At 37.7% G+C, this 144179-nt stretch overlaps 4 protein-coding genes across 7 annotated transcripts in view; 3 read left to right on the forward strand and 1 right to left on the reverse strand.

The window, feature by feature from the left end:
- The first annotated feature begins 1975 nt into the window (after positions 1–1975).
- On the forward strand, positions 1976–69622 carry LOC134754339 (flotillin-1). Of its 2 annotated transcripts, XM_063690617.1 has the most exons (11): positions 1976–2133; positions 9715–9881; positions 13365–13544; positions 13856–13939; positions 22814–23032; positions 41904–42064; positions 48967–49075; positions 50489–50614; positions 51826–51990; positions 60143–60254; positions 65263–69622. In XM_063690617.1, exons 1-10 carry the CDS (start codon positions 2082–2084, stop codon positions 60215–60217), a joined length of 1338 nt encoding a protein of 445 aa, XP_063546687.1. In that variant the 5' UTR covers positions 1976–2081; the 3' UTR covers positions 60218–60254; positions 65263–69622. The 2 variants fall into 2 exon arrangements, with proteins under 2 accessions (XP_063546687.1, XP_063546688.1); XM_063690618.1 differs by lacking the exon at positions 60143–60254.
- A 1491-nt stretch (positions 69623–71113) lies between these two features.
- On the reverse strand, positions 71114–115027 carry LOC134754271 (sulfhydryl oxidase 1-like). 3 transcript variants are annotated; one of them, XM_063690491.1, is made up of 3 exons: positions 113107–115027; positions 84766–84816; positions 71114–71548 (listed from the first exon to the last, which is right to left on the reverse strand). In XM_063690491.1, exons 1-2 carry the CDS (start codon positions 114795–114797, stop codon positions 84774–84776), a joined length of 1734 nt encoding a protein of 577 aa, XP_063546561.1. In that variant the 5' UTR covers positions 114798–115027; the 3' UTR covers positions 71114–71548; positions 84766–84773. The 3 variants fall into 3 exon arrangements, with proteins under 3 accessions (XP_063546561.1, XP_063546562.1, XP_063546560.1); XM_063690490.1 differs by having other exon boundaries at positions 71444–71548; positions 84769–84816; XM_063690492.1 differs by lacking the exon at positions 84766–84816 and having other exon boundaries at positions 113107–115026.
- A 5543-nt stretch (positions 115028–120570) lies between these two features.
- LOC134755131 (uncharacterized) lies at positions 120571–121512 on the forward strand. The gene has a single exon (XM_063691609.1). It carries the CDS (start codon positions 120571–120573, stop codon positions 121510–121512), a length of 942 nt encoding a protein of 313 aa, XP_063547679.1.
- Positions 121513–131242: 9730 nt separating this feature from the next.
- Positions 131243–144179, forward strand: part of LOC134755134 (uncharacterized) — a 95535-nt gene continuing 82598 nt past the window's right edge. The window contains exon 1 of the mRNA XM_063691612.1: positions 131243–131418. Within this exon, the coding sequence (XP_063547682.1) occupies positions 131293–131418 (126 nt within the window). The 5' untranslated portion in view covers positions 131243–131292. The remainder of the gene's footprint in view (positions 131419–144179) is intronic.

Consider the following 144179-nt stretch of genomic DNA (forward strand, 5'->3'; position numbering starts at 1 on the left):
TATGTGACATTCTTCAGGAAAAGTACAACTATTTACATTAACAAGTGGCATATTTATTATCTTCGAGCTCCTTCAGTTTCTGAACTGGCGTCCAAAACAGCCCCCTTATAGCAGTGCTGATATTCTGTTTGCTCCCTTTCTATGTGTTCTAAGTTTCATCATCATCATATATTTAAGAGCAATTTCCATGTTTCGCGGTCCTCTGCCTTCTCTTTGACAACCTGATATTTCTAAGTTTACTAAAACAAAATCGTGAGAGGAATAGTTACAGTGATACCCTACCAGTGACTGCTCAGTGGTTTATACAAATACAAAATTCTTTATTTAATAAATTAGTTTTACAAAATGATCTAAGGGGATGGAACCGCCCAGTAAGCTAAAATATTAAAATCCAGTAGCCAGTAGGATATGTACCTGCGGAAGCAATGATTTGTTTCACATTCTTTTTTCCAACATAATCCGTTTCTAAATATTTTTTTGGTCTTGTCAAACTTGTTAATCACCTATTGATTAACAATATTAACATCGTTTTTACTCCATAATAATAACCATTTCAAAATGTTTCAATACTTTCAATAAAGTATAAACCGCGATCGGCAATTTGAGTTGACGTACGACATAGACCTAGCATTACATAAATGCGGCCTACCGCGTGCGCCTGTAAGGGATAGACATAGATGACGTCATAAACGTGGGGATACCATATTGGTAAAAATTACCCCAATATTTGATATCACGTTGGGGCGATTACCCTGGAGGCAAAGTTTGACGGTATTAAAATTGTTGAATAAAATGTCAATGGGCCGTTCTATTTAGGCGTATGAACAATGAAATACCTCCTATAATTCGCGCAGGTGGTACAAAACTAAACATGTTTAGTAAATATAACGTAAAATAAAATGTATTATGAGTTTTAATTTTATGAAATCATAAATCACAATCACATAATTCACACCAATTAACGTACACCACATTTAATCTTCACAACATTTGTTTATTTTATTTTTTGGAATTAGAAATGTGAAAAAACTTCAGGTCAAAATTACCCATAAAATTATGATATTTTCATCTGGTATCCCTAACATGATTGTTATGCAGCTAAATTAAGAAGAAGATTAAAAACGGCTGACCTCAGACTCGTCTGAGTAGCTGACAGATTACCACAAACAACCTACGTAATTTGGGCGGATAATTTTACAAATAATGTTTTGTTAATTTGCGTAAATAATTGTGATATTTTTATTGAAATCGTTTGATTCTACATTGCTTTGAGTGTAACGTAATTTTACGATGTTATTCTCATATATTGCGTTAAGAGGAAGGTGTAAAATACCGTACTTACGTGTGAAAGGTTATGTTCTCATATTTTTGCTCAGAGCGGCTATTACAGCCGATTACAGAACAATTCACCATTATTTTATCAATTCAAAACGCTAACCATCACTATGTTTTATAAGAGAAAGCACAATTTCATAGGAAACAACATTAATTAAACAAGCAACGAACAAGCATGACATGTCACGTACTTATTTGTTTGCCACAATTTCGGTTGTGGCAGCGGTGGAAAAGTGAAACTATGACAAAGACAAAAAGTAATATATTGCTCTCTGTCACTACTACTGAAAGATACATAAGACTATCCCGGTCGGTCATTTCGCCCCACCCCTCATGACCGATCCATGTTATACTAGATTCATGACGTACGAAGAGCGCGCTCAGCGGGAAAAAAAAAATCATTTTTTGGTTCGATGTACATTGCTGCTTTTCTTAGCGCAATACTGCATGAATACTGGTCTTTGAGTATTGCCCTACTTTAGTTTGCTTTACATTGCTACTGACAAGATTTGCTTGACCCACTGTACAAAAGTGAGGCAACCCAACACTAACTGTCAACTCAACACATTAAATTGTTTGTCTGTGGTTAGTTTACAGTATAACTGGCAACTCTTACTCTGACATAAATGTCTCATCGTTTGCGGCCGCCTCTGGCTATATTAGAAAGCTCTTTATGTGTTAAAAAATCGCATTATTAAAGTAGAAATAGTACTTCCATTGATATTAGTTTGCAACTAACTAAAACAATGACCTGGGGATTTGTCACTTGTGGCCCTAACGAGGCTCTCGTAGTGTCTGGTGAGTACCTACTTATCTACGCACGCTAAACTTATCGTGTTTCCTTTACTATTTTTTAAATAAGATTCGAAAAACACACTACAATCCCTTGACTAGAGTAATTCCTGTCTAGGTTCTGCCAATATAATGTAAAAACGATGATTTTCATAATTTTTTTAGTCAAAATAAACATCAGCATTGCGAACGATATTTTTGCTTATTTATTGATTTAGATGCATTTTAAATGTGCATGAATATTTTTTCGTTATTACATTTCTGAGCTAGCAAAGTCTGTTATTCTGGTTCTGGAAGTCTGACTAACCACTTTCTGTTCACATGCGAAATATTGTATTTACCAATAACTCAATGAATAAAATACTGTTTATAATATACGACCCGCCCAGGCTTCGCACGGGTGCAATGCTGATGTATTATACATATAAACCTTCCTCTTGAATCACTCTATCTATTTAAAAAAAACACATCCGCACAATCCGTTGCATAGTTTTAAAGATCTAAGCATACATAGGGACAGACAGACAGCAGGAAGCGACTTTGTTTTATACTATGTAGTATTTTTAATAATTATTACTATAGGAGTCTAGAACCATCTTACATAAATCAAACTTGAACCTTGTAAATTTAGTGTATTCACCTTCACAATAGGGTATTTGACTACCAGCCAAATCAATTTCTTTTTTTGAACTGTCCAAACGATTTTGCTACTATGGAATTTATACAGTTAGTTTTATACAGGTTTTAAAATAGAAATTGTGTCTAAAAATAACTGCTGTCTATGTTTCTATTAATCTTCATGCATGGTGTAAAATAATTTATTTTAAATACAGTCAAATACCCTACAAGATTGTAATAATTCGGTATTGCATGATATAGGTGATAACTACTTTCTTTTTAAGTTTTAGGCCATTTTCACTTTTACTCATCATTCTTAACTTGCACAAAAGATCCCAATGGTTAGAAGTGTATCTGGGTCAATATCTAATCTGGGTGATATTTAATTTATAAAGGAACTGAAAGTATGGACATCTAAATCAATACTTAGAAGTCTTAGAACCCCTAAAATATTAATAAAATCACAAAAAAAAATTATGTTAAGTTGCACAATACACCCTGACTCATTGCAGTCATCGCCCCGCAACGAAAAATGGAAGAAAAAAGAAAACATTTTGTATGAGGGTCCAAATTTTCAAATTGCGGTAAAATGTACCTATTTCAAAATTCAGAAATAACAATAACATTGGTTTTTTAGTGCTAGATTTTACATTAAGTGGGTTGCCCCGTAGAAAAATATAACTTTGACGAGATATAAGAAGATATAACTTAAGGACCACCCTAACCTGCATGTTTCTCTAAAGAGTTTTTAATCGATTAGTTTTAACGAGCAGGTATAGAAAATGTATAGTGATGTATTCAATAAAAAAAACACCTTGCTTTACGTAAATACATTCATTTTGTTGTTTATTAAAGAGGCTAGCTTTGGTGAAAAACTTGGTGTCTGATGTGGAAGAAAAAATTTACTAATAGAATGCCACAGCATCAAAAAAAATTACAAGCCAAAACTTGCTGGGGCAGACAGCTTATCGTGGCATGGCCTTTGACTCTTAAATCTGCTTGATATGTAAGTCATCTTTAACTAGTAATAAAGTGTGGCCCACTTCAACTTCATTAACTACTATGAGGCCCTTGGATGCTAAAAGATTGCCGACCACTGTAGTAACTAGATAATTACTATGATATTCTTTCTTATATAGGTGGGACATACAATTAAATACTTTTAATTTTATTCATATTCGTACATTCAATATACATATGTGCTTGTGATGTCAAAATATTGATTATTTAGGCGTCCTACAACAACTTTGCTTGCTACATCCCACTAGTCAGCAACTAAGTTAAGAAAGTGACAATGGCAAGTGGAAGTGGCTGGTGTAGCAGATTATTTCACATAATCAAAAACTCATTTTCAAGAATTTTGATCACATTTCAATAACTATTATCTTAAAAAAAAATTAAAACCCCTATGCATTGTGCCAAAAAAAAACAATATTATGCTAAAAATGCCTTACATCATATTGGAAAACAGCTGAGCTGATACTCTTCAAACTGCTGAATCGATTCCTATGAAACATAGCTATGAACCACCGCAAGGAAACTCGCTTTCACGTAAAAAGAACCGCATGAAAGTTGGTCCATCCGTTTGAGAGCTACGATGCCATAGACAGACAGACCACAGACATTGGCGTCAAACATACGACACCCCTTTTTTTACGTTGGGGGTTAAATGCTACTGTAATAAGTCCAATAGTGTTAAATTAAATTCATTACATTAGTGGATGGACAGATGGTCGAGGTCAGTACTCAATAAACTGTGGTGGATCTACTTTTATGGGCCAAATTGATGTGATTGGCCTAATTGCCGAATAACGAATGACGTAACCGTTAAATGAACGCAAAAACTATCTTTATATTGGACCAGCGCTCGGCGCTATAAAAAGTACAATTGGTGAATTATGGCGGTTAGAGGTTTATTTTTCATCATGGTGTATACAAAATTAAACAGATCACTGGTATTTAATTACACTATTAACTAATTTATAATTTTACATAAATAATTGATCATGGTTGATATAGCGACAGCAACGGAGTTGAAAGCAGTCGCGGTGGCCGTATCGGCTGTGGAGTTATTATTATTAAAGGTGAATTCAGACGGTTCATTTTGTGTTCATTTTCGTGTTTCATTTTGCATCTGAATATTATATAATATAATAATAGAGCCTTTTATTCCTTAAGTATACATGTAGTTACAATTTATTTTACTTATATTTATTTTTTAATTTATACCCTTCTGGGTATAGGCCTCCTCCAACTTTTTCCAATGTGTTCTGTTTTGTGCTTTCTTCATCCAACTTTGTCCATCTGAATATTAAGTGAACCAAAAATGAAGAATGAATTCATTGGTGAAACGATCCAACATTATTTATTTATTTATTTAATCTTTATTCCACAAAAGAAAAAGCTCGGGTAAAGCAGAGAATTTGTAGGCGGTGCAACATTGTGATTGTGATTACATATATACAAGTACCTAATATACTTAAATAATGCATAGGCATAGACATACATACATATATCGGTGTATATAATAATCATATAAATACATACAATATACATACATACAATATACATACATACAAATACATAAGATATCAGATCTACGATCTAACCTATCTGACATTTTAATTTGGCAAACGAGGCACCAAACACCCTGTTTTCACTTTTTGCTTTTCACGTAACGTTCAAAACACTCAGTGGCCCCTATTTTATTTTGAGCAGTATATATAGTATGCCTCCCAAGGGGGGATGAATCCCAAGGGGGGGGAATCGCTCTGGGAACTGCTGCAACCGCGCCGGAGCGCGACCGCTACATTTTGTTGCTGTCGTAGTGTTGCTTTTTCTGGGTGCTGGTCTGTCCTGGTTCTTAGCTTTTGGGAGACTTAGGCTCCCTGGGTCGGAGAAAGGGCCGCCATTCCGATATACAAGTGTTGAGGGGCCACGCTGACGCGACTAGGAAGTTATCGTAAACGGCAGATGCGATGCCCATTTTAAAAGATGTATAAGTGTCCCTCTTTGATGGTATGAGTTCAGCTGTGTACCTCGCGTCATCTCGTACGGTTTTTAGGTGTTTTATGATGCCCTCAGGTGTCGATTCTTTTTTGAAAAAACATCCATGGAGGTATTTCATGACTTCAACTCCTCGGATCTCAGTATTTTCGGCGGATCCCTTTAATCTTTTGAGATTGCGGCGACGTTGATGCCGACTATGTGGTAGTTCCCAGCCCTGATCATCCATTTGGCTATCGGAGGTCTCCTCGGGGATTTCGTTAATTACTGGATCCGTGCTATTGCATTTAATATTGTCGTCATGTTTTGTCAAATTAGACTTGTCCGATTGAATTTTCGTGCTGCTATTAGCATTCGTTGAGATATTTTTGTTTGTCGAATAATTTTTGTTCGTCGTGGCGGTCAGTTTTTGCGGCGGGTTTTGTTTAAATTTTTTCGGTTGCTTTACTTGCGCGGCAAGTCTCTCTTTCGTGCGCAGGGCCGATGCGCGCTGTTCTCGCCGCACGGGTGCATGTGTGGGACCAAGTCGACTAGACGGCGTAGATGCGCTACTGCCGGGTGTTGACGGTGCGCTGTTATCCGTCGTTAACTTGCTTGAGCTCTCGGATTTTTTTGTTAAGATAGGTTTCAATTCACATATTTCTTTGTGTATTCCATCTATTTTTGCTGATATTTCGATCACTCTCAGCTCTAGAGGTTTAAGGATTGCACTTAACAGGTTTTTTAAAGTTTCACTGTCACTTAAAGACATTTTTGGTAGATTTATCACACTTTTTTTGCAAGCGAGACCGTCAGTGACCAATGGCCGACCGCGCGCGACTGATTTGTGTTGCAGCAGAGCTGAGGATGCCGGGTGCAATCTGGGTCTTGTGCCATCCACTCTACCCTGGACAACAAGCCTCTCCATGGCGTAACGTGACCGAAGTATCCAAGGATACGAGAGTGAACGATTGCCGAAAGTCGCTGTGTAACCTTCAGTTCCTGGAGAATGGATATATTAGTGCGACGCTGAGTCAACGATATCCGCAGCATCCTTCTCCAGCACCACATTTCCAAAGCATCAATGCGTTTTCGTTCACTCTCTCTTACTGTCCACGTTTTGGCACCGTAGAGCAACACTGGGAAAACGAGAGATCTTACGAGGCGAGTCTTCGTTGCCTTTGTGATGTTACGGCTTGGGCACAGTGGGCTAATCACTCGTTTACCCGAAAGTCCCGAAACTGAATGATTAAATCAAACGAAACAGTGCAAAACCGGACCGATCAAAATACGACGACCTTTTGGCATGAAAACATGGATACAAATTGCTTGCTGGAACGTGCAACTGAGCGATGATAGCCGACTATTTATCCCAAGCAGAATGCTAATGGCTCCTCTACATGATGGTTCAGCGCTAGACCAGCGAGATGGCCACGCGATGGTTATGGGCTATGGCTCCTGTACATGATGGCCCAGCGCTGAACCAGCGAGATGGCCATGTGATGGTTGAGAGCACGCACTATGGAATGGGCCACGTGTAGACGCGTACGCACCATCGCTGGCCCACTACCTTTGTTGTGCGGACGAAAAACCGACACCATGGCCATCCCATCGCCATCCCGCCGCGCCATAAGCCATCCGACACCACTACGCTCTCTACACGCTGGCCCATCAGCATTTGCAGAGGCGTAGGCTATTGGGAAGACTTGGAGCGAACTCAAACAAGCTCAAGACCGATCAAGTTGGCGGCGCAGGCGCACAGTGGACGCACTCTGGCCCATCTAGACATTAAGTCAAGTAATTCAAGGAGTTAGGAGTTAAAGAGTTCCGTTCTGATCTTCATCAACAGGGCCACTTCATCAAAGACGCTTTTTGAGTTCAAATGTTTGATTTTTTGATGAAAATATAAAACTCGCTATATTCATGCCTAAAATTTTTTAAGTTCTATGGATTCCATTATCACACCAAAGATTATGATAATAATGGGACCAATCTGTATGTAATATCTCTAGTTGGTGTTGCAGGCGTCCATAGGCTACGGTACTGATTACCATCAGGCGGGCCGTATGCTTGTTTGCCACCGACGTGGTACAAAAAATATCTAAATAAAATCTTTCCAAAATCGGTTTAGGTATTCGTATATAATCTGTGGGTTTTTAATCTCAAGCTTTGAGTATATTTATGATGTATGAGGATATTTCTATTAAGTTATGTTAGATTTTGAAATTTTTATATTGAGTATATCTACTTATATAAAAATTTGAATTTTGATTATGGAATTTTATATTATATAACATACAAAAAAAAATATAGGGCTGTCTCCTAAACCGTCCGTCGCAGCGCAAAAATAATAACGTTTTCGTTCCCCTTTAAAGAACACTTTTAATATACAAAAAACACAATAAATAAATAAATATTATAGGACATTCTTACACAGATTGACTAAGTCCCACAGTAAGCTCAAGAAGGCTTGTGTTATGGGCTTATGGGTACTCAGACAACGATATATATAATATACAAATACATAAATACATAGAAAACACCCATGACTCAGGAACAAATATCTGTGTTCATCACACAAATAAATGCCCTTACCGGGATTCGAACCCAGGACCATCGGCTTCACAGGCAGGGTCACCCACTAGGCCAGACCGGTCGTACAATGAAACAAAAAGAAAAAAAATCTTTACACGGGTGTATCTCCTAAACCGCGCGTCGTAGCACAGAAATAATCATCAAATTTTCGTTCCACTTTAAGAAACCCTCAATTAATATTTGTATATATCTTGTATGTAAATAAATGTTTATATATATATATAATACATAACGTAACTTGATTAATTCTGAACTGTGTATACTTACCTATTTATGTAACGAAATATATTATATTTAAAAAAAAAAACGAAAAAAACTTTATAAGGCTGTATCTCCTGAACCGTGCGTCGTAGCGCAAAATAATATTTTTTTTACTATAAAACTCCCGTGAGACTCACATATTAGATTATTTTAAACCGGGTCACTCACGTGTCACGTATTATTAACCCCGACCTCGACCAGTGAAGACGTGTCGTGTCTCCGTGAAGACGGTCCTCGTAAATTGGATCGAAATATGTCGAGCTATTCGACTTAATAATACGTGAGTGACCCGGTTTAAAATATTCTAATAAAATTTTCGGTCAACTGCAGTGGACCCTTAATTAACATAAAAAAAAAAGAAAAAATCTTTAGAGGGCTGTATATTATATAATATAAAATTACAAAACCAAAGTTCAAATTTTTATATGTATATTGGTACAACTTTGACGTTTTTTAAGACTTGTGGATAAGTGCCGTTTATATTACAACATATATATTAAATGTTGTAATATAAACGGCAATGCAATTTTTAAAAGTTTTGTGGAGAAATTATAAACGTCGAGAGTATTTTTACATATACATTATATATTTTTATATACTATATATATAGTATGTATATCGTCGCCTGGCACCCATAGTTCAAGCTTTGCTTAGTTTGGGGCTAGGTTGATCTGTGTAAGATGTTCCCTAATATTTATTTATATTATAAAATACACCTGCTTTTTGGCCCTTCAGAATACACTTAGGTATTTACAAAATGTGACTCATGGTTTTGTTACATATAACAACTTTTATAATTAAATTTTAGTTTTTCTCAGAACATTTACACTATTGAGCCAGCTTGCTTTTGTCTACATCGGACGCCTCCTCATAAGGCCTCCAAAACTTCAATCAATGGAAACGGAATCTTACAGAAAACAAAGTAGCTTTGCTTTCCTTTTGTCAGTTTTTTTAACAAAAGATTACTCCTTAACAAGATTTAAATTTCCCTAGCATTTTTTTAACTAAATTAACGCACAAATTAAACTTGGGTCCAATATGAACGTGACCTCTCGCATCCAGAGTGATCACATAGATCGCTACACTATTTCAAACTGTTTTCGAACAAATATGTTTGTAAATTTGCAGGATGCTGTTACTCGAAGCCTCTGCTGGTGCCGGGGGGCCGCGCGTTCGTGTGGCCCTCCTTCCAGCGCGTGCAGCGGATATCGCTCAACACCATGACGCTGCAGGTGGAGTCGCCCACCGTCTACACGAGCCAGGGCGTGCCGATATCTGTCACGGGAATTGCTCAGGTCATTTGGATGATTTAGATTATTATGCCTATTTCATGGTTATTTCTTTATAAATTAAATATTTAGAACTTCTCAACATTTATAAAAAAAAACATAACCATAAACCATAATCATCAATACTGTGTTAGATTAGAAATTATAAATAAAAGAGCCATTGCATTGTAAAATTCTGTTGTAGTAATTTATATCCATTACCAGCGTAGCTTTTTGTTGGCATAAGCTATTTAACATTTTCGTATATCGTATGACATTGAAAATAGGGCATGCAATATCAGTTCCGGGAAAGGTTTCAAATTTCCCGGGATTGGGTCAGGATCAGTTTTGAGAAATCCTGGGAAATCGGGAAATTTCAGGAAAATGAAAAAAGTTATTATTTTGATTGAAATGATCATAATTAAATGATTAATTAGTAGGGGTGATAACACATGTTGAATTTAATAACAAAATCTAGTAATATAGATAGCAAATGAGCAATTTATCACAATAATGTAGATATTAAAATAATATATGGTATCATAGAGTAACTTATACTAGAGCGGTACTGTCATAGTAAATTTTGTAACCCCAGTAAATTCACTGCCATCTGTCAACACACTTTAAAACTAAAAATGAAGATTTATAAAAATACGATAGAATGTATTTAAATATAGATAAATGTTTTTTTTTATTTGCATTAATTATTTTTATGATTTTGACCCATGTTCTTTCACTGATATGCGTTAAAATTGTTAAACTAAATCAAACTTAACGGTTGATATTTCAACTAAAATATACCAAATATGCCTATAATAGATGTCAATATTCAAAATCAGACTATGTATTCTAATCAGCTAATAAGAAATGATTATAGTTATTTGTTTTTCAAGAGGGCACACGAACGCGAGCATATAATAGAGTATGTTCGAAAAGAGAAGCGTCGCGGCAGAAACAGGAACTAACTTTATCAATTTTATATGGCAATCAAACCTTTGACACCTGTCTTGTAAAAAGTAAACAAACTTCTGTCATTGTGTATTTTTATTTACAAAAACTGCATGTTTTATGTATAAAATATTATCAAAACAGGATAAATTCGTACAGAAAACCACAAGGGAAATTATACTTAATATAGTTCAGTTTTGTCAGCGGAAAGAAAACGGCTAAAAGACGACTATATCGACTTACAAAAAGTTACACAACGTGCTTCCGCTATAACGGGTATTTATGTTGTATTTAATGTAAAATAATTACCTATTTTATAGTCCCCCTAAGTAATTAGTCTCCGGCACATAATCGGTAAAATATATTAATTTACGTAAATAATGAAGGTCATTCGTGATCTTAAAATAACTGACAAATAGTTTTGATACTTTACCATTTTACTCATATTTAATATTTATATAATTTATTTTCAGGACTGAGTATACATATATAATTATAGACACAGGACTGAGTGGGCATGTATTTTCAATCGAACTGTCACTGTAGTATCTGAGATATAAAAACAAGAGTTGGTTTTAACCTTTGGGTAGAAGGTGAAATGGCAGTCACTAGTGCCTGTGCTAATCTGCTAATTCATAGGATTAGGTGGCCGAGCCGACACCGGGCTTCCTTTAGTGAGCTGTGGCAAAAAGCCGGAACAAAATGATTCAAGTATCATGATCTTTAGTGTCGTACTATAATTACGTCACAGTGTTGTCAGCATAGCAAAATGCGTAAAATAGCACCGGCACGCCATCAAATCCTACGACGCTACACTTTGCGCACAGACTCTAACTGTAAAAATCAAACAAAATCTTAACCAAGTTAAATCTATACGTACGTTAACAAATTTGCGAACAAATAAAATTATTTTAATTAATATTTTTAATTTTCGTTTTTTGTGTTTCTATTTCAGTTTACAAACGTATAACATTCAACGCCATTATTTAAAAGTCAATTTTACCGGGAAGCCAGAACTATGTCATGTCATTCCTGAGCACGCTCTTCAAAATTCAGAGTATTTAATACAAGCAATGTAGGCCTCTGTAACAAGATAAAGGAACATTATCACATAAAATAACAAAATCCGTTACTTTGTTCGACCGGACAATTGAATCGAACCACTTAACTCGTTTGAATTGATAGACTTAAGATACAAAAACCAAATTGAGAGCCTAACAAGTGAACATGCAAAATAAATGAAGTTTAGTAATTTGAATTTGAAGTTCGTCATGAAATGCCAGCTTATTAGTGTTTTTTTTATGCAAGGCAAGGCTTAAAAACCCACGTACCCTTACCGGCTTAAGAGCCCGGTAACGATTTTAGAGCAAAAATGTAAAATTGATAGATTTAGTCGTTGAAATTATACACGTTTTGTTACGTAATATCTAAATAACAAGTATTGGATTCTATTAACCCGTCTTCTCATCTTGCCTTTTAATAATGAGCTCATGAGCGCGCTTCACCGGTAAAATATGAAGAGAAAGGAGCAGTTTTTAAAAATTCATCAAAAAATTATGGTGGTAAATTATACAAATTGATGTATAAGAACAGTTTCAGCAAATGTTGTAGATTGTTTAAGTATCAAAATTACGTTGAAATTAAGTCGATTTTCAGAGAAATTGTCATTTGTTTTGAAGTAATTTCTGGAGAAAATTGATTTCGTCTAACTTTCATTTACACTACTTCAAAGTCATAATAATAAAAATGTAGTCTGTAGAAGGTGGAGTACAGGATATGTGTAATACAAAATTACCATTTTTAGCCGTCCAAACTTTACGAAATTTACAAATAAGAGCGACATAATCAAAGCTTTACGCGCGTTTACCTAAACGTCCATCAGAAAAAAAATCATTACTAATTAAGTGAGTCTGTTTTCAAAAAATTGATCTGTGAAACGGCAAGACGAGAAGACGTGCTAATAGACCAGACCAGTACTTGTTATTTCTATTACGTATCAAAAGGTGTACAATTTCAGCGACTAAATGTATCAATTTTAAATTTTTGCGACTTAAATCGATAACGGGCTCATAATACGGCAAACACGAATACCCTCTTGGACAAAGTATTGTTTTTAGAAAAAAAAAGATATGCAACATAATTTTGGTCTCGTAGCCAATTCGCAATTAGACATAAATCGATATAACATAACATTTACAATGTTCCCGAAATTTCGAGATTTTGTTTACCAGTTCCGGTACTGGATGAAGGTGCCCGTTCCCGGGAATTCTCGGGAAAAATCAGTCTCAGAAATTCCCGGGAGCATGCCCTAATTGAAAAACGTGATTATTCATGTTCACAAGACAAGAGGAACTCACTACAAATATGCATTGTTTAATTTTATTTGGATTTGAAAAACTTTGAGGCTTGACATAGCTTGATAAAAATATTATTCTGTAGGTATTGCCATTTCGAATTCGTACAATTACCTCAATTAAATTAAGAATTTAAATACTCAAGAAATACTTGTTCTAAAACACAAAAAGACGTATTCCAGCTAAAAGAATAATCCTTAATGTTCAGGTTAAAATACAAGGGCAGAACGCCGAGATGCTGTTGTCAGCATGCGAGCAGTTTCTGGGCAAGTCGGAGCAGGAGATACAACATATAGCCCTCGTGACCCTGGAAGGTCACCAGCGTGCTATTATGGGCTCCATGACAGTAGAGGAGATCTATAAGGACAGAAAAATGTTCTCCAAAAAGGTTATTTAATTTAATTTTGCTGCATTGCTAAAAAAGCTTTCGCTATAGGACAAGAAAATATAATATTTTTATTGTGGTTTAGTTGACAGCCCATATTACATTATAAGATATCCTTGACTAGAATGGATATTTATCTATTTAGCCAGTATCTACACACAGTATACATAGGCATCTTTTTTATGACGGTGTTAAGATCACAACAGACCTACAAACCCTCATATGGTTGGTATGTTATTTTGTTCATTAGTGAATTGATAAGTAAATTATAAGAGGTTTAATTCTTATTTAAAATGTGTTATAACGATTTCCAGGTTTTTGAAGTGGCTTCAAGTGATTTAATCAACATGGGCATCACAGTGGTTTCCTACACCCTTAAAGACATAAGAGACGAAGAGGTATGTTTTACACAGTACATTAAAAGTTCATTTTTATAATGTAGCTAGTATTTCAATTGTTAGCACATAAACAGACTTAAAATGTATCCCAATACATATTAGTCTCCTCGTTTAAGTGACTTTCTCTAACATAATCAACATTAATGTGTAAGATGCACCTTTGCTACAAGCTCTATTAGGCCACACCGCTGGTCGCGGTTTAACGCAAATAATTGTGTCGTTTTCAAGCAAAAGGTACCACATTGTCGCTTGCCATAAGGACGCCCTGATAGACATGTGCGCCGATGGCAAAATCATCGGCGGCGGCGTCCGATGATTTTTTGACGCGCGGCGGCGTTATCGGCGTGACCTCGGCGTGGCATAATATTTAATACTGCATTAGAACGTGGCAGTAGAAACTCTAAATTATAGCCTTCTGAATATTTACTAGGCTATCCAAAACATATTATGTGTGTATTCTAAATTATTGCCGAAAATTGGCAACCCTTTCTTACTAACCAACCTAACGGTTACCAACGGTATGTTTAAATATTACATAAAAAGGATACTTTAAAACGCTACATTTTAGGTATAATGACTTTGTAAGCAACAAATAAAACACAAAAAGATTTCTTTATAAGTTAAGTCGCAAAGTTCATAAAAATCTATATTGACTTTTCCCAGCCGCTGTCGCCTCACCTATGATTTGTTACGAAATAATGATGAACTACTTAATACAGTCTGACAGATCTAAAGCACTCAAAGCTCTTTATAAAAGGGGTAGACTCTGGTTGGAGCAAATAGCTTTGGAAACTTAGCAAACGGCAACTCCAAATAATAACGGGGGTGTTTACTGGCCATTACGGGGTCAAGGAAATCCTGGCAAAGATGGGGCACGCTGACAACACCGATTGTCGTATGTGTGGCGAAGAGGAAGAGACAATAGAACACCTTATGTGTGTATGTCACGCCCTCGTCAGACAAAGAATGAAGGACTTTGGAACGGGCTATCTGGAACCAAAGGAATTCAAAACGCTACCCATGAGATCCATCACCCGGCATATGGAGATGGTGGGAAAAGCTCTTGAGTAGCGGACGGATCTTTCCTAGGGGGTAAGTGCACAAAAGATCCCTATGGGTCGAAGTGTATCCGCAAGGGCCTTCAAAACCATAAGATAAGATATACATTTGTCTAAACTTATCAGACAGATAATAAGATGTCGTCGTTTTCGAAAGTAAACGTCGCTGGCAGTAGGCCGAGCACATGATTGGCGCGACAGTATCTCGCCGCGAGATAGACTACCTGTCTTTTACTAACTGTATAAATTAAAGAGAGACGGGTAGTCTATGTAGCGGCGAGATACTCTCGCGCCAATCATGTGCTAGCCCGGCTGGTTAATTGATTCGCTCAACCGAATGTCTTAGAACTTCACGTCCCTTGTCGCATGGCACTTGCTGCAGGGCAAACCAGCGTGTTTTGAGACCTACATACTGCGAGCGACTAGTCGACAACCCAAAGGTTTGATAGACGAGCCCTCCGACGGAAAATTTAAGAGTAGCTTGAGAAACTTTTTATGAGATAATACTTTAAATTAACGCTAATTCGTTATCATAGCTAACACTGCAACGACAAAAATGATGCTAATTTGTTTCACTGGCAAATAGCGAAAGCGAAAAAGCATAAGGATCTTTAAATTATACCTCTGACACTATCTATTCACTACGCAACATGCAATAAGACACGATTGGTATCAAAATTTTCCACGCCGATTATACGCCGGCCAAATTGATCGGCGGCGGCGGCGTGGAAAAATCGTCGGCGGCGCCGGTGCGGCGCACATGTCGTCTACGCCCTGACAGGTTTTTCGTATAAAGATACAAGCAATTTTCGTCCTTATGTTGAGCGACAATGTGGTACCTTTTGATGGAAAACGTCACAATTATTAATAGTATCTCTAAACTACATTGAGTTTGATTCGACGATATTTGTAGTTTCATTCTCCGCTCAGCGCTGTTGGCCGTGTAATATGTAAAATTAGTAACACTTGAAACAATTGAGTAGCATGTTTTTCTATTTCATCGTGGCTAAAGGAAGCTAAGGTATGTCGAGTTGCGAGTGATATAGGCGCATTATTTGGATATTTGTAATATGTTCATTATTCATATATATGTATGTATTATTGAGCTTCTATAATTATATATCGCATAAGTATACATGTTTCCATTAATTGAATTTATTTCAAATGCTATGGATAATCATTTTTAATGTTCATGAAATAAAACTATGAAGGATTATATCGCGTATATTGAATTTATAATACATCCCGACGTTTTGAGTTTTCAAGTTTTTAATAAGCAATAAATTGTGTACAAAAATACCAATAATTGGGTAGGAAGTTTAGAGAAATAAATACCAATAGTTGGTTAGGAAGTTTAGTGAAATAAATACCAATAGTTGGGTAGGAAGTTTAGAGAAAAAAATACCAATAGTTGGGTAGGAAGTTTAGAGAATTAAATACCAATAGTTGGGTAGGAAGTTTAGAGAAATAAATATCAATAGTTGGGTAGGAAGTTTAGAGAAATAAATACCAATAGTTGGGTAGGAAGTTTAGAGAAAAAAATACTACCAATAATGCACTTCAACACAAGATTTTAAATTTAAGATACAATAGACAAATGTAAGCATAATGTAAGCCAATACAACAAGTTGAAAACATAATGGAGGGTAAATGAAATATTATTATAAATAATACTTACGAGTACCAGACAGGTTGAGCGCGTGAGTATTGAGTTGAATACTTCAGTGGTAAATTAATATCTATAGATACCCGCAGAAAATAAAAATAAATATTTTCCTTTAAAAATCTATACACTAGTGCTAATAGGTAAACATCAATGCCTTAATAGTGGGTCAACTAATCCTAGGAGCATAAAGTGCCTATGTATTTAAATAGGTTTTTAATTTTTCTGGGTTTGAGATACCATACTATTGAGTATTGACAGATTGACAAAATTGTGTGAAATCTTTCATTCACCACAGCCCCCATTAGCTCATACCAGTTAACTGTCAATTCGTTAATCTTATTGCAAAGATATTAAGGTCCACCGATGGTCAGTCATGAGTGTTGCTTTCAGTACTACAGGGGCCCATTTCTCTAACTGCATTGGACTAATATCCGTATGTGTTTCCATGAAAACACACCTGTCCAGACGGGAGAGCTGTTGCGGGCCCTTATTGATTTGTCTTTGTTTTTGTCTTTCCATTCAGATCCAGATCAAAAACTTTTTAAAAAAATACTTAGATTAAGCAACAGAAAAGTCAAATAACGAAAAATATGACATTTAAGACTTTCGCGTTTTGAACACATATTAATAGTACATTATGATACAAGTGTGCTAAGTTGGTCATTACACACGAGGCGATATTGTGCGCGCGAGCTGTAAGCGAGCGCGCAATAAGAAAGCCGATGTGTGTAATGACCAATGCACGCGCGTTTCATACGACGTTTTTCAACACACTTGCGAGAAAAAAAGAAACTCATATTAATCAAATTTTAATAGTTAAAACAGTTAGTATTGTGTGTTTCATCCGTCATACTCGTACTGCCGGCCGGCCCTCGCTCGCCCCGGCCGCGGGCGGCGCGGCGGGCGGGCCGGCCGGGCCGCGCACTACGCCGGCGGTCGGGCGCGCCCGTACCCGCCAGTCCGACCAATTAAAGAAGGCTCCCTTTCCATGCATATTATTAGCAATCAGTTAGCTTCTTAACTCAGTCGGATAATTTAATGAAAATGCACGAGTGGAATAATACACTGAAAGAGCACGCGTGTTTAATATCTAGGATTATGAGCCAAAAATCGGTTCAATAAAAACGTCGTTTTGAGCAAGTGTGTTGAAAATCACATTTACAATCGGGTCTATCGCGAATTTACGAAGAATATGTTTATACTATAATGGCGTTATTCATAATTTTCATAAACGTTTTTCAAATCTAATAAACCGTTGATAGTAGTTTGTCTCTATCCGTCATTTTGACATTACTGTTTGTTAGAAAGAGACAAAATTTAACAAAGGTTTGTAAGAGGTTGTTAAGTTTTATGAAGGGGGGTAAGAATAAAGATATGTTTATCCTACTTACTATGGAAAAAAATATGTAATGCCAAATGCCTTATGAAATCTATAAATCTGAAAAAGCTTGAGCTTGACAAATCTCATTACACCATTTGTTAATAGTTACTTAAGTTAGGGAGGATTTCCTCTAAGTTCCACATAGTGGTAAGGGATTTGACCCTGATTGACCTACTAAAAAATCTAACGATCTGTGAACTTGTTGCTATAGCTTATTTAGACTAGTTTTGTATACCGTCATATTTATTTTGGTTTTAATATTTTTGAATGATTATCCGCACTTCCGCAGATGACAAAAACAATCTATAAAGACTATTGGCGTTATTCATAAACGCGTTACTGGCCTGTATTAGCTATGAATCGTGTCATTTTGACTTATATATTTGTAAGAAAGGGACAAAACATAATTTAACTAAATCAGGCCCGTAAAGTTTTATGAATTTGTATCCGAATAAGTATCCATTGCTTTTGGATCAGGCCTACATTACATCCACTGATTTAGTTTAAGAGATAATTTGCAACTTCGCTTCTAGATGGTGTTACATGAGACATGTATTTTATTGTATATACCTATAATAGATTTATATAATATTTATTTATTACACATGGCTTGGATGAGTAAATAATCAATTGTTTTTTATGGTTATAGAGTGAAAAGCATGGCCGTTTCTCACTATTCATGACAGAAATTCCCAGGAAAAAACTACGAAAAATATGTACTAAATACTAAACTGAGTTGCAGGGATAATGACCTTTTTCAAGAAATAGAGAGTGGAGTTATTCTTTGCAATCGCTTTAAGAAATTGAGATTATTATGCTGCGCACATAAACCTCACTTTTCCTGGGAAAAGCTTTAATTTGTCGTAGGGTTTGATTGTCGTGCACTGCAATGATCAAAACTGAGCACACACTGTGTGGTATGTTACTTACATTTGATTTCTATTGAATTTACTGATTAATCACTGATGTAACATTGATTGAAATGTTATTTATAATTGAATCTCGTAAAATAAAATACGACAAAACTTTAGCTTATTATTTCAATAATCATTATAGTATGAATTTTCTCAAATGATTTTTACGCCTCACACCCTAACCTGCTAAACAATAGTTATTTGTGCAACAAGAGAGGAAAGTTGGTTTTTCTTGCGAGTGTTTATTTTGAGTCCCGAGAAAGCGAAAGATTCTAAGGTAGAATCTTGAGCGTAGCGAGGGACTCAAAAACACGAGATGTAAAATAACTTTGCTCTCGTGTTGCACACATAATTTTTCACCTCAGTAGTGAGAACATATTAAAGGTTAAAATGTATTTCGAATTACACTGAATAAACAGAAAAAAAAGTATTATAATATGTACGATACGATACGATACGGGACGGGACGGGACCGGACCGGACCGGACAGGACCGGACCGGACCGGATCGGACCGTACCGTACCGTACCGTACCGTACCATACCATAAAAAAATGTAATAAAAGTATGAAGTTCATGGCCTTCACTAAATTAAAAAGCTACATTGTTTCACTCCCTGGAGTGAGGAAAGTCGCACTTTCCTCACTCCAGGGAGTGACGAAAGTAGGCTTGTTCGAGCTGCTGAGGTGAAAAGGCTTTTGTTTCTTTTGTTCAGCGGTTACCAACGCTACCGCTACTGACTGAACGTAAGCAAACTCGACAAACTCGTTTAGAAAGAAATTTTACCATCCTATTTATATGGTTCAAATTTATGTAGCAGCTCTGTATTCTGAGGCCACACCACAGAAAACCGCCTATAGAAGCCTAATATTGGCCATTTTGTTCGCGACGGAAATCACCAACCTCTGAGGTGCGGGGCGGGTGCTCACGGCGTTGTGATTTTTCGTTCCAAACGACACGTGTAAGCGTAGGGATGGGACATGTTCATTACAGGCAGTGGTACGTACCAGTTGTACCATAATTTATTGTGGTAAAATTGTTATCAATAAAGTCTACAGAAACAATACTTCATAATATTTAAACAATATAATAATTCATTAAGTAGGTACTTTATAAATGTATCTAACAAAAATTACGTAGCATATTAATGATATAAGATTCTAAACGTAAAGTACCTAATAAGGGTCCCAGAAAATATGTATGAAATTTACCTAATACTCGGTGTTGCATACATTTTGTGGTGAAATTTACATTCATGAGATTTACAAAGGTACATACTTATACAAAAAGCGTTAAAAAAATAAGGTGCTTCTGAGTAACTCCAACTTCCGTACTTTTTAGTATTTGGTGTTATAGTGGCAACAGAAATACATCATCTGTGAAAATTTCAACTGTTACTATCACGGTTCATGACATACAGCCTGGTGACAGACGGACAGACAGTGGAGTCTTAGTAATAGGGTCCCGTTTTTACCCTTTGGGTACGGAACCCTTAAAACTAAACTACGTAGGTATCTACCTACAGTACCTACTAAGATAAACTACCAACTAAATAAAACTACAGATTCTACATATTAATTATTATCAATACAAAAGAATCCCAGTTTTCTTTTATATTTTTTAAGATGGTACAATACGGTACGAACGAAAGCACGAAGTTTCCGCAACTGACGAAAGCATCACCTTCACATCACTAGTCGTTAACGTGAAAAGGATAGCACATTGCATTTTCATGTTGACGAAAAGGGACGGGCATACTTCGTTGCTGCTCAGTACAACCGTATTGACCAGTATAAAATGAACCCCGCGGACAAGAAACAAATTTCAACAAAATAATGAATTTCACAATTAACTGGAATGTTATTAGATGGAATTGTCTTAGATGACTTGCCTTGATTAGCGAACGAATTCAATTATTTCCGATTTATTTTCGTACAGACGTGCACACTGCTAATAGGTCGTATTCTTGGGCGCAACTGATCGGAGCGGCGCGCAAGCAATCTTATATAAGACCTATACACCATACGGGCGGTGACCGCGAGTCGTCCTATAAGCTCGGTCTATAGGGGGTGGTCTGTGGGCCACACACAGGCAACCGATCGTCCTTCATTACCTAAACTCGTTATCTTAGAATGAGCTGTTATATTTTCAACCTTAATAATACTATCACGATAGTTGCTTTTTAACGACATGGTTGCTTTGGCACGCGCTCGGCACGCGACTAAGGCGCCTCCATAAAAGAAACAAAGGCTTTTGTTTAACGGATTAATAGGGTCTGAGGCCTAAAAATCATTTAAAAAAATTCATACTATACAAGATTGTTGGTTTGATTTTGTTACCGACTATGTACTTACGTTCATAAAAAAATATTTTTTTTTACTCAAATAATTAATCTTCTACGGCGTGCAGGACTTTCATATCATAATATCATATTAAATCTATGATAAATACTTCTGTATGTCAAAACTTTTTTGTTGATAAAAAATTGTTGTAATTTGTTGTCTTTGTTTTAATCTGGCCGGTAATCCATTCATACTTCATACAAGTGCTACACAGAAAACTTGTTAACCCATAGCTGAAATACTATTTTATTCAACTTACTGTGCTAGTACTAATATTACGCTCAAATAAATAAGTCTTAATATATGTACATAATAAGCACATCCTTAATAAATTTAGTATCCTTGAATAATGTGTAGCTTTAAACAGTTCTTCAAACAGTTAGTAGATTCAAATACTTGGGGCACTGGATTACTGACATTCTAAAAGATGATATTGATATAGAAAGGGAGCGCAGAGCACTGTCGGTAAGGTGTAACATGCTTTCTCGCAGGTTTGCGCGTTGTTCTACTTAGGTGAAAATAACCCTGTTCAATACGTCTTGTCAAAACCTATACACGTGCAACCTGTGGAGTGACTACACCAAAAAAGCCTACAGTGCTCTGCGCGTCCAGTACAATAACGCCTTCAGGGGCTTGTTGGGTCTGCCCTGGCGATGTAGCGCGTCAGGAATGTTCGCCGCGTGGAGAACCGACGGCTTTCAAGCCGTGCTGCGCAAGCAGGTGGCGTCCCTGTAGGCCGAGCACATAATTGGCGCGACAATATCTCGCCGCGAGATAGACTACCCGTCTTTTACAAACTGTATGAATTAAAGGGGGACGGGTAGTTTATGTCGCGGCGAGATACTCTCGCGCCAATCATGTGCTAGCCCGGCTGGGCGAACGCGGACGGGGCAGTAGCCAACACTCTCCTGAAGGTGATCGCTGAGAGGATCAACAGCCCTATCCTCGCTCACTGGATGTCCGTGCATGTCAATTGTAATTATAATTATACTTTCTACTAACTTACTTAATATAAGTTATTACTAACATAATATGGATTATTTGTATCTGAATTAAAGTGCTTTCATTTCATTTACTACAAGTATTATAGTGGTAATTGTACCTTCACTGCACGTGGAGCAATAAAACGTTGGACGCCGTCTGTTCCGCTTCAGATACCACTTTTTATGACCCCGCGTGCAACGATGAAGAAATACCACTATATGTAACAAATAACCAAACGTTTATATATATATATCAGTGTAACAATTTTAAATTCGTGTATCAGTCACGGATCAGTACCGGTGGCGGGGCGTCCATGGAACTCGAACTAGGTACCTTAATCTATAGAAGACAGGGTTCAAAGAAAATGTAGATAGAATTATGTAGTTCCTGCTTGCTCAACGAACATGTTTGGCGCTTCGTCAGTCGTAATTGGCCACTGCTGACATTCGAAGTTTTAAATAAGTAATACTATCAGATTTGCTATATATCAAGTGTTAGTATAACCAACTGAGTATGTTTTGCTATGGCCAGGGCTACTTGAAAGCGCTGGGCATGGCGCGAACGGCGGAGGTGAAGCGCGACGCGCGCATCGGCGAGGCAGAGGCGCAGGCCGAGGCCAAGATCAAGGAGGCCATGGCCGAGGAGCAGCGCATGGCCTCGCGCTTTTTAAATGACACCGAAATCGCAAAGGCGCAGCGTGACTTTGAACTCAAAAAGGCAGCTTACGACGTTGAAGTTCAAACTAAAAAGGTAAGGGTAAAGTTTTTATAGACATATTTTTATCTGCACTCTTCCGTTTTTTATCACACTTAAAGATCATTCTTCATTAATGCGAGAATTGACACGCATGTCATAATTATTTCCTCCACAACATGATAAAAAGGTTTTCCTTGTTTTACGTATGGAAGCGTACTGTTATTCTCACAGAAATACAGCTGGGCGCGTGTATCTATTTTCTGATCAAAATGATCAGAAAGCACGATCGCATTGTCATTTGATGTACAGCCGTTGCAGTGTAAACATCAAAGCAAAATGCCGGTTTGCGTCGTAATTACGTGCAAGAATCGCAGTACCACTGTAAATTTAGATAATTATGGAGTTAATTACCACAGACTAAGACCTGTGCCGAAACAAAAACTGTAAATTTCGAACGGCTGAATTTTATTTCCAAGCAAGATGACGACGGCTTTCTAACCGCAGTTAAGTCCTATTATTAAATTATACATATATTTCAATATAAATAAATCTGATTTTACGCCATGCGACGTTAAACCGGTGAATAGAAGAGATCACTGAAATTTAATCTTCTCCAAATGTCAAGAAATTTTTCAACATCCTCCATGCTAGCTTTCGATACACTTAAAATTACCTCGAAGTTTCGTGCATTTCATAATATAAATAAATAATTTTGTACGTTGTCCCTTGAACAGAGGTCTCGAAGCGGCAGACCTCTAGGAACCCTAGAAAGATTGTTAGGTAATATAATTTGCGCCCGCCCCCGCATGCCCGTTATATTTATCGTGAAAAATTGGGGTACATATGCGGCTTAAGTGAAACGAACTATAAATAATCATAGTATATAGATTCGTACAAAAGTTAGTATAGCTAAACTAACCGAAAATTTGCATTATTAATTTCTGGGCCAAGTCTAAAATCATACAGTTTCCTTCGTACAAAAAGTCGCATTTTGTAATAGACGATGAGCAAAGTAAGACCACCATACGTCCTGCAGTGCCGTTCTCTCGACTCTTCATGGGCTCAAATCAAGAGTGTATTAAAAGAGAAGGATAAAACAGCCAAAAAACTTTAACAACTCCAGCAGGTGTTGGGATGGTGCAGGCAAATATGAAAAACAGCTCTGTAAAAAGCTGCCACTGAATGCGCTAGGAAAGAACTTCTTATCAATCCTGTAGAAAATTTAATTAAAAAAACTGATAATTATTTAAATTATACAGTTTTTTTTTCGGTACACCCCTTAATAGAAATCTATTTATGTCATAAACCGGCAAAAAATATAAAATACGTTGTCAATTGCCGGACATTCGAAAGTCATCCATTGCTTGTTGTATGTACTTTCTTCATTGATGTTTTCAAAGCTAACGCGCAATGGACAATGAAGATGTGAAATATGATATGACATTTGTTGTGAATTTTCAAAAACATTTACTAAAGAAATTTTAAATATTAAGCATGTGTGTAGTGTTAAGTTTTTGGACAGACAATCGTATGTAACTAAGAACGACGTTTCTTTCAGATATGTAAAAATTACTCCGCATGATATTGAGAAAATAATTGATAGTTTAAATTCCAAAAAATCACCAGGGTTGGATAAAATTAGAGTACAAGACTTAAAGTTTATAAAAAGTAAAATTAGCCCTGTAATAGCAAACTTTGTTAACTTAAGTTTATCGTCAGGTTTATATCCAGACATGTTAAAAAAAGCCATTATACGACCGATTTATAAATCTGGTAGCCACTATGAGTATACAAATTATAGACCGATTGCTATTTTGTCTATTATTAATAAAATCGTCGAAAAAGTGATAGTCGGCCAAGTTAGTACATTTTTGGAGAGGCATAACATTGGTACATTATTGTCGAGGCTCGGAAGTAGCTACTTGCTGGCTGAGGATTCGTTTTAAACGGACGACCTAGGGAGTCCGTTTAATTGAATCCGAAGCCAGCAAGTAGCCTTCCAGCCGAGTCATATATAGTGCTTTTCTCAAAAATGGCGCAATAAATGCAAATATAATATAAATATTTTACAGAAGCAACGTTCTTATGTATATATTTTCACAGAAAAAAGTAAAAAGATTTGCTTTGCCGCCGTTTTATTTTTTTTATTAAAAATGGAAGTGTATTTTTCTGCTGAAAATACGCCAACCTATTTGAGACACCTAAATAGTCGCGGTACCAACATTATAATAATAAGTACTGATCATCTGTTTGGCTGTTTAATGGACCTATGCCTTCATTTGATATGGTCACTTCAACTTTTAAAAAGTTTGCAACTCGACAAATAATGGAATTTGTATGCAACATTGCAGTCCCGAAATCGAGACTGCAATGTTTTTAACTTTTTAATTTTTGACTGACCATAAACTACGCACTTCGCCACCTACTTTTTAACCGGCAACGTCGACTTTGCCGTCCATTTTTGAGAAAAATATATTAACTGACCACCAGCATGGGTTCAGTCAGGAGAGGCCGAAGCACGGCCACGGCCTTGACACAATTCTCGGAGGTAATTAACGATAGCCTAAATAGGGGGGAACAGGTATTATTTATGCCTTTTTATTGATTATAAAAAGGCATTTGATACCCTGGACCACGAGGTATTGTTACAAGCAGAGATGGGCATTAATCGATTAATCTTTTAGTTAACTAATCAATCGATTAAAAATATCAATCGTCATTTTTTAATCGCGATTAATTTAGTTGTGATTAAATTAGTTGTGAGAATGTTCGACTAACAACTAAATTAGTTTTAGTTTCAATCGATTAAATTTCACGATTAAATCTATATTAAAACTACGTAGTCGCCCGTTTTTGCATTTTTTATCTTGCAATATGTAACTTCAAGTACGTATGTATGTAACATACGGAGGTACTCGTATGTTGTAACTATGTTAGTTTGGGTAGAATTTTGCGACTTATTTTGAAGCAGATATCTTCATCCGATTGAGCTAAAATTATGTATACACGTTTAATTTGAAATGCTTGAATGACAATGCAAATAATGCCATAATATTATTATAACGATATATTGGTAATAACGACAAATAGCGAAAAACTGCATTGTTTACAAATCGCAAACAATAAAGTAGGTTGGTGCATTATTAATACTTTGAATTATACGATACTGAGTAAATCTTAGACATAGAAACTATCAATATTTTGCTGTCTCTGATAGTAAAACTCTTTTTAGTGTCACGCGGTGACAAAACAATGGGATAATCCTACTTACCTGGCCTGGAAGTTGTTTGTTGCATTTTGGTGCAAGTGCCGACGCATCTTCTTAAAATAACACGTTCTATTGAATGACACATCTGCATGTTGTTTATTATCTACGCGGTCTATTTTGTTTTCAACGTGTGGTCATTAAAAATATTTAAACCTCTTTGTAAAGAACTCTCAGCGTTAACTATGGTACATTTTCCTTGCGTCATTCTACATTCAAATATATCAATCAACATACATATTTTATTTATTACCGCTATTGCCAATATATTGGACCGGTAGCGAATTGGTCGATCAGCCGCTTGTTTCATATACAAAGTTTGATTTATTATTAACTGTGTTTTTTAATGTTTTATCTTATCACATATGAACATGTTATTGTATAAACAACGTTGATTTGTTGATAATTTTTGCTTTTAATTATTATTTTTACGATTGCAAGACTAACCTCATATAGTTTAACTAAATACATATCATGGTTGCTTTTATATTTAATATACAAAGTTTGATTTATATAATTGTGTTTTTTTAAGTGTTATTTTACTAATGCACAAAGTACCCAGTTCTTATTTACCCTTAGATAAGAGAAATTTAATCCAATTTCAGACAGATGCACTACTTTAGTAGCAAAATAATAGTGAGAACAGATCTCACTCCTTAGAAACGGTCAAAATATCGTAAGTAATACATGACTATTTTATTTTTAAACATCCGTTAAGATGTCCTAATCAGTCTGTCAACATAGCCATACCGAGGTATTCTATTCAATTTGCTTCTAACATTAGTCGCGAGAAAATAGTCTAACTAATTAGTCGATTACAAAATTTAGTTGTCCAAAATCAATCGGCAACTAATTTAGTTGCAACTAAATTAGTTGCACTCTATACAACTAAGATTGATCAATCGTCGTTTTCAATCGTCAGTCGCAACTAATTCTTGTAATCTTAATCGTTAATCGTTAGTCGATTACATTTTGCCCATCTCTGGTTACAAGCTATGGCGGAATGTGGTATAAGTGGACCCACAAACGTGTGGTTTAAAAATTACCTAAACAATCGTACAATCCAAACCGTGATAGCGGGTAGTAAAGGCGCGGAGGCGAGTGTGACGCTCGGTGTACGGGCCGCGGCCGGTCGGTTACATAATGTTTGTAAACAGTGTCGTTAATGTTGTGCACAAATGCAAGGTGTTTGTGTATGCTGATGACATGTGCCTATTTTATTCATCAAAAAATATCAGTGAGGCTCGCTGTCAGCTGCAGAGTGATTTTGAAAACATACTAAAATGGGCACATGACAACGGTATCATAATTAATGTAAAAATTATTTTATAGCTAAAAAAGTGGATTATACGCAGATTGGCATAGTGGGACATACTTATGATTGTTTGCATAGGAATAAATTAAACTGTGAGTGTGCATTTTTAGAATGTGTTGACCGATGTAAGTACTTGGGACTGCTGGTGGACTATAACTTCAATTTTAAATTTCACATAGAGGAACTTTGTAAGAAACTACGAATAGTCTTGGGTCAAATTTTTCAATTAAAAAAAGTGGTAAGTATAAAGGTGTTATTAGTTGTTTACTACGCGTTAGCGGATTCCATAATTAATTAATTACGGTTTAAGTGTGTACGGTCGCACCTTCAGTACTTATATAAAGGATGTCGAAAAATTGCAAACCAGATTAGTTAAGTATTTAGTTGACAGTAAAATAAAAAATATGTGTAAGGATTATAGCGAGTTATTCCCACTATGTAAAATTTTACCCGTACAAAAGAAAATTAAATACCTGATGGCTTTAGAAAACTATTATTTAGATGAGCATAAAAGGCCAGTATTTAATAAATACAACACAAGACGGGTACGAGAGGGGAAGTTAATACAGCCCCCAGCGGTCAACTATTATGGAAGAAGGTTAAATAAATATTTAGTGCCTAGGCTGTTTAACGAAATAGGGTGGTTGAGAGATAAATCTAGGTTTAGTAAGTCGGTCCTTAAAAAGAGACTAAAACATACCTTTTAGAAAATTGAACATTGGGAAAATTTATTTACTTATTAGGTATTTGTGCATGTTAGTTTTTATGTTATATGTTATATATAAGGATTACTGTCTCAGCTGTTAATTATTTTGTTCAGGTGCATGATTCCATTTTGTTATTGAGCGCTTCAATCGGCCACAAACTGGTTACAGTTTGGCGATGCATAAATTTTGTTTGTAAGCATGTACCCGTTGTGTAAATAAATAAAAAAAAAAAAAAAATAGTCTCAATATTGAAGTAATATGTTATTATAATATTAGAGTCAGACCAAGACAAGTCTGCAACGATTTTTATGGCACACGCAGTGCAAGTGTTGTTTCAAACGTCAAACTTCTATGAAATTATGACGTATAAATAACACTTGCACTGCGTGTGCTATTAAATTTGTTGCAGACTTGTCTTGGTATAACTCTAGCAGCGAAGAAAGCGCTAGAGCTGCGACTCAGTCGATGTTCTTAATCGTATCGATCATAGATATAGGAATTAAGGAGATTTGTAACGAAGCATAATTTCAACGAGTCTCGATGTCTCCTATTGGTGGGGACCACATCATTGAAGGCGTGGGCAGACAACCAACTCACGCGCTGTGATTGGCTAAACCGCGCGGTATAAGAGACGAGAGCGGCGACGCTAGAGAGTAGGACCAGTCGATAACAGCTCTCGATATTTTATATTATATTCTGAACCGTAAACGTTTGATTTTAAGTAATAATTGCTATCGATTTAATTTATATTCCTTTAAACATTTGACCTCATTTCCGAGCTTAGATTTTTAAGGTACTAGTAAGGTATATTAATCTGTCTATAAATTCTGTCACAAAGGTTTTTACTGATTAAATGAAATACATACAAAGCTTTTAATAAAAAAAAATGCCCATGATTCAAAAGCTTGTTTTATGCTAATCAAAACGTACTTATTTAATGGTTGGTTTAGAATTTAGTAACGATTTTATTTAATGTTTGTTGAAATTGTTTGCTTTGGGATTGTCGTTGGACGCGAGAACTCGTCTGGATTGTGAAAAGTTGTACTCCACAAAAGGGAGCAAAAATCAGTGTTACATTAATAAAATAGTTACAATTGTATTTTTTAATGAACCTACTTTATCATAACATATTTCATCACCAGAATCCAAATATTACATAGTTACGAAGAACTGCGAAAGCAAATTATATTAAATTATATTGTAAGTACACCATAAGCTTTTAATCATATGTACGAATAATAATAATAATTGCACTGGCGATTTAACTGGCGAGCTGTTGGGGAATAACGACCCCACGGACCCGAGTGCTCCCGAGAGTCGGTCAGGGTCTCCGTCTCCGGCGTGTCTTCGTCGGTCGGAGTGGACCCCAAGGGGACCCGCAGGACTCTCAGCTCTGGCTTGCCTTCATTTCCTGTCCAGAGAGGAGTCGCTAGAGCTATATGCTCCAGGGGTGGAAGTGAAAGATGCATAAGACGCGAGTTGGCACAGTGGCTGGTAACAGCCACTGGGTAGAAAGCGGCGCACACCTCTCGACACCCCTGAGCCGCTCACACCGGTGTTGCTCCTGGTCGTCTTCACGACGGCAGTTTCAGGGGCCCATCTAGTCAGCGGCAAGTCACCACCTGCCTCGATAACGTTTATTAACATTGTTATGGCAGGTGTCCGGAGTTCTTTACAATAGCCCAGTCTCATTGTCCACCCAAACTTCAATCCATAGACCGGTATACTGTTCACTTTTTCTGCAATAGTTCCAATGCCTGCTGCGACCGGTTCATGGGTGTCTATTGTTGCGCCTGTGAACGGGTTCCAGCAGGCGTTCTACATGACATTAAAGCTCTCCAAGGGGCCTCTACGTGTTGGATCTATATCCCCACGCAAGCCTATCAAAAGACCGGGATTTATAGGCCCGTGATATCCAAGGAGATACAAATAATAAAAGACGTTTATTCAAGAAGTTGTAACATAGGTACATAATAAAAGTACACGATAATGCTTACAAACTAATTGAAAGGGAAGGTGGCTCAGCTGATGTCTGTGCCAAAAAGGCTTCGGGGCACAGCAGCCCCAAAGGTTTTTAGCAACGGACGCTGTTATTCTGCCACCGCCGTAATTGTATCTAGCTAAGGACAGTATAAACATTTACACTATTACATATAGGACATGATAGCAAAACCGAGCAATGCGCAGTGGATAAAAAAGTGCCAACTAAAGTGCTAAATTTAAATATCTATTGTGCTCAATAGATATTTAAATTTAGCACTTCACTCAACCAAAAGTGTACGTTACTTCCTATTGGAGGTCCAGTAAATAAGCCTTGCAACGTAGTTTGAAAACCGCCAGGGACTTACAGTTAACTACTGGTGGCGGCAAATTGTTCCAGCACTTAGACGTAGCATAACGAAAACTGCCTCCAAATGACTGAAGCCGGAGTAGTGGAAGAGAGATACGCTCTTGTTGCTCACGCAAACCTTTCAACTTTCGGTTAGGCTTCCATTCAAGTTTACGCGCGAGATAGGGTGGAATAGCAGATTGTTTAAGCGTAAATACCATTGCCGCAAGCTTTAATATTCTTCTGTGTGACATATTCAGTTTACCCGCTTTATTAAGGTAAGGGCTAATATGTGAGCGGCGAGGGATATTTTGACAGAAACGCATGCATGAGTTTTGCACACGTTGAATTATATAACATAAACGCTGAAATCGATTTTCTTTATAAGCGGCTATTATGCCTTTCTGAAAAGTTTCAAAGCATTTGTAATGGATTCAAACTTTCAACCTGAAATATCTTATCCTGTATTCTAACAATATGTCCATAAACAAAGCTTCAAGTCCCGCACTTGATAAAATTTTTGGTCTCCATACAAACTCTTAACCCCTTTTTCACCACCTTAGAGGATGAATCTTCAAAAACGCTGAAATTAATTTCCTTGTATTCTAATAATATATCTATTTACCAAGTTTCAAATTGCTAGCTTAAAATAAAACTTGAACCTCATACAAACTTTCATCCCATCATATGATTGAGAGTCCAAAAAAAATTCGCTCGGTACCTCTACAAGAGGCTATATGGCCGTTATCCTTTTCTCTATCCCTCGTTGTTCGTCACAGGTATGGTCGGATTGGAAACGCTGGAGTTTCGGAGGAAAATGCTTCTCGCGATCCACTATGTCTTGCTTTTCCGGGGCAAAGTGGATAATCCTTGTGTGCTCTCGAGCATACGGCTGTTCGTCCCCAACGACTATGTGCGCGCGGGCGCTCGACGCCGGCACGCGCTTTTCGCAGACCCCGTGACGCGCGCCGAGCGCCCACGTCGAGAGCCCTCGAACTTCTAAACGGTTTAGTTGGCTCGGTCCAGGATGCTGACCTTTTTAATGACAAGTTGTGTCTTTTGTGCTCAAAAATATCCCAATATTTAAATGTTTTTGTCACACGTCCCTAGACTGAGGCGGTTGGGAGATATGCCCGAATGTTGTTTTATTATGTTTAATTATGTTATTTATGATGAATTGTTTGTTTTGTTGTGTTTTACTTGTCTTGTGTTGTGTATGAAATGTTTTTTCCCATGTCATGGCGTTTGGCCTCCGCTGTGAGCCGGACATGTTTTTGTAAATAAATAAATAATAAATCCCCTTTTTAACCCCCTTAGGGAATGAATTTTTAAAAACCCTTTCTTAGTGGATACTAACGTCATAAAAGCTACCTATTGTGAAAAATTCAGCTCTCTAGGTCCAACGGTTTGGGCTGGGCGTTGATTTAAGTGAGTCAGGACTTTTACGTTTATATATATAGATATAATTTTCAGTAAGATATATGAAAAATCTTACTATCATCAGAAAGGTACACTACACTATTTGTGATACACCTATGATCTGGGGGCACGGCCGTGCCCCCGCCAAGAGGAGACAAAGGGCAAAAGGCAGTGCACATCTTTTCTCGGCACGTCTCGTCGTATTTTCGAACCCTCGTAGTTTCGGCTTGGATAATGCTAGAGAGCTGAAATTTTTTGTATACCATGTCCTAAGTAGCCTTATCAATATCGCCAAGTTTTATAAGGCTACCTATTATACTTTAAATTTTATAGATACCTTAAATTTCACTCTCCGAACCATATGAAATTCGTTTCATAGAAAATACAGACTACTTCCTGAAGTCTTAGAAGGCTGAAATTTGGCATATAGGGATGGGTCTGTATGTAGACACATATGGTGACCAGAAATCTGTAACTTTTGCCCTGCAACCCCTTAAAATGGGGGTACCTAAAAATACCTCTAAACCTGAAAACATTGGTTCCTGAAGTCCTAGAATCGTGAAATTTTGTGTGGTAGAAGTGATTGGAATGCTAATACAAAAACAATAATAAAAAAAAATAAAAAAGTTTTCGAAGTACAGATTTGAACCAGGTTTACGTAAACTAGCCAAATAGCGCCCTCTATATTGGCACTGTTTCTTGTCGTAAACTTCAAAACCTTATTTCAGACACAAGCGCTGGTGGCCTAGCGGTAAGAGCGTGCTAATGAGTTTTTCGAAACTTATGTACGAAATTATATTTATCAGTCGCTTTTCCGTGAAGGAAAACATCGTGAGGAAACGGGACTAATCCTAATAAGGCCTAGTTTTCCCTCTGGGTTGGAAGGTCAGATGGCAGTCGCTTTCGTAAAAATTAGTGCCTACAATTAAGCGTAATCTTGGGATTAGTTGCCAAGCGGACTCCAGGCTCCCATGTGCCGTGCCGTGGCTAAAAATGCCGGGATAACGCGAGGAAGATAATGAACCTCGCGAACATAGAAAGATTAGAAAAAAATCATAAAACTTAAAACTGTATTGATTCAAAAATTCTTTTATCGAACCTGATTAGCAGTTAAATTGTCTGAATGCGAAGACCGCTGGCGAGCACTTCGCAAGTAGGTATTTGTGTAACATAAGTGTATTTTGTGAGCAGACTATGTTTGTTGTTTTATAATCTACATTACATACTCGATTGACGACGTTCATGTGACTCGTATTCTCATGTAACAATTAATATTGTTAATTAAATTAAAATTGCCGGATTGTGCAGTATTAAGCTGCAGAAATAAAACTTTCACGTGGAGGTATTTCCAATAATCGGAAAGTATTATATTTTATAATATAGTATTAGAAACACAAAAAAAGTTTTATCATTATTCATTATTTACCTATGTAACGTGAGTAAAATAGAGTATATATATTATTTAATAAATTATTCTTAATATTTAGCTACGCAGCATGTTATGGTGAAAGGCAAATTAGACCTGTACCGCTGGCTATATTTTGACCCCTAGGTTATAAAAATATTAAAGTCAATTCTGTTTTCGCTTATGAATACTTTGTTAAGATGTAAATCTTACATTTTGTTTTGTGTCATATATATAATTTGCTTTTCTAGTAATTTGTTATTTTGTGGTAATTATTTTTTATTTTGAATTATCTTGGAGAAAAAAATATTCGAGAGAAAACATGTAACTGTGTTGCATTTAGGATAGTGTTTTTAGTGTGAAAACATAGTTTGTGTCAATTACGTCCACTGCAATCTGATACTATGTCATAATATTCTAAAAGACACAAAAAAAAAATTAGAGTTAAAAAAAATTACTTAGGTCGAATTTAATCGTTTAAATAGGTCCATTAAATGATTTTGTGTCTTATTAAGGCATAGCTTCATAAGATATTTGATGATTTTGTTGTAACAGGCTGTCACCGTTACAAAAGAATATTAAAGATATTAGAGTTTACATCTTATTAATTTGAAATGCGGGATAAATAAGATGTATGAATTTGTGTCACTTGCATCCACTGCATAAACAAATATTACAAAAATATTATTTGCGTTCAAACGAAGCTAGCGGGCGGTCTGAATGGGCAACGGAGGCCGTGCAGGGTGGGGCCGCGGCGTGACCTTGCCGTACGAAACGCATGTTTACTTCGCCTGTGCGCCAAATTAACGCAACTTATTCAAAGAAGTTACGCAAACAACACAACAACAAGCAACAAGCAAGCAAAGAATGCGTCGAATTATCTTTTACCTATTTAAAACTCATAGATATTGTACAATGTCACCATTATGCAAAAGAACTGTAAGTACATGTTTGATTTGCGAGCGAGCTGGCAACATTGCGCAGGGAAATCTTAAAAATATCGCGTTTACGTGAACGCCACATACATTTGTGACAGTGATAGGGAAAAGGTACCACTAAAGTAAAATTTGGTTATTAATACCGTGACTTTCTTTCATTCTTTGATAAAAAAAATTGCTATTTATGCAACAAGTGCGGAAATCATCTTTACGCACGTGTATCATACAATGTTTTACTATGCATTGTGCGAGTAAATAAAAAAACATGTCATGGCAAATAAGTTTAATTATTAAAAGGAGTGTTTTAAATCGACACGAGTTGCGAATTACCTATTCGCACGTGTATCGTACGTTTTACAGTACATATGGCCCTTTAAACTTTCGACATATGCACGGTAAGTGCTCTTTTCCGCACTAGTGCGAGAAAGTAGCACCATATGTACTGTAAAAAAAAATTGAAAACAAAAAGCACTAGTGCGGAAAAGCAGTACTTTCCGCACGATATGGCTCCGTAGGAAACGCACTTTTCGAGCACATGCATTGTAAAAAAATATATAGGACTGTATCTCCTAAACCATGCGTCGTAGCGCAAAAATAATAAAATTTTCGTTCCCCTTTATGTAACCCAAAAGTAATACATGAAAAATACAATGAAAAAAAAAAAGAAACAAAATCTTTATAGGGCTGTATTAGCTGTATCTCCTATATCGTGCATCGTAGCGCAAAAATAATCAAATTTTCGCTCCCCTTTAAGAAGCCCCTAATTAAGATTTAAAAACGCAAAAAAGAAAAAAAAGAGGAAAATATCTTTATAGGGCTGCATCTCCTAAACCGTGCATCGTAGCACAAAAATAATCAAATTTTCGTTCCCCTTAAGAAATCCTTAATTAAAACTTTTAAAAAAACCAGGAAAAAAACTTTATAGAGCTATTATAGCTATATATATAGATATAATATCTCCTAAACCGTGCGTGGTGGCGCAAAAATAATAAAAATTTCGTTCCCCTTTATGAAGCCCCAAAGTAATATACTAAAAACACAATGAAAAAAATGAAAAAAAATAACAAAAAAACTTTATAGGGCTGTATCTCCTACACCGTGCATCGTAGCGCAAAAATAATTAAAAAAAATCCCTTTAAGAAACCCCTAATTAAGATTGAAAAACGCAAAAAAGAAAAAGTGGAAAAAAAATCATTTTAGGGCTGTATCTCCTAAACCGTGCGTCGTAGCGCAAAAATAATAAAATTTTCGTTCCCCTTTACGGAACCCCAAAGTAATATACAAAAAAACCCAATGAAAAAAAAACAAAAAAAAATCTTTATAGGGCTGCATATCCTAAATCGTGCATCGTAGCGCAAAAATAATCAATTTTTCGTTCCCCTTTAAGGATCCCTTAATTAATACTTTAAAAAAAACAAAAAAAAAACAGGAAAAAATCTTTGTAGAGCTATATCTCCTAAACCGTGCGTGGTAGCGCAAAAAGAACAAAATTTTCGTTCCTCTTTACGGAACCCCAAAATAATATACAAAAAACACAATGAAAAAAAAAACAACAAAAAAAATCTTTATAGGGCTGCATCTCCTAAACCGTGCATCGTAGCACAAAAATAATCAAATTTTCGTTCCCCTTTAAGAAACCCTTAATTAAAACTTAAAAAAAAACCAGGAAAAAAAACTTTATAGAGCTATTATAGCTTAGATATTAGAGATCCACGCCGCAGCCAAAAAACCCAGCGGCGGCGCGCTGGGTTTTGAACCCGGCGCGGCGCGGCGTCGCCGGCGTGAGGACATTTTTTAGGAGGAATAATTAAAAAAAAACATAACTATGCTAGGAATAAACATTTATTTCTTATCTCCATCAATCACTGACTAAAAATTGTTTACAGTACAGCTACAGTGGTTGTAATTATCGTGAATAAAAAATATTTTGTTCACCTTTGCCGGATTTAAGCGCGATCGCTTAGCAGTCAAAACCATCCCAGCTACAGAAAACACCCTTTCACTGGGTGTACTTGTAGCTGGAATGCTTAAAAGTGACCGCGCCAACCCTGCAAGCTAAGGAAACATTTTTTTTGTTCCCAATACAATATCGCCTACCCTGTTCGTTCTGCATATCAATGATATGTTATTTACTAACAATATTCATTGCTATGCGGATGACAGCACTGGTGATAGCTGTTATACAGGTCGTGCAAACGCCCCCCCCTGAGCAGGTGTCGGAGTGCAGGATGCGACTTGTGTCTGAGATCGAGACGTCCCTTGAATAGGTCTCCGAATGGGGTAGACGTAACCTCGTCCAGTTCAACCCTAGTAAGACACAAGTCTGCGCGTTTTCCGCCAAAAAAAACCCCATTTGTCACGGCGCCAAAGTTTCAGGGCATTCCCCTTACCACCGCTAAAAGTATCGCGATACTTGGTGTCGACATTACGAACGAAGTCCAGTTTCGTAGTCATCTGGAACAAAAAGCCAAACTGGCCTCCAAAAAACAGAGCCAAACAGTACTTCACACCGGGTCACCGACTTTTGTTATATAAAGTGCAGGTTCGACCTCATATGGAGTACTGTTCTCATCTCATCACTGGTCTGGCGCTCCACAATACCAGCTCCTTCCCCTTGACTCCATCCAACGGCGGGCAGTTCGTATTGTCGGCGATCCCGAACTTACTGTACAATGGGGAATGTTCCGAAGAACTTTTTGATCTGGTGTCATCGTCTCGTTTCTATCACCGCACGCACCTCCCGCCAAAGGAGCAAAACTCATCCTCACTTCTTAGACACATGGCACACCAAGAATAAGCGGGCATCTCGCTCGTTTCTTCCCAGAACGTGCAAAATGTGGAATGAGTTGCCTCCTGAGGTATTTCCTTTGCGCTTCGACATGGGATTCTTCAAGAAGCGGGTATTTAGGGTTCTCAAGGGTCGGCAATGCTTAAGGGCTCCTGTGTTGTTGCTTATGTCCATGGGCGACGATGACTGCTTCCCATCAGCCGGCTCGTCTGCTCGTTTGCTGACTATCACATAAAAAAACTAGTCAAGCCAAGCACTGCAATGAAGTGAGTGAGCCAGCGTTCGTTCTTTCACTTCACTCACGCGGCGTGATGGATAGATGATGCGGTGGGGATGGGGGTCAGTGGAGCGGGCGGGAGTGATGCATGCAGCGACCAGTCGCTAGCGCACGGAATGGCGACAGCGCATTGTTTGTTTTGGTCGGTTTGTTCATCATATTTATTCGAATTTCGAGGTCGGCGCAAAATTTTGAACGAATATAATATCTCCTAAACCGTACGTGGTGGCGCAAAAATAATAAAATTTTCGTTCCCCTTTATGCAACCCATAATTTATATTTAAAAAAAAAACGCAAAATTTAAAAAAAAATCATTATAGGGCTGTATCTCTTAAACCATGCGTCGTAGCGCAAAAATAATTTAAAAAAACCCCTTTAAGAAACCCGTAATTAATACTTAAAAAAAAAAAACAAAAAAACCAGGAAAAAAAACTTTATAGAGCTGTATCTCCTAAACCGTGTGTGGTACCGCAAAAACAATAAAATTTTCGTTCCCCTTTATGCAACCCATAATTTATATTTAAAAAAAAACGCAAAATTTAAAAAAAAAATCTTTATAGGGCTGTATCTCCTAAACCATGCGTCGTAGCGCAAAAATAATAAAATTTTCTTTCCCCTTTATGCAACCCATAATTTATATTTAAAAAAAACGCAAAATTAAAAGAAAAACATTATAGGGCTGTATCTCTTAAACCATGCGTCGTAGCGCAAAAATAATTTAAAAAACCCCTTTAAGAAACCCGTAATTAATACTTTAAAAAAAAAACAAAAAAAAAACCAGAAAAAAAAACTTTATAGAGCTGTATCTCCTAAACCGTGCGTGGTACCGCAAAAATAATAAAATTTTCGTTCCCCTTTATGAAACCCGAAAGTAATATACAAAAAAACAATGTAAAAAAGAAAAAAAGGAAAAAAAAACAATAAAAAAATCTTTATAGGGCTGTATCTCTTAAACCATGCGTCGTAGCGCAAAAATAATTTAAAAAATCTCTTTAAGAAACCCGTAATTAATACTTTAAAAAAAAAAACAAAAAAAAACCAGGAAAAAAAACTTTATAGAGCTGTATCTCCTAAACCGTGCGTGGTACCGCAAAAATAATAAAATTTTCGTTCCCCTTTATGAAACCCGAAAATAATATACAAAAAAACAATGTAAAAAAGAAAAAAAGGAAAAAAAAACAATAAAAAAATCTTTATAGGGCTGTATCTCTTAAACCATGCGTCGTAGCGCAAAAATAATTTAAAAAACCCCTTTCAGAAACCCGTAATTAATACTTAAAAAAAAAACAAAAAAAACCAGGAAAAAAAACTTTATAGAGCTGTATCTCCTAAACCGTGCGTGGTACCGCAAAAACAATAAAATTTTCGTTCCCCTTTATGCAACCCATAATTTATATTTAAAAAAAACGCAAAATTTAAAAAAAAAATCTTTATAGGGCTGTATCTCCTAAACCATGCGTTGTAGCGCAAAAATAATAAAATTTTCGTTCCCCTTTATGAAGCCCCTAAATAATATACAAAAACACAAGAAAAAGAAAGAAAAAAATAATAACAAAAAAACTTTATAGGGCTGTATCTCCTAAACCGTGCATCGTAGCGCAAAAATAATCAATATCCGTTCCCCTTTAAGAAGCCCCTAATTAAGATTTAAAAACGCAAAAAAGAAAGAGAAAAAAATCATTTTAGGGCTGTATCTCCTAAACCGTGCGTCGTAGCGCAAAAATAATAAAATTTTCGTTCCCTTTTATGAAACCCCAAAGTAATAACAAAAAACGCAATGACAAAAAAAGAAAAAAAAAACAACAAAAAAACTTTAGGGATGTATCTCCTAAACCGTGCATGGTAGCGAAAAATAATCAAATTTTCGTTCCCCTTAAGAAGCCCTTAATTAAGATTTAGAAACGTAAAAAAGAAAAAGAAAAAAATCTATATAGGGCTGTATCTCCTAAACCGTGCGTCGTAGCGCAAAAATAATCAACTTTTCGGTCCCCTTTATGTAACCATTAATTTATACAAAAAAAAACGCAAAAAAAAAAGAGTTTTTTTTATAGGGCTTGATCTCCTAAACCATGCGTCGTAGCGCAAAAATAATTAAATTTTCGTTCCCCTTTATGAAACCTCAAAGTAATATACAAAAAACACAATGTAAAAAAGAAAAAAACAATAAAAAAACTTTATAGGGCTGTATCTCCTAAACCGTGCGTCGTAGCGCAAAAATAATCAAATTTTCTTTCCTCTTTATTCAACCCTTAATTTATATTTAAAAAAAAAACGCTTTCACTAAACTGCTGTAACTCGGAAACTTAGAATCCACAAAGGGGACTTTACTAAATTATGACACATATTAAAGCCTGACCAGTAATATATGATCATTGTCAAGAGGGCGCTGTTCATTCTCATGTATAGGGTGACAGTTCAGTATAGTATGAAAAAATATTGTATTTAATGAACATCATCATCAATGTAATTAATGTTGCTTGCCACGCTTAAACATAACAAAAATCACAATAAATTGCGTCTTAAAATAAACTTAAAAAGTCTACTAAAAATCGAAACAAAAGTAATTTTTAAGTCGCTGTTGTGACATTCTCAATCAAAAGGTAGGTACCACTTTGTCGTTTACCATAAAGACGAAATTTGATTATATCTTTATACAAATAACCTGTCAGAGAAAGTGGTACCTTTTGATTAGGAACGTCACAAATGTTGGTCAGTATGAGGAGTGCAGCCTACAGTTTATTTTTAATTATATTTATATACCTACTACGGTAAGATTGATAAGACAATGTAATTATGCCTACGAATGAAATAAATACACTGTATCGCAAAACTAAGTGGCGAGACAGCTCATAATGCCATCTCTTGGTTGGTCTTAACAAGGGTAAAGGAGATAGTATTAAGATCTCAGTCGCCAGCTGATATTGCGGCAAGTATAATAAGCACCCCACCCGCGTAGGTACCCTTCCCCGCGCACGCCCTTCTTGCTCAATTGAGTTTTATTTTGCCAGATAGTAAAAAAACCGTGGATCAAAATGACCCAAATTATGAATGATGTCTCAATGTGGTATTATAATATTGTAGACGTAAACTTAATAACATGAATTTTTTTTTGTGGCAGATACAGGGTGTTAATTAGAAAAAATTTTTTTTTAAATAAAAGCGGTGGATGAATTTGACACAGATTTGTTTGAATAACATATAACAATGTTCTGTAAAGTACAACACTTCACTTACCGACTCTAATATTTTTTTAGGCGTTTTAGGATCAATATTAGGTATTTATTAAATGCCATTATACCCGTGGATGAAAATGACACAAAATGCGTGTGTACGTCGGAAGCCACTTTGCCTTTACAGGGAAACAAAGAATTTCGTCTCGAATATTTTTTTTACAGAATGCTGATTGAAAAAAGAAATACCTAAATTTCTACCTAAGCAAATACCTAGGATGACACAAAATATTATTTTTAGGTTTAGTATATGGTCTGGAAACTATATATAAAAAATAAGCAACATTAATATTCTTATAACCTCAGAAGTTATTGGTACAGGTCTAAATATATCATATACAGAAAAAAAAGTTGACTCGAACTAAGAAAAAAGATTCTTGAATCAAGAAAATTTAAAGGAAGACCGAAATTATCTTAAACCAAAAAAAATCCGGCTAAGAAAAATATTCTCAAAATCAAATCAAATTTTTTTTTTTTTTGCTCTCCACATGGTTCTTTTTAAGTCAAAAATGTATAAAAATTATCTAAACTAATTTTGAGAACAATCAGACATTATTTAGAGGTCGCTCAACCTCTACTACTACTTACTTACTACTTATTACCTTTTTTTTTGGTACTTTTTGTTTTTAGTAGTAAATAGTAACAATGTAAAAATATTATTGTAATGTAACTAGTACTATTTATTGTATATTTGCATGTATACTTGTGTACGTATGACAAATAAAATAAAATGATTTGATTTGAAAGCAATTCTGCCTTACTAAAATGTATGAAATGAATTTGTCCAAAGAAAAAAAAATCTTGGAGGCGTTTTAACGGTTTTATTATATTTTTCCCTATTTTTTACAACTAAATAAAACATAAACCGGCCATTTTGTTATTTTTGGATTAATATGTTTTTTTATTTTTATTTATTGTACGAGATATCAAATTTTAAAGCAATGTTGAGCGAATAGTAAATAATGAGCAAATGAGTCAAAGTTTGGCACAGATTACTACTTCATAATAGAACAAAGGGAGCCTTGTGGAGAAAATATTGCAAATATTTTTTATTCCATATAAACCAATACCAATGTCGCACATATAAGTACACTGTCTATGTGTGAGTCGGCCTTATCCGTACAATATTGTAAATGTAGTTGAAATGCACACATTTTTAACTGCGGCGACACCGGTCCCGAAGATGACAGCGTATCTGTAGATATCTATTCTCTTTTTGCGGATATTTCATAAATATTTTATTTTATTGTAGGCCGAGGCAGAAATGGCCTACGAACTACAAGCAGCCAAAACGAAGCAGAGAATCAAAGAGGAGCAAATGCAGATTGCGGTCGTGGAACGTACGCAAGAGATCGCCGTTCAGAAGTGGGAGGTGCAGAGGCGCGAGAAAGAACTGGAGGCTACCGTCCGCAGGTAGGGGATTTTTTTTTAACTTATTAATTTGAAAAGAAAGTATGTATAGTTGATCAAATCAAATTGTCAGTATATAGGAACGCCGATTATTCAATAGCCAATCTATTTAGTCATTTTACACTGACATTTCATATTACAATTTTAATTTTATTTATGATAGTACTACTGACATTAACTATAAATTCGATTAATTATTTAATATATTGACATATTATATAGATTTACATTTTCCAATTAAGACATTAAAGTTTAGACAAAAATCAACTGTTCCATGGGCGACAGACGAGCTGTTTGGATATATGCAATGGCACCGCGACCTTCATGAGATATTGCGCCAATATCCTAACAACCAGATCATATCCGACTGCATAAAGCATTACTCACAATTAATCAAGGCAGAGACATTACGAGCCCGTCAACAATATGTTGAAACTAGACTGGCGGAAAGTAAAAATCTCTCTAAAGAGATATGGAGGGTTGTCAATGAAGAGGTCGGCGTGAAAAAATGTACTCAAACCGTTACTCTAAAAAAACCTGACGGGACCGCCATGTCTCATGATCAGATCCCAAATGAATTTAATTCATACTTTTTAAACGTAGCTTCGAAATATGTGATAAACAGCGATGAGTAATTGTCCAAACAGTACGTCAGTAGGCTCTGATATACCGACATTTACTCTTCCCATCGTAACACGTGACCTTCTGGACAAGACGATGAAGTCTATGTTAAACACCCGCACTCTAACGCCTTGACAATAGAGGCGTGTTCAGATATTTATGAGCAACTCGGGCGCTCCGATATATCTGATGGCGACTGTACAAGAGTATGCCCTGTATATAAGGGAAAACGAGACAGGAGTGATGTCAACAACTATAGACCCATAACCATCGTACCTACCTACCTACCATCTCAAAACTAGTGGAGTCCATTCTATCATCTTCCCTAATGGTCCACTCGGAATCTAATAAGCTACTTACTGACCATCAGTACGCATACAGGCAAAAAAGATCCACTGCCATGGCAGCACATAAAATGGTTGACTGTATTATGACTGGTCTAGATGATAGGTATAAAATGGCGGGCATACTGTGCGATCTTTCGAAAGCGTTCGATGTGATAAGTCATAAATTGCTTCTAAATAAGTTAGGTACGAGGGACGTTCAATAAATTCTCGATATTGATATCTTACAACCTTTTTGAGTATTTCTTATGTTACTGGCCACTAAGAGTCATTCAGACTTAAAAAAAAAGTAAAATTCAAACCGATATGTTCTTGTTTTTCTGCAATTGCCGAACAAACGTGAGCACCATGAGCGATTTAACAATGTTAATTAAATTAGAGCATCGAGCCGTAATAAAATTCTTGACCAAACAGGGTAAAAATCAAAAAACTATAAAAGAAGAAATGGATTGTGTTTACCGTGAGTCTGCTCCTTCTTTATCTTCCATTCAAAAGTGGTCAAGTGAATTTAAACGTGGGAGAGAGTATTGAAGATGATCCTAGACCTGGCCGACCTGTAGTAGCTACTTCACAAAAATATATTATCAAAGTGGAAAAACTTATATTGGAAGATGGCCGAGTGAAGGTAAAATCAATAGCTCAAATAACCGGTCTTTCTGTTGGTACCATACATGCTATTATCCATTACCATCTTAATATGTCAAAAGTAAGTGCGAGATGGGTTCCGCGAATGCTGACACCGGTTCAAAAAGATATGCGAGTAGCTTGTTGTTCCGATTTTATTGACCTGTGCGGTGAAAATCCTGATGAGGTGCTGCAAAAGATGGAGACTGGAGACTGGAGATGAAACCTGGGTTCATTATTATGACCCAGAAAGTAAACAGGAGTCCATGCAGTGGCACGTTAAGGGTACAGCTCATCTCAAGAAGTTCAAGGTCATCCCTCCAGCTGGCAAGGTCATAGCCACAATATTTTGGGATTGTGAAGGAATATTACTGATCGATTACAAACAAAAGGGTGTAAATATCACAGGACAGTACTACGCTAACATTCTACGTCAATTAAGGGGTGCAATCAAAGGCAAGAGGCGAGGAAAATTAACCAAAGGTGTTCTGCTTCTGCATGACAACGCCCCTGTGCATACTGCTCATATTGCCAAGGTGGCTATTCTTGAATCTGGGTTTGAAACTATTACTCACCCACCGTATAGTCCGGACTTAGCCCCCAGTTACTTCTTTTTGTTCCCCAATCTTAAAAAGGATTTGCGTGGAAATCGATTTTCTGACGATGAAGCGTTGAAGGCGGCAGTGGAGGAGCATTTTGACACCAAAGATAAAAATTATTTTTATGAGGGATTAAAAAAAATAATAGATCGATCTTTTAAGTGTATCAACATAGGGGGGGGGGGGGGGGGGAGTATATTGAAAAATAAAAATATTAAACTTATCGTATTTGTTTGTTTTCATTCATATACCGAGAATTTATTGAACGCCCCTCGTATGTACGGCATTACCGATTCCATCCCTCAAGGGTCGGCAGCTGGCAACACGTTATTTTTATTATTTATTAATGACCTCCCGTCAGCCATTTCTATTCTATTTGCGGATGACACAACAGTCGTCGTCCACGCAAAAACGCACACGCAACTTGCTGAAAAAATACACGAAGCAAGCGACCAACGACAAACGTTGTTTTCCTCTACTTAGCTGAGGGAAATTAGCTAAAATTACGGCATAATTAATGGAAGACTTTTTATAATTGGGATATGTACGTTATGGACCGAAGTTATTTTTCATCAACCCTCCCCATCCCTCCCCCCCTCTGCGTCCCCCCCCCCCCCCACACCCCCGCAAAGGGCCCGAAACGCGGTTTTTCTCAATTTTTAAGGAAACCGTTCAAGATACAGAAAAAGTGTGTAGGAACGAAGTGATCCTTAATAAATTTGCTATTAATCTCTTGTACACAATTACACACTACAGTGCTATCACTTATAGTTTTTGTGCAATCTGTCACCAAAGATGCAAATTTTTAAGCATTTAACGTTTTTTTCTTTTTTAAGATAACTTTTCTCAATAAATACTCGCCAATTTTGTTTTATTTAAGTAAATTGTTAATATGTTCTTTCAAACGAAGTATTATTTATTATTTAACTCCTTCATTTGACGATTTTATGCCATTTTGAAAATACACCTTCGTCAAACATTTTTAAAGTCAGCGAATATCCTTATTAACCACTTGTCTGTATGAAACGGACCCTGACCGAAATTGATACCTAAAGCACAACCCGAGGGTAAACCCACGATTTTCGACCACAACATACATATGAAAAGTAATGTGCGAAAGAGATATAGATAGTTGGATTTTGCTGTTACACTGTCTACGAATGGGAAACGTAAACATTTCAAAAGTTTCCTACGTGTGTCTAATGTATATGGTTCCGTGGTTACTTTTTAGGGTTCCGTACCCAAAGGGTAAAAACGGGACTCTATTACTAAGACTCCACTGTCCGTCTGTCTGTCACCAGGCTGTATCTCATAAACCGTGATGACAACACGTGCGCTTGTTTTTTAAGAAATTCAGCACTTGTATAGATATTCAGGTCAATTTGGTATAAATTCAGATATTCTTTGTCAAATAAACTGGTCGGAATGTCTATCCTACCTATTCATAAACTTTGTCTTAAACTGAAACTGAAAAGTTCAGACTCAAGGTTTGTCAGAGAGCAATGGAACGCAGCATGCTGGATGTTCGTAGAACCGACCAACCGAGCATATTACATATATACATCGAACTGCGTTACAAAACCGGTATTGTGGATGTGGGCATGAAGGTCGCAAAGCTATAAGTGGGCTAAATGGGGCTAGGCAGGGCACGTTGGCCGAATTAATGAACTAGCCATATACTGGCTAGGATGGACCTCGGGGCAGAGGAAGACCAAAATGGAGATGGCAGGACACATATTTAGAAAAGAAGTGGGAGTGTGCATTGGACAATTTGGACAGGACTAAATAGCGGTGAGAGGGAAGGCCTTTGCCGAGCAGTGGAACACTCTTATATAATTATGTATAGGCTAGTAAAACAACACACAAAATAGGTGTCATAGACAATATCTGAATTAATTCCGTGACCATAAGTGGTTCAAGGTTCAAGTGCTGAATATTTGAAAAAAAAAAGCATAGAGCATGTCGGGCCATGCTCATTGTAGAGCTCCGTAGTAACCCGTCCGTCACAATAGTCTGCCTTGATTGGAGGCTATTTGTAAGTAACAACATAACATAACAGGCAAAAGGGAGTAGGTGCTTACCTTCGCAGCGCTTTGTACATGCGTCTTTTTACTAAGAAGGGAAGTTTTAGCGATAAGGCAAAAACGACTTTTTATTGATGGTCTTTCTACAGCTCTACATTCACGATATATTTTTTTTCTTTTGAACCCATGGTTCAAATGTTAGTGGGGGAGGCACACATTTTTTTTTTCTTTCGGTGCGATTACTTCCGAAAGAATTTACTTCAATAAATGGTTGTTGAAGACCCTTATTATTTTCGAAAGACCTATCCAACGACACCCCACACCATTGGGTTCAAAAGAAAAAAAAACGCCTACTTTAAGTGTAGATTTTTATTTTACCACTTTGTGAGCATTATTGATCTACATATATATGCCAAACTATAAGGGTTGGCTGACTACGGAACCCTATAAAAAGAACTCGTGTGTGGTGCTGCTTAGCCACGTTTTATCAATTAATATCAAAAGTAACTATAGACACACAGACATCATGCATACAAGAGTAACCACAGTCCATAGACACACGTACCTAAGTACCCACTTTTGAAATGTTCACGTTTCTCATTCGTAGAGAGATACTGTCGCTAAAATCAAAAATCTACTATTTCTATCTCTTTCGCTCTTATAACTTTTCATGGGTGTGGTAGGCAAAAATCGTGGGTTCACCCTCGGGTTGTGCTGTATAAAATTCGGTCAGGATCCGTTTCATACACAGTCAAGTGGTTAATAGTAACGATGTTCGGTGAGCTTAAAAATGTTTAAAGAGGATGTATTTTCAAAATGGCACAGCGTTGTCAAATGAAGGAGTTTAATAATAAATAATACTTCGTTTTAAAGAACATATTAACTTTTTACTTAAATAAAATAAAATTGAGCGATATCGTTTTTTTTTAAATGCTATAAAATTTGCATCTTTGGTGACAGATTGCACAAAAACTACAAGTGATAGCACTGTAGCGTGTATAAAAGATTAATACCAAATTTATTAAGGATCACTTCGTTCCTACACATTTTTTCTGTATCTTGAACGGTTTTCTTAAAAATTGAGAAAAACCGCGTTTTGGGCCCTTTGCGGGGGTGCGGGGGGGGGGGGTGACGCAGATTGGGGAGGGGTGGGGAGGGTTAATGAAAAATAAGTTCGGTCCATAAAGTACATATCCCAATTGAAAAAAGTCTTCCATTAATTATGCCAAGTTTTCCATATATTTCGTTCCAGAAGCAACGTACTAAATGGCCTGCTCTTAAATATGGCCAAATCAAATGTTATGATCCTTTCAGGACGTAACGCTGAAGTGCCACCGTGTATTGCTGACGGGCCAACGCCATTATGTAACGAGACCAAATTCCTAGGTTTTACACTTGACTCAAATCTGCATTGGAAGTGCCATGTTGACGGGCTATGTAATAGGTTGAGTAGTGCTATTTTTGCTATAAAAAAACTGCAGCCACTGATATCTAGGAAGATTTTCACTTCTTGATGCCATATGGTACAGTTATTTGGGGCAGTTCCACGGATGCAAATCGTGTCCAGAAACGTGCAATACGGTTACTGGCAGGAGTTAAACCCAGACACCCTTGTAAGGAACTATTTAAGAAAAATCGAATAATGGCGCACTACTCACTATACATATTCGAAGTATTAGTGTTCGTAAGAAAAAACTTGCCACTGTTTAAACGTGTTGAGGTCACGGGCAAATTAATCAGATCCACGGGGAGACTCAGAACAGTGCCGCGACGCATGGCACTTTATTGCAAAAACCCCCGAATAATCGGCCCGACATACTACGAGCGTCTACCCGCTACATTACGTACTGAAACATCTGACGAAATATTTGAACGTCAACTGAGGGTCCTTTAATTGGATAATCCACTTTATTCAGTAAATGAGTATATGACCTCGACACTTGAAATTGTAAATTGAACTTTGTAAACTTGACATGTTCTCATAACGAAATGTGTCATATAACTAGTTATTATTAAGAACATGACGATCAATAGGAGATACTCATACTTAGTTAATAATCCCGTGTGTGTGTATTTCAACTGTCTAGCTGCCTGGTGACAGACAGACGGACAGCCGGACAGCGGAGTCTTAGTAATAGGGTCCCGTTTTTACCCTTTGGGTACGGAACCCTAATAAAAACTGCTAACTAAAAACTGGTGCTACTAGTGTAAGATAAAGATAGTATGATTCTCGTTATCTATGTTTGAAATGAGACAGTCCTCTGACAAACAATATATCGTAATTATGTATTTAGTTGTTACTTAAATTCTGAACATCTTGTATGCATGTAACCCTTTTTTAACCCGCGACGCAATAAGAGAGGCGGTGTATGTTTGATTGTTTGACGCCAATGTCTGTTTGTCTGTCTGTGGCATCGTAGCTCTCCAACGGATGGTCAAATTTCGATGCGGTTCTTTTTACGTGAAAGCGAGTTGACTTGCGGTGGTTCACAGCTATGTTTGATAGAAATCGATCCAGCAGTTTGAAGAGTATCAGCTCTTTTCCAAAATGATGTAAGGCATTTTTGGCATGAACATGTTGTTTTGGCAAAGAGAAGTCCTAATTTTGTTTACTTCTACTCTAGAGAAACAAAACTTGTGTGAATGCATGATATTGGTGAGGAATAGCTTTAGAAAGCGTTCTGTTGTTTCAGGCCCGCCGAAGCGGAGAAGTTCAAGCTGGAGAAACTGGCGGAGGCGCACAGGCTGAAGACCGTGCTGGAGGCCGAGGCCGCTGCGGAGGCCGTTAAAGTTCGGGGAGAGGTCTGTGTCGCTCGCTGCCATTCTTGTAATGTTCCTACATTGCCATTATTTATATATATTCTATGATATCCGGTATGCACTCCTCAGTCACACTTTGTATGTCGGGGATCACTTATTCCAGCAGCAGCTTGGCGGGTAGGCTCTGGCAACATGTAATATTTTTCTGGGCCGAATTAACATTGTGTCCTTTTATGTACATATAAGTACACTGAAGAACAATTCGTCTTTGAAAACACTGACGATTACTATACCTATATAAGCGATTCACTAGGCCATGCTCGTGCACCCAACCTATCTTTTACCTATATGTTTTAGTTATAGATGTATTTTTTTATCAAAGTCCGATGGTCTCGTGAATGCACCTTTAATTATAATCAAGCTAATTTGCCAGTATTGGTTAAACAAATATTTAAAAAAAAACATATACGCGCGATAAAACAAATCGCATGTCTATGACCCTGCAATCAAAATAGCAAGTGTTGCAAACTTGTTTTCATTTCTTATGCTTATCTATGAAGCGGGTACGGGTACGGTAGCGGGGCGCGTACGTGTACGTTTCGGCCATAGGGCGCTTTACTTTCCAAGTACTTTTACTTTTTATTTTTTTTACGATTACTAATGAACATTAGGTTCTAAATGGATTTATTGTATCATTTCTATTCTGACATTTAACTCCCGATTCCATAAATAATTGAAAGTACCCTCAAGAAATACTAAACAAGTATATACTTAGTCATGTTTTGTGAAATACACCTTTATTTTACTCACTTCGCGATCGTAATTCCTGTAACACCCGTGGCACACACATTGTTTTTCATCACACTTGCGAGAGAAAAAAAGGGAAATAAATTAAACTTCTGCCTAATTTCGAACGTACATTTCAGCCCTCGTTCGAAATTTAGGATTTACTGATCGTATCGCCTAGTAAGTGTGATGAAATAGTAGATTGTTAACCAAGGGATGAAAGGCACTCATTCCAGCCGAGGTATTTTGGCGCTCGAACGCAGTGAGAGCGCCAATAGTCCGAGGCTGAAATGATGCGTTTCACCCGAGTTAAACACTCTACTTTTCATTTCGAATACGAGGAAAGTAAAATGCATTTTTTTTTTTAAACATGACCAAGTATAAACTTTCATAGTACTTTTTAAGTGTATTTTCAGTTAACAATTTAGCCTAAAGTGTCGTAATTTATGTAATAGAGAGTCAAATATCAAAATGGAAATTGTACAACAAATCCATTTGAACTCAAATTTCAATTGCTTATCGTAAAAAAAAATTTAAAATCGTACTTCGAACGTAAAATGCTCTAGTGCAGACACGTATCATTTTCTGCGCACCTTTTAGAACAACTATGATCCTTTTTCAGAGCATGAGAAATGAAAATGATAATTTAAACATATGTTCAAATTGTAGGCTGAAGCATACGCCATCAAAGCGAAGGCGGCGGCGGACGCGGAGCAGATGGCCAAGAAGGCCGAGGCCTGGAAGGAGTACGGATCCGCCGCCATGGTCGACATGATGCTGGAGACCTTGCCCAAGGTGAGCAGCGGCAGATGCTTTATTTCCTCATTTAACCCCCCGCTATAAGAAATTATGCAAAATAAAGTTTAAAATCAGATGAGAAACACATCCCCTCTGACTTACAAAGGCTTAAGTTATAAAGTTGATACAACAATAGTAGTTTATGTGACTGCTACATAATGAAAGGCATTAAAACTCGAGTGTGGGTTTATGAAACGAACGTAGTGAGTTTCATAATAGAATCACACGAGTGTTTTAATGCCTAATTATGTACTGTTATATACACTGCTTTATCTACACACATATTATAAACTTTCTATGATATATTCACTAACCTCATATTACAGCCGACAATGGGGCATAGTTGCTCTCTGACGGAATTCGCGGATATGAGGTGGCATCTCCGAAATATTTTTATCGCACATTTTACACGAAACTTTTGCTAGAGTTACTTTAAAAACAACAAAACAAATTATTGTTTACTTACAAACTAATTAAAAGATAAACTGCACGTCAAATGGCGGCAAAGAAAACTTTTTTCACGCGTGTCACGCATCCGTAGTTTTTTTTTTAATTCATAGACTAGAGTGGGGGTCGATTGCCATATCGTTCGATACCAACTAACAAGTGAGATTTGTCAAATTTGTATGCAATTGACATTTCATTTCGAATGAAACGTCATCTCGACTGATATTAGAATAGAGGTCAAATCAAATTTCTTTGTTTTTCAGAGATGTTCGAAATTTGAATAAAATAATATTATCGAAATCGATGTTATTATTTAGCAATATTAACATTTTCACAGATAAAAAATTAGCTGTAACAAAACAGTTTATCTATGTTGGCCATTATTTACGGATTTTGAAGGCACCATAGAGGGTTTATGATATGTGTGTAGATAAAATCTTATAAAGCATATACTTGCTTAGCAGGATGGTCCATGATGGAATGGAATTTTAACTACCACAAAATGCATTTTATTATACTATGACTGCAGCCACCGCAGTCTATGGGCGCTTGCAACTCGTTATAATGAATGCATGTTTTCTGTTTTTAAACTCTATAAAATCCTATAATATTAATCCTATAAACAGTGACCTGAGTGACCCAAAAGAAGTTACCATGGCAAAGAGAGAATACAATACTCTTAATTGTACACCTCAATAAAAGAAACTATTTTTTCTGTCAATATATCTTTCCCACATGAATGATCGTGTTTGCTTGTGTAGGTGGCAGCGGAGGTGGCGGCGCCACTGTCGCAGGCGCGGAAGGTGACCATGGTGTCGTGCGGTGGCGGCGAGGTGGGCGCGGCCAAGCTCACAGGAGAGGTGCTCAGCATCGTTCAGTGCATCCCCGAGCTCGTTAAGGGCGTCACCGGCGTCGACATCTCCAAGGTCAGTGTTCACACCAGCCGCGCGGGCACGGACTACGCGGACACCGCATTATGAAGCGTTTACAAAGAGAACCATGCAGAACCATTACCACGCCACGAGTTTGACACGGCTCACACGGCCACGTTCTCTAGCGACTGCACTCACAATGCATCTCCCTCGTGCTGACATTGGTGCAATTAGCGAGATGCACAATCACATCAACTCTGGCCGTGTCACATGATTCGTGCCGATGATTTTGTTCCTTTAAAATAAATTTGTCCAAATAGTTTTAACGTAAGCCCACTTAAGAGGCCGGTGTCGATTTTAGTCGCAAAAATGTAAAATTGATAGATTTCGTCTATGAAATTGTACACCTTTTGTTACCAAATTGAAATAACAAGTACTGGTTTCTATTAGCACGTCTTCTTATCTTGACTTTTATCAGATCAATTTTTTTTAAACAGACTCACTAAATTAGGAATGATTTTTTTTCTGCAGGACGTTTAGGTAAACGCGCGTAAAGCACTGATTTTGTCGCTCTTATTTGTAAATTTCGTAAAGTTTGGACTGCTAAAAATGGTAAATTTGTATTACACATATTCTGTACTTGACCTTTATCAGATTACATTTTTGTTATATGACTTAGAGTTCGAGGAAATGAAAGTTAAACGAATTCAATTTTCTCCAGAAATTACTTCAAAACAAGTTACAATTTCTCTGAAAATCTACTTAATTTCAACGTAATTTGGATACTTGAACAATCTACAACATTTGCTGAAACTATTCTTATACATCAATTTGTATAATTTACCACCATAATTTTTTGATGAATTTTTAAAAACTGCCCCTTCTCTTCATATATTACCGGTGACGCACGCTCGCGACCTCATTATTAAAAGGCAAGATGAGAAAACGAGCTAATAGAAACCAATACTTGTTATTTAGATATTACGTAACAAAACGTGTATAATTTCAACGACTAAATCTATCAATTTAAAATTTTTGCTCCAAAATCGACTACGGCCTCTTAAGGGCCGATTACAGACGGACTGCAACCCGACTTTTTATTTTTTTATTTTTATAATAAACTGATCGGCGATTGGCCCTAGTCACACCAGATGGAAAGTGAAGACAGGACCTAAGATGGAGCTCACCGGTTCAGGAACAGCCTATTCACTCTTGTTTTAAAGAGACCGAGGTCATATTGATCAGGGAATACAGATGGCGGGAGCGCATTCCATTCCTTAGCCGTCCGTACCAAAAAGGAGGAGGCAAAAGGCCTTTCTACAGAGACAGCAGTTCTCTGTCTAAAACACACTGTGCGGTACTACACAGACAGGGAAACACCTGTGTATGCATGTTTCCTCGATTTGTCAAAGGCCTTCGACTTGGTATGCTACGATAAACTTTGGCAGAAACTGTATGAGGATGCACGCCTACCCAGTGAGTTGGTTGAATTATTTAAATACTGGTACAACCACCAGAGAAATGTTGTCAGGTGGGCTAATTCGCTGTCAGTTTCATACAGGCTGGAATGCGGTGTAAGACAGGGTGGACTGTCGTCGCCCAGGCTCTTTAGTTTATACGTTGACAGGTTGATTAGGGAGCTCAGTGGCACCATGGTAGGATGCTCAGTGGATGGCACTTTTGTGAATAACATTAGTTATGCAGACGACATGGTGCTACTGGCCCCATCGGTCAACGCTCTTAACAAGATGCTCAGTGTCTGTGAACAGTATGCCAAATCACACGGGCTTAGGTACAACACGTCTTAGAGCGTGATGTTGGTTTTTAAGGCGGGTACCAAACATTACCCACGCGTGCCGCCAGCTAAACTGGACAACACGCCTCTTAGTATTGTTAAGGAAATTAAATACCTTGGACACTGGGTCACGGAGAGTCTGAGTGACGACAAAGATGTGGAGAGGGAGCGTAGGGCGCTCGCAGTAAGAAGCAATATGTTGATTCGTAGGTTTGCAAAGAAGCTCAAGAAGCGGGTATTTAGGGTTCTCAAGGGTCGGCAATGCTTAAGTGGCTCCTGTGATGTTGCTTACGTCCATGGGCGACGATGACTGCTTCCCATCAGGCGGCTCGTCTGCTCGTTTGCTGAACATCACATAAAAAAAAAAAAAAAAAAAAAAAAAAAAAAAAAAAAAAAAAGCTAAGGTTACCCTTTTTAAGGCGTTTTGTAAATCATTTAACACCTGCAGCCTATGGATCAACTACACACAACGGGTTCTGAGCGCCCTATGTGTCCAATATAATAATAGCTTTAGGATGCTGTTGGGGCTGCCGCGCCATTGCAGTGCATCGGGGATATTTTGCGAGAGACGGCTTTCATGCTATAATGCGCAAGCGCGTTGCGTCCTTGGTGAGGCGCCTGCGCGGCAGCCCGAATAGCCTCCTTCAGACGGTGGCAGAGCGCCTAGACGGCCCTTTCCAGCTTCACTGGGATAAGCTGCATAGGGCGTCTAACTGAATCGTTAGTTTTATTTTGTTAGTTTTATGATATTAGTATTAATGATAATTTTTATTGATTTTAATTTTGTTGTTTGTGTAAATAGTTGTAATTATGGATCACGTATCTGAAATAAATGAATTTATTATTATTATAAAACGTTTCGTCCGAACAAATGGAATGTGGACCACGAACGGGTGCATTCGCTCCCCGCGCCTGGATGTCCGATGATGGAAAGGCGAAGGTGGATCAGGTCGTGCAGTTCCTGTGCGCACTCCCCGGAATGTATCCGATAGAACACCGATAGGCAAGCGACTCGACGGCGATGCTCAAGGCTCTGTATCCTTGACTTGACAGATGGGTCATCGCCAAAGAGTCTATGAGCCCGGCGCTCTATTGAGTCCAGGGCCGCCAGCTGACATTTGGCGGAACCGTCCCACAGGTGGGAGCAGTATTCCATGCATTTGTATGGGAACTGCACACTAACTGCAACGTCGGCATGCAGTTCCCATACAAGTTGCAGTCGGGTTGCAATCCGTCTGTACCGGCCCTAAGTGTAGTAGGAACTTACAAAATTTTAAATTCCTATCCAATCCTATCCTATCTTTCCAATTAAGGTAAGCTCAAATTACATACAGCCCCTCAGTACAGGACTACAGGAATACTAGTCAAGAGCTCGTGTAAGTGAAAATAAAATAGAAGCGGAAGCAACTTGTTAAGTGGATATTTCTCACGCTTTTTTCACTTTTGTGCCCCATTGTGCAGTTTTTCATTGTTATTAGAAAAACGGTTGAAGTTACAACAAAATTGTCAAAGTACGATATACCTTCTCTTCGTTAAATTTCCTACAATAGTGGTGTTTGAAGTATGGAATAATAGTTAGTTATTATGTGGAGCGATGTTGTCCTCCCGTACATTGTATACAACAACCAGGGCAACCTGAGTAACATAAACCAATAAAGAAAGGCTATGGCTACTGCATAAGAGCACTTAATGTTGATATGCAGTGCTTCTTTTTACAAATAAAATTATTTTTGCTGGGCCAATGTGTCTCACGCCGCCGTCGCGCATAGAAAACATATCTAGTAAAAATTTGGGCCACACATAATTCGAAGACTTAAGTCTTACCAATACTTTTTCTACGAGACAAAAAAAATACTTTCAACTAGTAGAATCAAACCAAAAGTAAACAAACCAAAAGTAGGTACTCGTATTTTAAAATTTTTATAATTGACTAAACCGTATCGAAACAAATGAAGTTGTAATACACAGAATATACCTATAGTCGACGAGTAGAAAATTGTACATTTCGATGCTAGTGCGGAAAGTATGTCACTATTTCACGAGTATCGAGATAAGACTCGGGACGAGTGAAGAATGACATTTCCGCACGTGTATCGAACGACGTTTTATAATACAGTTGCCAAAAAAAATAAGAAAAACAACAAGTAAGGAATGGTATTCGAAACTTTTATATTATTAATTATGTGACATCATTGACATTGACATTATGAAGAGGTGTTTTCTAGCTTTTATTCGACTAGAATAGATTTTGTTATTATTATTGAACCCACTTCAATGAAAGTTTTTTTTTTCAAATGCATGTTCTATAAGACAGAAACCATTGTAAATATTAAAACATTGTACTATTATTACCTAAATATCGTTATTTACGATTATTTGTGTATCGTATATTTATAAAAACAAAATCGAATGTTGCCTTTGGAAACCTAAAACAATCTTGCAGTAAGAAAATACGCCTCTTCTTTGACAGGCGTTCCGTTCCATTCAGACAACTTATTAAGAACGGTTTTTCAACATTAAAAAATAAACGTGTTATAATACTTATAATGATGAAGAGGTAAGTATTAAAATATGAAATGTGCATATTTTTAGTATTCTTACATTAACAGTAGGTTTTTATGTTGATTGCGACGTTTAAAGGAAATTAATATTAACACTCATCAATAAGTAGTCATGAATTGGAACAAGTAAAAATTTATAAAAATTGGAAAAGTAAAAAGCACTAGTTCGCGAAAACCAACTTTCCGCGCGCTAAACAGCCACGAAAAGTAGCACTTTTTGAGCAACTGTATTAAAATAGTACATTTCGATGCTAGTGCGGAAAGTATGTCATCACTCCACGAGTACCGAGATATCATGCCACGAGCCGTAGGCGAGTGGCAAGACTCGGGACGAGTGAAGAATGACATTTCCGCACGTGTATCGAACGACGTTTTTTAATACAGTTGCAAAAAAATAAGAAAAGCAACAAGTAAGGAATGGAATTCGAAACTTTTATATAATTAATTCTGTGACGTCATTGACATTATGACGAGGTGTTTTTCTAGCTTTTATTCGACTAGAATAGATTTTGTTGTTATTATTGAACCCACTTCAATGAAAGTTTTTTTTTAAATGCATGTTCTATAAGACAGAAACAATTGTAAATATTAAAACACTGTACTATTATTACGTAAATATCGTTATTTACGATTATTTGTGTATCGTAATTTATAAAAACAAAATCGAATGTTGCCTTTGGAAACTTAAAACATTCTTGCAGTAAGAAAATACGCCTCTTCATTGACAGGCGTTCCGTTCCATTCAGACAACTTATTAAGAACGGTTTTTCAACATTAAAAAATAAACGTGTTATAATACTTATAATGATAAAGAGGTAAGTATTAAAATATGAAATATGCATATTTTTAATATTCTTACATTAACAGTAGATTTTTATGTTGATTACGACGTTTAAAGGAAATTATAATATAAAAATATTAACACGGCGGCAGCGTTCGGGAAGCTCCACAGTATCTTTTCGTCCAAATTGCCGCAGTGTCTTAAGTCAAAAGTCTTTGACCAGTGTCTGTTGCCAGTGATGACATACGGATCTGAGACGTGGGCGCTAACGATGGGCCTCATAAGAAGGCTCAAGGTCACGCAAAGGGCAATGGAGAGAGCTATGCTCGGGGTTTCTCTGCGTGATAGAGTCAGAAATGATGATATCCGCAGTAGAACTAGGGTCACCGACATAGCTCGCAGAATTGCAAACCTTAAGTGGCAGTGGGCGGGGCACATTGCTCGCAGAACTGATGGCCGGTGGGGCCGGAAGGTTCTGGAGTGGCGTCCGCGTACCGGAAGACGAACTGCTGGTAGGCCTCCAACGAGATGGAGCGACGACCTGGTGAAGGTCGCGGGAATTCGGTGGATGCGAGCGGCACAAGATCGGTCGGAGTGGCGAGCCTTGAGGGAGGCCTATGTCCAGCAGTGGACGTCTATCGGCTGACATGATGATGATGATGATGAATATTAACACTCATCAATAAGTAGTCATGAATTGGAACAAGTAAAAATTAAAAAAAATTGGAAAAGTAAAAAGCATTAGTTCGCGAAAACCAACTTTCCGCACGCTAAACAGCCACGAAAAGTAGCACTTTTTGAGCAACTGTATTAAAAAAGTATTTTCGTATTACTTGCATATAAACCTTTAAATTTAAACCTCTTGAGAACTATATGTGGGTGGTGTGAAATTTATGTTTCATTTAGTGCCAGTTGCACCATCCGCACTTGACAGACTGATCAACGTCAACCGGCGCGCCGCGGCGGTTTACTATGAAACTTTCCATACAATGAAATTTAGCGAACTCTTTAACGATCACAAACAGTTGGTGCAACCGACCCTTAGTCTTCAAATGTTAATAACAATTTTAATAATAACGCTGTCTGCGTTTTCCTTATCGGTTTACCTAATCGCATTTAACAGCCGTGCAAGGCCCTGTAATTCATTATCGCCTTACTGTATTCTATCACACGACACCAGACGGTTCAAATGCGTTTAATTAAACTGTGTTGAATTAGTTTTCTATGCCAATTAATTTTTACACCACGGAATTATAATTATTAATTTTGATATGATACTTTCATGTCCTTACTTAATACGCGAGTCGCGACCAAATCTCTTATCACGTAACTATGTTTATGAATACTTATTTGTGTCTTGACCTCGTTATGCAAATGTTTATCTACCCCATCTACATGTTTTCACTCCATTTCATCATACATCACACAATCCTTATCACACGTCATTATTTTAATACTATCTGTTTTCTCGTGAATCCAATTTTTTCTACATTACTAAACCACAACCGCTGCTTTAGTTGTACGTTTTTGATTTTTACACTCTTCTAGCTGTTTGATCTAGATCTAGTCTAGAAAAAAACTAAAAGTCGAGCACGAACTACCGCACTAATTAGTATCAATAAATAGTCACTAAAACTATATTTACTACCCCAACTTAGTCGTTCTTAACAAAATAGCTGTACATAATAATATGTTGATTTACATGTATGTATATTTATGGTGGTCGTCGGGCGCACAACTGTCACTTTCATTTCATCCTACAGTTGGATCTGGCCGCTAACAATTTTACCGTCACGAACAGAATGTTACATAGAGTTAGACCAAGATAAGTCTGCAACGATTTTGAGAGCACACGCAGTGCAAGTGTTATTTTCAACGTCAAATTTCTATGAAATTATGACGTGCAAATAACACTTGCATTGCGTGTGCTTATCAAAATCGTTGCAGACTTGTCTCGGTCTAACACTATCAATATTCAAAAGTCGTTGTGTGATTTCTAGTTTTCCTTTTCGTTAAGGTACAATTTTAGGCGGCTAGATCCATCTACAGATGGGAAGATAATTTGATGGTTCCGTATTCCTTCCTTGCTTTCATTTCCATTTAAAGGCATGTTAGGGTTGTAAGGCATGGAAACAATAATAAAATAAATAAATTGATGCCTATGGCACGTGAGATGTTAATATTTATTGGCTTCGTGCTAAAGCTAAATTGTATATATGGATTTAACATTACACGTGATTATGCTACAACGGTTATATCACTAACGAATCAAGCTGCCTAGTCTACACTTATGAAGTTATGATATTCGTCGATCTAATGCAAAAGAGGAAAATGTTATCTGTTTTAAGTGAAGCCGAGACAGAATCTGGCTATCTGACCATGAAACATGATTCAGCCTATTTACGTCCCACTGCTGGCCATAGGCTTACTCTCATGCACAAGAGGGATTGAATCCTTACGCTGGGATTCAAGTTTTATTCATTAGGATTTTACCTAAATATTTTCTTCTGTGTCGGGTATATACGTTATCTGTCAATGGCTTACCTTGTAAATTTATTCTTGTACGTATTTCGAAGTCTTTGACAAAAAATCATGTGACTGTCAGTTTCCGTGCCTTTATTGCTTTTTCTATTCATTTAAGTGCTCGCTATAAGTAGACTAAACTACTGTATAAGGTCGGCTTTACCCTGGGGCGACGCCAAAGAGCTTCAACGAAAGTGGGAAACAACAAGAGCAACTACTTACCAATACTATCGCGCTAAGCATATCATAGGTGATTACATTATTTACGCATTACTTGAGCCGGGTAACTCATGTAATTCTATAACTTGAACTTGTTGTACTTTATTTTTGAAACACACATTCGATAAGTGCTTTTTGTTGCAATCCCAATGTAAAGCCACACCGCCAAACGTCAAACAAATAACTTGCCAATATTTTGATATGATTTCAAAGAAAGAAAGATAGAGTAATTAATCAGACAAGAGCGTTCAAAAGGTTAAAGCGAGCACTTAAGCATTTGGCACTAACTGTCGCTTCTGTGACTAACCCGATGTGGGGTGACGATAGGCGGTCGCGGAGCCCCCGACGGTGCCCACGCCGACCCCGTCGCAGCGCGGCGACTCCGCGCGGAAGGCACGATAACTGCCGCTCTCCACGCAACCTTTGTATGCTCATCGAGGTAAGGCATGCATCAATTATATTACTTTCCTTCGGTCCACTTATGAAAACATTCAGCCATATACCACGCATATTGACTTTATAAAACTATCATGACATATTTACGGTGAGGGCGTACAATTGAATCCTAAACGAAGCGAAGGATTCTATTATAGAATCCTGAGCATAGTGAGCCCAAGGTGAAAATAATTTTGCTACCATGTGACACATACTGCTTTTCACATCACCTATGAGGAAATTACATACATATATTAGGTTTCAAAACATTATTATTTTAATATTGTCTTCGGTTACCGCGATAGTTACTCATGAAATAAAACTATGAAAACGGATTATATCGCGTATATTGAATTTATAATACATCCCGACGTTTCGAACCCTTTACAGCGTTCGTGGTCAACGGGTGACTGAGGAAAAATTACAAAGTGCAAAAATACCCACATACTAAAATAATGAACAATCATAGACTACAAACTTTAAGGCTGGTTGTACATGCAAAATCGGTTCATAAGGCTAGTTATACACTACAATTATTTTCAAGTAAAGATATATATTTATACGCGATAAAAACTACGCCGGCTCCAACCCTACACCACGGACCCGAGAAGATTTAATTCCCTCCTAAATTGTAGGAGGGTATCCCAATATGGGACCGGCAACAAACTCGGCGGGACACATCTTTTGAAGGTTTTTTTTCAATGAAGAAGATGTCACAATTCCTGAGGCCTGTAAAATGCAATACCCCTCTACAGATTGCAGGAGTGTACAGGCTGGACTGTGAGTGTGGCCTATCATATGTCGGGCAGACGAAACGGAGCATTTCCACTCGGGTGAAGGAACACATAGCTGATGTCAAGCACCGTCGACCTAGGTCTGCAGTCTGTGAGCATGTCATGGATAAAGCCAATCACTCAATCAAGTTTGATAAGCCTCTGGTTCTTGCCAAGGAGAGGCGTTACATACCCAGAATGCTGCGCAAGGCCATTGAGATTAAGAAATATCCAAACTTTAATAGGGAAGATGGCTTTTCTCTACCACCAGCTTGGGATCCTGTAGTCCATCTGATAAAGGAGCAAGCGAGACATAGACTGTGAGACCTTAGTGTTGGATGATGCTGGACATTCTGATGTTTTGAAAAGATGTGTCCCGCCGAGTTTGTTGCCGGTCCCATATTGGGATACCCTCCTACAATTTAGGAGGGAATTAAATCTTCTCGGGTCCGTGGTGTAGGGTTGGAGCCGGCGTAGTTTTTATCGCGTATAAATATATATCTTTACTTGAAAATAATTGTAGTGTATATATAACTAGCCTTATGAACCGATTTTGCATGTACAACCAGCCTTAAAGTTTGTAGTCTATGATTGTTCATTATTTTAGTATGTGGGTATTTTTGCACTTTGTAATTTTTCCTCAGTCACCCGTTGACCACGAACGCTGTAAAGGGTTCGAAACGTCGGGATGTATTATAAATTCAATATACGCGATATAATCCGTTTTCATAGTTTTATTTCATTATTATTTTAAGCAAAGATCGATACGGACAAAGTACCAAAAATATGTATACACGACTTTAGTATAGGTACATACTTCTGGCACTTTGTCAGTATCGATATTTTCAGACGTGACTGTACTGACAAATTAAAAGTACCTACAGCTCATAATTATATACCTAATATCTTTTCAAAGACAGCAGCAAACACCTAAAATGATACAATGAAAATCAAGTACATTATTTTTGTAGATTTTTCTGGTAACAAATTAGCTCTTACCCCTTTGAACCAAATCTTCGGAAGAACACTATGAAGACTGATATACGTTTCTTTGTAAATATTACGGTAATTAATTAATTTACTTAATTTAAATATGCTATTAATTAAATTAAAATACGCTAATTACATTTATTCTTTACAATTACAACAAAATATTATTTAAGTTAGAAAAATAGTATGCACGTAATCGATTATAAAGAAATTGTAATCGATTATATGCATACTAATTTCATATGTCTTTGTGTCAATATTTCATACTGGCAACAAAATGTCCTTGAATCGAAAAGTGCCACTTTGATCCCTCCTAGCAGGGAAGAAAAATCCAGTTTCCGAATAGGTGATGTGAAAAGAACATTTTCTCAAAAATGGACGGCAAAGTCGACGTTGCCGGTTAAAAAGTAAGTCGCGAAGTGCGTTGTTTATGGTCAGTCAAAAAATTAAAAAGTTAAAAACATTGCAGTCTCGATTTCGGGACTGCAATGTTGCATACAAATTCCATTATTTGTCGAGTTCCAAACTTTTTAAAAGTTGAAGTGGCCATATCAAATGTAGGCATAGGTCCAGGTATTATAATGTTGGTACCGCGACTATGTAGGTGTTTCAAATAGGTTGGCGTATTTACAGCAGAAAAATACACTTCTATTTTTAATTTAAAAAAAACGGCGGCAAAGCAAATTTTATTACTTTTTTCTGTGAAAGTTATTATACATAAGAACGTTGCTTCTGTAAAATATTTCTATTATATTTGTATTTATTGCGCCATTTTTGAGAAAAGCACTATATACTCGTATGACTCGGCTGGAAGGCTACTTGCTGGCTTCGGATTCAATTAAACGGACTCCCAAGGTCGTCCGTTTAAAACGAATCCTCAGCCGGCAAGTAGCTACTTCCGAGCCTCGACAATAATGTACTATTACAAGCGTTTCGTTTTTTCTTTTTTTTATTTCGTTTCATCTCATTATCTCATAAAGCTAGTTTTTTGTGCATGTCTTGGTAGTTTGATTTAATAGTACCTAATAAAAACAATATAAAATGGTATCTTAACCTCAGGAGTGTTAATGCATGGTTCTGTATTACTTTTACAAATATTCTTCCTTCAGAATGTGGTTAGCGTAGCTTATTATTATTAATGAAAACCTATTATTTTCTAATACTTAGGATACATATATATCTATAAGGAACAATTACCTATAATTATTTATTTATGTGTGTGTGTGTAGATATTATTACTATGCTAAATGTATAACTTTAGAAGGCTTAAGTTAAACTTTCTATGCCTATATGAAATATTATAATGATGATTAATATGATCACCAAACATCGTAAACATTTAGAGTGTTTTGTTGAAGCTTAGTTGAGTTCAAAGATGTCTAAGTGTTCTCTATCATACAAAACTTGGGGTCAAAATTATTTTCGGCGCACGGAAATAACAAATTCACAACCAACAGTTACTCGTCCAGGCAATATAACGAGCTCGAATTCGACGAGGTCTCACCAAAGATATATGTAACTTCGTTCTCTAACACTATTCTCTCTGCTCTTACTCTTAATGTAGGTAATGTTAACTGGTCTATATGTTGCATTGACACCAGTTTCGTAGGTACGTTGTTTAAAGCATTTACAACCTACCTTAATAAACTAACAGATACCACATAATTTAACAGATTTTAACCAAGGGTTGAAAGCGCTTACCAAAACCAGATATATTTGCGCTCGAACGAAGAAAGACTCGCTAGAGTTAAACACAGTACATACATACTTTTCATTTTGACTATGAGAAAAGTAAAATATGCTTATTTTAGCGTTATGAACATTATAAAACCAATTTCATAAGCTACAAAATGTCTTGTAGTTATCTTTTATTTTATTGAACAATTAAGATAAAGTTGTTGGCAAGCTTGATTTATGAGTATAAAGAGTCTAAGAGAATGTTAGACAGGATTGAATGTTAATAATTAGTAGTGTATGTTATAATTACCTAGTAGGGTGCGTTGGGGTAAGATTGAATGTAATGCTTCGGCATACGGACGATTTTGTGTCTTACCCCGCATGAATAACCCGTTCAATCTTATCCCAACGCCCCCTAGTATCTAACTGACATTGAAACGCTATGGTGCTGGATGTAAGTTGCAAATGTAATTTAAATGAATAAAATTTTAACCGCTTTTTCTTGGTAATCGTCACAATTTAAAGGCAAAAATGGGATGAAACTCCCTATAGTCAAAAAAGCAATTTTTAACCCGGCTAATCTACCTATCCTAAATATATGACTAGTGAACTTTCCAAACCGGAAAGATGAAAAAATCATAACATGTAGTTAGAAAAAAAAAACTCGTTTAATGGGGGTTGCAACTGTCAAAGGTTTGCATAGACGGCGCCATCATATCGTAATAATATACTAATCTATGATCATAGCTTGCCCCTTTTTAGGGTTCCGTACCCAAAGGGTAAAAACGGGACCCTATTACTAAGACTCCGCTGTCTGTCTGTCTGTCACCAGGCTGTATCTCATGAACCGTGATAGCTAGACAGTTGAAATTTCCACAGATGATATATTTCTGTTGCCGCTATAACAACAAATACTAAAAACAATAAAATAAATATTTAAGTGGGGCTCCCATACAACAAACGTGTTTTTTTTGCCATTTTTTGCGTAATGGTACGGAACCCTTAGTGCGCGAGTCCGACTCGCATTTGGCCGGTTTTTCTATTAGATTTGGCTTAAATGGCTGCATGGCATCCAGGGCACTAAAGAAACCGGACAAGTGTGAGTCGGACTCGCCCACCGAGGGTTCCGTACTTTTAAGTATTTGTTGTTGTCGCGGCTATAGAAATACATCATCTGTGAAAATTTCAACTGTCTAGCTATCACGGTTCATAAGATACAGCCTGGTGACAGACAGACGGACAGCGGAGTCCTAGTAATAGGGTCCCGTTTTTACCCTTTGGGTATGGAATCCTAAAAAACCAAAAAAATGACACAATTCCAAGGATTGACAGGGCCAGCTATGCTGGCGCCATCTGCTAAATACTTGGACCGGCCAACCCCATTAAAAGGAAAATACTCTGTATTAGGATTCTGAACAAAGAAAACAATTTTGACCCGGTAGCAATAACAAGAAGCTACGTAGTTTGCGTATATTGGACTATACCTACTATATAGGTATATGTATATTATAATTAAGTTGTAATAATGACATAGCTACATGCAACAAGTTTAATCACAATGATTGTTGACAGGGTGTGCGCGCTATGTAAAGGCGCAGGGGTCACCGTCGCCGCACAGCAACAACAGCCAGAAGTAGTTTCGACAATCTTCAATGTTTTATGTATTCTATTTGTTTTATGATTCTTACCTTGTATTTTATTACTAATCAAGGATCAGAGAATTTACCTGTGTACCTAAGTGCCACCGTCTTGTTTTATTAATATTTGAGTATCTTATCGGTTACCGTTTTTTTTTAACGATAAATGGCTATTGGCTATATTATTACAATAGGCAATGAGGGCACATTGCTGACGTGCTCTAAAAAACATATGTATTCTTCTATTCTGGTATACAATGTTGTATTGTATTGTTATCTATCTCTATGATGACTGTCTCATAAAACCTGTAATATAAAATATAGTTAATTCAAAAAATAGTAACTTTGATCCCAAGTGAGAGACGTAGTTATAAATATATGTTTATATGGTCAGTACAGTAGGTATATATAAATGATCGATCTGATAATTGGGTACGTGTGTTCTGTGTCTGTGGTGTTCCTCGTGATGTAGGGTGCGTGCGGCGTGAGGAGCGAGGCGCGCGTGAGCCGGGGCGTCGGGGCCCACCAGCTGTTTGTCTTAGCGTAACTTTAAAAGGTTTGACCAATCGCCTAAATTTTCCCAAAGTAGAAAATTACATGATAATGATTGTTATACAAAAAGAAAACGAAACCTATATTTTTTTATTTAGCTAAAACTGTCGTTAAGGTATATCTAAATATTTCGTGTTCAACAAAGAAGAGTTTCTAAGTCCTAGCTGTAATTTAGTACACTCGTAGACATTGATGTACTTTTTTAATATTATCAATATTATCTACACGGTAATCGCGAAAGCAAACCTGCGTTCTGCTTGAATTCATGTGTGTATTATTTCTTGCATCATTGTATTACCTGATTCGGCCTCACGTAGTGTATTAAAATTGTATATTGTTATATATAAGCATCACTTTTGTCAACTTTATTTTGCTGCATTTTTGCGAGAATTGTACTGTAAAATTTTAATCTGTGATCGGGAACAACTTTTTATTATATTTACTCTTATAAATTGAAAATCACATTTTGAGGTGCTGCAGTCCAATAGCATTTCAAATTAGTAACTTTACTAATCTTGTGAAATTTCTGATGACGGATTTAAATTTATAGTTAACGAACCTGCAATTAAGTAGTTGTGAAGACTGTTACTTAACCCTTACTGAGCATGTGCGGCATACGACCACTCGGGCGCTCTCGAGTCTCGAGTAACGAGCTTGGAAACCTGAAGGATAAGGGAAACTATACATCTTCGTTGAAGCGCAAGTCTTGTAGCATAAACCTTTTTTTTAATACGGGGCTATTCCCACTAGTTGCCACCAAGTTGTTACCAGTGGTAAGTACTGGGATTTTTTTCCCACCTTTTACCAGTGGTAACTACTGGGAAAAAATCCCAATAGTTATTAAGATTGTTTTTTAGGTGGGAATTTATTTCTCAGCAGTTACCACTAAAATTCTGTTAAGAGTTCAATACTAATAAAAAACAGTATAAATATTATTGTATAAATATAGAGTACAGAGTACATACTTTAATAAATAATTAAAAGACGATTAGTGTTTCAGTAAACTGCCTTAAAATCGTTGGAGAAAGGAGAAATTAACGTTTGGATTAAATTTATCTTATTAATTGTAATTTGAATTAATTATACGAACGAACAAACAAACCTGTCAAAAACCGACTATATTTGATTACTTTAAGGCAGTTTACTGGAACACTAATCGACATCATTATTTCTTAAAGTAGTCTATATTTATACATATACTATACTATTTTTATTAGTTTTGTATTTTAACAATATTTTGGTTGTGATTACTGGGAAAAATCCCAGTAGTTACCACCAAACCGAGTTGGTGGAAACCACTGGTAACAACTTGGTGGTAACTAGTGGGAATAGCCCAAAATACGCGCTCCTCCAGACCAAGTAAAGTCTGACAAGAAATATATGATCATGCGCCATGTTGCGGAATTTCATTGGAACTAATTTCTTACACTGGCAATAATTTTAATGATAGGTTGTCACTGTTGCCAGTGTCATTGTGGCGGTTTACTTGAATAATGCTTAAGTGTTAAATATTAAATAACAAAAATGCCCAAAACTATACATAGTCAGGAGCGGAACATTGTTAATAATGTAAAAGAAATAATTCTCGAAAAGAGCATTTCGGGAAATTAAACTATTTCGCTACGAAACATTTCCAAATTAACATCAGAGCTGACAGGTAAACAAATCAAAACGTCACTATAGTCTGGTTAATACGACTTGGTTATTGTAGTGTTATGTTATACAAGCGAGGAAACAGTAACAAAAATGAGTTTGAAAAATATTTACTATGGGCTTTGGAGACGATCAATCTTGTTAATTGACAATGTAGCAGAACCTATGTAAGTTTACGGAATATATACATACCCAGTAACATGACCATCATCGGCATCATCATCATCATGGTGGCCTTTTGGTGATCCAATCTTGGATGTAGGCCTCTTCCCAGAATGGAGTAACATGATAGACGAAATATTTTTTCAACTATAGAGCTGAGCTGAGCTGATGGTGTGGCTAATAGTAGTCACACCATCTGGTATGTTACGACTAAGTTAAATACATATATGTAAATTTATATAAATTTCTAGGTCAATCGGAGGCATCGATTACGCGGATTACAAGAGAAGGTTGTACCTCCGGAGGTTTTATGCAAACCAAAAATAAAAAAGAAGATGCAATTAGACGATTTTGACCTATGTGTGGTACGTAAGAAAATACATGAATTTTATACGGCAAAAAAGAAGTACCGACTATAAAAAAAAAGTGTAGACACCAAATAAATGGGTTCTGATTTTGATCAAACGAGTTGCCAATCCTCATTGTTCAGACTATACTGAACTGTTGCCATATAAATGAGAATAATAGCGCCCTCTTGACAATGATCATATATTCCTGGTCAGGCTTCACCGACTTTTGTTGTGCTTGTGTGCGTTGTGTCTATAAGATATTTTAGATGTGAGCGTAGGTGGTCTGGAGGGACGCATATTTGTATGTGGATTATTATTATCATTACACTAATCTACGTATAGAAGAGATCTGAGTAATACTTTTGAAATCGTGATCTTTTTAGGTATTAAAATGTCGGCGGTACTTGATAGCGGTACCATCAGGCTACGTACCGTACGTAGGTTCACGTGGTAACTTTATATAGTATAGCGGTACCATCAGGCTACGTACCGTACGTAGGTTCACGTGGTAACTTTATATAGTTATTTGTAAAATATTTTCTTTATGAAGATTTTATTTACCTCGAAGCCGGTTTTCGAACTTTTTTTGATGCCGGTGCCATATTTTTCGTATTGTTTTTAATATTAAAAATGTTTTAAACTTAATTAATTAGATTTTAAGCGTGACATGATTCTAAATATATTAAATGTGGGATGACATTGATGTTGCATTATGAGTTCATGAGTTCGAAATCGTTTGAAACCAAAGTACCTACCTACGGCACAAAACTTTGCATTTATATTTTTACTTCTAAGATAAGATAAAAGATAAAAACCAATTTATTCAAGTAGGATCTGTTGGATCGCTTTTGCATCGTCAAAAATCTACATTTAATCTTTAATAAATGTTGTAACATTTTATTAGGTTCTTAACTATTACCTGTTAAATGTAAAGCAGACATCACACTGATAGGTTATATTTAAAAAAATACATTTTCACATTGACATATACTCGCATCTAAGGACGGGCCTTACGGGCACTAATAATGGTGCTAGTCCAGCGGTGTCACTCACAAATTTGAGCCAATCATGCAGTCTATTCTAACGCAGCTAGTTGCGACCAATAGCGCACGTAACACCACTATACTGGCCCCATTCTTATTGCCCGTAAGGCCCGTCCTTAGACATATTTCATAAAACAATTTGATTTGTTAGTTGCACATGTCAATGCATTTTCATTTCATGGTATTAAATTTTCGCCTAAGTCTAATATTTCAAGTATAATATTTGGTTATAGGGACATATGGAGGTAGCGGTAGATACATTTCATACATTTTCGTCACTCAGACGGATACATTAATTAATTAATACATTTGTTGTATGTTTGCAATACCTCACTACGATGTTCTTTGTTTCAGTGTGATGTAATCAAATAATGTATACTTAAAAAGAAATATTAAAAAATATTTCTTAAGTATATGCTGTGAAGGCACTTTGAGTGGCAATGGCACAATAGAGATCGAGTTATGTTTGGTGTGGATAAAAAAAAAACTATGTGTAAAGTGGTTTTTATTCGTGTATATTCATTAAACATTGCAATTGCATTGCAAACATGTATTTGATTTATTTACCTTGAACTTCTAGTCCGGGCCTGCAGTTTATCTACATCAGGGGTCTCGAAACCCTTCCTGTCCAGCCCCCACGAAGTAAGCGGGTGAACCAAACACCGTGATAGCGGTAGCAGCCAAAATACGCAAGCTTTGGCCCACGTGAATTTAGAAAGAGCCGTGTAAACCTATAGGTAGTCGATCATTTCGGGTTATTCCCACTAGTTACCACCAAGTTGTTACCAGTGGTAACTACGGGGATTTTTTTCCCACCTTTTACCACTGGTCCCTACTGGGAAAAAAAACTGTCAAAAACTGACTAATCGACATATCATTATTTATTACACGACTGCCCAAAAAGAAAAAGAGTGTATTGTTTTTAAAGTACTCTATATTTATACTGTTTTTATTAGTTTTGAACTTTAACAATATTTTGGTGGTGATTACTGAAAAAAAAACCTAGTAGTTACCACCAAACCGAGTTTGTAGTTACCAATGGTAAAACGTGGAATCTTTTTTCCCAGTAGTTACCACCAAAATGTTGTTAGAGTGCGATACTAATAAAAAAGTAGAAATTGTAGTAGTATAAATATATAGGTAGTGTGACTTAATAAATAATTATAAGTCGATTAGTGTTTCAGTAAATTGCCAAAAGTGATCAAAAATATTAAAACTGTTTTACCGGTGCAAGTGCAAAAACTAAAATAGTTAAGGAGAAATTAACGATTGGATGAAATTTATCTTATTAATTGTAAATTTAATTAATTGTGAAGTTATCTAAGTATGAAACCTGGACCTTTTGTCAAGGCGCTTACGCCGCACTACGTAGTGCAACGTTGTATTTATATAGGAGCATCGTTGATGATGGCGTAAGCGCCATCTGCAATAAGGTCCCTTTCAATAATAAAATATCAAAAATAGTCGGTTTTTGGCTGATTTGTTTGTTCCTTCGTAAAATTGTGATGTTATACAATTATGGCAGTTTTTTACTTTTAAGGCAGTTTACTGAAACACTAATCAACTTAAATAATTATTGATTAAAACACTATATTTATACTGTTTTTTTTAGTATGAACGCTAACAAAATTTTGGTAGTAACTACTGGGAAATAAAATTCCCACCTTTTACCAGTGGTAACTAGTGGGAATAACCCAAAATTTCGAGACCCCTTTATAATACTTTCAGTGTAGATAATGGAAACGCAGAGTTGACGTCTGTGCACTTGTTGTAGGACCACTTTACAGTGCGTTTGGTTTAACCTTTTCGACGCCGTGTCAAACACAAAAGTTGTCACTGACGACATATCACCGAAATGTCAAAACTGAAATTGAACTTTATGCACATGCACGTAGGTCTATGTTACTTTGTGGTCTTTGACCTGTAACCGAATAATCCGTCTTTGGCGTCTAAGAGTTTAATGACGTGTATCCCTGTTATCGCCTTTTCCCATATTTATCTACTTAAATAAAAAACAACCTTATGTAATAGTTATACATTTATTTATTGAACGACATGCACAAATGGTTACGCTATTAGTACGACTTAGAAATAAATCACTTTCCTTTGACATGCAAAACTAAACAGCTTGCTTTATTGTAGGTAATGATACTAATTAATAAAAAGTTAATTTAATAGGTATTAGACCTAGTTTAAATATAACTGGATTGTAAACATTAAAAGCGCCTACCTATCATATATTCTGCCTATCAACGAAGCCGCATTAATTAGGTAACTTATCTTAAAATACGAATTCAGATTAGCAATTTCTTTGTTTCATGATAGTATTAAATAGGTATTATATGCCTATTGCGTATATATATTATATTAATGTACCTAATTGGAATAAGACTAAAACTGGGCGTATCTAGTGATGTTTGTGCTACGTCATCTTCGAGATCCGATTTATTATGGCAAGTACCTGGAAATTAAAGAGGATATTAATTATTACACGAAATTAGTTAAATATTCATTAAAAAAACTAGCGATTTTTAGTTCCTGTTCAAGAACTTTCAGATTTTGTTATACCATGAAATACATTCTAATTAATTAATACCTATAGATAAATATTCTGGGACAATCTTACATATATAAATAACCTAGTAATAGGTACCTACCAGAGTATGTAAGCTAAATGAAGCTTATGTGTTGTAAACAGACCGATAAACGGCATGATAGATATGACTTGCACGTAAAGAGCTCTTTAAGACATGTTTGGTATATCTATTACCTACATCCAAATTAAATCATGCATTTTATTCTCGTTAGGTTAGGTAGCGTAGCGGCGACGCGACGTGACAATAGCCGCGTGCACTGCGCTTGTAAAGATCGTATCTCTGCAAGCGTTGCACAGTAGGTACATATGTCTTGTTTTTTGCTTTAGTCAGTCATTTTGTCCAAGATGTGCCAGTATATGTATTCTACATTTGAGACGAAACCGCGTGGCTAGTAAAAAGCAATGTACCTTCTGCCATGAATAACATTCTAAATCGAGACATCGAGGCATTCTGATCTACCTAAATACGAAGGCTGATTGAAAAGTTCGCGGCCTGGCCAATAAAAAAAGTTTTTTTAAACATTCGTCTCATGTATGTCTCATGCCATTTTCAACTGTCATTACTTAGCTGTCATCCAGCGAATTTTCAGTTGGCGTCATTATTAAAAAAAAAACGGCCGATCTAAATTCACGTGTAGACAGATTCTTAATAATGAAGAAATTGGAACAACTTGCTGTAATTAAATATCTTCGTAACCTAGACCTGAGAGTGGTGTATTTTAAAGAGTACACCTAGATGTATCATGCCACACAGGTTAGAAAACTTTATTAATTTGTTTTATTTTCCCATACATTGCTTACATAGAATAACTCAATTAAATCGAAGGAGTGGGTCCATGCTGTATCTCCGCCTTAAAAAAAAACCGGCCAAGTGGTAACAATTTTTTTCACATGACGTCGAGGTCCAGGCTGAGGTGGAAGGTTTGGCCATGTATTTTGAAGGCTTGGAGGGAATCATCTTCAAAATTGATGTAATGACCTTAGAACTCAGATGTAACTAGTGCATTAAGCTCGGCGAAGACTACATAGAGTAATGAACTAATGAAAAATATTTAAAAAAATCTTTGAATTCGTTTTCATACTTAGGCCGCGAAGTTTTAATCAGCCCTCGTAAGAAACTGGATGAGATAACTGATCTTTTACTTCATATTCATATATATACTCTGCGAAATATAATAAAACATCAGCCATGATGGGACAATGTCAAGTTATATGTTAATTTTTACTTTGGCTTGCCCTCAGGTAAATGCATGTTGGCTATGTTGCCTATAGGATTTGTGCTAGGAAGCTCTGAGGGACTGTCCTCTACGACTGTTATTTTGATTATGTATTATGTAATAGGTGCATACATATAACGATATTTATTAATATTAGAATCATGACATAATATCCATTGGACTAAAAACATTAGCTAGCTATTATAAATTATTTCCAATTCGCCATACCTACTTCCGATCCGTAAATTGACTGGAGTTATTTTATGAACAATTGAACATAAAATATACGTGATGACTGATGACTTTTATTATCTTTAAGCGTAAGCGTCATTCTAGACCTGTGTACAGTCGCCATCAGATACATCGGAGCGGCTGAGGTGCTCACAAATATCTGAACGCGCCAGGCTATTGTCAAGGCGTTTGAGTGCGCGTTCAGAAAATTTTTAGGATATGAGGATACTAAAATGACAGTTCATTTGCTACTACCCAACCTGCCCAATTAAACTGTAATTTTAGTACAAAACCATACAGATTGTATAGGTAGTTTGTAAATACATGGACGGCAAGGCAACACTGCGGCCCGCGGGCAGAACCCGAACATTGTTGACCCGCGGTTGGGAACCGGGAGAGTTAAAGGCCGTATAAAGTGCTTCACACCATAGACATACATATTACTTCATAAAGACCGGCCTTACGAGCACTGCGAATGGGGCCGATATATACATTGTGGAGTCAAAATCGCATTTAGTTTCACCAGCGCGCTCAGTCGTGACTCGTGTGGCGAATTGCGCAGTGGAAAGACGCCGGTGTTCGGTCGGAATTGTATGCATACGCTTATATAGTTGGTCAAACCAAATTGTCAGTAAATAAGAACAAAAAAAACTATACCCATCCTTTTCTTTTGGGTGCTAGTACTAGTGTAAGACAAAGATAGTATGATTCTCTCTGTCTATGCTGGTGTAACTAAATGCGATTTTGACCAATGTATCGGCCCCATTCGTAGTGCTCGTAAGGCCGGTTTTTACGAAGTAATATATAGTTGGTCAAGCAAATCTTGTCTGTAGAAAAAGGCGCGAAACTCAAATTTTCTATGGGACGATATCCCTTCGCGCCTACAATTTTTAAATTTGCCGCCTTTTTCTACTGACAACATTTGCTTGACCAACTATATACCTATGTCTATGCTTCACACACCTTATATAAATCAGTAACTGACGACAGGGACGCAGCAATATGTAGATGGGAGATGCAGATATCTCTACCGTGTCTAACGTGCAGCTGCGTCCCTGTCGTCAGTTACTGAATTAAGTACCTAAAGTGTGTGAAGCGGTTTAGCTGAACGCCTGGCTGTCAAAAAGTTGTCCCTTAGTGTGGTATTAAGGGACCCACTGATTATCAGTCCGCCGGACGATATCAGCCTCAGTTAGAACAAAAAATTGACAGTTACGAACAACTGGCAGGCCGATATCGTCCGGCGGACTGATAGTCAGTGGGCTCCTTTACTGGTATTCCACCTGTTCAATATTTGATCAAATGTGCATATATTGCGTCTCACTCTCTCATTAAGCGAAATGTGAGACGCAAATAGAAATACCACCCTTAGGCAAAAAAAAATAAAGAACTTGGTCTGGGTGTATTAGTAGATTGGGCAATACAAATGTCATTATGGTATTAGGACATAAAAACACAGTTTAGTGCGCTCGTATGACTTCAGCGTCTGGTCGAAGCCTCCGCAGCGCTTAAGAGAGTCAGACTAACTTAACCGCCGCTATTCAAGAATCAGCCTCGAATCTTGAATAATAGATAAATATATGTTACTGATATGTTCATGCCAAGTTTTATGTTATTTCAGCTTGTCGTTTTAAAATGAGAGCGTAATTTCGATTGTAAAAGCTGTCATATACCTATTAAAGAAAATAGCACAATCGGATTAAGTCTAACCTCGAAATCCTTCCAAAGATATGAAATTTGGTATGTATGTTAATTAAAGGTCTCTTTTTCATGTCCACGCTATTTGACATTTGGGGACCTCGAGGAATCGCAGCCATCTTGGAAAATGTGTACCATTCTGGAGAAATTTGCGTTTTACTCTAAATATACGTTCTCTATAAAAATATGGTGTAAACCAACATTAAAGCTTATTAAATTCTACACAAAAAACTCTAAAGTTTTATTAAAGAAAAATCAATACAGCCGCCTTGAGAGGATGCCGAATATTAAATCATATTTTTACTTCTAGTGCCTAAACTATTGAGTGGATTTCAATGAAATAGACATCAGTAGATCCATTATTGGTACACGAGTGCTATGCAATACAAACTTACTAAAATAAATCGAGGAAAAATATTTGGGACTTAAAAATGTAACTGCAAAAATAGACTTTAGGTCTTAAATGGAGTTTAAACAATAGTGATAGTAATGAAATTTGACACCTACAATTTCAGGGATCCCTGTTTGCGTGTCATAAAATTTTAGCTTCGGGGACCACGGGGATCAAACGCCATCTTGAAAAGTATGTCTTTTTTGGTTTTAGAGAACGTATATTTAGAGTAAAACACAAATTTCTCCAGAATGGTACACATTTTCCAAGATGGCTGCGATACCTCGAGGTCCCCAAATGTCAAATAGTGTGGACATGAAAAAGAGATATTTAATTAACATACATACCAAATTTAATATCTTTGGAAGGATTTCGAGGTTAGACTTAATCCGATTGTGCTAAAAAGTGACGAAGTGAGTTTGTGTGTTGGCAATAGTACCTACTTACATAGACAATTCATAATTTCATCGACAAAGCAGCGATTGCTTTTAGTTTCAGCAATCAAAAACGGGTGGGCTTTTTTCCTAAGATAAAAAAAATAATATACGCCTGTGTACGGAATTGGCCGCATTGACCTATGGTTGGAGAGCCGGCAGTAAAATTCCGAACCAACGTGATACCGCGATGAGATGCACAATGGTTTCCCATAAAAGTGATGCTCCGAAATGTCCGAATTTGATAGTCTGCCCCGGCGGAACTTGCCGAAAGTACAAAAAAGATAGCCACTTCCGGTGCGAAAAAGGGGCGGTCATTTAACCCATCTGATACTGAAATAATAGTTATGGCATCAGTTAGAAATTTACTGGTAGATACAGAAAAGCGAAATCTGCCAGTATTTTTCTTGCCGGAAGTGCTTGGCAGACGCTCTCAAAGGTGACCATCGGGACCCCTAAATAAACCGAACCATGCACCACCACCATACCAGCACCAGCGATACCAGCATAAAACCAATTCCAGTCGGTAGGTATGAACCTTCACTTCAGGAATATATAAGTATGCCAAGGCTTTTTCTGCCGAAACACCTTGACATACGGGATTATGTTAGCAACCACCGTGGTACCCGTATTTTGGAATTGTACATGTTACGGACATTTCAAATACTGCAGGCTTATTAATTTATTACTTTATGCTTATATTTGTATATTATTATGTTATTAATAACATATATTTATAATAAATTAAGTTAAAATAAATTAAATAATATGATTAATATGACTGATACTCTCTTGGCATGCTCTTCGCAATACTTCATACTGAATTAGCTTTATGAATCGTTTGTCTTTGTCTGTCATTTTGACTTATGTATTTGTAAGAAAAGGATAAAACATAATTTAACTAATTCAGGCTCGTAAAGTTTTATGAATAAGGGGGTATTAGTATTCATAGCTAAATCAAGCTTGTAATGCGACATAAAATTATTTTTGGTGGTTTCTTTTACGCTTTTACGCTACGCGTATTTTTTCACCTCTTTGGTGTATCTAATGACTATCGTATGTAGGGGAGAGAGGGGCAAGACGGGGTGGCGAGTAAGACGGGATAGCGGCTTTATATGGCGACACATCTGACCAACCAAAATCCCGTTAGTGCATGACGATGCGTCGCCATCATGACAATCAGTTCGCAGGTTCGCACAGTGACCGGCTAGACAAATGGTGTCGTTAATTATTTATTTGCAAAAAAACTGTTTTTGCCATATCCTTGTTACTTTCGTGTTTTATTTGGTTTGTGTTTGTTGCCTTAATATCACCAGCACAAATATAGTGTTAATTTATTCCTATGGCCCAGCAATGACGCCAACAGCTAAGGACTTGTTTGGTTTCGAATTTCATTAGGCACATGTGGGCAAGATTGGGTTCATCTTGCCAGCCGTAGTTTTGAAAGAATTGCGTATTTGAATGTGTTTATTTCTTCTCTTGTAGAATGGTGAAAAAGTATAAAAGAAAGTCAAATAGAGGAGAGTGGTTAGAGGAGGCCATGAAAAAAGCGGTGGATGCTGTTATTGATGGGAAGATGGAGTACTATGTTAGCTGCAAAAACATTTTCTGTCCCTCAGACGGCTTAAGAAATGAAAATAAAAACAGTTCGTGAGAAGTTATCAGACGACGGTTCCAATAGCCAAAAATTGAAGTTTTGTCTAAACAAAACTTCAATTTTAGGCTATTGGGCCTAAGCCCTATAGATACTATTTCTATGAATCATTCTAATCACTCCATCTTGTCCCGTAGGGGTACCTCATCATACCCTACCTAGGGGGCAAGATGAAGAGAAGGCACCTAAGGCCATTTTTTTTAAATTTAATTATCTAACTAGAGTTCCTAGTAAGTGTTGATTATGAAAGACTGATTACCAAAGATAAAAATAAAAATAACAAAAACTTAAGAATAGCATTTTCAGTTTTATTGGACTTGAAACATTAATTACCCCGTCATGCCCCCTTTCCCCCTACACACATTTCATGACGTTGACGCAAAAATTACGTAGTTTAACATTCAGGGTGTTATTTTATAACTACAAATTGAGATAACTAATCTATTGACGACGGGTCTGGCGTGGCAGACTATCAAATTCGGACTTAGCATCACTTTTATGGGAAACCATTGTGCATCTTATCGCGGTATCAAGTTGGTTCGAAATTTTACTGCCGGCTCTTATACCACTATACATATAATATAATATAATATAATAAAATGTAGATAAAATGTGGCTTTCCATCAGAGAAGGGTCCCTATGCTTCATGTGCAATAAGGACTGTTTTGTTAGAATTTCTGTTGGAATTTCAGATGTCAGATGGAAAGCACTTGAAGCATGATGTACCTTCCTGTGATGAAAAGCCACAAATGAATAGGTATCTTAATATAGTTTTTTTTTTCAATGATTAGTTACCTAGGTAAGTACCTGAAAACCTCACCAAAGTCCAATATAATTTCAGGTACCGTAAAATGGTCCTACTTTGCTCCACTTCAAGGAAATTTTGAATAATTATTTAAACTGTTCATTATTAAATATTCAGACGAATTGAAAATTAAGAAAAACATCTTATGTAGGTAACATATTTTATCGCTAAATCAACTTTATGAAATGTTGTTTTTATATGAAACGAAGCTATGAATAAGGAGCACAAGATACCCACTGTTTGGGGTATTTTTTTTTTGCTCCGACCTATAGTTTACTTAGGGGTGCAAAGCTACTTCATTATGCGCCAAATTAATAGGCCCCGCCAAAAAAGAGAGATTGATTCTATAACTAACAACTAACGTAGCAATTCAAAATATAATTATATACAATTTCATTTGTCTGAGTATATAAATAATAATATAGAAATACTATTATGTTTAAATATATTAGACTAACATCTTTTTTTTTTATTGGAGCATAGTTACCCACCAAGGAGCAAAGTAGGACCATTTTACGGTACCATCTGCATAGGTATCCAGTCTGTCTGTCATCAATCTGCAAAGCTGATACCTACATAGTTATGGCACCCGGGTTAGTGTGAGCGTAAGCGTGCCGGTGTGCCCGGTGTAGCTAAGCAGTAAATGTGACGTTTTCAATCAAAATGTACCACATTGTCGCTTACCATAAGGACGAAAATTGCTTGTATCTTTATACGAAAAACCTGTCAGAGCGTCCTAATGCCAGGCGACAATGTGGTACTTTTTGCTTGAAAACGACACAAATAGGTACAGTCGATGACGTCATTACGACATAACTAGAAATTTCAGAAGCTCGATATCGAACAAAAAGATTATGGTTTTTACATTAAACCTGAAATGTTTTTTCTTTGGTGGAATACCTAATACTAAGGTTCATGTAACACCTTCCATGGCTCTGATAGAATGTAAGTATAATTATGTTCCACAATTGAATGGATCCAAGATTTAACGAGGTTGTTTCATGTAGGGCCAATCCGATACTGTTCGAGGAATATTTTATAAACATAAACCTCATAATAAATTCGCAATTTAGAACTAATTAAGTCCTATCGTTATGCACGTGAAGCATTTGTTCTGCAGCCGTAATTAAGCGTTCAATATTGATCACGCGCACTAAGCTTGTTAGTAACCTGTACTTAGACTAAGCCGTGAACAATTAGGGGGAAAGCGGATTTTAATAATCTACTAATGACCACTATCCGTGTCTTAATTAGTTTGAACATATGTAATTACTTCGAAGTTTTTTTTTTCGTTATTTAGTGTGCTTAATCTTTTGATTGTAAATGTTGTACCTACAAGACTTAATTTCCTTAGGTACCTAACCAAGGGGCTTCGGCTAAAAAAATATATAGCTGTATACAGATCAAGTAACCTAGGTAGGCTAGGTAGGTGCGTTTTTTAACCACTGTGAAACAGGGTTGGCATTATTTTAAGATTTCTGTCGCCCAGGGCCATAGCGTGTGTGTGGCCAGGGCGTGTTGTTTAAGATAGGGCAGCCGTAATTACAGGCAGGGCGCAATACCTGTATTATCAAAGTCGATAATACAGGTATATAAGATATAAGTATAGGATTTTAAGGTAGGACATTGCCCCATTATAGCTACGGCCCTGCTGTCGCCACTTAAGAAGCTATGTTTTATCCATTTAAACTTGGATAGCCAAATATCCAGAATTTATCGAGGTCCGATTATCAGCCGAAACTTGAAAGTACCAAGTAAGAACCCGAATGTCAAGAAAATGTCAAGAATTTTGATCAATAAGCGCCAAACCTTAATGAACACGGTCCTAGTAACAGTATAACCTCGCGCCGTATAAAATAAAAGTTTTCTTACCTATTTCAATTAGAAGGTATTTTAAAGTAGTTTATTTGTCAAAGTATGTTATTAGGGAAATGCTAGGAACACAATTTTTAACTTCGTAGCTTTATTTGGACTAGTTAGGAGATGAACATATCAAAAGTCCCCGGCCGTAACCCTGGTGCTGGGGGGAGAGGGGGGTTTGAAGGTTCCATTTTTCGGTTTTTCGATTATATCTCGGAAACTATGTCTTAGCGACTTGGCCACTTATACAAAATGAAAAGAGATTTAATTTGTTACAAGTTTTATTCAGTCAAGTTTTTCGATATCTTATATCGTTTTTGAGATATCCGCTCTTGAAGGTTTATTTAGGGCTCTCATTTTTATCTTGACTATGTACATGAGTAAAGCTGCTAGGCCCGGTTTGGTAACGTTTTCGTATAAATCGGGGGTGCTGAATTCATTTATGGTATCAACATTGACACCTTTCCGAAGTAAAAACATATAAACTTTAAACAACTTTTTTTTAACTCCTCTTCACGCTTAAACCGCTGGACCGATTTAGTTGAAATTTGGTAAATAGGTGTTTTAAGTCTCGAGACAGGATATAATATAGTTTTTATCTCAAAAAGCATACTTTGAAGGTGTGAAACTTGGTGTGAGGGGAATTCAGCTTCTTCGCCGAAGTTGAATTCCTGAGGTTAATACTGTTTAAATTTAGGTTTGAAGTCATGTTTGGTATCATTATCAACTAAATCAAACATGTAGACCATCCCAAATATTATTTAAATAGGTTCAGCGGTTATTGATTCCCCATACAAATTTCCACCCCACTTTTCACACCCTTAAAAGATGATTTTGGTTATAAAAACTATCCTACGTACTGTCCCGGGACTCAAACCATCTCTATACCAAATTTCAACGAAATCGGTTCGGCGGTTTAAGCGCAAAGAGGAGTTTTATAATAAATCTTTTTTTTTTAAATTTTGTTTTTACTTAGGAATGGTGTCAATATTGATACCATAAATGAATTCAGCACCCCCGATTTATACGAAAACGATCCCAAACCCGGCCTAGCAGCTTCACTGATGTAGATAATCAGGATAAAAATGAGCCCTAAATAAACCTTCAAGAGCGATATCTCAAAAACAACACAAGATATCGAAAAACTTGACAGAATAAAACTTGTAACAAATTAAATCTCTTTTCATTTTGTATAAGTGGCCAAGTCGCTCAGACGCATAGTTTCCGACATATAATCGAAAAACCGAAAAATTAAACCTTCAAACCCCCCTCTCCCCCCCAGCACCAGTGTTAATGGCCGGGGACTTTTGATATGTTCACCTCCTAACTAGTCCAAACAAAGTTACGAAGTCATAAATTGTGTTCCAAGCATTTCCCTCTATACCTTTTTTTGGGCATTTATTTCCTGGCCTATATATATATGTAGGTAATTACATATATATGTTTAAGAGGCCGGTGTCGATTTTAGTAGCAAAAATGTAAAATTGATAGATTTAGTCGGTGAAATTGTACACCTTTTGTTACCTAATTGAAATTACAAGTACTGGTTTCTATTAGCACGTCTTCTTATCTTACCTTTTATCAGATCAATCTTTTTAAAAACCGACTTAGTAATGTTTGCTTTTCTGATGGACGTTTAGGTAAACGCGCGTAAAGCACTGATTTTGTCGCTCTTATTTGTAAAGTTTGGACGGCTAAACATGGTAATTTTGTATTACACATATCCTGTACTTGACGATTATCAGACTACATTTTTATTATTATGACTGAAGTACTGTAAATGAAAGTTAGACGAAATCAATTTTCTCCAGAAATTACTTCAAAACAAGTGACAATTTCTCTGAAAATCAACTTAATTTCGTCGTAATTTTGATACTTAAACAATCTACAACATTTGCTGAAACTATTCTTACACATCAATTTGTATAATTTACCACCATAAATTTTGATGATTTTTTTAAAACTGCCCCTACTTTTCATATATTACCGGTGACGCACGCTCGCGACCTCATTATTAAAAGGCAAGATGAGAAGACGTGCTAATAGAAACCAATACTTGTTATTTAGATATTACGTAACAAAACGTGTATAATTTCAACGACTAAATCTATCAATTTTAAATTTTTGCTCCAAAATCGACTACAGCCTCTTAAGCGGATAAAAAATAAATAAGCTTATTATTACTTGTCCCAAAATTTAACCCTTAAATGCATAATGTTGCCAAATGTATACAAAGCATTGGACAGCTCACAGATTCCTAGATCCTACATCCAAATAACTAAATAAAAACTCTTATTCACAAGATGGAGAGGGTTCCACAATTGAATGGATCCATATCGTAAGATGGAGAGGGCTGGCATAAGAGGTACTCCACTAAATTTGCTAAGTGACTATTTACAGGGGCGAACCCAGAGAGTTAAGATAGGTGACTTTATAAGCCAGGAGGCAGACATAACATTCGGCGTCCCCCAGGGTTCTGTCCTTGGGCCTACATTATTTCTACTCTATATTAATGACCTGACAAACCTCGGAATACAATCTGGGCACATCTTGTCTTACGCCGATGACACTGCCATAGTATTTGAAGGTCCATCCTGGGAGTCTGTGTTTGAAAGGGCTGAGATAGGACTCAGTAAAGTGGCTTCTTGGCTAAAAACTAACCTTCTAACTCTTAATGTTAATAAAACAAATTACATGTGTTTTACTAAATATATCAGCTCACAACCTAATAATAATCTTAACTTAAAAATTCATACTTCTAATAATTCTAATCTACCTTCATGTAACTGTATGGGAATTGAAAAAGTAGACTCCACGAAATATCTAGGTGTAATGCTGGACCAGCGCATGTCGTGGTATACTCATACTGAATATGTGAATATGAGAATACGAAAACTGATATGGCTATTCAAAAAGCTAAGACACATTACAACAAAAAATCTATTAAATCAGTTATATATAACTTTAGCTCAATCAGTAATGTCTTACTGCATATCAGTGTGGGGTGGCTCAGCAAAAACCAAGTTTCTGGGAGTTGAAAGTGGGCAACGTTGTTTACTAAAGGTTATGTACTCTAAGCCATACAGATTCCCAACGAAAGACCTCTACCACCTAAGTGACTTACTAACAATGAGGAAGCTGTATGTACTGAGTCTAACAACGAGACTACATAAAACATTACCATTTAACCCACAGCTGCTAAATCGTAGAAGAAAACATAATGTTGCCCCCATATCAACTACAAAATCTGTATTTGCTAAGAGACAATTTGGAGCGCAATCTGCATATGTGTACAATAAAATAAACAAAATACTAAATATATACAATTTACAACTATATAAATGTAAAAAAATATTAACCGAGTGGCTTAAAATACTTAACTACGAGGAGACAGAGGCTCTGATATATTAAATTAAGTTGATATTAACTTAAATTCTAAAGTACCTACTTATCAGTTTTAATATAATAAGTAAGAAAATATGACATTTTACTTTACAGTACCTATTGTATAAGAAAATACCTATTGTGTAAGAAAAGTACGATACATAGTTCTATGCTTTACAGTACCTATATATAAAAGTGCCGATTAGTACATCACCTCGCCACCTGCACTCACACGATCTCATACACCTACACACACACATACACACTCACTCACTCTCTCTCTCTCTCTCACACACACACACACACACACACACACACACACACACACACACACACACACACACACACACACACACACACACACACACACACACACATACACATTTAATGTAGATAAAATTGTATTAGCTGAAGTTTTCTTTCTGCTTTTGTTAAACTAAAAACTACTTGTTGCTACGGAGGAGCGGGGCTTCCTGATACAGGTATAATATACTTAAAAGGAAGTCTCAACCTACTACCTTGTAATGTTGTAATATTAATGAAATAAATATTTTCATTTTCATAAACATTTTTTCCAACCAATAATAAAAAATCATGCATTTAAGGGTTAACCCAGTATATACTCCCAGTAGGTATCCCGCATATTGAAACAGTTGCCCGTAAAATAGGAAATCCGATCTGGTAGCCCTTATTTAAACGTACCTAATTAAATTACACGATTCGTTTGCGTGAGAATCCTATAGTAATATAATACGTTTGGATATTTAAATGTCTAGATGTTTGAAACTCCGTCACGCAAAAACTGCTGAACTGTGTTGATGAAATAATGGCATGGCATACCGATATAAATGCGTAAGTAACTCTTGTCTGTCTGTTACCTTTTCACGTTTACCGGCGTTCCGATTAAGATAAAATAGTTGATATAGAGATATAGTTTTAGTCCCGGGGAAGCACATGGATAGTTTTTATGATGGAAATCATCTCTGCAGACGAAGTTGCGTTCATGAAGCTAGTAGTTTATAAACTGGAAAAGGACTAGGATACTTAATAATATCCCGGAATTCATTCCCTAAGGAGATCTAATGCGAAAATTGAAACTATTTTTAAGTACGACTTGTTAGTAAGTAATTAGTATGCTTATAGTTGTGGACGATACGAACGTGTGACAGCTCACCAACTCTACTCGACATTTCTATTTTATTTTAAACAGTGTTCTCATATTATTTATGTATAAGATTTAGTAGCCTAATTAATTTCAAAAAGCTTAATTTAAATTACACTAGATCTTTTTAACTTCCGAAAATATGGCAATTTTATATCCAAAGTGACTAAAATTAAGTTAATGCCACCGCCACCAACCGCCACCACGATACACATACAACGGAATTTACGGAATCCTTTAACTGACCTTCTGCGCTAGCTTATCAGCCCTCTTTCCACCAACACTCGAACAATCATGCTGTATACAAAAAATCTAGTTACTATACAAACAGGGAGATCTAACTTCTAAACAATTAAAACAACGTATGCTAATTGACCACTGTTTAATAATTAGATTTTCAAAACATGCTATTGTAACAAATATTAAAGGAAAAACTACTTATTTTGTAGATGGAATGCCGATGAAATTAATAATGTTATTAGTTATACATATATGTATGTTTAAAAAAATATATAAATTACTGAGATTATAAACTCTCGTATTTGCATTTTTTGGGAATGAACCCTTCTTTAAGATATTTTATCTACACACATATCCTAAAACCCTCTATGATGCCTTCAAAATCCGTAAATAATGGCCAACATTAAGATAAACTGTTTTGTTACAGCAAATTTTTTATCTGTGTAAATGTGATTATTGCTAAATAATAACATCGATTTCGATAATATTATTTTATTCAAATTTCGAACATCTCTGAAAAACAAAGAAATTTGATTTGACCTCTATTCTAATATCAGTCGAGATGACGTTTTATTCGAAATGAAATGTCAATTGCATACAAATTTGACAAATCTCGCTTGTTAGTTGGTATCGAACGATATGGCAATCGACCCCCACTATAGTTTGTCTCTGAATTAAAAAAAAACTACGGATGCGTGACACGCGTAAAAAAGTTTTCTTTGCCGCCATTTGACGTGCAGTTTATCTTTTAATTAGTTTGTAAGTAAAAAATAATTTGTTTTGTTGTTTTTAAAGTAACTAGGAAAAGTTTTGTGTAAAATGTGCGATAAAGATATTTCGGAGACGCCACCTCATATCCGCGAATTCCGCCAGAGAGCATATGCCCCAATGTCGGCTGTAATATGAGGTAAGTGAATATATCATAGAAAGTTTATAATATGTGTGTAGATAAAGCAGTGTATGTAACTGTACATAATTAGGCATTAAAACACTCGTGTGATTCTATTATGAAACTCACTACGTTCGTTTCATAAACCCACACTCGAGTTTTAATGCCTTTCATTATGTAGCAGTCACATAAACTACTAATAAGTATCAAGAGAAAAAATATGGGTGCACACATCATACTCAAAAATATGTTCCATCTCTTATGTCACTATGTTTTTGAGAAGTTATATGCACCCATATTTTTACACAACAGTACATATTTAAATAATATCAATAATGTCATTTAAATTGTATTATGTTATGCGATTTTTCACGCGTAGTAAAAATAAAGATTTGTTGAATACCCACAGCGTAACGTTGGTCATTTTATAGGTAAGATGCTTACATTAGTAAAACTCACCCATGGTAACTATGTATAATGTCCGGCAACCGATCCGCAATCTCTTCTAAGTTAATACAAAATATTTATTTATGTTATTTATAATGTTAATCTTTACAAATATATTACTATAATACATCTATAATTCCTTAACTTATGCGCTAATCTAGCCTTATACTAACAATTGATATGTTTCAGTAAAATATATTTTTTTTACGTATTAGTGGACTTATACAGTTATGATAACAGAGAGTATTGAAGACTAACTTAAGAATGTACGGGAATTAAATATATTGGACAAAATATGTGTCGTTGTTTAGTTAGGTAAAATATTGTAAATTTATTCACAACGTAAAATTGGAAAGCCGACAAAACACGATGTTTTAGTTTAGAGGGATTTGCTACCACAATACAAGACGTCACTGCAAGTCGGTCATCCTACAACTACAAGTACTACAACCCGGGTAGTTGTCCTACATTATTAGTATATACCTACGTCTAAACGAGCCACATACGCACACACGCACACACGTCACGTCACATCAGCCTAGCAAAAGTATGGATGGTATAGAAAGGATCGCAATCTCTTATGGCAGCAGAATTGTTGTAAAAGTGACCGCGTTAAGCTTTACATAATAGTTCCTAATCTCTCCGGTGGCGCTAGTTAGGCTCTGGGACATGAGTATAACATGAACCATATAAGGCAACAAATAACCCGACCAAATTACGTAGGTTGTTTTTGGTAGTATTTCGGTGTATGGTGGCGCCGCCTAATTACTGCTTTTTGATGGACACTTTTCATACATAGAGATTTGGCTCCTTTATACAGTCTCCATGAGCAAAAGCTTAGTTGTACACTCCGTTTTTGTATGAAAACGGAATGTCCAATAGTAGGAAAATTATTCTAAATAGCCCGAGTAATAGGTAAACCCCGAGTACAAGATTGCAAGGTAACAAAGTCTGTTTTTTTTTACTCCGTAGACTAAAATGATAACCACAAATGTCAAACGTAGAAACGTAGAGCTGGCGGCTTCCTCGCACAACGTATCAGCATTGCGATACAGCGAGGAAATGCCGCCAGCACCTTTGGTACAATGCCTCAAGGGCAAGGGTTATTAATTTCGATTACGTAGTACCACTGTACACACGGTGTTTCATGACCCACTGAAAACCTAAATACAGTTTGTTCAGAATCGATAGGATTGCGCTATATTTTAATCTGGCTAAGTTTTTTATTATTTTTACATGCTCAGTCTACAAGTTTGTAATGAAACCAATGGCCTGACACTCTTTGATAGAGAAAGATAGTCTTATTGCGATTCCTATGAGAGGAAAGAGAAAATAGTGCCATGCTTTGTCCTTATCACCGACCGGGTTTTTTTTTCATGGTCGGGTCATGGCAGCATAGGTAGGAGGCGATGGCGAAATACCAAAATTTATAAGAGTGAAAGAGAAAAAGGATTATGCTGCCATACATTAATATGTCTTTCTCTTACCCCTGGTCGCTACTATACTATGTCTATGAATGAAACAATATCAATAACTAGCATTTGACACGTTATTTGTCAATGAGCAACACCCTTATAATCCTTTTCAAACAGCTCGAGCTCTGTGACACATATCTTTTAGCAATTAAAGGGTTGTGACAATGTTGTCGAATCGATTTTTTACGATTTTCGATTAAATATGCTAAGGGAACGTAATCGATTAATATATTTTTTAAACAAACATACGCATACAAATACAAGGCAAAGCACGCTCTCGTACTAACTGACAGATAGATGACGCGAGCCAAACGATTTGACAAGATGGCGGAATCGATTCGGTCGATAGACAAAGTAAAGTTCTATTGTAATTGAGTTCCGTTCTACTTGACGATATTAAAATTTATCTTTTTAGTTTTGTAACATAATCATATGTTTTAAGTGATTTGTATTTATTTTTACGAAATATTTTAAACTATGGTAATATACATTTTTATTTGTTTTTTGGGATTCAATTATATATTTTTATAAAGTATTAGCCTGAAACGTTCATGGCCTGGAATGGAATAAACTCAAGTGTCACAGAGCTCAAGCTATTAAAAGGATTATAACTGGCCATTGGTAACCTTATCTCGTTGTAGTAAGGTATGCAAATGGTCAGTTAACAGTGTTTACGATGGTAACTAGCAATTGTTTGATGTCACTAAAACGACGAAGTATCTTGTGTAGAATTACCAGTTGAATAGAATTGTTAAGAAAACTAAACAACGAATATTTTTTAAATATTTATCGAATTAAAGAATAAATACTCAAGATGTTTAAAATAAAAAAAAACTGTTGGGGTGTCTCAGGTTTTCAGTGGCTCAAGTAACACCGTGTATATCTTGAACGTAGAAATAATGTGACCAGCTTAAAACAAACAGTGCTGATCTTTGATTTCGGTTTGTGAATAACCGATAAATATTAAATTAATTTTAGGTTCAAAATGAACAATAAATGAAATCTACCCGCTATACGTGATAGGAAATAAACGATAAATAAAATCTACTCAAACATATAAAAAACCGGCCAAGTGCGAGTCGTACTCGCTCACCGAGGGTTCCGTACTTTTTTGTATTTGTTGTTATACCGGCAACAGAAATACAAAATCATCTGTGAAAATTTCTGCTATCTAATAGCTATCACGGTTTATGAGATACGGCCTAGTGACAGACAGATAACAGACGGATAGTGGAGTTTTAGTAATAGGGTCCCGTTTTTACCCTTTGGGTACGGAGCCCTAAGAAATGACATTGACGTATCGCCGACCTGACGCGGTGTTTTTGGTTTAGGTATTCGACATTCGTTACTTTACTCGTATAGTGGTCGGATGTATTCAGTGCGTTTTCTCTCGTCTTCATCAACAAATATAAGTACCTCCCAATGGTTTATTTTCGGTAAGTACCGGTTGTAGCACATCACTATTTATAAGACGTAAAAAACTAGCAACACATGAAATGTCATTTTAGTCTATTTACGGAATAAAAAAAACCGGGCAAGTGCGAGTCGGACTCGCGCACGAAGGGTTCCGTACCATTACGGAAAAAACAGCAAAAAAAATCACGTTTGTTGAATGGGGCTCCCATTTAAATATTTATATTATTCTGTTTTTAGTATTTGTTGTCATAGCGGCAACAGAAATACATCATCTGTGAAAATTTTAACTGTCTAGCTATCACGGTTCATGAGATACAGCCTGGTGACAGACAGATAGACGGACAGACGAACGGACAGACGGACAGCGGAGTCTTAGTAATAGTAGTCTGTAGTAATTAGTAATCTGAAACTATCGTGAAACAAGAAAATTTCTTTATCTAACATCTCTGTCACTCTTGCGTATTCGAGCGATAAAGAAGCAGATTGCAAAATTTCGGATTCGCGTTTCCCGGTAGGTCCTCTGTAAACAAACCGCCTTGGTGCATTAATGTCATAATTTATTATCTCTGAAAACTTGTCAAAAACCTGTTAAAGGTACAGTATGTATAAGTTACTCTATGGTTTACTAAAAAGGCTAGTCCTGCACTCTGATGGCAGAACATTGCAGTAATATCCCCTTTCGTGGGATCAATAATCGCTGTTAGGAAGGACACTGAACTGCGAAAAACTCACTTACTTACAGAAGTTTTCGTCAAAATAGGGATAATTAAATTAAAATTAATTAATTAAAATCTTGTAACAAAATCTAGTAAAATAGACAGCAATGAGCAATATATCACGATAATGTGAATATTAAAATAATAATAAGAATTATATGGAATAAGAATAATTATATATCTTTTTTGTGTAGAATTTAATAAGCTTTAATGTTGCCTTACACCATATTTTCATAGAGAACGTAGATTTAGAGTAAAACGCAAATTTCTCCAGGATGGTACACAATTTTCCAAGATGGCTGCGAATTCTCGAGGTCCCCAAATGTCAAATAGTGTGGACATGAAAAAGAGACCTGTAATTAACATACATACCAAATTTCATATCTTTGGAAGGATTTCGAGGTACCTAATCCGATTGTACTATTATCATTTCTGTTTTTTGTATTGCATTAATGCAATGTGTCCCACATAAGTAGACATTTAATCCTAAAAACAAACCTGATTGACTGATACTATTAATAAATAAAAATTTGTTATCAAGCCTATTATCCTAGTCCCTTTATGGCAATATGTCAAAGATTGAGTGAATCGGGTATTCATTTATGAATATAGCGCTAAATGTCTTCTTCTTTTATGTAAGTATGTGCGCTAAATGTATCTTGGAGAAAAGTGTGGCTGCCGTCACCATATAATAGAATGGGCGCCCACGCCACGCCCATGAACAAGAACAATGCCATCGTAATTTATTTGATCATCGACACCTGCAGGGTCAAGAAAAACAATATACTTTGCCGAGTTAAAATAGCAAACGACTGTGGATACTAGTAAATAACACTTTGACAAAGTTATAATATACCTTCACTGCATCAGGCAGGTGCATAACAAACAGTAGCTTTAAAATACGACATGCGACTTGTACAAGCATTTTAGATGACACCATAGAGTAACTTATACTAGAGCGGTACTGTCATAGTAAATTTTGTAACCCCAGTAAATTCACTGCCATCTGTCGACACACTTTAAAACTAAAAATGAAGATTTATAATAATACGATAAAAAGTATTTAAATATGGATAAATATTTTTTTTATTTGCATTAATTATTTTTATGATTTTGACCCATGTTCTTTTACTGATATGCGTTAAAGTTGTTAAATAACAAACGAAACCGTCAACGCCATCTATACGACAGTAGGCCAAAGCTAGTAGCGCCCTCTGAACGAGAATCAAATTTTCGTGATTTTCGAAGCACGTTTTTGCCTTAGACTGTATCCATCTATTGCGGAGTTATATCTATCTTTGATGACACAATAAGTATACCCCAGGGTTTTGGGTGCAGGATTTTTTTACACCCGCCAACAAATAGGATCTGCACGAGCTATATGTCGAAGACTGGCGAGAAACTGCACAGGACCGGGATCGATCGGTGGCGAGGTGATGGAGGCCAAGACACACTTTGGGTCGCTGTGCCAGAGGAGTATTAAGTTGTTAACCAAAAAATTGGTAAAAACTGTAAAAAAGATTTAGAGTCTAAAGTCAATTCAATTTTAGACCATTTGAACATTACTATTTAAGCGGGTCTCTATTGTTTACCATATAGTTTTAAGCCACAATGTATTGTTTGTCCACATTTTCGTTAGTCATAATTGGGTTTTTCTCAGAAACGCGTAACTTTTCAGGACTGCCATAAAACAAACCTACCCTAACCCATAGAGTAACTTATACTAGAGCGGTACTGTCATAGTAAATTTTGTAACCCCAGTAAATTCACTGCCATCTGTCGACACACTTTAAAACTAAAAATGAAGATTTATAAAAATACGATAAAATGTATTTAAATATGGATAAATGATTTTTTTTATTTGCATTAATTATTTTTATGATTTTGACCCATGTTCTTTCACTGATATGCGTTAAAATTGTTAAATAACAAACGAAACCGTCAACGCCATCTATACGACAGTAGGCCAAAGCTAGTAGCGCCCTCTGAACGAGAATCAAATTTTCTTGATTTTCGAGGCACGTTTTTTCCTTAGACTGTATCCATCTATTACGGAGTTATAACTATCTTTGCCTAACCTATCTATAGGATAACCTAAGGAAAATCCTGAAAAGTTAACGGTTTCAGAATTTATGACTAATGATAATATGACAATCATTACGTTACTTTCAATAATTATGTCAAACAAAGGGACCCCCTATTTAAGCATTTGGAGCTTACTAGCTATTATTTAGTTTCACCTGTCCCGTTGTCTGTCTGTGTGTGGGTCTGTAATCAAATCTTGCAAGTTAAAGGCCGTGCCAGGATAAGCAAGTGATTCTGCCCCCCTTGAGTTTGGGCTTGTAATTTTTATAGATTGTGTGGCTCTACATTAGTCATTATTGTGCCAAATTTGAGCACCCTAAACGTTATTAAAAAAAGACTAATTTTTTCTTTGTTTTTTTTTTCTATTCAACCAATTTTAACGAGCTTGTCATGTATTGTTTATATATTATTATGTCATAGAAAAAAAGTTAAAAAAATCCTATTAAACTTTTCAGATTTTTTTTTCTTTTACTTTCACGTTAGAGACCGCTCTAATTTTTTTACTGGTAAAACTCCCACTAACGTCCTATAATGTTGTTTTCAAAAATTTTGCTGAGGGAGAACATGGAGATATCTTGACATGAAATGCTTTACATACATTTCCTAGAACCGCTATAATTGAAATCGGAATGATTACAACCTTTTTAGAGGAACGTACATGTTGCATATGAAATACTGGCCACTATCGGAATGGATTATATTATAGTTTGTCAAGGGACTGTCTCATTTCAAACATAGACAGAGAGTATCATACTACCTTTGTCTTACACTAGTACTAGTACACACCCAAAAGAAAAGGATGAGTATAGTTTCCTTTGTTCCTATTTACTGACAAGATTTGCTTGACCAACTATATGTTCCCAACGCACGACAATCGAAAGGAATTCTTTTTGCTGCAAAACGTGTTTTTTTTTTACTTTTTTAAAAAGTTGAAATGTAAGTGGCCAGTATTTCATATGCAACATGTACGTTTTGAGAGATAGCATCTTGAACATAAATATACGCAATAAAAACTTTCATAAAAAAAAGATAAACCGACTTCAAAAAGCATGAAATAAAATATTATCCTTTTTAGGGTTCCGTGTTTAAGTATATGCGTTACCAACTGATATGTTTGAAGTCGGTGCCAAGCCAAATTACAAACCATATATTCATAGGGATTTTGGTGCAATTCGATAAAGATGCGGCTATATAAGTATGTACGTTGGATTACCTAATGCAGCGTACTACGTAGGCGAACAACACGCGAATGCGAAGCGGCGCGGCACGGCGCCTTAATTAATCCTTTGATACCTATATAGAAATGTCCTACGTGGGCGATCTCGTTGCGAACGCGAACGAATTGGGCCGGCCGCGCCGTGCCGCGTCGCTTCGCTTCGTGTTCGCGAGTGTTCGCCTATGTAAGACGCAGCGTTACACGACGACAATAAACGAACTTCCTGTACACCTCAGAACAGAACACACGGTTGAACCTTCTTGGCGCAGTTCGTACCATGCTTGTAGGCAAGTTAGTGTAAATCTAATACGTTTTGTCGTCGTATTTTTTTAAAGAGCATTTCTTACTAATTCTTAAACAGTCATAGCACGCAAGTGTGGGATTGGGACTGAGTTATTTTCTGTCGCTTATCCAGAGGACTACATTTCAAAATATAAAACAATTCAAGGAACCTTCATGCAAAATTTCAGCTAAAGCGGTTCAGTTGTTTAGCCATGAAAAGGTAGCAAAGAGGCAGACATAATTTATTGCTTTCACGTTTATAACATTTGTACATTATAATGGGATTTATAGACATAAAGCTGATTATTTTTGACTGGTATTGTTACTACTTGGAGTACTTGGCTTGGCACCGACTTCAAACATATCAGTTGGTAACGCATATACTTAAACACGGAACCCTAAAAAGGATAATATTTTATTTCATGCTTTTTGAAGTCGGTTTATCTTTTTTTTATAAAAGTTTTTATTTTTCCATTTTTAGTTTTAAGACATTGTTAAGAGCGTGACGCATGAATGAAAAACATAATCATGTTTATCTGTAAACTCGTAAACTTTATTAAATAATCAGAATTTTCCTCGACTCCGTCTGGGAAATCATTCCTGTCAGTAAATCCATTCTCCGCCCCGCCACTGAGCCAATCCCTCAAACCCCCCGATCACTCAACCTCACAGCACATCAACCCCTGATCACTGAACCCCTCGACCCTAAACCACCAACCCTTCAACCGCCATTCCCCGACCCCTAACCCCAGACCCCTTAACTCCTAACCCTAACCCCCAATCCCTTAACTCCCAACCCCTCAGTCTCCGACCCATCAACTCACCTCCCCTCAACCCCCAACCTCAAACCCCCCAAACACTAATACCCTATACCTTCACCTCTCAGTCTCTTTGGTTGTTTCCAACACTACCTACATCAAAAATCATAATACACATACGAGGGAAGTTATCAGTAGCCTTACCACGAGTTTGACATTGATATATTCGCTATCGTGTGCGTAACTTACTGTTTATGCATCTCGCTCGTACTGGCGTATTAGTGTACAAAATAAGTTACGAATAATATTTAGTGCCAAACTCGTGGTTAGGCTACAGTTGCACTACATCAAATTGGTGGTATTGGTGAGGAAATGCTTGAGTTACTTTAGAAAACACCGAAATTACCATACACGTGCCTTTAAAAATTGAGGAGTTCCCTCAATTCCTCACGGATTCCATCATCAGATCAAAACCAAAAATATTACGAAAAAACCTTGGAGAGGTAACTTCTTTCAAACAGAAAAAGAATAACTCAAATCGGATCATGGGTGCCGGAGTAATCGCTGAAATCATTATCATCAAAACAATCATCATCATCAGCTCCACTTCATCAAATTGGTGGTTTTCTAGAAAAAATGATCAAGTTGCTTAAGAAAACGACCAAATCACCAAACATGTGCCTTTAAAAATTGAGGAGTTCCCTCAATTCCTCATGGATCCCATCATCAGAACAGCACCAGATTAATGTGGAACCACCTTGGAGGTAGTTCCTTTCAAACAAAAAAAGAATTGTTCAAGTCGGACCACGGGTCTCGGAGTAATCGCTGAACATCCTACATTAAAAAAATCATCATCACTATCTTCAAAACAATCATCATCATCAGGTCCACTTCATCAAATTGGTCGTTTTCGAGAGAAAATGCTCAAGTTGCTTATGAAAACACCCAAATCACCATACCTTTAAAAATTGAGGAGTTCCCTCAATTCCTCAGGGATCCCATCATCAGATCAGAACCAGATTAATATGGGACCAACTTGAAAGTAGCTCCTTTCGAACAAAAAAAGAATTACTCAAATCGGACCACGGGTCTCGGAATAATCGGTGAACATACATAAAAAAAAAAAAAAAATAGCCACAACCGAATACAGAACCTCCTCCTTCTATGAAATTGAAGTCGGTTAAAAATAGGCCAAATATGGTCACATGATTTCTGGACGACACCCCTAAGGGATAGTTTCCGGGCCAGGTGGCGTCGATTGGAGTATTCGGAGTTATTTATTATGTCAAATAGGTAACGTAAATAAATTTAGCTTTGTTATAAAACTAAAAGCATGTGATGTAGGTACCTACGCCGAGCTAGACGTGTGCGCCGATTAAAAAATGATCGGCGGCGGCGTTTGCCAAAAAATTGGCGGCGGCGGCGTATTTTCGGCGTGAAATCGGCGTGACCTTGACTTTCAGATTTCTTAAGAAAAATCGTTAATTTGTTGTTTTTCTTGAAAATTTTATCAATCCAGGTTGCTGGCCAGTGATTCCAGTAAACTAAGTATAGTTTTGAATAGGCTGTGAGTAAAATACGATTTGTAAATGAATAATATAGGATAGGTATAATAACTTACTTTCCCTAGTAACTTGGATTAAGGGGTTACCTGGTCCCAATGACCTACGATCCGATCTGTAACTCTCCATTTTCTCATGATCTCCGTGGTTTATCGTATTAAAAATGACGGACTTTAACAAAACAGAACTCCAAAATCCTTGACATTTGCTAGACATAGTGGACTGCTATGGCTTCCTTTTAACGGTTTTCTTGTCGTACAAGTACCAGGCTTACTGAGACGTATCTTCTTTCTCGTTTTCTCATTGCTGAGGAACGCGATCACATGTAATTTGTCTCCATTTCGCGCGGTCATAAGCAGTGTGGACTGCACAGTGCAGACTGTCGCAAGCCGACCTCTTCATTGCGTTCGACCTTCTCACACATGCTCCAACTCGAGCACGTTTGCCATCGGCCTAAATACATGTGTTTCTCCACATCATACATTGAAAACCGCATGATATATCCGAGGAATCTAAGGGCTCGGCCATGGCATGTTGTGAAGAGTGGCGATATTGAGCTCTCGGGTTTTTTCTTCTAGCTGTCCAAGGTAAGCAGCAGTCATCGTCAACACCACATCTTAAAAGCACCAAACTTTGCCACTTCACACTTTTTGAGACTCCACGTTTCGGTACCATATTGGAATATTGAAAAGACGAGAGCACGCACGCAAGCGCACTTTATTTGCACGTCGAATACCTCTGTCTTCCAGATCTTTTCGAGGTTAGCCATAGCACTCTTAGCCATGCCAGTTCTGCGGCGTATCTCGGCGGTGCAACCACTGGCACTGGTTATCAACCCAAGATATACAAAATCGCCGAGTGCTTCGGTAACTGGGAGAATATTTGCCCTGTCTACTACCATTACTTTTTTCTTGGAACGGTTGAACTCTAGAAGGTTTATCTTCAAATTTCTTCAGAAGAGCCGCCATTTCGATGTATTTGCTATTGTTATTCCCGTCAGGCAGGCGACAATAGTAGCACAGTTTGTTACAAGAACTTTTAAGTCATATTATATTATCATTCATTCTTGTTAGATGGCCCATTATGGAAAGGGCTTATAAGTTTATAACTAGTAACTGCTACAAAAATGTTTGGTTAATTGAAAGCCCCAGTGACCGAGGTGACTGTAACCATAGCAACGAGTGACAAGAAAATGTTGCTTCACCCATTTACAGCTTTCCGTAGGGCAAGCGAATCTACAGTGTTGCCACTCTGTCTCTCTCTCGAGAGAGTATTCGCTCATCAATATTTTCAGATTTTTGCTGGACTTAAATACAGTTTAAGACGCAAGCAAATAAGCAAGGATGATGGTCGCAATATTAGCCAATTCGTTTTCCTTTTCAATTTCCACCTTGAGGTCCCATGGTACATGAGCCCACTGTGTTTTCGTTGCTCGTAACTCGTAAGTCTTGTCATGACTGAGGATTCTGCCTTCGTATGTGAGACAATATGAATTCACAATTAACAAGAAAAAATCCTACTTCATATAGCTATCGCTATCTCATCTTTCTTGACGCTGAATACTGAGGATTACTCAGTTACTTTAATCGGTGTGTGAAACAGTTTGTGCAACTGGCTCTTCTGTTTTATTTAATTAATAGTCGACGTATATCTCACAAAAAAATCCATATTGTAATTCAAATACCAACTTGGAATAGCTAATTAACAACACTCAAGGTCACGCCGATTTCACGCCGATCATTTATCGGCGGCGGCGGCGTGGCAAAAAAGCTCGGCGGCGGCAGCGCGCCGGCGCGGCGCACACGTCTAGCCGAGCTTGTTTTAAGTTACACTTAATTATGACCCAGTAATTATGTTTTTAAAACTTACCGAGCAGCAATGTACTGCAAAATTACGAGACGTAACATGACATGCCATTACGCCATAGATGTAATGTAAGGATAAGCGCATGCATATTGCATACGAATTGCGTTTGCGATCTTCATGTCAGCAAAAAAGCCCCATCTGTTACCTACTGCGTAAAACTAAGTGAGCTCCGCCGCGAAAACTTTGTACGGGCGTACAAGGCTTGTTAAGTTTATTCGTGGTTTATAACAGAGGAGAGTCGTTTAAAGTTTATAGTTAACCCCCAATCCCTTAACTCCCAACCCCTCAGTCTCCGACCCATCAACTCACCTCCCCTCAACCCCCAACCTCAAACCCCCCAAACACTAATACCCTCTACCTTCACCTCTCAGTCTCTTTGGTTGTTTCCAAAACTACCTACATCAAAAATCATAATACACATACGAGGGAAGTTATCAGTAGCCTTACCACGAGTTTGACATTGATATATTCGCTATCGTGTGCGTAACTTACTGTTTATGCATCTCGCTCGTACTGGCGTATTAGTGTACAAAGTAAGTTACGAAGAATATTTAGTGCCAAACTCGTGGTTAGGCTACAGTTGCACTACATCAAATTGGTGGTATTGGTGAGGAAATGCTTGAGTTACTTTAGAAAACACCGAAATTACCATACACGTGCCTTTTAAAATTGAGGAGTTCCCTCAATTCCTCACGGATTCCATCATCAGATCAAAACCAAAAATATTACGAAAACACCTTGGAGAGGTAACTTCTTTCAAACAGAAAAAGAATAACTCAAATCGGATCATGGGTGCCGGAGTAATCGCTGAAATCATTATCATCAAAACAATCATCATCATCAGCTCCACTTCATCAAATTGGTGGTTTTCTAGAAAAAATGATCAAGTTGCTTAAGAAAACGACCAAATCACCAAACATGTGCCTTTATAAATTGAGGAGTTCCCTCAATTCCTCATGGATCCCATCATCAGAACAGCACCAGATTAATGTGGAACCACCTTGGAGGTAGTTCCTTTCAAACAAAAAAAGAATTGTTCAAGTCGGACCACGGGTCTCGGAGTAATCGCTGAACATCCTACATTAAAAAAATCATCATCACTATCTTCAAAACAATCATCATCATCAGGTCCACTTCATCAAATTGGTCGTTTTCGAGAGAAAATGCTCAAGTTGCTTATGAAAACACCCAAATCACCATACATGTGCCTTTAAAAATTGAGGAGTTCCCTCAATTCCTCAGGGATCCCATCATCAGATCAGAACCAGATTAATATGGGACCAACTTGAAAGTAGCTCCTTTCGAACAAAAAAAGAATTACTCAAATCGGACCACGGGTCTCGGAATAATCGGTGAACATACATAAAAAAAAAAAAAATAGCCACAACCGAATACAGAACCTCCTCCTTCTATGAAATTGAAGTCGGTTAAAAATAGGCCAAATATGGTCACATGATTTCTGGACGACACCCCTAAGGGATAGTTTCCGGGCCAGGTGGCGTCGATTGGAGTATTCGGAGTTATTTATTATGTCAAATAGGTAACGTAAATAAATTTAGCTTTGTTATAAAACTAAAAGCATGTGATGTAGGTACCTACGCCGAGCTTGTTTTAAGTTACACTTAATTATGACCCAGTAATTATGTTTTTAAAACTTACCGAGCAGCAATGTACTGCAAAATTACGAGACGTAACATGACATGCCATTACGCCATAGATGTAATGTAAGGATAAGCGCATGCATATTGCATACGAATTGCGTTTGCGATCTTCATGTCAGCAAAAAAGCCCCATCTGTTACCTACTGCGTAAAACTAAGTGAGCTCCGCCGCGAAAACTTTGTACGGGCGTACAAGGCTTGTTAAGTTTATTCGTGGTTTATAACAGAGGAGCGTCGTTTAAAGTTTATAGTTAATCGAAACGATATCTATTGTATTAAAAGTTAGGAATATTAATGTGACATAATGTAGAAAAATATGGAATAGCATGAGTCCGTGGTTCATGGCTAGTGACACTCCATTGGTTAAAACGCATAATATAGATTTATGGACGTTTATAGCTGTAACTACTTCGTTTTTTTAACATTAGAAAAGAAGAAAACAATTTAATTGTGTTTTTATTGAAAACCGCGTCTTAAAAATGTTTAATTATAAGATACTTATGAAAGCAAAAGAGTGTGATATGAATATGACAGCGATGTGAATTAGTCGGTGTTTGAAAATGCGCGCTTTGTTTCTAGCGCTTACCAATTTAACTTTTTTTTTGTATTACCTACATTTTATTAAGTTTTATACATGATAAGAATGAATATATACCTAAGTTAACGAATAAAACAATAACAAACACTTGGACTTGTTATTTTGAATGTTTAGAATCATTATGTAAAAGAAACGGGGAAAAACCTGTGTAAGACAGATAATACTTTAATTTCGGTAATTATATACGATGGGTAATTATATTGAAGTAAATATATTTATCTATATAAATAATAAATAACGCATTATGCACTTCTACTTCATAATAAATTCCAAAGAGAAATGACGCCCTTACAAGGTTAATGCATTAGCGCTATGACGTACGAGCGAACATCAGTGGCGCGTGAGAATGAAATAAAATAATCGTTTAAAATTAGTTTTAATTTAAGCAATAAATAATCGTAATTGGCAATTACTAACCAATGATATGATAGCCCAACTTTCTTCTTACTCTTTTTACAGTGGTTTTTGCATCCTTTTACAGCGCAATTAGGCATTTCGGTGTTATGCTGCGAGACAACTTCGGGTTATTCCCACTAGTTACCACCAAGTTGTTACCAGTGGTAACTATTGGGATTTTTTTTTCCCACCTTTTACGAGGTTTTTCCCAGTAGTTACCAGCAAAATCTTGTTAAAGTTAAATACTAATAAAAACAGTATAAATACATGTTGTTTTTAGGGTTCCGTACCTCAAAAGAAAAAAACGGAACCCTTATAGGATCACTCGTGCGTCTGTCTGTCTGTCCGTCTGTCACAGCCTATTTTCTCCGAAACTACTGGACCAATTAAGTTGAAATTTGGTACACAAATGTAAGTTTGTGACCCAACGATGGACATGTAACGTAAACAAATTAATTTTAAACACGGGTGCCACTTTTGGGGGGTAAATGAGAAAATTAAAAAATACAGTTTGTCAAACTATATCGTGTTACATATCAAATGAAAGAGCTCATTGTGCGAATCTCAAATATATTTTTTTTATAATTTTAAGATAAACATTTTAGAAGTTATTCAAGAAAATAGGCAAAAAATGACCACCCCCCCCCCTCACTTTATCTTCGAAACTACTGGGTCAAAAAATTTGAAAAAGATACGCAAAATAGATCTTTACCTACAGATTACCGGAAAACCTATTAGAAATGTGCAGTCAAGCGTGAGTCGGACTTATTGACTTAGTTTTTGATCTGTCCCCTACGGGATTTTTAAAGACATTTCACATAAAAAATACATTGTTTAAATTGTGTAATGTACGGAACCCTTGGAACGCGAGTCCGACTCGCACTTGGCCGGTTTTTATATAGTCACCTGCAATAATTTAAGGGGTGAATATGTAGGTCATACTGAACAACTTTAACTATGGAACCAATACCGAAATCGCGATAAAAAAAATCAGACTCCTTCATACAGATATCAACATCAGACCGGCCCAAAATGAATGACACAGTTTTTTTTTTAATACACTGCTTTAATAAATTATTATTAATTGATTAGTGTTTCATTTCAGTAAACTGCCTTGAAAATTATCAAAAATACTAAAACGTACCTAATAAAATCACTTAAAAATAATCTAAATGGATGATTAAATTTATCCTTACATATTACTTGTGCCGGTTAAACTGTTATAATATTTTTGATCACTTTTAAGGCAGTTTACTTAAACACTAATTGACTTATAAGCACTCCATATTTATACTTTTTTTAGGGTTCCGCAGCTAAATGGCAAAAAACGGAACCCTTATGGATTCGTCATGTCTGTCTGTCTGTCCGTCCGTATGTCACAGCCACTTTTTTCCGAAACTATAAGAACTATGCTGTTGAAACTTGGTAGGTAGATGTATTCTGTGAACCGCATTAAGATTTTCACACAAAAATTGAAACAAAATTTTTGGAGGGTTCCCCATACTTAGAATTGAAACTCAAATTTTTTTTTTTCATCGAACCCATACGTGTGGGGTATCTATAGATGGTCTTCAAAAATGATATTGAGGTTTCTAACATAATTTTTTTTCCAAACTAAATAGTTTGCGCGAGAGACACTTCCAAAGTGGTAAAATGTGTGTCGTCGTCGTCGTCGTCCCCCCCCTGTAACTTCTAAAATAAGAGAATGATAAACTAAAAAAAAATATATGATGTACATTACCATGCAAACTTCCACCCAAAATTGGTTTAAACGAGATCTAGTAAGTAGTTTTTTTTAATACGTCATAAATCGTAAACCGCAATTTACCTTACACTCACGTTTCACATAAAAAATACATTGTTTAAATTGTGTAATTTACGGAACCCTCGGTGCGCGAGTCGGATTCGCACTTGGCCGGTTTTTTATTAGTATTGAACTCTACCAAAATTTTTGTGTTAACTACTGGGAAAAAAATGTCATCTTTAACCAGTGGTAACTAATGGGAAAAAAAACTGGGAATTATTTGTCCCAGTGGTAAAAGGTGGGAAAAAAATTCCCAGTAGTTACCACTGGTAACAGCTTGGTCGTAACTAGTGGGAATAACCCGCAATTCGCCACACGCACACGACTGAGCGCGCTGGTGTAACTAAATGATATTTTGACTCCAATGTATCGGCCCTATTCGTAGTGCTCGTAAGGCCGGTCTTTACGAAGTAATATATATGTCTATGCATTATGAGCTTTTTAGGGTTCCGTACCCAAAGGGTAAAAACGGAACCCTATTACTAAGACTCCGCTGTCTGTCTGTTTGTCTGTCTGTCTGTCCGTCCGTCTGTTCGTCACCAGGCTGTATCTCACGAACCGTGATAGCTACACAGTTGAAATTTTCACAGATGATGTATTTCTGTTGCCGCTATAACAACAAATACTAAAAACACAATAAAATAAATATTTGTGGGGCTCCCATACAACAAACGTGATTTTTTTGCCGTTTTTTTTTGCGTAATGGTACGGAACCCTTCGTGCGCGAGTCTGACTCGCACTTGGCCGGTTTTTTACATTAACTGCCAACAAGCGTTGACAGTTACTTAGTGCACTGCCTTATGGGAATATAGTTCAGATCCAGAAACCGCTTTAAACTTTTAGTATGTTATTTGACATAGTATTGGGTTTACAAAACTGCCGACAGCGGTGCCGGCCATCTACTTCAGCGGAATGACGTCATCAAAATGACTCCCGCCTCGTTGCGAATATTGCATATTGCATCCAAAGTATTCATTGCACATACACGTGTGGGGTATTAAATGAAAGCCAATTAAATATTCTGTGTGTAATTTTTACAATATGTACCAAAATATACAATAGTTTAAGAGCAATTTACAAAGAAATCAAAATGATGTAAAAAAATATTCGATTATTAGGGTTTTATAACCAAACCAAAAGTCGGGCGTTAAAGCAATGTACTACAACATTAAAGATGATGTCTCAAGCCATACACAGATATCGAAAATATCAAAATCAGACCAAAAATGTTAAAATTATGCATCAAAATGCAGGTATTTGCTAGAACAAATGCATTACAGTTAAAAAATCGAAATTGGTCCTTTTAAGGATAATCCGCATAAGCTTCTAGTATGTTATTAGCAATATACAAAGGATCATAAAACTGCTGGGAGACAATCTCTATAGTGCCTGAGTGACAAATAATGGCGTCATACATGTATGACCACTACCGAGATTTGCAAAATCAGAATTATTACTATACCATGAGTCATACATACACGTGTACTATATCAAACGAAAGGTTATTAAATATATTATGATTCGTTAATACATTATTTATAAAAACAATGTATATTTTAGGAGCTACAAACAAAGCAAAACCACTTTTTATGAGAAAAGTTCGTGTTTGTATTAACTAAGTTAAGGGCTACTTGCACTCGATCGTGACGAGAAAAACCTTATGAAGTTTTATCAAAATTATGTAGTAGGAGGTATTTTGAATGTACATATGAATAAATGATACATCAAACTAGTAATAATCACAATTGTTTTATTTCCCATTTTGTGACAACCCTAGCATATTTGCATGTGACATGACAGCGTAAGTACCTACACTGGTGGCAGCATCGCGCGACATCAAAGGCGTTGCGCTACTGTAGGGAAGAATAATTGTAATACTGTGACTTATTCTTCAAGCTGATAGGCATGTTACTCTTAAATACATCTTTTAGCTGCCAGTATTTGTTCCAGGTATTTTGTGCTCTCCGTTCAATTTCTAACTCGTTGTTCATCTTATTAAAGCTTATCTGTTTTCCTAAGTGCATACATATATGTATTGTTTTCTATAATATAAGTCAATGGTTCATTTCCTACCGTTAGTGACCCACACGAGCGCTTTTTCAACGCGCCTTAAAAAAGCGCTTGAATCTGCCTGCACGCTAAATTCGATTTAAAGACCAACGCTTAAAGTTGAAACAATATCCAACAACGCTTGATAAAAAGCGCTACCGCCATCGTGTGAATAAATACACATGTTTCCATTTGTGTCATTCAAACGCTTTTTTAACGCGCGTTGAAAAAGCGCTCGTGGGAATGAGATAATAATATACTTCATAACCTTTCGTCTGATGTAGCACACGTGTATATATGACTCATGGTATAGTTATAATTTAGATTTTGCAAATTTCGGCAGTGGTCACATGTATGACGCCATTATTTGTCACTCGGGCACTATAGATTGTCTCCCAGCAGGTGTATGATCCTTTTTAGGGTTCCGTACCCAAAGGGTAAAAACGGGACCCTATTACTAAGACTCCGCTGTCCGTCTGTCCGTCCGTCTGTCTGTCTGTCACCGTGCTGTATCTCATGAACCGTGATAGCTAGACAGTTGAAATTTTCACAGATGATGTATTTCTGTTGCCGCTATAACTACAAATACTAAAAACAGAATAATATAAATATTTAAATGGGGCTCCCATACAACAAACGTGATTTTTTTGCTGTTTTTTCCCGTAATGGTACGGAACCCTTCGTGCGCGAGTCCGACTCGCACTTGGCCGGTTTTTTTATATTGCTAATAACATACTAGAAGCTTATGCGGATTATCCTTAAAATGACCAATTTTATTTTTTTTAAATTTAATCAAAGATAGATATAACTCCGTAATAGATGGATACAGTCTAAGGAAAAAACGTGCCTCGAAAATCACGAAAATTTGACTCTCGATCAGATGGCGCCAGTACCTTTGGCCTACTCTCGTATAGAGGGCGTTGACGGTTTCGTTTGTTTTTTAACAATTTTAACGCATATCAGTCAAAGAACATGGGTCAAAATCATAAAAATAATTAATACAAATAAAAAAAACATTTATCCATATTTAAATACATTTTTATCATATTTTTATAAATCTTCATTTTTAGTTTTAAAGTGTGAGAAGATGGCAGTGAATTTACTGTGGTTACAAAATTTACTATGACAGTACCGCTCTATAATATTGTATCCTCTTTGACTTTAATGCATTTGTTCTAGCATATACCTACATTTTGATGCATAATTTTCACATTTTTGGTCTGATTTAGATTTTTTTGATATCAGTGTATGGCTTAAGATATCAGCTTTAATGTGGTAGTACATTGATTTAACGTTAGACTTTTGGTTTGGTTGCAAAACCCAAACAAACGTTTTTTTTTTATTATTTTGATATCTTTTTAATTTGCTCTTAAACTATTGTATATTTTGGTACATAGTCGATAAATGAAATATAGAATATTTAATTGGCTTTCGTTTAATACTCCACACGTGTATGTACAATGCATAGTTTGGGTGCAATATATATGCAATATTCGCAGCGAGGCGAGAGTCATTTTGTTGACGTCATTCCTCTGAAGTAGATGGCCGGCGCCGCTGTCTCCCGGCAGTTTTGGAGATCCAGTACCATATCCAAAAACATACTAAAAGTTGGTGGCGGTTTCCGGATCTGAACTATCTCTTCGGCCGTTTCCCATAAGGCATAGTACTAACTTGAAAAAGCTCGTATGTCGTAACTTGTGTGTTGCATTACATTGCGGGCCGAATTATTTTGTATGGTAAATATTTTCATTGTATTTCTAAGCCAAATGTATATGCTTCTTAGGTCCTATACTAACCACCGTTGAAATATTCGCCCGTATTGAATTTACACACCCTATAATTTATGCTTCTTAATCATAAGACAGTAAGGTGTTAGGTATACCTCCTATTACCTAATATTTATATTTTATACATTTCTCTCTATAAACCAGCCTTGTAACATTTTGGATACAATTATTAACACGCTTATTAGTTGTTCACTGTTAAAGTTGTTTAAAAAGTCACGGTTATATTATATTATATTATATTATATTATTATGTAAATGTAATCTACTACCTATCAATTTGTACGAAGTTCGTGTCATTCACGATAACGCGCGTAATGCACCATATTACAGGATGAGTGTCGAGAAACGCACGAAAGAATCCTTTGCCGTTATTCACAAACGTCCCACTCTAGACCTGTACCAATAACTTCTGAGGTTATAAGAATATTAATGTTGCTTATTTTTTATATATAGTTTCCAGACCATATACTAAACCTAAAAATAATATTTTGTGTCATCCTAGGTATTTGCTTAGGTAGAAATTTAGGTATTTCTTTTTTCAATCAGCATTCTGTAAAAAAAATATTAGAGACGAAATTCTTTGTTTCCCTGTAAAGGCAAAGTGGCTTTCGACGTACACACGCATTTTGTGTCATTTTCATCCACGGGTATAATGGCATTTAATAAATACCTAATATTGATCCTAAAACGCCTAAAAAAATATTAGAGTCGGTAAGTGAAGTGTTGTACTTTACAGAACATTGTTATATGTTATTCAAACAAATCTGTGTCAAATTCATCCACCGCTTTTATTTAAAATATTTTTTTTTCTAATTAACACCCTGTATCTGCCACAAAAAAAATTCATATTATTAAGTTTACGTCTACAATATTATAATACCACATTGAGACATCATTCATAATTTGGGTCATTTTGATCCACGGTTTTTTTTACTATCTGGCAAAATAAAACTCAATTGAGCAAGAAGGGCGTGCGCGGGGAAGGGTACCTACGCGGGTGGGGTGCTTATTATACTTGCCGCAATATCAGCTTGCGACTGAGATCTTAATACTATCTCCTTTACCCTTGTTAAGACCAACCAAGAGTGAAAGAGATGGCATTATGAGCTGTCTCGCCACTTAGTTTTGCGATACAGTGTATTTATTTCATTCGGAGGCATAATTACATTGTCTTATCAATCTTACCGTAGTATGTATTATAAATATAATTAAAAATAAACTGTAGGCTGCACTCCTCATACTGACCAACATTTGTGACGTTCCTTATCAAAAGGTACCACTTTCTCTGACAGGTTATTTGTATAAAGATATAATCAAATTTCGTCTTTATGGTAAACGACAAAGTGGTACCTACCTTTTGATTGAGAATGTCACATCAGCGACTTAAAAATTACTTTTGTTTCGATTTTTAGTAGACTTTTTAAGTTTATTTTAAGACGCAATTTATTGTGATTTTTGTTATGTTTAAGCGTGGCAAGCAACATTAATTACAATGATGATGATGTTCATTAAATACAATATTTTTTCATACTATACTGAACTGTCACCCTATACATGAGAATGAACAGCGCCCTCTTGACAATGATCATATATTACTGGTCAGGCTTTAATATGTGTCATAATTTAGTAAAGTCCCCTTTGTGGATTCTAGGTTTCCGAGTTACAGCAGTTAAGTGAAAGCGTTTTTTTTAAATATAAATTATGGGTTGAATAAAGAGGAAAGAAAATTTGATTATTTTTGCGCTACGACGCACGGTTTAGGAGATACAGCCCTGTAAAGTTTTTTTTATTGATTTTTTCTTTTTTTCTTTTTTACATTGTGTTTTTTGTATATTACTTTGGGGTTTCATAAAGGGGAACGAAAATTTAATTATTTTTGCGCTACGACGCATGGTTTAGGAGATCAAGCCCTATAAAAAAAAATCTCTTTTTTTTGCGTTTTTTTTTTGTATAAATTAATGGTTACATAAAGGGGACCGAAAAGTTGATTATTTTTGCGCTACGACGCACGGTTTAGGAGATACAGCCCTATATAGATTTTTTTCTTTTTCTTTTTTACGTTTTTAAATCTTAATTAAGGGCTTCTTAAGGGGAACGAAAATTTGATTATTTTTCGCTACGATGCACGGTTTAGGAGATACAGCCCTATAAAGTTTTTTTATTATTTTTTTCTTTTTTTTGTGTTTTTATATATTATTTTGGGGCTTCATAAAGGGGAACGAAAATTTTATTATTTTTGCGCTACGACGCATGGTTTAGGAGATACAGCCCTATAAAGTTTTTTTTTAAATTTTGCGTTTTTTTAAATATAAATTATGGGTTGCATAAAGGGGAACGAAAATTTTATTGTTTTTGCGGTACCACGCACGGTTTAGGAGATACAGCTCTATAAAGGTTTTTTCCTGGTTTTTTTTTGTTTTATTTAAAGTATTAAATACGGGTTTCTTAAAGGGGTTTTTTTAATTATTTTTGCGCTACGACGCATGGTTTAAGAGATACAGCCCTATAATGATTTTTTTTTAAATTTTGCGTTTTTTTTAAATATAAATTATGGGTTGCATAAAGGGGAACGAAAATTTTATTATTTTTGCGCTACGACGCATGGTTTAGGAGATACAGCCCTATAAAGATTTTTTTTTAAATATTGCGTTTTTTTTTTAAATATAAATTATGGGTTGCATAAAGGGGAAAGAAAATTTTATTGTTTTTGCGGTACCACGCACGGTTTAAGAGATATTATATCTATATATATATAGCTATAATAGCTCTATAAAGTTTTTTTCCTGTTTTTTTTTAAGTTTTAATTAAGGGTTTCTTAAGGGGAACGAAATTTTGATTATTTTTGTGCTACGATGCACGGTTTAGGAGATGCAGCCCTATAAAGATTTTTTTGTTGTTTTTTTTTTTCATTGTGTTTTTTGTATACTACTTTGGGGTTCCGTATAGGGGAACGAAAATTTTGTTATTTTTGCGCTACCACACACGGTTTAGGAGATATAGCTCTATAAAGATTTTTTCCTGTTTTTTTTGTTTTTTTTTTAAGTATTAATTAAGGGTTTCTTAAAGGGGAACGAAAAATTGATTATTTTTGCGCTACGATGCACGATTTAGGAGATGCAGCCCTATAAAGATTTTTTTTTTGTTTTTTTTTTATTGTGTTTTTTGTATATTAGTTTGGGGTTCCACAAAGGGGAACGAAAATTTGATTATTTTTGCGCTACGACGGTTTAGGAGATAAAGTTTTTTTTTGTTATTTTTTTTTTCATTGTGTTTTTTGTATATTACTTTGGGGTTCCGTAAAGGGGAACGAAAATTTTATTATTTTTGCGCTACGACGCACGGTTTAGGAGATACAGCCCTAAAATGATTTTTTTCCTCTTTTTCTTTTTTGCGTTTTTCAATCTTAATTAGGGGTTTCTTAAAGGGGTTTTTTTAATTATTTTTGCGCTACGATGCACGGTGTAGGAGATACAGCCCTATAAAGTTTTTTTGTTATTTTTTTTCTTTTTTTTTCATTGTGTTTTTAGTATATTACTTTGGGGCTTCATAAAGGGGAACGAAATTTTTATTATTTTTGCGCTACAACGCATGGTTTAAGAGATACAGCCCTATAATGATTTTTTTATTTTTTTTTTGCGTTTTTTTTTTAAATATAAATTATGAGTTGCATAAAGGCGAACGAAACTTTTATTATTTTTGCGCCACCATGCACGGTTTAGGAGATATTATATCTATATATATATAACGAAAATTTGATTATTTTTGCGCTACGACGGTTTAGGAGATACAGCCCTAAAAAGTTTTTTTTATGTTTTTTGTTTATTGCGTTTTTTTAAATATAAATTAATGGTTACATAAACGGGACCGAAACGTTTATTTTTGCGCTACGACGCACGGTTTAGGAGATACAGCCCTATAAAGATTTTTTCCTCTTTTTTTTCTTTTTTGCGTTTTTAAATCTTAATTAGGGGCTTCTTAAAGGGGAGCGAAAATTTGATTATTTTTGCGCTACGATGCACGATTTAGGAGATACAGCTAATACAGCCCTATAAAGATTTTGTCTTTTTTTCATTGTATTTTTCATGTATTACTTTTGGGTTACATAAAGGGGAACGTAAATTTTATTATTTTTGCGCTACGACGCATGGTTTAGGAGATACAGTCCTATATTTTTTTTACAATGCATGTGCTCGAAAAGTGCGTTTCCTACGGAGCCATATCGTGCGGAAAGTACTGCTTTTCCGCACTAGTGCTTTTTGTTTTCAATTTTTTTTTTACAGTACATATGGTGCTACTTTCTCGCACTAGTGCGGAAAAGAGCACTTACCGTGCATATGTCGAAAGTTTAAAGGGCCATATGTACTGTAAAACGTACGATATACGTGCGAATAGGTAATTCGCAACTCGTGTCGATTTAAAACACTCCTTTTAATAATTAAACTTATTTGCCATGATATGTTTTTTTATTTACTCGCACAATGCATAGTAAAACATTGTATGATACACGTGCGTAAAGATGATTTCCGCACTTGTTGCATAAATAGCAATTTTTTTTATCAAAGAATGAAAGAAAGTCACGGTATTAATAACCAAATTTTACTTTAGTGGTACCTTTTCCCTATCACTGTCACAAATGTATGTGGCGTTCACGTAAACGCGATATTTTCAAGATTTCCCTGCGCAATGTTGCCAGCTCGCTCGCAAATCAAACATGTACTTACAGTTCTTTTGCATAATGGTGACATTGTACAATATCTATAAGTTTTAAATAGGTAAAAGATAATTCGACGCATTCTTTGCTTGCTTGTTGCTTGTTGTTGTGTTGTTTGCGTAACTTCTTTGAATAAGTTGCGTTAATTTGGCGCACAGGCGAAGTAAACATGCGTTGCGTACGGCAAGGTCACGCCGCGGCCCCACCCTGCACGGCCTCCGTTGCCCATTCAGACCGCCCGCTAGCTTCGTTTGAACGCAAATAATATTTTTGTGATATTTGTTTATGCAGTGGATGCAAGTGACACAAATTCATACATCTTATTTATCCCGCATTTCAAATTAATAAGATGTAAACTCTAATATCTTTAATATTCTTTTGTAAAGGTGACAGCCTGTTACAACAAAATCATCAAATATCTTATGAAGCTATGCCTTAATAAGACACAAAATCATTTAATGAACCTATTTAAACGATTAAATTCGACCTAAGTAATTTTTTTTAACTCTAATTTTTTTTTTGTGTCATTTAGAATATTATGACATAGTATCAGATTGCAGTGGACGTAATTGACACAAACTATGTTTTCACACTAAAAACACTATCCTAAATGCAACACAGTTACATGTTTTCTCTCGAATATTTTTTTCTCCAAAATAATTCAAAATAAAAAATAATTACCACAAAATAACAAATTACTAGAAAAGCAAATTATATATATGACACAAAACAAAATGTAAGATTTACATCTTAACAAAGTATTCATAAGCGAAAACAGAATTGACTTTAATATTTTTATAACCTAGGGGTCAAAATATAGCCAGCGGTACAGGTCTACTCTCCCACCATCCTCAAATTCCACCAAGACGTGCCTAACTACTCGTACTCAATTCCTTTCTAGAAAATACTGCACTCAATTACTAAAACTTTATAATTAAATTAAATTAACATTACATTTTCTGAAAGTATTGTAGATGTTGATGATGAATGTGTTCAAGGGTTCGGTATTAATACCGTCAATACGCTTTCATAGCAGGTAGGTACCTACTCCATCCATGCCACTTCCCTTCCCACTGCTCGTTAATTAATGGTAATCACTCAATGAAGGAAGTCGCCGAAGTCGTCAAGTCATGAATAGCAACCAAATACTGACAATAAATACTCAATGGTGAAAGGAAAGGTTAGTTGATGATGAATGTGTTCAAGGGTTCGGTATTAATACCGTCAATACGCTTTCATAGCAGGTAGGTACCTACTCCATCCATGCCACTTCCCTTCCCACTGCTCGTTAATTAATGGTAATCACTCAATGAAGGAAGTCGCCGAAGTCGTCAAGTCATGAATAGCAACCAAATACTGACAATAAATACTCAATGGTGAAAGGAAAGGTTAACTGACGAGAACTTTCGTTTTGGCATGTGTTTACGTTGATGTTAACGTTTGTATGGTATCAAACATTACGTTTGCATAAAAATTTAGTTACTTATACATACACCTACTTAACTACTGCACAAAAGTAAATCATGACTTATAAGACTTTTCAGTTACTAGTAAAACTGTTATAGAATTTAAAAAAATCTTGATAAGTATTTGAATGACCGATTGTTTGGAAGACCAAAATACTCTGTGACATGCTGTATACTACAATAATGTAAGTTAATTAATTGGCATCAATTATTCTAAGAATTAATCCAACAGTCCAGATTAGTAACACAATCAAGTACCTAATTATAGTGGAATGATAAGACATTATTGGAAAACAATTGAATGACAGTTAAGAAGAAATGAGCCCTTTTTTAAAGAATTGATCATATTTTCTATGTGAATTCGCACTGCAAGACACTCAAAAAGTACATACCCACATACTCATTTAATAGGCAAAAAGTACATAAGCACGTATTAGTCAGTGCTTAAATCGGAACCTGTGTGAAATTATTCATGGGGCCTTCCGCGAACCAGGAGCGAAGTTTTGTTTGCCTCTGTTTCGCACTTAGGTATGAATTTACAAGTGCGACAGAGAGGCAAAACTTCTTTCGCGGTTCGCGGTAAGCTCTCGAGAAATTTTATTAACGGCTTATGAGATGTAAATAAAAAAAATAAGAAGAGAATTGAGAAGTTCCAAGCTATGTGACTGTAAAATGTGACCAGTTAAAATGCATTTTTAGTGAAGTTAGTGATGCTGATGGTAACTTACTGCACTGTTAACACTCAGGACAATAAATGATCTGCGCAAATCTAAATGTGGTTATAGCTGAAACAGTAATTTTAATAAGTCAGAGGTATGTAAGTAGTCTAACAAAAACACGTGACATAATGCAACATGCCGTGTGATATAATATAATAGCTAGGTAACACGGATGATGATGATGGTTGGTGTCAATGCAATAGGTAAATCACCATTATCATGTTTATGTGATAACATAACACACAACCAGTCACAAGTGATGACAAGTGTCATTCACTAACTTGATAACAATATTATTAAAAAACAAGTAACTAATATAATACTTAGTCATTGTGTTATAATATAAACTTTACCCCTTCCATGCCTGTATGCACGTTTTCTGTAAAAATGCTTAGTAAGGAAAAATTTCACTACTAGAATAAGAAGAATAAAAGATAATATGTACAGGAGGCTTAGCATTCCGAGGTCCAGGTTGGAGAAGGGGCTTGGCGCAGCAAGGGCCGACCTCCTGGCGGCGTCCTTGATGTTGCCAGAGCTGTACATCGTCTGCAGGTACTGGTACACCGCAGGCAGGTTCCAGGCGCCACGTGCAAGCCGGCACTCACGACACTTGCTGACACTTGGGAACTGTATCTTGGGATGCTCAGGGTCCTCAGTAACATCACCGGCCAATCTCAAGTTCACTTCATTATGGGAAATCCACAACCACAAAACAGCTTTCTCATTTTCTTTCACATCAAACAATTTATTCCTGGCTGCCATGGCTTGAAAATGCTGTGCACATTCTGTGCATCCAAAGAAATGTTTTACATAACCATGAAGAGCTTGCAGTACCTTGGGTCCCGCCTTGCCAGGTCTGAGGGCAGCATTGACAGTGAGCGTGTGGAACAAGGTCCACAGCCCACAAGTGTAGCCGCGGTATGTCGATTGGCTACCGCGGCAGCCAACATATTCCAAGTTAGTAACATACACGGGTGCATGGACTGTCTCCAACTTCTTCACCATTTCAAATATATCTGCACCATCCCATTCAGTTCTAGTTGCAAGTTTGTTCCTTAAGGCCTGAATGTATTCCTGAAGATTACCTCTGAAGGGAAATGAACTGAGCAATACATCCAAATAATTTAACAGAGCTTGTAGCGGCTCTCCAGTCAATATTTTGTGTCTTGTAATTTCTGTGTGTAAAGATGTTTTAATTGTTTTCTCTAAGTCGCTGTAGTAGACTGTGTCAGAACTGTCATGTAATATTTTGTTGGCATTATGGTCAGGATCAACATCATTGGTATGAGTCTTGCGAATTGGTAAAGCATAATTTTTAGATAGTAAAAATGTATTGACAGCCTTCAATAAATTAGCTTTATTAGGATTTTTAGGTGTTAGAGGGGTAGCCTCTAATGTACTAGTTCTGACTGCAACTAGACCTGGGAAATGAGTCACTCCTGCCAACCTAACCAGCTCACTAGTGTCATACACTCTCTTCACTCTGATATTAGTGTAGTCGTTTACATCCAGAGCGAGCTCGGAGCCAACAGTACTGTTCTCGGACTCAAACACTAAGAATGTGTATATGATAGAGTTTGGCACGTCAGAGAGGGCTGCCGTGAAACTGGAGTATGAGGCTATACCGAGAGGAGGAGCAAAAGATAAACGTCCCATTGCTTGCTCTACCTGCATTTTGTGTACTATTTCAGATTTAAGTTTTTCAGCTGTATCAATGGCATTTAGCTTCTCACCTACATTAGCATTGCCCTTAATATAATTCTCATGAATGTATCGCAGGGACGGATACGCCATGATCTCAAATTGCCTGCATATTTCATTGTTCTCCTCCTCAGAACAATCTATAACTGCTAATTTAAATATGTTTTCCCAAGGTTGTATCTCAGCTGATAAACTTTTGAACTTTGGCGAGAAAGCTCTACAATGCCCGCAATAACTATTATAGAACTGCACAACTTGCGCTCTGTTCTGGCCGTACACTTTTCTTTCGAAGTTACGTTGAGTTAGTATAACAACTTTGTCTGACTTACGATACAGGCCCTGCTCTTCCACATCGTCGTCGTTAACGATAACTGCACCACTCACTAAACCCACGAAAACAGCGAAATATACGACAAGTAATTGCCTGATGTTCATTTTGACTTCCTATATTTGCACTAAAAAGTCAATAAAAAACTATGTCATAATTGTCCGGCAAGTAACCGCTACCAGCCGAGCCGGCAAGCAACTAAACTCCGTAAATGAAATGTCCTATTTCATAGGCTTCATCTGTGCAAATTTAAATACGTCATGGTTCGATTTAGGTACAGGAAAGAAAAATGTTCAGCGCTTTCGACGGTCAATTCGTCAAGCAAGGCGAAACTTCGTTTAGTATTAGTATAGTTTGATTGATTACGTCAAACGTCAAATTGCACTGCATTGATAGACTTTTTTTTACACATTACTGGCCTGGATACAACAAAATGTAGTTTTTTTGTTGAGTATTATACAAAGTATGTTTAATAATATAATAAATGTATGTTATGTTATTAATAAATTTTGATTTTCATTCTATTTCATTTTCAAAGAGTATAGTAACTAGTAAGTATATAGAAAAAGAGAGCCCTGTTCAAGCATTTTATGGAAACTGATTTGAAAACGCCATCTCCGATTTGCATCCGTAACTAACGATGTATGTGTGCGTAGCGTGCATGCGTGAGTAGAAAAAGTTTATAAAAAATTAAATCAAAATAATTAAAAAACATACACTGTACTTCATAGTAGAACAAGTATGTTTATCCAAGTATAGGTAGACAAAATAGTCTTCTTGTAGCTGATGAATTTCAGGCATAGGTCGTATGCTTTGTCTACGCACGTATCTTCATAGATGCAAACTATCTCGTCTTATTTAGCGGAATCAAATTGCACAAATCTTTGCAGTGTTATCGGACAAGTATGTCTTAAACAAAATTAGTATAATTTTAAAGGTCTTTATCATAGGCAGCCTTTCATTGCTGGTTGCAATGAGCGCCAAGGATGGTATTTTGTTCTTACCTTCGAGGATATCTAGGCCTCCCGGCATTGCCTTGAGCACCGTTAAAATTTTAAACGGTTAAACCTCCAGGTTTTGTAACATTGAAACTATTGGGATTCTAATTACCCTATTTGAATTTTACTCTTGTTTTATGCTGCTTGCTTGCATGCTCCGATTTTACTTTGCTCTGCTATGCACTTTAAAATTAATAGACAAATAATAAGTTCGTATCAATTTCGTTCGTATTTATTTTTCTGACAGTAAATAACCGTTGCCAGATAACAACCATGTAACAACATTATGAATAAAGAAAGGTCTTGAAAAGGTACAGTATGTATAAGTTACTCTATGGTTTACTAAAAAGTAGTGTCCGACCGAAGATTCGGTTTCGGCTTCGGCCAGTTTCGGCCAAAACATCATGTTTCGGCCGTAGTTTCGGTTTCGGCCAAAAAACGGCCGAACCTTTCGGCCGGACCGAAACGTTCGAAAAACCGGCAATATGGTGTAGCCGAGTCCGCCGGCCACCGGCTCAGTAAAGTAGAGGTGACGCTTTGTGTGCTTGTTCCCGGAATTATGGTAAGTATTTTGTTTGTTTTTGTTTTAAATGAAAGTTTACTGAATTTCTTATATAAAAGTATAATTCTATACCATAGTTTACGTACAGAAATGACGTAAATATTTATTATTTAGTATAGTAGTACAAAATTTTGTTCGTTTAAACGTGTTTTAGAATTTTTTTAAGTAAGGATTTAAGGAGAATAAGGAAATGTTTCTTCCTATAAGTTAAGTACCTATACTACCTATGTTAACTATGAAGGTGCATAAGAAAATATGCTTGATTAAAATGTATTAAAAAAATAGTAACTGTAGTAAACTTTGTTTTTATTTTTTGCTACCTTCATGATTTTCAGGTGTTACATTGTTAATATGCGTATAACATTTTATGGTTTTGTAGGGATGAATTTATATTTTGTTTAGTCAATAATCCGAGTGCAGCTGTAAGCGCTGGGTGCCGTACAGGACGGTCTAATGAGCGGCCCTCGGTTGCAGCGCTGACAGCGATGCATTGCGCCCGCCGCCCGCAGGCGCAGTGAGCCCTTGGAGACGCATGTGTTATTCTTGCTGTCACGTAAAATTGTATTTCAAATAATTTGTATGTTAAATAATTGTTTTGCATGCGCTTTCGCTTTTCTCCTTCTATTTTATATAGATGTGTATGGTGCCTAAACTGTTACTCTAATAAATCGGTGTGTACAAAGTTTGGTGCCTAATTATTACCACATCTACACTGGTGACCACGTGGAACACTGAAAATGAGCGATAACGATAGTGACGGATTCGTAGACACGTCAGAGATCCCTGGGCCAACCAAACCAAGAAAAGGTACTCAAGAGAGCGGCATACCGATACCGTCGGAAATTTACCGCATCGGTGTAAAAGTGCCTATGTTTTGGCCGGAGAAACCTGCAGTATGGTTCGCTCAAATGGAATCTCAATTTACTCTTTCCAATATTACTGCGGATGCTACCAAATACAATTACATCGTCGCGCAGCTCGACTCTCAGTATGCTGCTGAGGTGGAGGATATAATTGTTTCGCCACCAGCTACTGACAAATATAAAAAGATTAAAGACGAGCTCATCAAGCGACTCTCGGTGTCCCGGCAGAAGAAAGTAAAGCAACTACTTAGTCAGGAAGAGTTGGGTGATAGAAAACCTTCCCAGTTTCTCCGCCACCTACGTCATTTGGCAGGACTGAATATACCCGATGAGTTTCTTTTATCTATCTGGACGTCTCGCCTGCCAAGCAACATGCAATTTGTGATCGCATCGAAGCCCAATGACCCAATTGAAGAGCTCGCTGAGTTGGCTGACCGTGTTCACGACGTAGCAACTCCTCAAGTAGCCGCAGCATCAGCGCCTGATCCTCAACTGGCTACCCTCATGCGTCAAGTGAGTGAGTTGACTAAGGACATGAAAGCACTAAAAAGTCAGCTCGATAGTGACAGGCCGTCGCGATCAAGATCTCGTGCATCTAGCAAGTCCCGCAATCGCTCCAGCTCACAGAGGTCGCAGTCAAATTACCGCAAGTTTCCCGAGTGCTGGTATGTACCATGCGAAGTTCGGTGAGAAGGCAACAAAATGCGTGAAACCTTGCGACTACCTGGCGGGAAACGAAAGGGGCACTCGTTAATGGCGACCGCCGTTTGCCCTAGCCCCGGTCGCTTATTTGTTACGGACCAATCAACGAAGATACAGTTTCTCGTGGATACTGGCAGCGACGTCTGTGTCTTCCCTAGGTCTCAACTAAAATATCGGCGACACCCTACCAACTACGAGTTAGCTGCAGCGAATGGCTCACCTATAATTACTTACGGCTACATTCACTTAGTGCTGAACCTAGGCTTGCGCCGCGACTATGCTTGGCAATTTATTGTTGCGGATGTCACGAAGCCAATAATCGACGTAGACTTCCTGGCATATTATGGCCTTATTGTCGACTGCAGGAATAAACAGCTAATCGACAGTATGACTAGCTTGTGCGCCGTGGCTTTGCCTGGATGTTCGACAGACGAAATTTCTTCAGTCAAAGTGGTGTCAGGTGAGTCAGATTATCATCGCATACTACTTGAATACCCCGACATTACTCGCCCATTTGGCGTTCATCGGGTTCCAAAGCACAACGTCCTACATTTTATAAGGACTACTCCAGGGCCACCTGTGTCTTGCTCTCCTCGACGGTTGGCTCCGGATAAATTAAAGATTGCTCGGGACGAGTTCTCCTCAATGCTTCAAAGTGGAATAGCCAGACCTTCAGAGTCACCTTGGTCGTCACCTCTGCATTTAGTTCCCAAGAAGAACAATGGCTGGAGGCCTTGCGGTGACTACCGAATGCTCAATGCCAGGACTATTCCGGATAAATATCCCATTCGGCATATACATGACTTTGCTCACAGTATTTCTGGTTGTCAGGTTTTCTCCACCATCGACCTTGAGAAGGCGTACAACCAGATCCCCGTAAACCCAGAAGACATCCAGAAGACCTCGATTACCACACCGTTTGGCCTCTTCGAGTTCCCGTATATGACGTTCGGGCTCAGGAATGCTGCCCAAACGTTTCAAAGGTTTGTGGACGAGATGGTAAGGGGGCTGGATTTTTGTTATGCCTATTTAGATGACTTCCTGGTGTACTCGAAAGATGAAGTAACTCACAACACAAGGAGCACCTGCGCCAGTTGTTTGCCAAATTCCAAGAGTTCGGGATGGTGGTTAACACGTCCAAATGTGTCTTCGGTGCACCGGAGGTAAAGTTCCTGGGCTACAGCATTTCAGCCAGAGGTACCAAGCCCCTCCCATCCAAGGTCGATGCCATTAAAGACTTCCCGGTCCCAAAGAATGTGAGGGAGCTGCGCAGATTCTTAGGAATGATTAATTTTTACCGCAGATTTATCCCCGGGGCAGCAGCAGCTCAGGCTCCACTTCATGCGCTTTTAACTGGATCTGTAAAGCCTTCTCATCCCGTTGACTTTAGTGCTGAAGAAGATGAAGCTTTTGAGCGTTGTAAGGACAGCTTATGTCAGGCTGCATTGTTAGCGCATCCGAATAGTGAGGCTAAGCTGGCCATCGTTACCGACGCTTCTGATATCGCCATGGGCGCCGCGCTACAACAATATATCGACGAGAAGTGGCAGCCCCTGGCGTTCTTCTCGAGAAAATTGAGCCCCGCGCAACGTAAGTACTCGCCGTACGACCGTGAGCTTCTGGCCATATACGAAGCGCTAAAGTACTTCAGGCACATGGTTGAGGCCAGGGACTTCGCAATCTATACGGACCACAAACCCATCTGCTTCAAGGATAACTGCTCACCTAGACAGTTCAGACATTTGGACTTCATAGCGCAATTCACGACTGACATAAGACATATCTCTGGAAAATATAACGTGGTGGCAGACACCCTGTCGCGCATTGAGGAAGTCGCACAGCCGATCGATTTGGAGAGATTGGCGCAATCGCAGACGAGAGATCCAGAGTTACAGGAGCTCTTACAGAGTGATACTTCGCTGCATCTGAAGAAGTTCAAGTTGCCAGGTACTCAGGCCGAACTGTATTGCGACGAGAGCGACCAAACACTCAGGCCTTAAAAGATGTATTAGATCATTATGTGGAATCCAGCAAATTGATTCATGTTTACCATACTTTAAAAACTTACGAACTTAACCCTTAACTTTACCCTGTTTATATATTTTTGAAATTGTAGTTTTTGTAAAATGCAATCCGCAGCTATTTCAGCAGTTTAAGAGTATACGTCTTAGAAATGAAATCAATTCGTTGCCTTCCAAAACGGCGTTATTTAGAAAAAGTATATTTGGAATGGCTCCAAAAATTTTTAATAAAATTCCAAATGAGCTAAGAAATACAGATGACATGATTAGTTTTAAAAGTAAGTTATTTAAATTTTTAATTGACAAAGCATATTATAGTGTAAGTGAATTTTTGTTAGATGATTTTGATAAGTAATGGTAACTGTGCTCAGCATGCAGCCACAGTCCATAAATAGAAAATTGTACGCCTTACGGCACAACATAGTGATACAATGATTATGTGAGACCTGTACTTATGTACCTTACCTATGTTGAACAAATAAAAGCTTTTGACTTTTTGACTTTTGACTTATGTCACAAAGGAGTTGCGCAGACAAGTGTTCCAGAGTTTGCACTCCCTTAGCCACCCTAGTGCTAATGCCTCCGTTAAGCTCGTCACAGACCGGTACGTTTGGCCAGGTATCAAAAAAGACTGCCGCGAATGGACACGTACCAGTTTATCATGCCAGAGAGCCAAGGTCACTCGCCACGTTTCTGCACCACTTGGGACATACAGACTTCCCAGAGCAAGGTTCATGCATGTTCATATAGACCTCATAGGTCCCTTGCCAGTATCTCAAGGATTTAAATACTGCCTCACAGCTATCGATCGATATACACGTTGGCCTGAGGTGGTACCGCTACAAGAGATCACAGCAGAAGCCGTAGCCAGAGGACTTTTACACGGCTGGATAACACGGTTCGGCTGCCCCAACGACATCGTTACTGATCGTGGCAGACAGTTTGAGAGCTGCCTCTTCAAGCATCTGTCTGAGCTAGCCGGCTTCCAGCATCGTCGCACAACAGCCTACCACCCGGCGTGCAATGGCCTCGTGGAGCGCTTCCATAGACAGTTGAAAGCTGCTATTACCTGTCATGCAACTAGCAACTGGGTAGACACATTACCCTTGGTCCTGCTCGGTATACGTAGTGCGTACAAGGAGGATCTCAACGCTTCGACTGCTGAGCTCGTATACGGGGAGCCACTGAGGTTGCCAGGAGAGCTATTACACGCCATGACGCCCGATGACACCATAGATATGACTGATTATGTCGCACGCCTGCATCAGTTTGCTCATGATCTCGCTCCAGTGCCAGCGTCTCGCCATACAAGCAATAGACGAGTGTTCGTTTATAAGGACCTCAAAACTGCCAGTCACGTACTGCTTAGAGACGATGCAAGTTATCCACCACTGCAGCCAGCGTATACTGGTCCGTACGAAGTGCTTGAAAGAAGTGATAAAGTGTTTACGTTGCGTGTGAACGGCAAAAGTGTAACAGTGTCCATAGATCGCATTAAACCTGCATACATACTGGCGAATGAGCCGATTGTTCCTACTCCTGTCCCACCTGTTCAACCTACTCCTGTTCCACCTGTTCAACCTGCTCCAGAGACTGAAAACACGGTAAAAAAGACAAAGTCAGGACGTACAGTGCGTGTCCCAGACCTTGACGGTCTCTGGAGGGGGGTGATGTAGGGATGAATTTATATTTTGTTTAGTCAATAATCCGAGTGCAGCTGTAAGCGCTGCGCGCCGTACAGGACGGTCTAATGAGCGGCCCTCGGTTGCAGCGCTGACAGCGATGCATTGCGCCCGCCGCCCGCAGGCGCAGTGAGCCCTTGGAGATGCATGTGTTATTCTTGCTGTCACGTAAAATTGCATTTCAAATAATTTGTATGTTAAATAATTGTTTTGCATGCGCTTTCGCTTTTCTCCTTCTATTTTATGTAGATGTGTATGGTGTCTAAACTGTTACTCTAATAAATCGGTGTACAAAGTTTGGTGCCTAATTATTACCACATCTACAGTTTCATGACATTTTTTCCACGATTTTAACAGGTCTACAAAAGTTTCGGTTTCGGTTTCGGCCGAAACTAGAGCCTAAGCTGAACCTTCGGTTTCGGAAAAAACATGTTTCGGTCGGACTCTTCTTTCTTCTTTTCTTCTTCTTTTTCTAGGGGCTATGTAAGGCTCCAGAGCCTATGTATCACTGCGACCATCTCTGATCTATTGTGATCGCCACCTACTACAACTCTCGATCCAAACCTGCAACTTCAAACAGCTGCAGGATCTTTTTGGTTTCGAGAGACTTTAACTCCTCCGGCACAATATAATATGTCCACCCAGGATCAAGTCACGAGTGCGCATTAGGCAGGGGCACTCTGTGAGGATGTGTAGGGGCGTCTTCTATGCCTCCATACAGAGTCTGCACCGCCCCATGTCACGTTTCCCCATAGTGTGCATGTGCTTATTTCCCTCCAGAGTTGAATGGTTTTGTAGTGACAGTAGGTGTTTAGGGTGAGCCGCGTTAGGCTTCTGGGAATCCCACAAAACGGCTCAGGACTGTAGTTCTTCCCCTTAGCCCCTGCTCGCGCAAGTTCGTCGGCCTTTTCGTTTCCAACGATACCCGCATGCCCCGGGACCCAACGTAGAACAACCTTGTTCCTGGCTCCAAGGTTGTTCAATAATTGCCTTCAGTTCTCAACCAGCCTCGATGTGGTGACATCAGAGGTTAGGGCTAAGAGTGCCGCCTGGCTATCCGAATGGATATAGATAGTATGGTTGCCGTAGTTGCTTTGCAGATTGATTGACGCACATTCAATAATGGCGTATACCTCTGCCTGGAATATAGAGCAAAAACGCCCTAGGTTTAAGCTGATGCTTTTCCTGGGCGCTTCACCATATACTCCGCAGCCTACTTCAGATCCGGATTTGGAGCCATCAGTGTACCACCTCAGGCTTCCTTCTTTCCACTTAATTTGACTGTTTGACCAGTCCTCCCTTTTGGGGAGTTCCACTGAGTAGAGTTTGAGTGGACAAAATTTGGGTGCCATAGTGTCGGACGGCATCCCAAGAACAGGAATATCGTACACTGATTCCTTAAACAGTCTCAGAGTTTGCGATAACCAATTACCTCTCCTCGCGCCCGCTATTCTAAGCATACTAGATCTCGCCTCCAACTCCAGATGCAGGTGAAGGGGCGGTAGATTTAGTATAGCCTCTAGGGCTGCCGTCGGGGAGGATGACATGGCTCCAGTGACGATGACACAGGCAGTTCTTTGCAGGCTGCCAAGCCTCGTCACTGTTGCCTTCTGCGTCGTTTTCCTGTACCATGCTACGGAGGCGTAAGACACTATCGGCCTCACTATAGCTGTGTACAGCCACAAGGCAATTTTGGGTTTTAGACCCCATCGGTTGCCTGCTAAACGACAGCATATTGCCAAGGCTGATCTAGCCTTTTGTATAGTTCCATCCACATGCTTGTTCCAGGTCAGTTTCTGGTCCAGTGTTACCCCCAGATATTTGACCTCTGTTGAGAACGGAATAGTTTTACCATTCATGACAAGCGGCTTAAGTTTGTCTAGTTTCCGCTTGTTCGTGAATGGAACTATAATTGTCTTATCCGCATTGATAGACAATTCATTATCTCTGCACCATGTATTTATGGTGTTGAGAGCCCTCTGCATAAGGTCTGATAAAGTACTTTGACAGTTGCCCCTCACCGTCACAACAAGGTCGTCTGCGTACCCCTGAGTGTCGATTCGGAGCTCCGCCATCTTATGCAGAAGTCCATCCACCGCAAGAGTCCAGAGCAAGGGAGATAGGACACCCCCCTGAGGGCAGCCTCTCACAGTGGCCACTTCCAGTGTAGTGTTAAGCAAGTCTAGCCTAACCATTCTGCTTGAGAGCATGCTTTGCACCCAGCGGATAGTGGTGCCCTGAGCCCTTCCACCAGTGTCCGAGTGAGTGTATTATCAAAAGCGCCCTCAATATCTAGGAAGGCCGACAGGGCTATGTCCTTGTCTTCCAAAGCCCTTTCCACTCTGTCAACCAGCTCCAGCAGGGCAGTCTCTGTAGATCTGCCCCTACGGTAAGCGTGTTGGCTGTCGTTTATGGGTTTGTTTAGAAGACAGCTCTCCCTGATATACTTATCAATTACCTTTTCCAAGGTTTTAAGGAGGAAGAGGCTGATGGGTCTGAAGGACTTGGCTAAAGCGTAATCCTTCCTCCCAGCCTTCGGTATAAATAATACCTTAACCATGTTCCACTGCTTCGGTAGGTGTCCCCAGGCATAACTAGCTCTGAAGATCCTGACCAAATGCGGGATTAGGACTTCAGCTCCTCGCTGCATTAGCACAGGGCTTACTCCGTCCAGGCCGCACGTCTTGTAAGGTTTAAAGGAGTTTATAGCCCACCTCACTGTCCCGGGTCTTATGACGAGGGCAGCCTGCCTCCAGTCCTCTGGGCGAGGCCTATGCAGGCCTCTGACCAGCTGGGGCTCGTGTGACTGTCCTGCCCCCGGAAAGTGAGTTTCAGCTAAGAGCTCCAAAGTCTCCATCTCACTAGCAGTGAAGGAGCCATCATGCCTCCTGAGAAGGCCTACTTGATTACTTCTAGCTTTGGAGAGTATCCTGTGAAGTCTCGCTCCTTGAGGCGTATTTTCAATTTCCTCGCAGAACCTCCTCCATGACGCTCTCTTAGCTTTCCTAATCTCTTTTCTGTATTCGTTTAGGGCTTTCCGATAGACCTCCCACTCCTGTGTCCTCTTAGCCCTATTGAATAACTTGCGTGTTTTGTCCCTGAGCCTCCTAAGGTTGGAGTTCCACCATGGGACCACACGTTTGGTTGATTTGAACTTGGGAGCACAGTTTTCTTCAAAGGCACTTACAATGCCATTTGAGACCACCTCCACCGCAAGTTCTAAACTCTCCCGCGTTTTGATTACCTTCGCTGCGGATTCCAGATTACTTTCTAGGCTGCTCCTGTAGCCTTCCCAGTCCGTCCTCCGGGGATCCCTGAAGGTGACCGTTTGAACGCTGAGAGAAAAAGCTATATTAAAACAGATGTGCTTATGATCTGACAACGATTCCGCATCACTTACCCTCCAGTTCTGAATGTGCCTGGCTAGATTTGAAGATGCAAAAGTCAAGTCTAAAACCTCCTTCCTGACCCTAGTGACAAAGGTGGGTGTGCATCCAATGTTTAGAATTTGGAAGTTATTGCATAGAAGAAAGTCATGTAGTAACTCACCCCTATCATTGATGTCGGTGCTTCCCCAGTTGGTGTGGTGGGCGTTAGCGTCACATTCCACCAGCATTTCTGCGTTGTGTCTGCGGGCGTAGTCGGCCACGGCTGTGAGATCCGCAGAGGGGTCGTTCCTGTCTCCAGGGAGGTATGCCGAGCAGAGTATAATTCTTTGCCCGCTCCATCCCTTGAGATTTACATACGCTGCTACCAGGTCGTCTGTGCATAACTCTGGAACAGGTAGAAAGTCAATGTTCTTGCCAAAAACAATGCAGGCCCTAGGCTTATTTCCATTAGTATTGCATAAAACTTTACCAACCGAATTCAGTCCTAGTATGGTTGAGTTTCGCACCCAAGGTTCTTGAAGTAGTGCGAGGTCGACGTGTCCTGCAATCCGGCTTTCAACAATGGCCGTGGCGGCTGCCGCATGATGGATGTTCGCTTGCAGGACCCTCGCGGGTGCCGTAGGTCCAAGGCCTTTTATTTGGCCCTTTTGGTGACCCGTTGTGGCCCACCCCTGCCTCTCGCAATAGGAGTCCCTTGAGGCCCTCCTGTCGCCGAGGTTATGGGTCTGGCCCTACCGGGTACCATGCCCCTCGTCATGCCCCTTGTGCCTCTGGCTGCCGGTTGCCCGCCCCCACGGCCACGAGAGCCCTGGGGTATGGTTCGGCCGCCAGGTACCTTGGCACTTGGCCCTGGAGTAGATTCGGCGAGGGGCTGAGGTTGCTGTTCCGTCTGCTGTGCTGGGGGAGCGTTTGGCCCCCCTTTTAGCCGGAACAGTACTTTCTTAAAGCCAATGGCTACCTCCCCACGATTGGCCCTAAGAGTTTCGGAGGAAGGCTCATCCAGAGCGAAGGTGACCACCTTGCCCCCCTGCTCAGCCTTTTCCCCGAGAACTTTCCAGAGTTCTGTGTTCAGGCCAAAGTTCTGGACCCTGATCAGCGCCAAGGCTTCCTCCACTGAGGCCGCCTCAGACTCCGGAATAAAGGTGATAGCCGTGGCTGGTTTGGGATTACCCAATGGATTGGAATTATCACCCTCCGGGATGACGGAGAGTTTGGCCTCCGGCCACGGCTTTAAGTTCGGGACCTCATTCACAAGCCAGTCCCTGCTAACCTGGTTAACACAGGTCACAAGTATCCAGCCTGTCTTGTGAATGAAGCCCAGAAACTGTGGTGCACCGCCCTTCGCATTTGCCCATTGCTGGACCATGGCGAGATTTAGATGCCGGTGGACCAACTTCATCTGGTCCTCACTCATAGGGTCCGAATTACGGATCCCTACTCGTGAGGACCCCGCTACCTCCCGGAAGCTCGGATTTTCGGGGCCTTTTTCACTGATCCCTGCGGAGATTCGTCCTCAGATCGGACCCTTTTTACAGGGCCTTTCTCCGTGGCCGGCTTCTCCACAGTGATCTCCGCCCAGGGCTTACGGGCCATAGACAGGGCTTGCTCTTTGGCTACCCCGTCGCCCATCAGCCTGCGGAATCTCTTGCGAGCAGCACCCGACAAGCGTTTAAAAACATGCAGCTCTTTGGCAGAGGAGTTGTCGCTGGGCGCACCAGAGACGATGTCGTCTCTGTCGACCTCAGCTTTCCCCTCCCCTCCCTGGGAGCAAACTTCGGGCGTGCTGGAGGCTTCTACAGCCTCCCTCGCTCCGATATTACCTTCGGCCTGGATCCCGTCCAGAGCCGAGGACATGGCGTCAAAGCTATTTAGATTTTTATTTGTATCTTCCATAAAACGTCCCACGAGTAGCAAGGGAAATGGTGGTCACAGTACGGCAAAGCCCCGCTTGCCGCCTGAAGGACTGAATACACGGCATCCATCGGCACGGTACGTATGACACCTTGGATTGGCGGAAAAAGGGGTAAGATAAGGGAGCAAGAAAGGGGGGAGATAGAGAAGGGAAGGAATTAGAAAATACCCCAGTAGCACTCCGGCCAGCACCCTGCCGGGCCTCCGTTTACTTACAGAGACCCAACAGAACGCCGTACCAGAATGCCAATGGGGTAGAAGGGATAAAGATATACATTCCCAGTCTCAAAAATATGTGTACGCTCAGACAATAAAATCGTGTTCACGTATTTTTAAGCCATTTGTCTGGATCGATATTTTTGCCTTCGACTGTACCTATAGTTTTCTTTGTTCTTACTTACTGACAGATTGTGTTTGCCAGACTATAGTTTAATACTAAAAACCGGTCAAATGCGGGTCGGACGCGCGCACCAAGGGGACCGTACTTTTTAGTATTTGTTGTTATAGCGGCAACAGAAATACATCATCTGTGAAAATTTCAACTGTCTAGCTATCACGGTTCATGAGATACAGCCTGGTGACAGACAGACGGACAGCGAAGTATTAGTAATAGGGTCCCGTTTTTACCCTTTGGTTACGGAACCCTAATAAAAAAGACATTAATGATCATTGATGAATGTTCCTTTTATTAATATTGTTGGTCACAAAACTCAACTTTTTATTTCAGATTTCCAAAGGACGAGGAATAGGAGATATTACTGCAATGTTCTGCCACCAGAGTGCAGCACTAGCTTTTTTAGTGCACCGTAGAGTAACTTATTCATACTGTACCTTTAACAGGTTTTTGACAAGTTTTCAGGGGACCTACCGGAAAACTCGAATCCGAAATTTCGTTATCTAGCTGCCTCTTTATCGCTCGAATACGCAAGAGTGACAGAGATGTTAGATAACGAAAGTTCGATTTTCTTGTTTCGCGATAGACCCTCAGATTGTGATAGTGGCGCCACCTGCGCCGAGTTTCGCGTAATATTCCCTATTATTAAATATAAAAAATATATTACACGAACTTTTTTTTTTTTCATTTTCTATTTGGTATGTACATGACTAGAAACTATACTTAGTCTTTTAGCATTAGAAAAAACGGTAAACCATTTCCACGTGTCTTTTTATTGCAAGTTTTTTTATAAATATAGCAATATTTTACTTATGAAAGCAAAAGTATGTAAATGATCGAACGAAATTATATTTGTTGTGACTTATTTTCAAAGTGTTTTTCGATAAAACGACACGTTAAGATCGCTCGCCTTCTTTCTAGTGATAAAAAAACGAGAGGTATAGTTAGACGGTTCTGAGTGGTAGACTGCAAATGAGATAAAAGCTATATTAGGTACATGCATTAATCCTCATATCAGGCGGCACTTTGATTCCAAGGATTGCATAATTTTTATACTTTTTAATGATTTTTAGAATATGAAAATTATAAAAAGTATAAAAGTTATGCAATCCTTGTATTCCACGCATTTCAGTTCAACGAGCCGCCTGCTACAGATTTCTTGAAATTGCCACGTTTTTTCAGGTTCAACTTTCATTAGCCAGACTATTATAAATTTGCCAATTTCGTGATTATTCTTTTACACGGCACATAAACTTATGCATAATTTATCGATATAAAAAGTCGACACAGTTACATACCTAACAAATTATCAAACTTATGACACCGTACGTAAATGAGAAATAACAAGCATATATGCATCTCTTTTTCGGCACATTATCTAATTCGTAAGGAAGAAAGTACGGGTATACATATTTGAGAAGCATTTTTGCCCGACTTCTATGCTTTAGTCATTATTCTGAGATCGGCTCCACGTTCGCGGCTTCGCGCCGCGTAGTCTGGAGCGGCCTTTAGGTCTACTTGGGCGGTTCACAAGTCAATTTTTTGTTTGATTTCTTGTGACTTATAAAATATTTATTATTACAAGGTATCAAACAAAAAATTTAGGTACTTCTAAACCACCCAAGTAGACCTAACATTATGCAGAAATGGTTTTAAAGAGTGGTAATCATTTAATAAAAACATAAAGTAAAGTAAGTAGTTTTATTGCTTTCAATTTGGCATACAAAGATAGTACCTAATAAAAGCAGGTGTAAGTACCAAGTTGGTTGAATCCATCACTTGCAGCTTCTGACTCTACATATCCATTTTCTTTGCAATAATTGTCACATTAGGAGAATTTGGGGTAATACCTACGCCACGCCACGCTCTGTAGCTCCGTACACAGTTTGCTCCAGATATTGTTTAAAATTATCACATGAGTAACGATGTCATAATTCGGATCCATCTTGTAACTAAAGAATTTAAGGCATAGGTATTATCTCTTGTACTTGCAGGTACCTCCATAAATGCGCTCTAGTTCCTTCCACGATTCCACGTGTCTTTAGGGGAATCAATTTGCATTATTTTTTGCAGAATGTCATCGGTCTTTTTATCGCTAGCTGCCTGCGCATCGTGAGCGCCTATTATGGTATTTCCTTTTTAACTTCGAGAATATCAAAACTTTCCGGCACTTGAGCACTATTAAATGTTTAAGCCTCCAGGTGTTGTAATATTGGGAAACTAATTTCCCTATTCTCGTGTTTAATGCTTGCGTGGTCCATTTTACTCGGTTACACTTTAAAATTAATATTTAGAGAAAAAGTAAGCTTGTTTCTGTTTACGACATTTATTTTTGTCTGACATGTTGCATGTAATCAACCGTTGCCAGGTAACAACATTATAAATAAAGAAAGGTCTTGACAAGATAGGTATAATTATGCAAGCTTCTCAATGTTGTATTCATGCCTTAAAATTTAAAATTGTATCAATTTTATAGTGACATTTGGTGACGTAGTTTGCAAAATCGAAAGCATCGGAAGTGGACTTTACGCAAAAGTAGGTTGTCTGGGAGCAAGATATAGAAATCGCCTGCATCTTTACTGACGTTAACTACATTTCTAAGTTCCCCCCCTGGTTATCGTCCCATAGAAAATTTGAATTTCGCGCTTTTTTCTACTGAGTACTGACAAAAAAAGGCGCGAAATTAAAATTTTCTATGGGACGATATCCATTCGCGCATGCATTATTTTTTGCAGAATGTCATCGGTCTTTTTATCGCTAGCTGCCTGCGCATCGTGAGCGCCTATTATGGTATTTCCTTTTTAACTTCGAGAATATCAAAACTTTCCGGCACTTGAGCACTATTAAATGTTTAAGCCTCCAGGTGTTGTAATATTGGGAAACTAATTTCCCTATTCTCGTGTTTAATGCTTGCGTGGTCCATTTTACTCGGTTACACTTTAAAATTAATATTTAGAGAAAAAGTAAGCTTGTTTCTGTTTAAGACATTTATTTTTGTCTGACATGTTGCATGTAATCAACCGTTGCCAGGTAACAACATTATAAATAAAGAAAGGTCTTGACAAGATAGGTATAATTATGCAACCTTCTCAATGTTGTATTCATGCCTTAAAATTTAAAATTGTATCAATTTTATAGTGACATTTGGTGACGTAGTTTGCAAAATCGAAAGCATCGGAAGTGGACTTTACGCAAAAGTAGGTTGTCTGGGAGCAAGATATAGAAATCGCCTGCATCTTTACTGACGTTAACTACATTTCTAAGTTCCCCCCCTGGTTATCGTCCCATAGAAAATTTGAATTTCGCGCTTTTTTCTACTGAGTACTGACAAAAAAAGGCGCGAAATTAAAATTTTCTATGGGACGATATCCATTCGCGCATACTTGCCGCCTTTTTCTACTGACATGATTTGCTTGACCAACTATATACTATATATTTTATATACTATGTTTATGTGCGTACATAAAAATTACAGGTCTGAGGGCCTACCGCGAACCACGTTCGACGTGTTGCTTCTCTGTCGCACTTGTAAATTCGTACGTAAGTGTGACAGGAGGCAACACGTCGAACGTGGTTCGCGGTAGGCCGTCTGAACAAACCACATCGACACTATGCATCGACAACGACATGACGTCGACAGAGATGACAGTTGACATATTAATTGACATATTATTAATCTGTGATGTTACCTCACATGTTGTGTCTGTTGCGATGCTTATTTCACTTGCGTGTAACTTTTTAGCTTCTACTGTTTGCAGAATTTTTGAGCTAGAGGTAAAACGGTACAAAACGGATTTAAACACCAGCATAATACAATAAATAAGACGTTATAAGTCAATTTCCTAGTTAGGCATGTATATAAAATTGTATTTTAGTTGCACAATTTCGTTACCTGCTTAATTTTTATGTGATTTATATGCACATGATGTCTGGCCGATGAATTATTATCTAAATACGATATCAAACATATGTTGTGATGCAAATTTTGCAGTTTTATACTATATATAAATACTGTGAAGTCTGCAGGTTATTAATGCAAACGTTGTTTTATGAATTACAGAATACAAGCCACATACAAAGATGTCCAGTAGAAATGTACGTAAAGTATTTGGTGATAACCGTCTGCCAGAGCCCTGTGATGATTCTGATGATGATTATGAACCTCTATATGCAAAGAATACAGCTTCTAAGTTCACTTATGAAGGGGTGAGTACATAAACTAAAGTAGAATATTTATAAAATCATGTAATGATGTACACTGGTGGATTTATATGTATATTGTGTTGCTGTCTTCTGCGGGTGAAAAAAAAACTACCCATTTTATCAGTTTTAATGCAATCCTTTGTCTATTGTTAAGTAAAACTGCATGTGCTACTACCTGCATAAAAAATGGTTCGGTCACTTTAACCGGTTATTAATAATAAATAATAATATTAAATAAATAAACATTATAGGACATTCTTACACAGATCCCAAGTAACACAGGAAGCATTTTAACAGACGAATAGTAGGCTTTTATAGGACTTAAGGTACGCATAAACACTTATATAAGTTCACGGTTCACTTAAGGTGCCTGAAACTGTATACTGGATCGATAATGGCATTTTAAAATGCTACTTAGGCCATTAGTTTTAGTGCAGCAAACCACGATTTTGCTGTACAGCTTCTAGCTGTTTTTAGCGCCTTAGGTTCGACAATAACATTATAAAGCAGTAAAAAAATGCCAACAGCAGTATTATAGCATTAACGTTAATCCATATAGAGCTGGCATGTTTAATGATCACCTGAGTTCTATTTTACATCTAACAGCCATTTTAAAGCATTAACGTGAACCATAATAATGGTTTATTAATCAGCCAATATTGTTTGAAGCTGTTTTTAGTGCCTTAGGTTCTACAGCGACATTATACAGCAGTAAAAAAATGCCAACACAGTATTATAGCATTAGCGTTAATCCATACATATAGAGCTGGCATGTTTAACGATCACCTGAGTTCTAATTTACATCTAACAGCCATTTTAAATCATTAACGTGAACTACTTTATAGACAATGGCACTACAATGTTAAATAAAATAATAATAATAACCCCGCGGGGGCAGCTTGTGGCGAGCTGACGGTGAGTGGCGACGCCGCGGACCCCTATTCCAGAGGGCCCTGTCATCTGGCCCTTGCCTCTGTGCTTGCCTTGACTGGCCGGCCAGAGTGGAGTCGCAAGAGCGGGACCTATGCTCCAGGTTGGAAGTTTAAAATGTCATAACGCCGGCGGCCTGCTGAACGGATTACCGGGAACTCACCTCTCGACAACCTCAAAGCCGCTCTGAAGTGTTGCTCGATTGTCGCACTGTGCGTGCGGCCGTTGTAGGGCCCACTAAATGAGTTGGCGAGTCACAACCTGTCTTTCACAATTTTGAGACTGATTGTCACGGCAGGTGTCCGCTTGTCTCCTCCCATAGCCCATTATCCAGTCCATCCAATATTCAAATCTATAGCCTATGACCTTAGTTCCCATCGCAGCACAAAAGTGCTGCACTGCAATAGTCTTTGCACCTCGCGGGGACCATCTCCGGATGTATCACATTGTGCGTTCGGGGATGGTATCCGCCACGTGTATCCCTTGCTTTTAGATTAATATGTCTTAAAGGGCCTCTGCGCTGTTGGCTTCGGCCCCACGCACGCCTCTCAAAGGTCCGGGATCCCATGGTCCCGAGATATGGAAAGACAGACAAATAATAATAATAAGCCTGCAGGGCAGCTTGTGGCGAGCTGTTGGGGAGTGACGACCCCATGGACCCGAGTGCTCCGAGAGTCGGTCAGGGTCTCCGTCTCCGGCGTGTCTTCGTCGGTCGGAGTGGACTCCAAGGAGACCCGCAGGACTCTCAGCTCTGGCTTGCCTTCATTGGCCGTCCAGAGGGGAGTCGTAAAAGCTATATGCTCCAGGGGTGAAAGTGAAAGATGCATAAGACGCGAGTTGGCACAGTGGCTGTTAACATCAGTCACTGGGTAGAAAGCGGCGCACACCTCTTGACACCCCTGAGCCGCTCACACCGGTTTTGCTCCTGGTCGTCTTCACGACGGCAGTTTCAGGGGCCCATCTAGTCAGCGGCAAGTCACCACCTGCCTCGATAACGTGTGTTAGCATTGTTATGGCAGGTGTCCGGAATTCTTTTCAATAGCCCAGTCTCATTGTCCACCCAAGCTTCAATCCATAGACCGGTATACTGTTCACTTTTTCTACAATAGTCCCAATGCCTGCTGCAACCGGTTCATGGGTGTCTATTGTTGCACCTGTGAACGGGTACTAGCAGGCGTTCTACATGACATTAAAGCTCTCCAAGGGGCCTCTACGTGTTGGATCTATATCCCCACGCAAGCCTATCAAAAGACCGGGATTTATAGGCCCGTGAAATCCGAGGAGATACAAATAATAATAATAGAAATAAAAGACGTTTATTCAAGAAGTTGTAACATAGGTACATAATAACTTCCTTCAACAGTTTGAATGTGCTTATTGTATAATAATATTATTAGTTTACCTGTTTTTGTTTTTAATTTGTTTGTAGTTTTGCAGTGACTTTGTATATTTCATACTGTTATGCTGTACAACTATTTTTAAAATAAAAAATAAAATAAAATAAAAGTACACGATAATGCTTACAAACTAATTGAAAGGGAAGGTGGCTCAGCTGATGTCTGTGCCAAAAAGGCTTCGGGGCACAGCAGCCCTAAAGGTTTTCAGCAACGGACGCTGTTATTCTGCCACCGCCGTAATTGTATCTAGCTAAGGACAGTATGAACATTTACACTATTACATATAGGACATGATAGCAAAACCTAACAATGCGCAGTGGATAAAAAAAGTGCTAAATTTAAATATCTATTGAGCAGGTCACTCAAAAGTGTACGTTACTTCCTTTTGGAGGTCCAGTAAATAAGGCCCCAGTCCCTTACAACGTAGTTTGAAAACCGCCAGGGACTTTCAGTTAACTACTGGTGGCGGCAAATTGTTCAAATGTCTTCTCTCTGGCCTCCGGCTCGATAATAGGCTTTTTGACTAATTTTTGAAAATGGTTTTAATTGATTTTTTATGACGTAATAATTACACTACATTGATATTTCCGTGAAATTTCCTGTATTAAATATAAAAAAACAATGTTAAAGTTTAATTATTTTGAACGCCCCTTAAACGCTGTTTTTGCAAAGGGGCTAATCACGTGACACGTGTGACGTCACACGCGAGTAAACTCAGTCAATGACCTTAGTAAATCTTATGGTTTATGTGCATTGAATTGATTATTTCACTGTAAAATGGTATATAAATGGTGTATAGTGCCGGAATGTTCAAGTACGACTATAAAAAATCCAGATAAATTGTTTGTTTCCGTTCCAACGAATCCCAAAAAAAGAAAAACGTGGTTAAAACTAGCGCGAAGAGACCCAAAGAGCATTTTAGAGCATACAAATGTTTTTATGTGTGAAGACCACTTCGATGTAAGTAATATTTAACTGTAAATAAATAGGGTAGTTAAAGCAGCGGATTTTGTTGTATTTAACGAAACAAGATCTAGGTATTTAATGTATTACTACATAACCTCAAAACATAGCTCTTTCAGCATTAGTAGGTAGTTAGAAGCACACTTTCTTTCAAACTAAAGTGCAGTATGGAGATACTATTCTCGTCATCGTATTCTATATATATATCGTCGTCGTATTCGTATCATCGAAATCGAAATGTTCGTTAATAAACAATTTCTACGTATACTCACACAGTTGTTTTTACATTTCTAAGTTCCGCAGCATAGTAATCCGGATTATCTTTAAAGAAAAGTGCAACCATTAATGCGTCTATGTCTGGTAGGTTGCCGCTATCAGCTTTCACATATTTCGGCTCCATTTTGAGATTCTTATGAATATTGTGCTACTAGATATACGGATAAATCGGAATATATCAGAAAACTGTGGAACAATAACTAAAATTAACTAAATACAAATAAAACAGTTAAAACACTCAAGGCAATCAAGAATGTTTACCCGCGTGTGACGTCATCCGAGCGTTGACCAATCACAGAGCGTTCACGTCCCTGATGAAATTTCAAAAAATATTAAATTTTCTTTCGTTTATATTCCAAAAACTAAACAATTTACATTTAAATATAGTGAAATATACTTTATTAGTTTATTATCTTTCAGGATGACAGCAATTCGTTATATATTTTTAATGTTGTCAAATACCCTATTGTTCACGTGTAAGTAGTTTTACTGCCGGGGGCATTAATTAGCATAAAGGTTCACCCGGCTGCTATGGACCGACGCCATTGTGTACATATTTTTAGCCGACTTCAAGATTTCAAAGGAAGAGGTTCTCAATTCGGTTGTTTTTTTTTAAATGTTCGTTACTCTATAACTCCGTCATTTCTGGACCGATTTTGAAAATTCTTTTTTTGATTGTAAGTATATACATACAGATTGGTCCCGTTTTTGTCAAAAAACAGTTCTGATGATGGGATCCATGAGGAATCGAGGGAACTCCTCAAATGTTAAAGGCATACATTTAGTGATTTTAGTATTTTCATCAACAAATCAAGCACTTACATTTAAAAAAGTGACATTTGATGAAGTGGAACTGCTGATGATGATCAGAACGGAACTCTTCAATGACGCATAGTTCACGTTTGGCGATTTGTCCTCTTCGGTATGTTTGTTAAGCAAGTTAGGTTTTCAAGAAACATTTTTGTCAAGCTCGAGTTCTGATGATGGGATCCATGAGGAATCGAGGGAACTCCTCAAATGTGAAAGGCATACATATAGTGATTTTTGTATTTTTATAAACAAATCCAGCACTTCCATTCTAAAAAGTGACATTTGATGAAGTGGAACAGCTGATGATGATCAGAACGGAACTCTTTAATGACGCATAGTTCACGTTTGACGATTTGTCCTCTTCGTTATGTTTGTTAAGCAAGTTAGGTTTTCAAGAAACATTTTTGTCAAGCTCGAGTTCTGATGATGGGATCCATGAGGAATCGAGGGAACTCCTCAAATGTTAAAGGCATACATATAGTGATTTTAGTATTTTCATCAACAAATCAAGCACTTACATTTAAAAAAGTGACATTTGATGAAGTGGAACTGCTGATGATGATCAGAACGGAACTCTTCAATGACGCATAGTTCACGTTTGGCGATTTGTCCTCTTCGGTATGTTTGTTAAGCAAGTTAGGTTTTCAAGAAATATTTTTGTCAAGCTCGAGTTCTGATGATGGGATCCATGAGGAATCGAGGGAACTCCTCAAATGTGAAAGGCATACATATAGTGATTTTTGTATTTTTATAAACAAATCCAGCACTTCCATTCTAAAAAGTGACATTTGATGAAGTGGAACTGCTGATGATGATCAGAACGGAACTCTTCAATGGAGCATAGTTCACGTTTGGCGATTTGTCCTCTTCTTTATGTTTGTTAAGCAACTTAAGTTTTTAAGACATATTTTTGTCAAGCTCGAGTTCTGATGATGAGACCCACGAGGAACCGAGGGAACTCCTCAAATGTGAAAGGCATACATATAGTGATTTTTGTTTTTTTATCAACAAATCCAGCATTTACATTTTAAAAAGTGACATTTGATGAAATGGAAACTGCTGATAATGATCAGAATGGAACTCTTCAATGACACATAGTTCACGTTTGGCGATTTGTTCTCTTCCTTATGGACCCAGACCTAAACTTGGACCCGGACTCGGACCCGGACCCGTGTCTGAACATGGACCCCAACTCGGACCCGGACCCGCACCGAACTCTGACCCAAACTTGGACCCGGACAGCCGGACACGGACCCGGACTCTGATCCAGACCCGGAAATGCTACTAGAAAAGTGGGTTAGGTGGGTGGTTGAGTTTTGAACTGCGATTCTCACAGAACAGAACTGCTATCAGAAAAGTAGGTTAGGTTAGAGCTGTAACCCTTACAGAAACGAAATGCTATCAGAAAAGTAGGTCAGGTTAGGTTAGAACTGCGACCCTTACAGAAACGAAATGCTACTAGAAAAGTGGGTGGTTTTACCTCCTTTTCTACATTATTAGGCAAAAGATGCTGTCTTTTTCATTTCATTGTCTGGAATCTAAGAGTGCACCATCAACAATAAGTGAACTTACAGCGGTTTTGAAGTCGGTTTTTTTTTTCTTAAAAATTATATAACATAAAATCATGATTCTACGGGCCTATTTATAAAGTAATATATACGTATATAACCGTGATATCACTTAAGTTAATACCCCATATTTAAGCAGCATAAAATTCTAACTGCCTTGTATCTTCATATTGATGGCCTGCCAACACGTGAGGTCTAATCTTAAACAATACACAACGCGCGATCAGTGCCATATTAGAAATACCCGGGGTGCACACCTGCTACTTGTCCCGCACCGCAGACTCGCTAAAACTCGAAAGTCACTCGCTGTCCTAGGTGTCAAGATCTATAATACCCTACCTCTCTCTCTCCTCTCTCTCTCCTTAGCCTTTTTCTACCCTTTGGGTGTAGGCATCCTTCATTTTGCGCCATTCGTCGCGGTTCTGTGCGACTTGGAGCCACTGTTTCCCCGCAGTCTTCTTAATGTCGTCGTCCCAACGCATCTGGGGTCTACTATGAGGACGCTCTTCCCCCCATGGTCGCCACTCGAGTAGTCGTTTGCTCCACGAATCGGTCTTCCGTGCTATATGACCAGCCCATTCCCACTTCAAATTGGCTACGCGTTTTATAACATCATTGACTTTGCTCTGTTGTCTCAGCCATTCATTTGTTTTACGGTCTCTCAATGTGATCCCCGCCAATTGTCTCTCTAACGCCCGCTGGATATACCCTACCTAGCAGTGTTGGCCGTAATTGTTAATTTTAATTAACCATTGATCAATTTTATTAACCAGTAGTTCCGCCATTAACCAATTGCATTAAAGTTAATTCGGATTAAAGTTAATTCGGATTAAATTTTTGAGACGTTAATGGCCATTGAAGTTAATTCGGATTAACTTTAATTCGGATTAACTTCAATGGCCATTAAAGTTTCAAAAAATTAATTAGAATTACTCTCAATTGCATTAACGTCTAATAAAATTACATTCGTGATATTTTAAAATGAGAAAGCAAAATGACCCTGACTGAACCCTGGCAGTAGTAGCAGTACCTACCTACTACCTAGTAGAATTCTGGTTTGGTGCAACACAGACATACGCGGTTTTGGTCATTTAAATCGTCTTGATGAGCACTTCGGAGAGCCGTACCCATGATAGAGCTGATGCTGAACCCTGGCAGTACCTAATGGATCTAAGGTTTGGTGCAACATAGGCACACGCTGTTTTAGTCATCCGACTCGTCTTGATGAGCACTTCGGAGAGCCATACCCATGATAGAGCTGATGCTGAACCCTGGCAGTACCTAATGGATCTAAGGTTTGGTGCAACATAGGCACACGCTGTTTTAGTCATCCGACTCGTCTTGATGAGCACTTAGGAGAGCAGTACCCATAATGGAGCTGATGCTGAACCCTGGCAGTACCTAGCGGAACTAAGGTTTGGTGCAACATAGGCACACGCTGTTTTAGTCATCCGACTCGTCTTGATGAGCACTTAGGAGAGCAGTACCCATGATAGAGCTGATGCTGAACCCTGGCACTACCTAGTGGATCTAAGGTTTGGTGCAACATAGGCACACGCTGTTTTAGTCATCCGACTCGTCTTGATGAGCACTTAGGAGAGCAGTACCCATGATAGAGCTGATGCTGAACCCTGGCACTACCTAGTGGATCTAAGGTTTGGTGCAACATAGGCACACGCTGTTTTAGTCACCCGACTCGTCTTGATAAGCACTTAGGAGAGCAGTACCCATAATGGAGCTGATGCTGAACCCTGGCAGTACCTAGCGGAACTAAGGTTTGGTGCAACATAGGCACACGCTGTTTTAGTCATCCGACTCGTCTTGATGAGTACTTAGGAGAGCAGTACCCATGATAGAGCTGATGCTGAACCCTGGCACTACCTAGTGGACTAGTGGATCTAAGGTTTGGTGCGACATAGGCACACGCTGTTTTAGTCACCCGACTCGTCTTGATGAGCACTTAGGAGAGCAGTACCCATGATAGAGCTGATGCTGAACCCTGGCAGTACCTAGTTGATCTAAGGTTTGGTGTAACATAGGCACACGCTGTTTTAGTCACCCGACTCGTCTTGATGAGCACTTAGGAGAGCAGTACCCATAATGGAGCTGATGCTGAACCCTGGCAGTACCTAGCGGAACTAAGGATTGGTGCAACATAGGCACACGCTGTTTTAGTCATCCGACTCGTCTTGATGAGCACTTAGGAGAGCAGTACCCATGATAGAGCTGATGCTGAACCCTGGCACTACCTAGTGGATCTAAGGTTTGGTGCAACATAGGCACACGCTGTTTTAGTCACCCGACTCGTCTTGATGAGCACTTAGGAGAGCAGTACCCATAATGGAGCTGATGCTGAACCCTGGCAGTACCTAGCGGAACTATGGTTTGGTGCAACATAGGCACACGCTGTTTTAGTCATCCGACTCGTCTTGATGAGCACTTAGGAGAGCGGTACCCATGATAGAGCTGATGCTGAACCCTGGCAATACCCAGTGGATCTAAGGTTTGGTGCAATATAGGCACGCGCTGTTTTGGGCATCCGACTCGTCTTGATGAGCACTTAGGAGAGCAGTACCCATGGTAGAGCTGATGCTGAACCCTGGCAGTACCTAGTGGATCTAAGGTTTGGTGCAACATTGGCACGCACTGTTTAGGTCGTCCGACACGTCTTGATGAGCACTTAGGAGAGCAGTACCCATGATAGAGCTGATGCTGAACCCTGGCAGTACATAGTGGAACTAAGGTTTGGTACAACATAGGCACACGCTGTTATGGTCATCTCACTCGTTCTAATGAGCACTTGGGAGCGCAATATTTGAATATTATCTTGAGATACATAACTCATAAAATAGATAACATATACTTATGGCAGTAAGCAGTAGGTCTAGGTACTTACTAGGACTCAGGTATGGTCCAATCTATTCACGCGCTGTTTTGGTTCATCCTTTTTAATTAAGTTGATGGGAATAGTAACAAAAGTGCTGCCGAATCAATGTTTTGTAAATTTTTGTATTATTCAACACTTTCAGCGCCAAGCGCCCCATTTCAATAACAAAATGAACCCGACTATCGGGTTCTTGGCACTGAAAGTGTTAACTGATCATGATTACCAATGTCATGGTCATGCAATATTATGTAAGATATGAAAGAATATGTTTGTATTTATAAACTGAATCGGAATCCTTACAGGGATAAATTAAAATAACATATTTATTTATCATTATTTATTTATAAAAGAAAATATATTACAAATTATATACCACTAATTATTTTATCAATTATAAAAATTAAGTCTTATTTTATACATAATGATACAGATGTAGTGCATAATTATTTACCATCGTATTTTCGCGGAAACGCACGAACGTGTCTTGCTATTTCAGTCAGTCTCAGTACAAAAATACTGAAGTTGACAGAAGTAGCATGACAAATACGAACGTTTCCGTGAAAATACGACGACAAACACTTTAGTGGTATATAATTTGTAATATATTTTTTTAAATAAATAAATAAATAAATAAATAAATAATGATAAATAAATATGTTATTTTAATTTATCCCTGTAAGGATTCCGATTCAGTTCATAAATACAAACATATTCTTTCATATCTTACATAATATTGCATGACCATGACATTAGTAATCATGATCAGTTAACACTTTCAGTGCCAAGAACCCGATAGTCGGGTTCATTTTGTTATTGAAATGGGGCGCTTGGCGCTGAAAGTGTTGAATAATACAAAAATTTACAAAACATTGATTAGGCAGCACTTTTGTTACTATTCCCATCAACTTAATAAAAAAAGGTGAACCAAAACAGCGCGTGAATAGATTGGACCATACCTGAGTCCTAGTAAGTACCTCTAGGTACTTACTAGGACCTACTGCTTACTGCCATAAGTATATGTCATCTATCTTATGAGTATCTCAAGATAATATTCAAATATTGCGCTCCCAAGTGCTCATTAGAACGAGTGAGATGACCATAACAGCGTGTGCCTATGTTGTACCAAACCTTAGTTCCACTATGTACTGCCAGGGTTCAGCATCAGCTCTATCATGGGTACTGCTCTCCCAAGTGCTCATTAGAACGAGTGAGATGACCATAACAGCGTGTGCCTATGTTGTACCAAACCTTAGTTCCACTATGTACTGCCAGGGTTCAGCATCAGCTCTATCATGGGTACTGCTCTCCTAAGTGCTCATCTAGACGAGTCGGGTGACTAAAACAGCGGGTGCCTATGTTGCACCAAACCTTAGATCCACTAGGTACTGCCAGGGTTCAGCATCAGCTCTATCATGGGTACTGCTCTCCTAAGTGCTCATCAAGACGAGTCGGACGACCTAAACAGCGCGTGCCTATGTTGCACCAAACCTTAGATCCACTAGGTACTGCCAGGGTTCAGCATCAGCTCTATCATGGGTACTGCTCTCCTAAGTGCTCATCAAGACGAGTCGGACGACCTAAACAGCGCGTGCCTATGTTGCACCAAACCTTAGATCCACTAGGTACTGCCAGGGTTCAGCATCAGCTCTATCATGGGTACCGCTCTCCTAAGTGCTCATCAAGACGAGTCGGGTGACTAAAACAGCGTGTGCCTATGTTGCACTAAACCTTAGATCCACTAGGTACTGCCAGGGTTCAGCATCAGCTCTATCATGGGTACTGCTCTCCTAAGTGCTCATCAAGACGAGTCGGGTGACTAAAACAGCGTGTGCCTATGTTGCACCAAACCTTAGATCCACTAGGTACTGCCAGGGTTCAGCATCAGCTCTATCATGGGTACTGCTCTCCTAAGTGCTCATCAAGACGAGTCGGGTGACTAAAACTGCGTGTGCCTATGTTGCACCAAACCTTAGATCCACTAGGTACTGCCAGGGTTCAGCATCAGCTCTATCATGGGTTCCGCTCTCCTAAGTGCTCATCAAGACGAGTCGGGTGACTAAAACAGCGTGTGCCTATGTTGCACCAAACCTTAGATCCACTAGGTACTGCCAGGGTTCAGCATCAGCTCTATCATGGGGACTGCTCTCCTAAGTGCTCATCAAGACGAGTCGGATGACTAAAACAGCGTGTGCCTATGTTGCACCAAACCTTAGATCCACTAGGTACTGCCAGGGTTCAGCATCAGCTCTATCATGGGTACTGCTCTCCTAAGTGCTCATCAAGACGAGTCGGGTGACTAAAACAGCGTGTGCCTATGTTGCACCAAACCTTAGATCCACTAGGTACTGCCAGGGTTCAGCATCAGCTCTATCATGGGTACCGCTCTCCTAAGTGCTCATCAAGACGAGTCGGGTGACTAAAACAGCGTGTGCCTATGTTGCACCAAACCTTAGATCCACTAGGTACTGCCAGGGTTCAGCATCAGCTCTATCATGGGTACTGCTCTCCTAAGTGCTCATCAAGACGAGTCGGGTGACTAAAACAGCGTGTGCCTATGTTGCACCAAACCTTAGATCCACTAGGTAGTGCCAGGGTTCAGCATCAGCTCTATCATGGGTACTGCTCTCCTAAGTGCTCATCAAGACGAGTCGGATGACTAAAACAGCGTGTGCCTATGTTGCACCAAACCTTAGATCCATTAGGTACTGCCAGGGTTCAGCATCAGCTCTATCATGGGTATGGCTCTCCGAAGTGCTCATCAAGACGAGTCGGATGACTAAAACAGCGTGTGCCTATGTTGCACCAAACCTTAGATCCATTAGGTACTGCCAGGGTTCAGCATCAGCTCTATCATGGGTACGGCTCTCCGAAGTGCTCATCAAGACGATTTAAATGACCAAAACCGCGTATGTCTGTGTTGCACCAAACCAGAATTCTACTAGGTAGTAGGTAGGTACTGCTACTACTGCCAGGGTTCAGTCAGGGTCATTTTGCTGTCTCATTTTAAAATATCACGAATGTAATTTTATTAGACGTTAATGCAATTGAGAGTAATTCTAATTAATTTTTTGAAACTTTAATGGCCATTGAAGTTAATCCGAATTAAAGTTAATCCGAATTAACTTCAATGGCCATTAACGTCTCAAAAATTTAATCCGAATTAACTTTAATCCGAATTAAATGGCTAATGGTTAATGGCCATTAACCTTTTTAATTGTTAATTTTTAATGGTTAATGGCATTAGCGTTCGGCCAACACTGCTACCTAGTGACATAATTACCTCGGCGAGCGATAAAATATTTACAATAAGATTAAAAAAATGTTGCTTGACCTGTGTTGCTACAGTGTGAATGAATTTATTTTAAGGAAGTGTAATAAGCCCTGACATTAGATAAAAAACTGAGATATATATATAATAATTATAATAATAAATAGAAAATAAATATAATAATTGTAATAATGAACTTTATCAATAGAACTACGAACACAAATTGTATATTGTAATGTAGTATAAATTTATTATAATTATATGGTTGACATTGTATATTATAGTATGGCTGAATTGACGTGTAAAATTTGTACAATTTTATCAATAAATGTATCTTATCTTATCTTATCATACCAATGCTTAATAGGTTAGTTATGTGAGATTCGCCCTCTTGTAGGAATTTACAATTGTTTCGGATATTCCACACATATCTTTATCTTACACTTTTTATTAAATCCTCAACGTATCGAGAGCGCGTAAAAAATTTCAATTAAACATATATAGACATTTACAGTAAACTTTATTGCGCACTAATATTTGATGCATAACATAAATTACACGAGTCAGTAACTTACCTTGTTTTTATAAATGTTCCTTGCTGTTGACAAAAATATGGCGTCACTCACTTAGTTTCTTTTCTTATAATTTCGTCCATCCATTAGTAA

The sequence above is a fragment of the Cydia strobilella genome, chromosome Z, assembly GCF_947568885.1.
Source record: "Cydia strobilella chromosome Z, ilCydStro3.1, whole genome shotgun sequence".
In the NCBI taxonomy this organism is placed as follows: domain Eukaryota; kingdom Metazoa; phylum Arthropoda; class Insecta; order Lepidoptera; family Tortricidae; genus Cydia; species Cydia strobilella.

Bases quoted from the DNA above. Each gene is read 5' to 3' on its own strand.
- LOC134754339 (XM_063690617.1), top strand. From the start codon at position 2,082: ATGACCTGGGGATTTGTCACTTGTGGCCCTAACGAGGCTCTCGTAGTG. The intron at 13,940-22,813 runs GTATGTTTTACA...TGCTATGGCCAG, and splicing joins AAGACATAAGAGACGAAGAG to GGCTACTTGAAAGCGCTGGG. The intron at 51,991-60,142 runs GTCAGTGTTCAC...GGGTGACGATAG, and splicing joins CCGGCGTCGACATCTCCAAG to GCGGTCGCGGAGCCCCCGAC.
- LOC134755131 (XM_063691609.1), top strand. From the start codon at position 120,571: ATGCATGTTCATATAGACCTCATAGGTCCCTTGCCAGTATCTCAAGGA.
- LOC134754271 (XM_063690491.1), bottom strand. From the start codon at position 114,797: ATGAACATCAGGCAATTACTTGTCGTATATTTCGCTGTTTTCGTGGGT. The intron at 84,817-113,106 runs GTACATATTATC...TTTTGTATACAG, and splicing joins CTCGGAATGCTAAGCCTCCT to CATGATTGTTCGAGTGTTGG.